Raw genomic sequence first — 144,179 nt, forward strand, 5'->3', positions numbered from 1 at the left:
GATGTGAATGTAGAAAGTATAATTAGTAAGTTTGCAGATGACACAAAAATTGGTGATGTTATTGATAGTGAGGAAGATAGGTTAACTTTCATGTAAGGTTCCTGACACTTTGCATCTCTAATGCTGTCCTAGCTGAAATTAACTAACTCAACCAAAGATTTAGACCATGAAATTTGATTCTATAGTACAACTGATGTGGGTGCTGCAGCCCAAAAGAAAAGAAATGTTGTCTGGGAAGTTCCCAGCCGCTTCTATACTGTGCACTGTGACTGTGAAGACTCTGGTTTACGATGCAGTGCATGTGCAGGGTGGGCAGATTGTAATCTCAACCAACAGCTAAAGCTGATTTGGCTCATTATCTCCGAATTTGTACTGCACTGATCCTGTTCACACCTTCCCTTAACACTTACAGCTAAACATGTCTTACTTAAAGGCTACCATGTAATCTTTAGGTGAGATGTTTTTGGCTTACTTTTGCTAGTGCAAAGTTGGTGAAGGTGATTTGCAAATATTGGGAGTGGTACTGGATTTTGACTGGAAGAGCTGGAAAGCCACTTGCTTCAGTAATTGTGGCTACAGTTGCTATCCCTTTGAGATTGTAGCATAGTTTGGATTTGGTAGCAGAGAGGAGATATTGTGCATAAGGGAAGCATGCAGAGGAAGAGGGGGAAGGATGGAAGAACCATTCTCTCTAGATCACAATTGCTCAACATTTCTCATCTATCATTTTATCCACCACATAACTTCACAGCATCCTCTTGGCCAAAATCCTGAAATAGAAGCTACCCACAAAAAAGTATTTCATAATAAATATACCCAACAATACTTCGAATAATCAAGTACTTTCCCTTAGTGCCTATCTTTGACTTGATTTGATTTATTATTGTTGCATGTATTAACATACAGTGAAAAATATTATTTCTTGCGCGCTATACAGGTAGAACATATCATTCATAGAGAAGGGAACGAGAGAGTGCAGAATGTAATGTTACAGTCATAGCTAGGGTGTAGAGAAAGATCAACTTAATGCAAAGTAAGTCCATTCAAAAGTCTGACAGCAGCGGGGAAGAAGCTGTTCTTGAGTTGGTTGGTATGTGACCTCAGACTTTTCTATCTTTTTCCCGAAGGAAGAAGATGGAAGAGAGAATGTCCGGGATGCGTGGGGTCCATAATTATGTTGGCTGCTTTGCTGAGGCAGTGGAAAGTGTAAACAGAATCAATGGATGGGAGACTGGTTTGCGTGATGGATTGGGCTACATTCACGACCTTTTATAGTTCCTTGCGGCCTTGGGCAGAGTAGAAGCCATACCGAGCTGTGATACGTCCAGAAAGAATGCTTTCTATGATGCATCTGTAAAAGTTGGTGAGAGTCATAGCTGACATGCCAAACCTTGCAGGTGCCTTTGCCTGTCCCAGTGCCCCTATTCAGTGATATCCCAGTGGCTACACCATAGCTGGTGGAAGGCTGCTGATGGGGGTGACTGCTGATAGCCTCGCATGATGTTCTCGAGTGACTGTGAGCCTTGTGAGCCTGGCTTTAGACTGCCCTATTTTGGCATGGGCAGAAGCAGTCTGGCCTGGCAGGCTAACAGGCAGCAGCAAGGGCAGAGGCAGACTGGCAGTGCTGGGACCACAAATATTGCCATCCTGAGAGATGTCAGGCAGGTTTGCGCTTCTTGAAGCTGCTGCTGCTTCCCCACACTAGCTCAGCGACAATCTTAGTGCACATTGTTGTACAGCTGCGCAAGCCTACAAACCCCTTTGGGTACAGGTAGCCCCCAAAGCAGCCGGGGCTGACAAAGCAACAAGCATTATCTGAGTCTGAGTTTCTACTGCAGTACTCAGATGTTCAGTGTATGCCTGGGCTGCAATGGAGGCAGAGAAATTGAGACAACATCTGCATCACTGGTGGGTCCACAAGAGCTGTGGTAAAGTTGTCTCCTACTTCCAACTGGAAATGATGGGTGGGCTCCAAGTTCTGCGTGAAGTCCTATGCCAAGTTGGAACCAGATTGTGCCTTGCTCTTTGACAGTGGCAACAGGCTCTGTGCAAGCTGCCATTGCACCCAATATCTTGGTGTGCATAAGCCTTCTCTGTATACTGCCCTATCAAAGTCCGCATTTCAGTCCTCTGCAGCGAAACCTGCCGGTAAATCTGCCCCCAGCAAGTTGATATATGGATTATCCTTTCTCTAATGTGGCTTTAGCCCACTTGTGTTTATTGACTCATCACATGCTAATTCCAATTCTCTACCACTCTCTACAATACACACACTGTCAGTTTCTGAGTCAGTGTCTGTGATCCTGGGATCAAGTGATAATCCTTCTTTATCACTGTTGTGCTGTTTCTCACTGCTTTCAGGCTGCACTGGCTGAAGTGCAGGGGGGAAGCTTGGGGTGAGAGAAAAGGGTCTAATGGTCATACCATCCTTGGGTTTCACTTCATGTCAGGCAGCAGGCTGAAGGTGAGGATGCTAGTGATGCTGAATGAAAGGGCTTCAGTAACAGTTCTGCGATGTGGAGCAGCATCTCCTGCAACAGGCTTAAACTGATACTTTAAACAAATCGGTCTGATAATTCATCATCAGCAACCACCAAGAAGAGGAAAAAACTACATTTCCCAATGGTGACAACACATCCAGTGCAGTGCTGCTCAATCTCATTGCAGTCTAGCTGTGCATTGTGCTAGCCAAGCACACACCTGAGCCTCCTTCTGAGCTTGTAGCCAGTCAACAACATGTTCCAGATTGGAAAAAATATGCTGCAAACATAGCTATGCATGCAGTCCACAATGGCAACAGGCACTGTATAATCAATCGCACATCATGATTTCGACACCCATATTGGCCCTGGACCAATTTATCCCTCCCCAGTCTGCATGGTTCAGTGTTATGCTATACATTGATTCCTTCTCTCATTGAGGAAATTCCTTGGTGAAAGTGAAAGAAATGCTCATTGGTGCTGGGGTAGGCATTATAGCTCATGATGATATGATTACTCTTCCCACAAATTTATATGGAAGAGATGAGGTTTAAAGTTTATTTATTAGCGACACAGGTAGGCTTACATTAACAGTGCAATGAAGTTACTGTGAAAATCCCCTAGTCACCATACTCTGGCACCTGTTCGGGTACACTGAGGGAGAATTTAGCATGGCCAATGCACCTAACCGGCACACCTTTCTGACTGTGGAAGGAAACTGGAGCACCCAGAGGAAATCCATGCAGACACGAGGAGAATGTGTAGACTCCCAAGCTGGGAATCAAACCTGGGTTCCTGGCACTGTGAGGCAGCAATGCTTGCCACCGTGCCATTGTACCACCCTACCTACCTTTCAAATTCATAGAATAGTTTTGGGTGAGTTTTGTTTGTTCTTTCTTAACTTAACAGACAGACCTAGAACTTTAATCAACAGTGGACTGGTATCTTAGATCTTGTCATTAGCCTAGACCAGAACTGAAAGAAATTCATCCTAAACAGACAAGTATATCTGAATGCTCAGTTGTCATGAGATCTAACATGCCTGTGAATAGACAGATTTTCACTCTTGTTTACTGCAGAGAGTGGGTAAGTGAAATGAAATTGTGCGACTGGCCTTGAAACTGGCATATCCAACTAGTCAGTGGACAGGGGTTATGATGGAAGAGTGAGATTTCTAATGGCCAGCGACTGCTCAGGGATAAATGTGGATTTAAATAATCATTATTCTTTCTCAATAAGATCCCTGTAGTACAAATAAAAGCAGAATCTTCTGCATATGCTTTTAATGTTATTCTTAATATCTTTTTGAAGAAAATGCAATAATAACATTTACATTTTTAACATTTGCTTGCATGGTATATTTAGCCTTTTACCAAATAATTCAACTACATATCCAACATGCACTGCACAAAACAAATACATTCGATTAGAATTATTTTTAAAGCCATTAAAAAAAAGCACTTGTGAAATCTAAATTCCAGTGCTCTTTTTCATCCGTTGTCATGGTAGACTTGACGTGCAAGCCTAGGCAACAAAGCATTGAGATAGGAGGCTGATTTATTTTTTGCCATTTTGCGTAAATGTGGCAGGCAACAGTTATTAAGGAGGCAGTCAGCGGAGACCAGTGCTTTTGTCTTCCATTTCAGACCTTTCATTAGCGCTGCCTGTCACTTCACTTTGCTAACTGCAGTCCTAGTCAGATAATGTATGCCTCACGTCACCTCCACTGAGGGGAACCAGGCAGAGAGCTGCACAAAATAGCCTTGGCATCTCATCTCTAGCCTCATCAGCACAACCAAACCTGCCCGTCATTACATTTTGTCACCTTGAATTCAGGCAGAAGCTTAAAACTCTGCTCTCCCCATTTAAAGTGATGTTTCTTCAGGTTTGTGCAATGATCTGAAAAAGCATTTTAGGATGCACCATATTGATTCCAGCTTCCACTTTGTTCCGTAAACAGCTGTGTTTGTTAGTAGCTCCTCAAGTTTGTATTCAAGGACAGTCAGAGACAAACAGTGCTGATTAGCCGTTAAGCTCAACAGATTTAATAATGGCTGATGGACTTCCTTTCTTTGCTGCTTGAGAAGGGAGTGCTTGATTTTTAAACAGTGGATGTTATTATCAGCATTATTAACTCCATTATCATCAGCAGTAAAAGAGACTGGGCTGAGGAATCAGTTAATAATTTCTACAATGAAATAGAATTAATTTTTATATATTTCAATAATTTTGTATATTCAGTTATGCAACAAAAACTGCAATTTTAGTGTAAGAAACCATGTTTATAAAAACACCAAAATAAATTATAAAGAAAACACGTAGTGCTTTTTCAAGACATCAATCAGTGGAAAAGATTTAAGGATTATTTCATATTTCATTTTCTCTGATGGATTATGCATTTCCCTCCTCATGTTGTTTTTCTTGTGCTTTAACAGAATTTAATTAACAGATTAAAAGAAACCTTGCTTGAAAAATGCAACAGGAAATAAAGATCAATTGAATAACTGTCAGCGCAGCAAAAAGACAATGGCGGCAACATTGGGCTGTGTAGCATCTGTTGTTTCAGTGTCACAGAGGCTGCTATGGCACAAAAATCATGTCTGAATCCCCCACATACATGCCTTGTGGCGAAGGCTTAATGCCATCTCAGTGAGGGTATTAATGCAGGCATTAGGACAATGCACCGGATGTATACAGAATAGGCAGATTGTGGCATCAATCAATATATATTGCTGCATTGATATCCACACTGCCATTTCAAACTTCCCTGCTCCTAACCTCACACAGCTGAACTTGCATTCAGCAACAGGAAGGAGCCCCTTACCAGCGCTATATAAAAGGATCATCTACATTTTGCAGGTTAGTTGCTAATTACTTTCTACCGCTCTGTTCAAGTTCGTCAAAGTGTATGATGTTTTGAGGAACTGCTCAAGATTGATGAACCCTCCAGGAAGTGTTGCCACACATGGAGAAGGCCTTGGCTGTGGCTGCAAAGGTTCTGGTCAGAGTAGGGCAAAAACACAGCCAGTGGCTGTGAAGTAACCAAGATCCTGAATTTCTTTTCATATGATCTTTCTAGGTTGGAACAAATGATACATTGAACATATTCCAGATCGCTGTCCGCTGCTGCTCCAGGGAATAGGCTGATGCTCTTTACATCAGCAGAGAGGAGAACATTGTATTTTCTGTGAGAAAAGCTGAGAGAAGCAGGCAGAGTATACCTGTGGTTTATCCAGGACAGCGGGCTTCCCCATGGCGCAGAGTATCATTGTATGCACGTAAAGGGCATTGCAGATGCCGCACTTTGATGCTGAGACGTATTAAGACCACAACAATCACCTCTTGTTGAAAGTGCAGTTGATATACAGCCATAGTCAGCAAGTCATGTGGGTGAATCCTGATCCTTGTAGTCATCACGATGCTTTCTGTCTGTGCCAGCTTGTGGATCCTTCAATCACTCAGCTACCACCTCAAACCAGAGAGTAGTTGCTGGGCAGTAAGGAACATCTGCTTTACATCTGGCTCTAACTTACCCTGAAACCCGAGCACACATGGCCAGTCTGTGTACAATGGGAGCTATATGGCAACAAGATACATCATCAAGTAGACTATTAGGGTGCTGAGGCAAGGGGCTGGCTGCCTGGAACACTGTTGGGGGTGGGGGGGAGGGGGATGGTGGGAAAGGTGGGTGTGGGAGGCCCTCCAGTACTCGCCAGGGCAGCTGTCTTTGTTTGTTGTGTTCTTCTACACACTCCACAATCTGGGAATCATGAGGGTGCAGAATTCATCACCAGGGATTAGGCAACTACCTCAAGAGAAGGAAGAGGAAAAGGAGGAGAAGGATGCAAGGAGGAGGCAACCAGCACATCCATATTCTCTTGAGGATGGCCATGAGCACCTCATTTAACTCCAGGTTCCTACGCAGACAACCCTAGAACCCCATTGTACTACAGCTTGCCATCCCTCCATTACAGATCATCACAGCACCCTCTTGACAATAAGGCTGAAATGAAAAAAAGGCACAAAAAAGGCATAAAACAACTATTCCTTTAGCCAACATAATGTTCAATACCCCTTATAAGCATCAACTAATCACCCTTGTGTATTCCCTTAGTGCCTGCCTTACGGATGCCTTTCCAAAAGCAAAATAATGCAAGTACTGGAAATCTGAAATAAAAACAAAGTGCAGGAAATACTCAACACATTTGGCATAATCTGTAGGGAGAGAAACAAGATTAACTTTCAGGTCTGTGTCACAGACTTTCAGTGGGGAAAACTGAAGATGATCTGTCAGGATTCCATTGAACAGTTCCAGGTCTAGAAGACCTGGCTTTGGATTGTAAAAACATGTTAAAAGCAGCAGCAGGCAGGACTGGCTGATAAGCAACAGGAGAGTGGTAGAATGGTAGAGTGGCGGTGGTGGGAGAACTAATGTGATACTGTGGACCAGTGAGTTGGCACATGATTTTCTTTTTGCCCTGGCTCTGTGTCACTTGTGCCTGATCACTCAATACTTGTAGATTCCACCTCTATGCATTGTGTGGGGCCAGTGTCTGAGCTAGCAGCAGTTGTAAATGAGGCATTTCACATGTGGCATTCCTTTATCATCTGTGTCTTATTCTGGTCCTCAGCTCCCTCTCCAGTGTCCAGCCAGGTCACATTTCTGGGATCCAGGGAAGGAAAAGGCACAAAGGTAGGGCTGTAGTGAAAGGTAAGGATAGGAAAGATAAATGCATGCTGGCACCATCTGCAGCTTGTAAATTAGAAAGGAGTTTGGGATGAAGAGGAAATTGGATGTGAGATGGTGGATTGGGTAGAAACATATTGTCACCCTTTAAGTCTCACGGCTAATTAAAGCCTTAGTAACAATAGCTCCAATTATGACAACCACTATCTTCTCCTTGTGGGAAGAGGAGGTGTGGGGAGAGGGGTTTGGGGGAGGGACAAGGAGGGAGGGGTAAAGACATACTGTTCTGCCTATCCCTTCCCAATTACCTATGGACATATTAAACATTTTAGGGAAGACGTGCATTTTTTAAAAAAGTAAATAAAGACACTGACCAAAAGCTGGCTGGAAGTGCAAAGTGAACACTTTCTGGAAAATTCCTATGTGAATTACACTGGCAGACCCTCCTGGGAGGACATGGAGTTTTACACCTGAGGAGATGTCAAAGCCCACTTCAAACAGAGACATTTGAAAACACTTGTGGAAAATGCAAAAAGCTGGCTAAATCTCCTGGGTTTGTGAGCACAATGGAAACTGTTTCATACTTTACATCAGACATCCAGAAACACCCGTCTCCAGTTGATTTACCTCTCAGAATGTGTAAAAGATTCTGAGATGAATACAAGACGTGACTGATTCCCCTCCTAGGAAGACATTGGGGAAATGGGTTAAAAACTGTCTGCTTACCAGAGAGGAGCACAGAAACAAGATCAACACAACAGGTCATTTCCCTTACTCTCTCTCACTTGCTGGAAGCAGGTTGTTTTGTAGGCACAAGCACAAAGGGATAGGACAGCCACTTCAGACTCTCCCTTTGAGACAAAGCAATGTGTCTCCAACAGGCGAACTTGTCAAAGTCAGCTCAACCAAACTGTGTGTGTGTGTGTGTGTGTGTGTGTGTGTGTGTGTGTGTGTGTGTGTGTGTGTGTGTGTGTGTGTGTGTGTGTGTGTAACAAGTAGATACATTTGGATTGAACAGATCCATGGGGAAAGCCAGCTTATTCCTCCTCATCCAGTCACAACACTTGACTGTTAGCTATTGCTGCTTGTAGTCTTGTGTTACCTGGTCCTGGATGTGAGAGGTAAATGCTTCAGTGAGTGTAGTGCAATGTTTTTGGGTGATGTAGTAGAGTACATTTCGCTTTGCCCTGGTTCTAGGTCACTTGTGCCTGGTCACTCAACACTCGCAGATTCCATCTCTATGCGCTGTGTGGGGCCAATGTCTGTGCTAGCAGCAGTTGTGAATGTGAAATCAAGCTGTGGCGTTTCTCTCATTGTTTTGGTCCTCATGCTCCCTCCCCACTGTCCAGCCAGGTATAATTTCTGGGATCCAGGGAAGGAAAAGGCACAAAGGTAGGCTTGTAGTGAGGGGTAAGGATAGGAAAAATAAGAAATGCATGCTGGCACCATCTGCAGCTTGTATATCAGAAAGGAGTTAGGGATGAAGAGGAAATTGAATGTGAGAATGACAGGTGAATGAAGTGGGTGTGATGAATTTAACAATATATGAGGCTTGTTGTTCAGCTGTGACAATATGGGAACTGAAGTTAATTCACTGACCTTGACCATTCATGCCAGGTTATTGAACCTCTTGTGGCACTGCATCCATGTTCTGAAGGTGACACTGCTCACACTTACTCTACCTGCTCCCATTTCCTTCCAAGCACTTATTTGGAGGACTGCCTTGCCCCTTGTGCGAAGAGGACTTTTCTTCTCTCTACGTCCTGTACCAGAGCCTTGAAGCTGCGTCAGTAACTCTTGGAACTGGACCTTTGCAATGTTATGTCATCTTTACTCTTTTGTAGATCAGACTTTCTGCTATAGCAACTTTCAGCACCTGCAGCAGTGAGAATGCGCCTCCATTTTAAGAGGTACAGTTTAGTTCTAAGTGGTGCTAGCCTCATACAGAAGTGGGCTGCCTGCTGAGGCGTGCAGCCATTGAACAGCATGTCAAGCACTGGGCTGTATGCCATAATCATTTAAATTAGCAGGCAGGAGGAAGTTTGCCTGCTGCCTACATTATTTTGAACAGGAGCGTGTTAATTGCCCAACGACTATTTTGTGTCAGTCATTGATGACTGTGATAGTTATGTAGTTAAATACTTTTGCTGTCCTGATTATTTATCACCACTAGGGATAGGCAGACACACGATTGGGAGCAAGCACAAGCAAATGAGATTATTTTTTGTCTATCAGGAAAACAGTGTAAAATGGAACAGAAAACCATTATTCTTATTCTGTATGCCCCTCTCCTCAAAAGGTTTCATTTATAGCACCTGTCAGAAAAAATAATTTTAAGTGCAATTTTATGTTGGCCATTTTCCAACTAATTTTGCATTACGAGAAGTTCTCATATATTTGCTTTGCAATACTTTCAGAGTCGTCTGTGGCTTCACACACCAACAAACCATATCTGGGAATGATACCATGCCTGTAGGCTTTGTTTACCTTCAGATTTACACATAAACAGAACATCAACTGTGTTTAGGTGAAAACGTTGAACTTTAATGCAACCAAATCAGGCCATGCAATAAACAATGCAAAATGGCCACCCTCAAATGGGAACAGGTTCCCAGCCACCAGGGAGTGATAACATAAGATGGTCTAACTGTTCTGTCTTCCTCACCATTGTGCATCAAATTCCCTGCTTTATTAGCTATCAACACCAAAGAAAAACCAAGATGAATATTTACAAACAGTTCTTTGCATCAAAGTGAACTCTCAAACAAATGTATAGAAAGTATATAGTCTTCTGTATCCAGACTCAATACTCTGTTCAGTGGAGAGGTACATTGTTGAGGAGCGATGCCTAGACTCTTTTATATCCGGTTGTTGTAATCTAACTAAAATGTGTTAGAAATCTAACTGGAGGATGGTAATATCCTCTGGTGGTTACTTTCCTTTGGAAAGAGTCGGATCAGTTGTTCCAATCCACCTAAGTGTTTGTGAGGCTTGTCTTCAATTTTAAGTGAGATTGATAATTTGAGAGTGCGCCTGTTCCAAAATAGTTCCAATGAGGGATTTGGATTTTAATCCACTTCATAGGACACTGAGCCTCATAGCTGTGGAAGCACAAATCATGTTGCCAGTGGCACCACCATCAATGAATGGCAAGGTACATGAAGAATGTGTCTAAGTGAGGTGGCTGTCAGATTTGAACGTGGAGTGTAGCTGGTTCCAACAAAACATCAGAAGGCTTCTCAGCTCCTTCAACTAAATAAGCATCTGTGCTGATGTAGCTTGAGTGTAGAGTTGATCTTTGTCTACACTCTAGGTATAACTGTAACATTAAATTCTTCACCCTCCTTTCCTTCACCCCTATGTACTCTATGACCTTTATGCTTTGTCTAAAAAGTGCGTGAGAAACAATATTTTCCACTATATCCACATGACAATAATAAATCAATTCAAATCAAATCAAATAAACCCATCCAAGCGAGCAGCTATCTTAGAGCTTTAATCACACCTTAGCGGTTTTGGTCTTGCAGAAGGAAATGTTTATCTGGTTGGCCTGCTTGCTTACATAATGGGAAGGACACCTATTGTGTGTGTGAAGCAGGGGAGTTACACAGTCTGATCTTGTTAGGCGAGAGTGAAATGCTCTTGCACTCCTGGAAGGAGAAAGAGGCAGCATGGAGAGCCTTAGCATCAACAGATGCATGAACCTCAAATAACAGTGAATCCAAGGCACAAGAGATTGAATTGGTGGGTGTCAGGGTGCGTGACCTGAGCTCAGTGCAGTACATCTGTTTAACCAGACATGGTAGACTGGAGTGAATGAGTAGTAGCCAATGTAGGATTGCTATGTTCTCCAGTTAGGTTGACATCTCTTCATGCTGGTCAAGAAGTAGACCGTGATGCATTAACCTTTCTGCAAAGAAGGCCAGCAGGTGTTAACATTGATCGTCATGCCTTTCAACTGATTTGATTCCGAAATCAGTCAGAGGGTAATTCTTTGTTATCTTCTCCCACCTGAAACCATCAATTTGCAAAGGTGAAAATAAGATCAAGTGTGGTTCTGACACCCATGATAAAATATATAACTGTCCTGATATTTTGCTAAGCACCAATGCTTCAGTGTCTGACGCATTGCTGCCATTCTGCTGCTGCCATGCTCTAATGCTATGGGCTAAGTAAAGGTCAACATCTGTGTGTATGTGTTGCTTAAACTCAACAATTTTATTTGATAAGAGGCATGAAAACATTCCACTGCTGCCACCACACCAGTAGGCTGCTTTTATCTTCAGTTTGACACATAAACAAGATTATAATATCAGCAGTGTTTAGGTGAAAACTTTGAACTTTAATGCAACCACAAAATCAAGCAGGACAATATGCAAGATAAAATGGCTGTGCCCACATGGCATCAGGCTCTCAGCTACCAGAGAGCAATAACATATAATGGCGCTGTATAGTAGGAATGCAACTGAAGTTAAAACATTTTAATGATGGCCCAACTTGTTTCAAAATGATAGCATCTGACTCTGAAACAGGAGGTGGTTTGAAAATTCCTGTCACTCCAACTTCTATCCTTTGATGAAGTGAACTTTCATACATCTAGCGTGGGATACTTCTTGGAAGGTTGGGCTTTCAATTTATATATTCCTTCTTAAAAATGAAAAGAAGTGGCTAGAGTTTTTTTTAAACCCCTTTCCTTCATTTGCTAACTAATTATATGGTACCTGTACCTTATTATCCTCCCAATTGGAGGACAGTACAACTGCACCCAAATTACACTTGAGAAAGAGCTAAAAAGAAACCAATTATTATGGCATGTTTTGTTTTAGCTAGGTACTTATGATAGTGAAGAAAACTGCTTCATTTTGAGTTCTATTCTACTTTGAAAGCATCATAAAGAACAGAGACTTCTTGTCAGCAGTGATTATACATCTTTGCTTCATTAAGGCACACAAAAGAAAGAATTTAGAAGAGTCTTGAGTTTCTAAGGAATATTTTAAAGTGTGAACCATTATCTGAAACAATCTTTGTGTATGAAATACATGAAGGCAAGGTGTGAATGCAGCTGCAGAAGAAGGAACATTTATGGACTGTGTGGTATTTATTCTGCTGATAGCATTACTCAAGTGGACACCAGCAAATCCTGATTATGATTGTTAGTGAAGATTTAGCTCAGCCACAGATAGGATTTCAGTTCAGTTGCCCTTTCAGGATAGATTCAATTATAGCAAGCTGGATATGAATGCTGCAATTTGCTGGCATCGTGCTGTTAAGACCCCTAGTATACTCACTGGAAGTTGCATTAGAATGGGTAATTCAGTATTGTAAGGTCATAAACCATAATGAGTGGTTATTTTCACACTTGCTTATTCCTGGTATTTGCATGTGGGGGTGTTGTTGCATTTGCAAAATGCTGCATATGTTGATATAATTTGTTATAAAAGTGTGCAGCACACATTGCAAATCCATTCTCATTGGGATATCTGTCTTGTAATTACAGCACTTTTCCCATACTATGATGGAAGGGGTTATAGATTCTTCTGACTGTGTTGAGCTGAGTAGCCTTACCTATCTATCTTGACTGTAGTACGGTAAAAAGAACACATCACTGAGAATCGTAAAATATGATTTGTATTCCCAATCATAAGTCTGACCTTCCAGATCCTTTCTGTCTGTCACTCAAGGATCATCCTGAATTATGGGAACTTAAATATTATGTTATGCTTTTCCTGTGCAATACACGCTACATAATCTTTTTATGGTGAATGATCGATGCTTCTTTTTCTTTGTTACTTCTCTTTGGGCTGCATGACTTTTTAAATCTGATATTTGGGTGGAGAAATATAACTCAGGGTCACTAACTTGTGCTCATAAAATTAAAATTAGGCTTCTGTACTTTGTGTGGTAATCTCACATGCCTAATGTTCACTCGGAGGGTGGCTGACACTGTGTTGAATCAGGTACCTTTTAATCATGCAAAGGCCTGTCAGAAAGAGCAGGAAGCCTAATTAATACCCATTAATGAAGATTCTGCACGTACCCTTCTGGGAAATTCAACTTCTATAGACTTCAACTTCTTTACATATTCTGAAACCCAACCATAAATTCCAGAGAGGGAATATTTGGGAGGGAGGCAACCACAATGTTATTTAAAAGGAAACCTTGCTACATGTAGATAAGTAATTTGTTAGTTTTAGGCTTATTTCTGTCTAAGTTGGCTGCTGTAGGTGACAAGATAAAATGCTGTAAATTATTGTTTGGAGTTGTAGACTGTAGAAAGTTTTGGGTCCCCTAAATCACCAACAACAAGAACTTCCAATAAAAGTAGTTCATTCCTGAGCTCAACAGTTATATACAACACTTATGGCCAGAATGTGCTGCCAGAGATAACTCACCCCACGTGATGTTTGTTGTAGCCTCATGATCACGTTCTCACATGACCATTTGGTTCATATAGGTAATCTGTGCAAAGAGATTGCTGCAGAAATTAGTCTCCTAACATGGTCGACAGTTTGGTCTGCTGTTAGAGAGAACAAATGTAAGTGCAGATAGATCACCGGCTGTTGGGAGAAGAGACCATGTGAAGAAGACTTTACACCATTCAATTGTGCAGGAATGGAATATCTTCCCTCCAGTTAACTGAGGAGTGGTGTGTCTGCCCAGGGCGACTGTGACTGAGCTATGTTATCTGTTGCAACACTAACTGCAGCCAGGTCACACATCACATTGCCAGTGACTCTGAAGGATACAGTGGACTTAAATTTCTACATCCTGAGTGACAGTAGCAACATTAGTCCGTTTGCAATGTTCTTTGCTAAGGCTAAAAAAGTCATCTCATTTCTATCAGAGGCAGCAAAGCAGGGAGACAAAACACCAGACACTGCAAAGATAGCAGACTTCCTTCAAAGGCAGGATATCATTGAATGAGCTCAGCTGTGTGTATTCCAATTCAGGACGTCAGGTTCTACATAAACAGGAAGGGCTTCCGTTCACAAACATCCAGCTGGTGTGTAATGACTGGTATTGTTGGATTAGGCAGGTTTGTGCCCAATATTATTGGCAGTTGTCTTGATATCTTTATCTTGCGCTCATCCCCTCACTTCCATCCAGATCATCTGGCTGCTTAGAAACAAGGGTCATCATCATAACATGCAGCTCATGACATCTGTCAGGAAATGGAGCAATACTACAGAGCAGTGATACAATTAAAGGCACGTCTCTATCATAGCATTGATTTAGTAAACAATCAGTCTCTTGAAATAGAAGTTCTACTCTTTAGGTGTTGTGTATTCGAGTTGTTCCTTAGTTGGAACAAGGGCACTTTAAGGGACTGATCATGTGATGTTCTGACATTGCCATTGACCATTTGTGTGGGCAAATGGGCAGTCTAGCTTTACAGCCTGGAGAATAAACACCTTTCCAATATAGCTCTTGTTTGTTTGTACTTATGTGGACTGAGAGCCTATTCTTTAAAAATACCACAAAGAAAACTGGTGACAGGATGGTTGCAAGCACCCAAGAAAGGAATTGCAGAAATCCAGTGGAACATGAGGAAAATCATTGGTCCATGCTGCAGCTATCCAGAAAAACTTAGAAGGTAAAAAGAAATTGCTGCTCCAAAGATGGTGATGGAGGGTGCTGAATAATAATAGCAGCCATCAGAGGAACCAAAATTTAAACATAGATTTTGGAGCGACAACATCGGAAAGAAGTTTGACCCGTGCTCTGCCCAGAAAGATTGGGTTCCCTATCTAGGGAATTTTCATTGCCACACTCCAATCCCTGTTCAGGTACACTGAGAAAGAATTTGGCACGGCCAATGCACCTAATCAGCATGCCTTTCAGATTGTGGGAGGAAGCCACAACATCCAGAGGAAACCCACGGAGACACGGGGAGAACAAGCAGGCTCTGCACAGACAGTGACCCAAGCCAAGAATCGAACCCAAGTCCCTGGTGCTGTGAGGTAGCAGTGTTAGCCACTGTGCTACAGTGCTGCCCACGTTAATGTGAGTGATTGGGCCACCCTGATGGTACCCATGATGAAGAAAGACTGATCTGTCATTTTTAAGTCATTATTATTCCTGTACTGCACGGAGAGCCATATCCTCTGTCCCTGATTGATGATTTATTTGCTGAATTGGATGTAGGCCAATTCTTCTGTAAAACTGACATGTAAGAGACCCATCCTTTGACATGCCAATGACATCATTGGTTGTTTGCACAGGTAAACGGTATATCCTAATAGCCTGGAGAGTAAACACCTTTCCAATAAGGCTCTTGTTTGTACCTTTGTGGTCCGCAAGCCTATTCTTTAAAAATAATACAACAGGTAGTCTCGGAGGTTTCCTGCAATACAGCATTGTGAAAATCTTCATATTCATTAACATTTGCTTCATGTTCCACATCGTTGGCCTGACATCAAGGGCAGCCTTTAGAATTATCAGTGGAGGAGCTGGAAAAGGAGCAGGTCATTCTGAAGCCTGAAGAACAGCAAAGGCTACCAGCCCCACCACCCAGCAAACTGTACAGCAGCAGATCACCGATGCTTTGGTTGATTCATTTCTTGTCTCTCACACCAACTGTCCGTCCGATCATCAAACATAAGCCTTAAATCTTGGAGAGAAATGGCCTCAAATTCACCGCCAGCTGTTTCTGTCACAAAGTCAAACGAATGATAATCTAAAGAAACTGTGATAATCTAAGAAAACTGGTTTGTGATAGTTCATTTGCAATTGCAATAACTAAAGTTAATGCTTGTAGAAATTACAAGTGCCTGTCTTAAATCAAAGCAGAATGCTGCTGATACTGAAAATCTGAAATTAAAAAAAACTGAAATAAACTACTCTGCAGGAATGGCAGCGTCTGTGGAGAGAGAACGAAGAGTTGATGTTTTGAGTTGAATTTGACTCTTCTTTAGAAGATGAAAAGTACAGCCTGCCTTTAAGAAGAGCAGGTTGGCTGTACCACGTGGTCTGCAAGCAAAGCAATCAGGCCCTATGTGCACAGGGGCTGCAATAATAAATGTACAAATGGTACTTTGGAACCAGATTGCAATCTGAGTGCGGACCAGGTAAAAGGTAAGACGTAGGAGACAACCTCCAGTATCTCCACTGGATGGTAATCGCACCAGTTGTAGTATAAATAGACTCCAATGTGAATACAAGATTCATTAAACAAATTGGAAACTTCTTAAGTATAATTTTCAGTGATTAATGTTAGTTGGTATTTGAACTCTCAGTAGATCTCTCCTGTCATTAACATTTAACAGCATTTAAAAGCAAGCGAACAGAATTGCATGGCAGGATCTGGCAGGATAGTTGAGGTCTGCTGGTGTTGTCCCATGTGGTCAGAAGAGTAAGTACAAAGTGGGTGAAATTTGTCTTGGGTAGATATGTAAAATAGGCAGTAGTGATCTGCAGCCCCTTATACGTTTTCCCAGATTGTATTTTCCACCAAAGTCGACAGAAAAGGAAATTAGGCAGGTATAAACCAAATGATGTTTTGTAATCACCTATTTTGTACTTCTGCCCAAGACCAATTTCATTTCTGAAGCACTTGTTGTTTGTTCACTAGTGACTGCAATTATTTTCCATTGATAATATTTTTGATGATGTAAGTTAATCCCTACCTACACAAGTTAATGTTTAGGTATAGACAAAATAGAGGTTAGAGAATGTAACAGTAAAATAATATTCTTGAATGGGTTTCACCATATTCCATGCAATGTTTGAATATCTGTATTGGAATGAATTGGGACTCCCCCCTCCCCTCCTCCAAAGCAGGAATGAGTTTCTAACTTTGCTTTTCCGGTTCCCAGGATATACACAAGATGAATATGGCCACACATCACTGTCAAATGATTAATCGAATGGGGCTGAGAAATGAACAGGAAAAAAAATCTATATATTATTATACTTGCTCTCAAATGGAACTTTACCTTTCTAACTTGTACTTAAGTGGACAAGCCTGTACTGATCGATCTGCCAAGCTCATGTATATTTAAAGTCTGCTTACAAGACACTCTGTTGACAAACCCAGTCCTTGCTTTCTACAAATTGATGGCAGTGTCCAGATCAAGGTTGTCAAAATATTTGTTTTAAATTTCCTTTGTTATATTTCTGTATTTGTGAAAGTAATGATGGAAACAAGAATTGAGAGTGGGACTGGGGGGGAGATTTCCTGAATTTGATTCCTGAAATAATTTTTACATCTTTTTATTCTAAATATCTCAATCAAATTTTTGTTCAAAGAGCTGTTTAATTGCCCAATTTCTCCCAACAATCACTGTAAATATTTAAGTATTTTGTTTGAGTATTTAAAATATCTTTCCATTCTATTTTCATGGTTTTGTTACTGTTCTAAATGCTTCTTGTGGTTTATTTCAAAAATATAATACAATTTATTTAAGTTTCTATAAGAAACGCAAAGAACTTGTAATAGAAATTATTGTCAGTGATATGACTGTGATTATGTGACTTTCCTCTCTTCTATATTATGAACATACAAAATTGGAGTACAAGTAGGTCCTCTGGCCCCGTGAACCTTCTATGCCACACAATAAGATCACGGCTGATCTCTTTATGTTTTGAATTCCATATTCCCATCTGTTTCCTGATAACCTTTGATTCCCTTACTTAACAAGTATTTATCTACCTCTGCCTTAGAGATCTTGAATGACCCTGCCTCCACTGCCTTCTGAGGCAAAAGCCACATACCCTCTGAGGGAAAGAAAATTCTCCTCATTTCCATTCTAGAAGGCAACATCTAATTTTAAAATGCTGCCCCACATTCTGGAAGAATAAGAGGAATCATCTTTTCCACCTCCATCTTGTCAAGACTGTTCAGGATCTTATATACTTCAGTCAGGTCATTCTGATTCTTCAGAAGTCCACTGGAAACAAATCCAGTCTGCCTAACCTTTCCTCATGAAGCAATCTGCCTTTTCACTCAGAGGGTGGTGAGTGAGTGGAATTGGCTGCCGTCGGTGGTGGTGGAGGTGAACTCATTGGGGTCTTTTAAGAGACTTCTGGATGAGTACATGGGATTTAAAGGGATTGAGGGTTATAGATAGGCCTGGTAGGTAGGGGCAACTTGTGGGCCAAAGGGCCTGTTTGTGCTGTGGTATTCTATGTTCTCTGTTCTATGCTGATTCCATGTATCCATCTAGTAAACCTCCTCTGGATCTCTTGCGACACAGTTAGATCCTTCCTTAAATAAAGAGACCAAAATTGCACACAATATTCAAGATGTGGTCTCACCATTAACCTTCTTAAATACTTGCTGTACCTGAATGCCAACTTTCTGTGTTTTGTGCACTAAAACATCTAGATTTCTCTGCACCTTGTAATTCTGTAGCCTTCCTCCACTTAAGTAATACTGCCTTTTTATTCTTCTCACCAAAGTGAAAAACTTCACATTTTCCCACATCGCACTCCATCTGCCTTGTACTTACTTAGGGACTTACCTAATTATATCCATCTGCAACCTCCTTATGTCCTTGTCATAACACCAACACATTTGCTAGCCCATTAGCCAGCTCTTTTACAACCCGAAGGTAAAATCCATCGAAACCTGGAGACTTGTCGGCCCACAGTTCCATCAGTTTGTTCAATATAGCTTCTACATTGATTGTAATTTCATCAGGTTCCCCTCTCCTTTCCATCTCCTGATTTATAACTATCACTGGAATGCTATTTTTGTATCTTCTATAATGAAGACAGAAGCAAAACATTTGTTCATTACACCTGCCATTTCCATCTTATCTACTACTGTCTCCCCATTGTTACTATCTAGAGGACTAATACCCACTTTACTTACTCTCTTCCTTTTTAAATACCTGTAGAAGTTCTTACCATCCACTTCACATTTCTAGCCATCTTCCTCTCCTACTCTAATTTATTTTTCCTGATTAACCTTTCAGTCATTTTCTGCCATTCTTTATAATTTGATCAATCAACTGACTTGTCACTCATCTTTGCATAGTTATATGCTTTTTGTAAGTTTGGTATTTGAGATTGAGGTCCATTGAGGTGGCATTTGAGAGTGTTGAAGGCTTTGTAGAACTATTTCAAGTTGATTCTGCGTATCCCTGTATTTCATCTGCCTTGGCACTCAGCCAGGCATCCTGCATTTCACACAGTTTATTCTGGACTGTCCTGCGAGCACTGATAAAAGCATTTTTCTTGGCAGCTGATGATGGGTCCAGGCCCGATGAAGATGGTGCTTTTCAACAAGTAGAGCCTGTATCTCCTCATCATTCTCATCGAACCAGACACTGAAGTTCTCTCTGGAGCAGGTCTACCATCTGTCCACAAACTTCTGATGAGAGTACAGACCCAGTGGGCAGGTCATGTCATCCATATGCCAGACGAGTGCACACCCAAGCAGCTCCTTTTTGGGGAACTCTCTGCTGGAAGACACTCGCGTGGAGGGCAGAAGAAACATTTCAAAGACAGACTCAAGGCCTCCTAAAGTCGCTGGACATAGACACGACCACCTGGGAAACGCTGGCACAAAACCGCCCTACCTGGCGCTGCCTCATTCACAAGGGCTGTCAAGCTCTTGAAGCAAGGTGCATTGCTGAAGCACAACATAAGCGTGAGCTGCACAAGTCCAGAACGACCAGTGCAACAACTACAATGCCTACACAAGTCTGTCCAGGACATTCTGTGCCCAAATTGGCCCGGTCAATCATCTTCGGACAGACCGCAACCAACCTCAAAGTGACTAATAGTGTCAAGGTCCTCATTGATGACGATGGACGAACAACAACAACATTTTCCTTAACATTCTTAATTAATCCTGGATGGTGGGGTGGGTCTGCCCCTTAGAAATTTTCTTCATACTAGGAATATACTTATTACGAGTATTCGGAAATATCCCTTAAAAGTCTGCCACCACTTATTTAATGATCTATGCCTTAGCCTAATATCCCAATTCACTTTAGCTAGCTCAGCTTTCATGCCCATATAGTTGCCCTTATTTAAGTTTAAAATATTAGTCTTAGGCCCACTCTTCTCCCTGAATATAAAATTCAATCATATTGTGATCACTGCAACCTCAGAGTGCCATTACCCTGAGGTCACTAATTAATCCTCTCTCATTAAACAATATCAGCTCTGTTCTTTGGTTTGTTCTAGAATGTGTTGCTCTAAGAATCTTACCTCAAAAGCATTTTATGAACTCCTCACCTAGGCCATTATTGCCTATCTGATTTTTCCAGTTTATATGTAGATTAAAATTACCCATGATTATTGGTGTCCCTTTATCATAATCCCCAATATTTCTTTTTTTATGCTTGTCTTATATTATGGTTACTGTTACGGGCCTGTAGACCACTCCCACTATTGACTTCTTTCCCTGGCTTTTCTTCTTTTCCACCCAAACTGTTTCTACAGTTGATCTCCTGAACCAAGGTTCAGGATAATTCAAGAGAAGTGATTATCAGGAGGCTGAGTTGCATTGCAATAGCTTATGACACTGCAGTGGACCTGGAAGGAGTGTTCCTTTTAGCTCCACATTCAAGTCAATTTTTTTTAAAGCACCTTTTTGATGGTGAGTTGCAGAGACTTGCTGGTTAAGCCACATGTGCCATATTTTGTGAAGGTAGCTGATTCAGCAATGGTTGCTTTCAGGGCAGTCCAGTTCTATAAATGGTATTTCAAAGGGCTCACTTTTTGCATGAACAAAGGCAAAGTCATGAAAGCTTCCTCATTTAGGGACCACATAAAATGCCAGTGGGATCCTATTGATATAATAAACCCCTTTTTTCGCATAAATGCATAAGGTTTCTGCCAGTTAATATCATAGGTGATAGGAAACCAAGTTGATTTCTGAGAAGATATGTAAGCTGCTCATTCATTTTTAACTGAAAATCCATCTGCTTTCCACTGGGTAGCTGTGGTTAAAATTCATCCCTTTGTATAATTCTTCTGAACACTTTTACAATCATGTTAAAAATAATAATGAAAAGGAACTCTTGTCCTAGTTAATTCTGACAAAATATCACCAAGCAGATTTAGGTGATTTACTTGATTAATAAAAATTGCTCATTTAAATTCATTGGCCCATTACTTCTCACCCAAAATCCTAACTTAAGTGGATTGTGCCATGCACATGCATTTGGGGACAACATAGAGGTCCCAGCACATGGACAATGTATGCTGAAAACAAGTTGAACCTTCAGATACTGGGTTTTAAAGATGGTATTGAAGCACAGCACTGGAGTCTCTCCCTTGTCTCTTTCAATTGCGCTGATGATAGGTGAGTATTTACATTTATTTATTTGCAACTTTTTTGCTCTAGCTGCAGCAAGTAGTAGCACCAGACGTTCTTTGGGTGGGTTAATTTTTCTGTAAATGTCCTTTAAAGATGTTTAACATATATGTAATACACAGAAAGTGAAAAAAAGATTTTTAAAAATTACAACTTTTTTGTGATGTTTGAAGTCCAGTAAAACAAACATTCCTATATGACAAGGTGGATGTAAATGGTTGGAATAAGTTTCAGCTGAAGTCCACTTAGATTTTGCTATGTATTTTAAGCATGTTAATTCCAATATTAAGGGTCACTCTAATGCTATACTGATCCGTAGGAGCCTACATTTACACTGGGAAGTATGCAACCTTGCTAGTTCATGTATTTAGGAATGTGTATTCCTTAAGATTACATATGTAAGTCTCCTGTAAGTTGATGTATGCTATCTGTATGATAGGTATTGCAGAATCCAGTGCAGATTGAAAATCTAGAGTCATGTTCCACCACCTCTGGTACATCATGTTTTTAGCGTGGCTTCTTTACTGAAATACTTTTTGACGCTTTGATAGAGGTGCAGAAGTATCAGGCTGCATGTAAAATGTACAATTTTTATGTCTAGCCCTCCCTCCCTCCCCCTTTCTCCCCCTCCCTCCCCTTTCCTGCCCCTCCCTCTTCCTCCCTGCCCCTCCCTCCCTCTCCCTCCCCCAGGACCTCCCTCCCCTTTCTTGCCCCCTCCCTCCCCCTCCATCCTCCTCTCTTCCCCTCCCTGCACCTCCCTCCCTGCCCCTCCCTTCCCTTCCCTCCCCTTCACTCCCCCACCCTTCCCCTTCCCCCTCCATCCCCTTCTCTCCCCCTCCTCCACCTCCCTATTTACCCTCTGTCCTTCCTCCTTTCCCCTTCTCTCCCCCTCCTCCACCTCCCTATTTACCCTCTGTCCTTCCTCCTTTCCCCTTCTTCTTCCTCCTCTCTCCCTCTCTCCTTCCTCCTCTCCCCTTCTCCTTCCTCCTCTCTCCCTCTCTCCTTCCTCCTCTCCCCTTCTCCCCTTTCTCCTCTCCCCCCGTCCTTCCTCTTCTCCCCCTCTATCCTTCCTGCTCTCCACCCTCTCCTTCCTCTGCTCCTCCTTCCTCTCCCCCTCTCTCCTTCCTCCTCTCCCCCTCCTTCCTCCTTACCCCCTTCCTCCTTATTCCCCCTTCCTCCTTACCCCCTCTCTCTCCCTTCTCCTCCCCCAAGGCTTTGACATAGGTGAAGAAGTGTCAGGCTACATGTAAAATTTACAATTTTCTTTGTCCAAATTCTCCCCCTCCCCATTTACCCTCCTCCCCTCTCCTTCCTCCACCCCCTCCCTTTTACTTCCTCCATTTCACCCACCCCCTACTCTGAAAGCTTGTGATTCCAAGACAACCTGTTGGACTTCAACCTGGTGTATAGTACTTCTTATTGTGCCTACTCCAGTCCAACACCGGCATCTTCACATCATAACTCCTCATTTAGAGACAACGGAATGTGTTACTGTATAAAAATACTTAATAGATCTTTGTGTTGGAGAAAAAATATATTTTGTCAGAAATTTGAAAAGATGAGGCAATTAAACAGAATGTCACAGTGCAGCTGTTAAAGTAGAAATATTTAGTTAAATGTTAACATGATATCAAAGTTTTGTATTTATAACATTATTTTTGTTAAATCTCTTCCATTAAACTTAACAAAATTCTACTAATACTTTATCGAAACATTAAAACAAAACATTTAAATATGAAATTCAATAAATGTTTTATTGAAATAGCAAAACACAACAGTTAAATATGGGATCAATATAAATGAAGTAATCAAGACGGAAGAATACAAATGATAAACACATTTAAATTTTCCATGGCCCAAAATGTGAACTCTCCTTCCGAGCAACCTCATGCAATAAGGTGGTCCAAGAAGTCCTGATCTCTTCTTCCCAATTATATTTTTGGTTTCCATATTCTAAATTAAAACATATGAACACTTACAAGCAAGCCACATGTGAATTATATAACAGTGAAGATTTAAACAGGAGTTTCACAGATTTAAAACAAATAACAAAGCCTATGATCATTTATACATCTTAAATGATACTCATCTTCAATCACATTACATTTTAAATCAGCCAATAACAACAAGATTAATTACTTAAAAGAAATAGCAAAAGAAATGATAACAAAAGTTTCATTTTTTGTATAACAACAGGAAAATCCTTCTGCTTTGTTTTTAATACAAAACTGCTATTTCCACGCAAGACCTCAGTGGGCTTTCCCAATCTGGTCACATCATAAGGGTCTTGGCTAGAGTCCTCCTGCGTTGTATTGGGGTCTGTGGAGATGGTATCATTGAAGGTCGAAGGCTATTGTTTCCTTTGGGAGTGTTGCAATTTTTGAATGCAGCTAAGTGCACAAAAAGTTCTTCTATTTTTGGAAGTCCATGGCTTTCTGCCACTCATCGGAAGTTATGGGCCAATTATTTCCAGCTGAAATCTATAATGTGTTATTAAGACATGTGTCTTCCGATATGATCATAACTTATTCTGACTCTTTTATCATAATGTGTTTAGTATTACTGATGAAATTATTTTTCATAGTTGGTTAGCAATATCCTTTACTTATTAAGGAATGATCATACCAACCTCTCCTAGTCCTTTGCATCATTTTTATTTCTATAAATATGTTGCATCAGAAGCAGCACGAAGCTAATAATACAATAATTTGCCAAGAGTATTACTTCCCTTACTATCAATAAATTTGTAATCTTGTAGTTTTAATACTCAAATTTTCATAATTTTTCCATCAGTGTTATTTATAACATGTTACAGACAGTGTTGGGGGGAATGTTTAATTTGAACAACACTCATTTCTCCCTTTACCATCTATCCATAAACAGAAAGGTATTTTGATATGCTTTCCCTTCTATAAGTGGTGATGTATTTTCCTACACAGTTTTCATGTGATCCATTTTTAAATTAATAACCACACAGCAAACTTGAGATGGGATGAACTCAAAGGGTTAGTTTATTTTTACACAGTAGCAGCAACGTCCTTTGCACAAAGACGGATAGGGAATAGAAAGATTTATAGTCCAGAGAACACAGGGAAAAGAAATATTGTTTCACATGGGTCCAGAACCTAGAATCAAAGTCCAATGAGATATTCCTTTGTGGAGGTTGGCGTGTTGAAAACCAATGCAGTATAATTCACTTTTCCAGTGGTGTTGACTTTGCATGATGAGATAGGTATGCAGCAATGAATCAGTCTTGGAGGTTGTGGTACAAAACTCCAATGGTAACATCAAATCTCTAGAAAGATATGACCAATGTTGCCTCCACAAAATCCTGCAAGTCCACTGTCAGGATAGGCATACAAATGTGAGCATCCTCTCCCAGGCCAATATCCCCAGCATTAAAGCACTAGTCATGCTCGAGCAGTTGCGATGGGCAGGCCACATTGTTCACAGGCTCAACACAGACTCCCGAAACAGGCGCTCTACTCTCACCTCTACAATGGCAAGCAATCACTAGGAGGGCAGAGGAAATAGAGTCGTAGAGTCATAAAGGTTTACAGTATGGAAACAGGCTCTTCGGTGCAACTTGTCCATGCCACCCTGTTTTTAAAAAAACCCTAAGCTAATCCCAATTGCCCGCATTTGGCCCATGTCCCTCTATATCCATTGTACCCATGTAACTTTCTAAATGCTTTTTCAAAGATAAAATTGTACCTGCCTCTACTACTACCTCTGGCAGCTTGTTCCAGACACTCACCACCCTCTGTATGAAAATTTTGCCCCTCTGGACACTTTTGTATCTCTTTCCTCTCACCTTAAACCTATGCCCTCTAGTTATAAACTGCCCTACCTTTGGGAAAAGATATTGACTATTGACCTTGTTGATGACCCTCATTTTATAGACCCCTATAATGTCACCCCTCAACTTCCTATGCTCCAGAGACAAAAGTTCCAGTCTATTCAGCCTCTCCTTATAACTCAACCCATCAAGTCCTGGTAGCATCCTAGTAAATCTTTTCTGCACTCTTTCTAGTTTAATAATAGCCTTTCTATAATAGGGTGACCAGAACTGCACACAGTATTCCAAGTGTGGCCTTACCAATGTCTTGTACAACCTTAACACGACATCCCAACTCCTGTATTCAATGTTCTGATCGATGAAACCAAACATGCCGAATGCCTCCTTCACCACTCTATGCACCTGTGATTCCACTTTCAAGGAGCAATGAACATGCACCCCTAGATCTCTGTTCTGTAACTCTTCCCTATGCTCTACCATTAACTGAGTAAGTCATGCCCTGGTTCAATCTACCAAAATGCATCACCTCGCACTTGTCTAAATTAAACTCCATCTGCCATTCGTCAGCCCACTGGCCCAATTGATCAAGATTCCATTGCAATTGGAGATAACTTTCTTCATTGTCCACCATGCCACAAATCTTGGTGTCATCTGCAAACTTACAAGTCATGCCCCCTATATTCTCATCCAAATCATTAATATAAATGACAAATAACAGTGGACCCAGCACTGATTCCTGAGGCACACTGCTGGTCACAGCCTCCAGTTTGAAAAACAACTCTCTACAACCACCCCCTGGCTTCTGTCAATATCCATTTAGATGCCTCACCCTGGATCCCGTTAGATTTAACTTTATGCAACAACCTACCATGCGGTGCCTTGTCAAAGGTCTTGCTAAAGTCCATGTAGACAACATCAACTGCATTGCCCTCATCTACCTTCTTGGTTACCCCTTCAAAAAACTCTATTAAATTTGTGAGACATGATTTTCCACTCACAAAGCCATGCTGACTGTTCCTAATCAGTCCTCGCATCTCTAAATGCTTATTGATCCTGTCTCTCAAAATACCTTTCAACAATTTACCCACCACAGATGTGAGGTTCACTGGCCTGTAGTTCCCAGACTTTTCCCTGCAGCCCTTTTTAAACAAAGGCACAACATTTGCCGTTCTCCAATCTTCAGGCACCTCACCCATGACTATTGATGATTCAAATATCTTGGCTAGGGGACCCACAATTTCCTCCACAGCCTCCCACAACGTTCTCAGATATACTTCATCAGGTCCCACAGATTTATCTACCTTGACGCGCTTTAAGACTTCCAGCCCCTCCTTCTCTGTAATATGTACACTTCTCAAGTCATCACTATTTATTTCCCCAAGTTCCCTAACATCTATGCTTTTCTCAACAGTGAATACTGATGAAAAATATTCATTTAAGATCTCATCCATCTCTTGTGGATCTGCACATAGATGACCTTGTTGATCCTTAAGAGGCCCTACCCTCTCTGTTGCTACTCTTTTGCCCTTTGTATATTTTTAGAAGCTCTTTGGATTCATCTTTGCTTTATCTGCCAAAACAATTTTGGGACCTCTTTTGCCCTCCTGATTTCTCTTTTAACTCTACTCCTACACCCCCTATACTTTTCAAGAGATTCACTTGATCCCAGCTGCCTATGCACATCTTGTGCCTCTTTCTTCTTGACCAGGGCCTCAATATCCCGAATCATCCAGGGATCCCTACTTCTGCCAGCCTTCACTCATGTCTTTGACCTATTATCCCTTAAACTCTGATCTACTCCTATCCATCTGTTTCAGTTGTTTCATGAAATGTTACATTCAAGTTGCAGTCTACATTGTTTAAACTAAGGTTCTTTTTGACTTGCGCTGACGCTGCTCCACGTTCAACCCAAAAATAATGTAACAGCTGAGCTGGATAGAAATTTTATCTTTTAAGGTCAAGAATTTTATTATTGGCTGTAGCAACCTGCCAAAAGCTTCTTCAATATCATCTTCCAAAACTGTGAACTCCATGACCTAGAAAGACAAAGGCAGCAGGTGCATGGGAACACTCATTTCTAAGTTACAGCCTAGTTACTTAGAGTTTAAGGAATGAATGGTCAAAGACATGGGGCAGAATTTTATGGTCTTCTGGCGGTGGGCATGCAAGCATAAAATATTCCAATGGCACCACTCCCTCTCCCGTCTATAATTTTATGTGGGACAGGTGAGACTTAGGGTGGCCCACCCACCCTTGCACCAACTGAGGCCTCTTTAATGGTCACTTGCACATTCTCTTCCATTATTATCACTGGGTGAAAATCCTGGAATCCCCTATCTAACAGCATCATGGGAGAGCCTTTATGTAATAGTTCAAGATAAAGGGGGCTCACCATCACCTTCTCAGGGGCAATTGAGGATGGGGCTGTAAAAAGTGCTGTCCTTGCCAGCGACCCCCATATCATGAGAATGATGAAAAAATAAACAACCAATAATTGTGACCAGAATGTTTCAAATTTAGTGATTTGTACATGGTCGACCATGCTGATAACATAACCACAGATATCCAGGAAGGACTTCTCATAATTCTTTACACCTGCATTCCTCACTCAATAACCTAAATGAATCGAAAAGTTAGTCTGACTGGTTTTGCACTAATAAAGATAGATTTGCACAAAACACTAAAGTATTATGATTTCTTCATCAAATTTATGTTTGAGGAGTTATTTCATGAATGAGTTCTTCCACTCAGTAACTTACAAATTTTAAAAATTACTTGGTTACTTGATAGCCTTTCTGTGCATCCTGTTTGTCTGATTTAGTTATTCATCTCCCTTAGTTCTTTGAGAGCATGATTGCTCCTCACGGCTCATTTCACAAACATAAAGTTTTAAAATTTCTGCTTTATTTAGGGAAGGCAGCCCACCTGCTGAGTGCTGGATTTCCTGTGCATTTGTAGAATATTACTGTGGTTTCCATCATCTGCTAGCAACAAAATCATACTGTTCCTGAATGTTCATCTCTCGTGTCTGTCCACAATGTTGCCCCCTGGGGATGGTGAGTTGCAAACTTTTCTATTTGAAACCAATGCCTTCACAGATGTTAAGACAGTTGTTATGTGTTTTTAGTGTACAGGAAGCTTGGAAGTAAGACCAGAAGATGTAGGAGCAGAAGCGGGCCTTCCGGCCTATCAAGTCTGCTCTGCCATTCAGTGAGCTGATGACTAATTGGAGGTCATAATTCTCAACTCCACTTTCCCATCTTATCCCCATAACCCTTGATTCCCTTACTGATAATCTTAGCTTTGAACATACTCAGTGATCCAGCCTCTACAGCCCCCTGTGGTAAAGAATTCCACAGATTCACTACCCTCTGAGAGAAGAATTCCTTATTTCTGTCTTACAAGTACTTGCTGTAAATGTCACTATATTTATCCTAAAGGGGAAAGTGGGTAAGAAACTTTTCACTAGAAATAACCTTCCTCTGTCTCATCAGCAGCAGGCTGGCTGGGAAATCTTTTGATATTTTGGAAGCCTGTGAGTAATATTCTCTCCTTTATCTTGTGCTTCTTTTCAAACAATCTTGATTTCAATATTGAGGGGGTGGCAGCTAGAACTTTCCTTCTCTTTGTTCTATTGCCACCAATGTTTTTTCCCAACTCATTTACCTGACTGAAAAAGGCAATAATAAACTGTGCCGCTTCTGACTCTGATGGTGTTGTTTCTTTATTTTCTTTTCTGTCAGGCTTTGTTTAAGATTTCAAAACTCTGCCCAAAGATCGATTTTTCAGTGACCCTACCTCCCCCAGCCCATGAAAAATCTTTACTCATTTTGCGAATCAGAATACAAAAAAAAATTGCAGAAAAACAATGAGGAAGAATAAATTTCTCTGGCCATTATCTATCTGTTCGGATAACTGCTTTTAAAGCTGTCAATGGTGAACTATTGGAGTTCGTTGTATAGAAGTAAAGTAGTTGCCAGGAGGTTTTGACTGTGAAGTGAGGGTCTAGCCATTACATTAAGGTTCACTTGACATCCCTATGTTACTCTAATTATTCATTGGCATATTTAACTATATAGCTATGTTCTTTCATATCACAAGTGACAGATTTTAGCACCCTGTAGAGCAAAGCCACAATGAAAGAGTTAAGAAGCTGTTTATTTGCACAGTACATGTCCCAGATCCAGGGGCTGTGCTGTGTCCTTGATCACAGCCATGTGTTTTTTTACAATGAAAGTGGTTATTATTCTGCTCTGTAGCTTCTTCTATCACATTAAAGCGATCAACTCAACCACAAAATTACAGCACACATGAATATGGAACATGTAACCATGGAATCATACATAATTGGGTATCCAAATTTCTTCTATAAGCATATTAAAAATGTAAGAGTTGTCAGGCAAGCAGTGGGGTGATTGGGGACCAAAATGGGGATTGATTGGTGGAGGCAGAAGGCATGGTTGAGGTACTAAATTAATAGTTTTTGTCATTGTTTACTAAGGAAGAGGACATTGTCAAAGCTATAGTAAGAGAGGTTGCAGGATATTTGATGAGATAAAAATAGATAAATCAGATGCTAGTAAGGCTGTCAGTATGTGAAGTCAATAAGCCATCCAGTCGGGTTCGGATGCATTCCTTAGGTTTTGAAGTAAGTCAGAGTACATACTGGAGTGCTGACAACAATCTTTCAATTCTTCTTAAGTACGCCATAGTACCAGAGGACTGGAAGTTTGCAAATATTACTCTCCTGTTCAAGAGGTGAAGGATAAACCTGGCAATTACAGGGCAAATAGTTTAAGGTCAGTGGTGGGGAAGGTTTTAGAAACAATGATTTAGGGGAAAATTAACAGCCAGTTGGGCAACTCTGGATTGATAAGTGAGAGCCAGCACAAATTTGTTAGAGTTCCCAGGTCTTCTCTTCAGTCCTATGTTTTGGTTGAAGTTTGGTGAGTCTGAAGAAATCTTTCCAACATATGTAGGTTATCTCTAAGTTTTTATTTTGATTTGATTTGATTTATTATTGTCACACGTATTAGTATACAGTGAAAAGTATTGTTTCTTGTACACTATACAGACAAAACATACTGTTCATAGAGAAGGAAATGAGAGTGCAGAATGTAGTGTTACAGTTATAGCTAGGGTGTAGAGACAGATCAGTTTAATGCAAGATAGTTCCATTCAAAAGTCTGATGGCAGCAGGGAAGAAGCTGTTCTTGAGTAAGTTGGGACATAACCTCAGACTTTTGTATCTTTTTCCCGACGGAAGAAGGTAGAAAAAAGAATGTTTGGGTGCATGGGGTCCTTGTTTATGCTGGTTGCTTTGCCAAGGCAGCAGGAAGTATAGACAGAGTCAATGGATGGGTGGCTGGTTTGCATGATGGATTAGGCTACATTCATGAGCTTTTGTAGTTTCTTGCAGTCTTGGGCAGAGCAGGAGCCATACCAAGCTGTGATATAACCAGAAAGAATGCTCTTCAAAGTGACTCCTAGAACGACTTGCATTTACAATTTAAGGGTACAAGATAGGAACTGTCCCCATGCTTGCTGGTACATGTGGCTCTGTCCAACACTCAACTGATGCTGCTGTGGGTCATTTATTCCGTCACATAACTGTGTGGGAGGTCAGTACTACATTAACTCTCTATGTACCAGACCCTTATATTACACCTTTCTCCAAGTCCTATTTAGGTGACTTTAACTTATCTTACATCTCACATTGTAATTACAATCCTACATTTACACTGTCATTACTATATTCTCACTACCCTGTCTCCCACACCTAGTCCTTGAATTCAAAGGTTCAGGCAGTCTGGATTCCTGATTACCTTTCCATATTTTGGTCATACTACTGTCAGAGGAGTGGTAGGTTCTGTTACTGCTGGTTCTTTCTGTGGGCTTACAGGTTGTTCTGGCATCTGGCTATGTTTTCATCCTTTTCTTCTATACTTTCATGTTGAACTGCAATTGGTTGGTTCAGCTGTAATGCTGATCAGTGGTTGCTACTCTACTTAATTTCTTTCAAGATGGTTGAACATTGTATTCACCTCTTTGTTGTTCCTTCCACTTCTTCAATCATCATGTGAATTGTTGCAGCAAATGTGAAAGTTTATGATTCAAAAATGGAACACTTGTTCTCAGTTATTTCACAACTTTAACCAAATTTTTGAGTACATTCATCTTTTCCAGAGGTTTTTTGAGTCTATGAATCTTCTCATTCAGCTTAACAACAGCTCTGGTAAGTTAAGTTGTCTTTGTTTCAGTATTGTCTATAAAATTCTTATTTAAGTTTGGCGACATCACCTCATATTCAGTTCTGTATGGAATATTTCTTCTCCGATCACTAACTGCCCCTTGGACTCTTTCAATTCACCTGTTAGATCTTCAATCTGTTCCTTAGAATTTCACTTACCTTCTCTCAAAGTATAGATTTGCTCTTCTCATTTGCTCTTCTCATATTGCTTATCTCAACTTTCATGTTGTTCAGATTGGAACAAAGTTCAAGGGGTTCCTTAGTCTGTTCATTCTGCTTTCAAGCAACTGTTCCGATGCATCAGCAGCATTTTCTCCTGTTCCAGGCATTTTGCCCAATGTTTACTGGAGGCTTCTGTTGCTTGAAGTTCACCAGGTTTTAATTAAAGATCTATCTTTGCTGAATTTGCTTCTACAAGTTTGTCATTTAAGCATTTTAAGTGTGCTTTCAAGTGTTTTACTTCCTGTGAACAACATTCCAGTATTCTCATCAGTTCTCGTTTTTCCTTGACAAACTCATTGTTCATACTTGAATGTTGGTTTTCTACATTGACCTGTTTTTCTGTAGCAGGGTATAATTCCTCTGCACTATCCTTCAAACCCACATTCTGTAATCGCACCAATTACTTCTGAGATTTTTGGTGAGAAGTTCTACTTGCTCTTGCCATTCTAGGTTCTTAATTTTCATTTCTTCCTACATATCTTTGGAAATGTAATATTTTCCCAAGTTTTCTTCCAATGACCAACCATTTTCCTTAGCTCCGTGGTCTCTTTCTTGTACTCTTTGGCTTCGACCTGGAGTTTAGAATATTCCTGAGTCTTCTCTGCTAACTGGTTCTTTGGTTCATTCAGTCGTGTTAAATTAATTTTGCTTCTCCTTGTAATTTTTGAGAGGAACAAACTTTGACCCGAGGGAACCTTGTAGGGTTTGAAGATCCTTCAACAAGTTTTCCTTTTCATGATGAAGTGCAATGACTTCATCTTGAGTTTTCTTGTAATTTATCAGTTTCATTGGGCATGTTCTGCTGTTCCTCCATTCTGCTGCTGAACATAATCTTTTTCTTTATGTTGCTGAAGGGTTATCAATTGCTTCTGAATTTGATCCTGGAGGACTGTTAGCTGTTCTTTCCACTGTTCATTTTTCTGTTCAGCCCTTGCATCCTCACTCTGTGTCTTAGTGCATTGTTTTGTTACTACTAGTGATTTCAATACAGCTTTTTCTGAAGTAATATTCAGCTTCTTTTTAATTCCTCGTGTTTCCCCATGGACACATACTGGTTTGGCAAAGTGCCGTTCAAGGTCACAACTTCCTTGAGTGCATTTCCTGCCCATTAAAATGTCTTGTGCACTTAGAACTGGATCTTCCAACTTTTTTTTGATTTTCCAACAATGGGATTCAGAGTTGTCGTTCCTTCTAGTACCTTTGTCTTACCTCATAAGTTTCTTGTTCGAATTTCAAATACTTTGGTTCATTGAAGGCTTTAGTTAATTGTGCATTTTCAAATGTATGTATTCAACTTGAACTTAGTGTTTCCAATTTTCCAATTCAGCTTTGCAAACATTTTTGAACCTATTTCAGTTTCCTTTTACAGAGTTTGTGTACTCATCAGATAGCTTTCCTTCATTCACAGTCAGCTGCAGGCTCAACATTGCCACTTGCTGTTGTAGTTCATGTAATGTGTTGGATTTCCCAAAAAGATAATTTCCTGGGATGTTCTAAAAGACGTTTGCTTCTCTAGTGCCCTCATATGCTTTGCTTGGGTAATGTCTTTTCCCTTCTGTAGCTTTGCCGGGGAGGGGGGGGGGGTTGAGAAGTTTTTAGTCCCTTTTTAAACTCTGGGTGCTCCACAATTGGATTAAAATGGCTGTTAAAGGCCCTTAATATTTCATTGAAGCTGATTGAGAATTCAGCAATGTCTTACATTAGGATTACTTCTTCCACAAATACATCAAACTAGCATAAAAAAAGCTAATGGGTTTTTCTAATTTCTGACTCGATCCTGATGTACTCCTGTAATGTAAAAATTATCTTTTCCAAGACACCCAATTTTGGATCTGGTTTGCCCATTCCTTAACCTAAATTGGTCTGGTAGTTTAAATTTACAGCCCTTGGTCACTTGTCATAACATATGAGTTCCTCATAGATGGCTCTGTAGTAACTGTATTTTTTCCTTGGTTCTTCCTGCACTGGTTAGGCTTTTGGTAGGCTCCTGTAGTGCTGACAGGGCCTTTTTTTTTAGAAGTCCTCTCTGCAAGAAACTTTTAAAACAAGAGGCCTGGGCCAACTAACGGACTTTTAAATGAGAAAAACATCCTGGCAGGTGATTTTTAAGCTCTGCCTTCAGTTTTAAACAGTTTTATTATTCATTCAAACTCAACCTCCATGTTTTATGGTGTCAGCTGTGGACCCAATTGCTACAGTTTTCTGAATTTCAAGATGGTGTCACCATTCACTTGAAGACAATGTGATTTGCTATGCTTGACAGTTTTGGTGAGTTCTGCTACAATGGTAATCCATCTTAGCTTGAAAGCAAAATCTCAACCATATCTGCCTGGAACAGTTGGCTGCAGAGTTCACTTGCTCTGCATTTATGTTTGAAGTGATAAGTTTGTTAACTGCTGGCTTTCGATTGCCTTCAATTTGGTTTAAAAAGTAACATTTCTCCCAGAGTATTCAATTAACCATTCAGAATTTTTTTTCACAGTGAACCCAGAAGTGATGTTTTTAAAGTGCTGAATCGGGGAACACAGTTCTTAGCAAGGGGCTTTTTCAAACTGCATTTCTGAGTCTGAAATTTTTAAAGATTTCTCAGGATTTGCTGCAGCCTGGAACTATAAGAGATTTAGCTCACCCTTGCTAGGTCGGGTTACTCTGTGCTCTGGGTTGGGAAGCTGGTCTTCCAAAGGACGGCACGGTAGCACAGTGGTTAGCACTGCTGCTTCACAACTCCAGGATCCTGGGTTTGATTCTTGGCTTGGGTCACTGACTGTGTGGAGTTTGCACATTCTCCTTGTGTCTGTGTAGGTTTATTCCGGGTGCCCTGGTTTCCTCCCACAGTCCAAAGATGTATGGGTTAGGTTGATTGGTCACGCTAAGAAATTGCCCCTTAGTGTTCAGGGTAGTGGAGGTTAGAGGGATTGGTGGGTATAATGTGTGGGGATATGGGGGTAGGGCCTGGGTGGGATCGTGTTCCGTGAAGACTCGATGGGCCGAAGGGCCTATTTCTGCACTGTAGGGTTCTATGATCTAAGGAGAAGCAATGGAGTCTTCTGTTGCAGTAAGGAATTATAATTTTCTGCCTTCAGCTTCTAAACCTTCCTTTGGAATTTTTTTCTTGGTGATTTCTCCTCTGTGCCTCTGCTTCTGGAGCTTCTTTTTTGGACTGAATAATTTGTTAATTATTTCTCTCTTCCGAGTTTTAGTTTTTCTCTGTATTTTGTGTGAAGTTTTGTGTTTTTCTACAAGCTGCCACCATGTTTTAGGGTATTGTTTGCAGTTCAGTAGTCTGAAGTGTCTTCATAGTCATTGATATGTTAACGGTAGGTCTTTGTTGACTCTTAGAACGATTCACAATATGCAGTAACTGGTGCAAGCTAGAAGCTGTCTCCACATTTCCTCGTACACATGGCTCTGTGCATTGCTCAACTGATCCTGGATGCCGGTCATGTGCATCTGTTTGGATTGTACTGCACTCAGTCCCACTTTAATCCTATTGGCAAGAACTTTATACCAGAGCTGCAGTCTCAAAAATTCAACTGCTGGTGAGTCATTCAAACCTTTGTGGTGATCCTATTAATTAGAAACCCTTCCTTTGGCAGAATGGACTTTCTTCCACCAACCAGAATTGGCTTGGAAACCTGAATGCAGGGTGCTAATGTCTTGTGCAAAGTCTGCCAATTAGTAAATCAGGTAACTGAACTGAAAATGGTCCTGCAATTCAGGACAGAATTCCACCCACAGAGAACAGAAGTTAGGAAATTCTTGTAAAGCTAAATAAATAAAAACACCTAACAAGCTTGGCCTCAACTGGAACATTATGTCTAATTCTAGCACCAGATTTTTAGGAAGGATGTGAAGACTTTGGAGACCGTGCAGAAGAGATTTACTCAAATCATCATAGAATCCCAACAGGCCAGGAATAAGGCATTGCGATTGTGTGGAAAGATTAGGAAACTTGTGTTTCCTCCTCAGAGCGGAGATTTGACTGAGAGATTTGATTGAGGTGTTTAAAATCATGAACAGTTCAGATAGAGAGTGAAACTGCCCCCAATGGTTAAAAAAATTAATAACTGGAAGACACAGATTTAAAGTGATTGGTGAAAGAACCAAAGGCAACATATGGGGAAAAACATTCTTCTGCAATGAGTGATTGGGATATAGAATGTTGAAAGAGTGAGGGATACAAATTTAATAAAGTATATTTATTAGTCACAAGTAAGCTTCTATTAACACTGCAATGAAGTTACTGTGAAAATCCCCTAGTCCCTACACTCAGGCACCTGTTCAGATGCACTGAGGGAGAATTTAGCACGGCCAATGCACCTAACCAGCGCGTCTTTTGAACTGCAGGGAAAAACTAGAGCACCTGGAGGAAACCCACACAGGGAGAACATGCAGACTCTGCACAGACAGTGCAGGCATCAAACCTGGGGCCATGGCCCTGTGAGGTAGCAGCACTAACCACTGTGCCACCGTGCTGGTGCACAGCTTTCAAACTGGAATTGAACGAATACTTGAAAAGATCCCATGAGCATCTGGAAAAAGTAAGACTGGGAATAAATAGATTGCTCTTCAAAAAAGCCAGGGGAGACTTGATAGTTGAATGTCTGAATCCTCTGCTGGATTGTTCTATTGTTAATAAGACCAAATGATCACCTGTTAATGTATTTTATGTTGGTGCCAAAAATGTAAACTGCAGCTGTTACATTAACTTAGTGAGGCACCACACCACTGAAAATACAAACATATGGTTAAAAATTGGATTGTTCTAATGTTCGGTCATAGAATCGCAATTCACAGCCTGAGTGCACTCAAGTAGTTTGAGGTGGAAACCACATGATTTTTGTGTACCCACCTCATCTGAGAATTGTTTGTCTGAGCACCTTCAGTGCTGCTTCCCAGCCTCCAAAGAACCTCCAGTCTCTGCCGACATGGGCCCTGGCAGCATTGTTTCCTGATTTCCTGTTACACGTAGTCTACTCGTCTTAAATTCACTACCTTAAAGAAAGCACAAACACATTGCTGCAATGTAAATTATTATAAGGTGAACACCAGGAGAGACATAGGGCTCCAGAGTAGGCAGATAGGCTGATGAACATGGTACTGTGGAGGCATTAGTGATGAGAGTGGGAAGGAAGATAGATGACATGGGGAACCAAGAGACCCTCAAGGCCAACCCTTGGAAGCGAGTGGGAGAGGAGAACCAGAAAAGAAAACTCCTGAGTGTAGATCTGTGAACCTGGCAGCAGTGTTAAGGAGGCCTAATGGTATGACATGGGTGGTCAAGGTCAGTGAACACCTCTTAACACCAAACTTGCATTCTACCCATTATTCCATTGGTCACCAGGAGCACTCCATGTCAACCAGGACACTCGCACAATGTTCAGATGCTCCAGCTCACATTCACACACCTATCAACGCTTCCAGCTTAACCCCCATCTTTTGATACTTCTGCATTCCTTCAACTATTCAACTTTGGCAGCCTCATCACCCAGATGAAATGTTACCCCACCACTATTGCAGGCTAATACACATGATTGAAGGGAGTAAAGTAGAACAGGTGGGTGCTAAGGACACCTGCATCTCCTGATTCATAAGGAGCAGATGCATCATGGCACAATGGAACCCTTGACATCTGGCATCACTCAGAACTTTAAGGATAACGGTACATTCCTTCTTATGTCCCTTCTTAGCTTCCAGATCACCTTATCCTGCTCTTTGATGTGATGGGCAAACTGCTGATGGGATGGATCCCTTGCTTCCCATCAAATCCCCCAGAAACATTCTAGGGTGTTCCCAGACACTTCCAAGAAATTATCTTTTCTGTATCTAGGGTGCCTGCCCCTTGAAGTCATTTCAGCACAGAGGAATATTTTGCAGTGTTGTTACTTGCCTCTTCTTGAGGGAACAATGAAGATGGTGCCTGCACATATGTTGCCCAAATATGAGATCTTCGCACCATATCAGCTAGCTGTCCTGGGTGACATCAGTGAATTAGCACCTTTCAATGTATGTGTGCAGCCATATCCTCACAGAGCATTGTGTGGGCCATGCAGGAAGTGGGCAGTAGTGTGGGCAACACGTAAAAACTGATACAACACCTCCATCGTTGCACTATATGAGGCACTTATGCATCTATAACATTGTAATAGAGATTGTCAAATGATGCTGCAGTAGTGTATTTTTGTGGCAATGACAGGATTCATTTCACAGGCAGGAGGTTTGGATTGTATGTGATTGATTATCTCACAAAAAAATGTTGCTACATTGTTATTAAGGTGGTCTTCCTGAGGCATTTTCCTTCACAAAATAATTATCTTTTTGACTTTTTAAGCTGCTGTGTGTACATCTTCCGTAAAAAAGTTATCCTCTCAAAAAAATCAGCTTCTTTAGAACAAAGCTGTTAGGTTTTTGATCAGATTTTTGGAGTAGTTGTGCCCTCACATTGTTTGAATGCGGTCTGTGTTACTTCTGAGGAAAACAGTCGTTTAAGCATCAAGTCTTTGGTCTGCATTTAAATGAACGTGATATGAAATTTTGTCAGCATTCATCAATCGTGGTGTAACTAAGGGTCAATGTTGCTTTTCAAACCATTCCAATGCCGTCAGTATTTCATTCAATCTTGTTTTAATGTACACACGTTCCTTATAGTTGATTTATTTGTAGGCAGTTTCATGCAATTTTATAACTCTCCAGTCAAGGAAACACTATTAGTGCGTAGCACGGTACATCAATGACTTTCATCATTAATCTGTGACATAACCTGATATTTTTGCTGCATATATATTTCACGGTAAAAGGCCATCAATTTGTTTACATGCTGACATTCACTGTTTTGTTCCTCTGTTATTACTCACATCTCTCTGTCTTGCATTCTCAACGAGCAGAATCATAGAATCAAAGAATTGTTACAGCACAGGAGGTCATTTGGCCCATTGTGTAAATGTTAGCCTTCTGAAGGAGCAATTCACCCAGTGCTACAACCCTGTCTTTTCCCTGTAGTTCAACATAGTCTTTTTTTTTGGATAATGATCCAATTCCTTTTTGAAAGCCTGAATTAACTCTACCTCCACCACACTCTCAGGCACCGTATTCCACATCCTAATCATTTTATTCTCCTCATGTTGCCATTGCTTTTTTTGCCAGTTGCCTTAAATCTGTGGCCCCTGGTTCTTCAGTGCTTTGTAATCCTTCAAGACATAACAGACTATAAGATGAAGATATGCAAAATTGCCAGCTCCAACGCACCCTCCCTTTGAGCTCAATGCATTCTATGCTGGTTTTGAGCAAGAGGTCAGTGGGAACATGCCCTTCAGCCTGGAAGCCCTGGATGAACCTATATCTGTGGTCACCATTGCAGATGTTAGAACAGCTTTCTCCAAGGTCAAGCCACGGAAAGCGATTTGCCCAGATGGGAAACCCAGACATGCACTCAGATCCTGCATGGATCAGCTGGCGGGGGTATTCACAGATATTTTCTACCTCTCTTTACAACAATCTGAGACCCGTATCTGCTTCAAGAAGGTGACCATTATCTCGGTACCTAAGAAAAACCAAGCAGTGTGCCTTAATGACTTTCGGCTGGTGGCTCTGACATCCATCATTATGAAGTGCTTTGAAAAGCTGGTCATGGCACGAATCAATTCCAGCCTCCTGGACTATCTGGATCTACTACGTTTGCCTACCGTGCAACAGGTCCACAGCAGATGCCATCTCCCTGGCCCTGCACTCAACCCTGGAACACCTAGATATCAAGGACAACAAAGTCAGACTCCTATTTATTGGCTACAGGTCAGCCTTCAACACCATTGTTCCCACAAAACTCATTTCCAAACTCCTTGGCCTGGGTCTTGGCACCTCTCTGTGTGACTGGATCCTGAACTTCTTAACTCACAGACCACAATCAGTAAGGGTAGGCAACAACACCTCCTCCATGATCATCCTCAACACCGGTGCCCCACAAGGCTGTGTTCTCAGCCCCCTCCTTATACACCTATGACTGTGTGGCCAAATTACCCTCCAATTCAATTTTCAGGTTTTCTGCGGACACCACCGTAGTTGGTCGGATCTCAAACGACAGAGTATAGGAATGAGATAGAGAATCTGACGAACTGATGCGGCAACAATAATCTCTCCCTCAACATCAACAAAACGAAGGAGATTGTCATTGATTTCAGGAAGCGTAAAGGAGAACGTGCCCCTGTCTACATCAATGGGGACAAAGTAGAAAGGGTCAAAAGTTTCAAGTTTTTAAGTGTCCAGATCACCAACAACATGTCCTGATATTTCCATACCAAAGCTATAGTTAAGAAAGGCCACCAACATCCCTACTTTCTTAGAAGACTAAGGAAATTTGGCACGTCAGGTACGGCTCTCACCAACCTTTATAGATGCACCATAGAAAACATTCTTTCTGGTTGTATCAACTTGGTATGGCTCCTGCTCTGCCCAAAACTACAAAATGCCTTGAATGTAGCCCCATCTATCGTGCAAACCAGCCTCCCATCCATTGACTCTGTCTGCACTTCCCACTGCCTCAGCAAAGTAGTCAGAACAATTAAGGACTCACGCATCCCGGATATTCTCTCTTCCACCATCTTCCGTCAGGGAAAAGATACAAAAGTCTAAGTCACTTATCAACCCACTCAAGAACAGCTTCTTCCCTGCTACTGTCAGACTTTTGAATTAGGACCTATCTTGCATTAAGTTGACCTTTCTCTGCACCCTAGCTATGACTGCAACACTACATTCTGCACTCCCTTGTTTCCTTCTTTATGAACGGTATGCTTTGTCTGTATAACGTGCAAGAAACAATACTTTTCACTGTATTTAACATATGTGACAATAATAAATCAAATCAAATTATTCTGATCTACTTCACACACCTCCCGGTTTGCATCACAGTGATGCTGATCTATTTCACACTCTTCTTGGTCTGCTTCATAGTGACTCTGAGTGCTTTTGCATTCCTCCTGGTCTGCCTCATAGTTATTCTGACAAGCTTCATTCTTCTTCGAATAGAATCCTTATGATGCAAAAAAAAGCCATTCGGCCCATCAAGTCTGCACCAATTCTTTGACAGAGCATCTTATCCAGGCCCATATCGCTTTTATCCTGCTTTATTTACCCTAACCAGTACACCTTGAGACATTAAGGACAATTTAGCATGGCCAATCAACCTAACCTGCACATCTTTGGAGTGTGGGAGGAAACTGGAGCACCCAAAGGAAACCCATGCAGTCACAGGGAGAATATGCAATCTTCATACAGTCATCCAAGGTTGGAATTGAACCCAGGTCCCTGGCACAGTGAGGCAGCAGTGCTAACCACTGTGCCATCGTGCTGCCCATCTGCTTCACAATGATTGTTTTACAATGATCCTGTAATGGATTGAAGGTGACTCGTGGCCCTCAGCAATCACCCCTTAAAGCAGCCACAATACCATACTCCTTCCATCCCCTAACTCCTGCATTTACCCTGGATGAAACAAAAAGAACATCATTTACGTAAGTATGCAAATTACAATACACATCAGGAATATCCCAGGAAAACTCATCTTAAGTCAGTCTGGGGATTTTCAGATCCTAGTAGAAGTCTCAATTCTATGCCTTGCTCTTTAGGAGATGAAAAATCTGATTAAATGTTTGCAAAAGGCAAACTCATCAATCCGAGTTTGAGATCCTCCTCTGTAGCTGTTGCCTCCTCAGTTACAGAAACTGCTGGTTGCTCAGGTTGCACATTTACCACTGGAATCCCTGTAACCATAGAACATAGGACATTACAGCACAGTACAGGCCCTTCGGCCCTCAATGTTGTGCTGAGCTATGTCCAATCCCAAGATCAAGTTATCCCACTCCCTATTATTCTGGTGTGCCTATCCAATAACCGCTTGAAAGTTCCTAAAGTGTCTGACTCCACTATCACAGAAGGCAGTCTATTCCATACCCCAACCTCTCTCTGAGTGAAGAATCTATCTCGGACATCCCTCCTATATCTCCCACCCATGAACCTTAAAGTTATGTGGTCTCACCAACGTCTGGTATAGTTGCAGCATAACCCATTGGCTCTTAAACTCAAACCCCTGTTAATAAACCAATCATAGTGAATCCATATCTACTGCAGGGGTCGCTTGTTGAGTCCCTGTATCAGGCCCAGTTCTTCTCCTCAGATGTCTACGTGTTTCTTGACATGACAACCTTTTATCTTTACAACATAGGAGACCGCTTGTGTTCTTTCCATAGTCTTTCCAGCCACCCATGTCGGTCCTGCTGCAAAGTTACTGACCAGAAATAAATCATCAACTCTGTCTTTTATATTTGAGCTGTGATTTTTTTTCTGGGAGGTTTGTCTAGTCTCCGCCCTCCCCACCAAATCTGGGAATATCCTATCCATCTGAGTCCGTAAGCAGTATACGAATAATAGCTCGGCTGGTGTGACCTGCATGTTAGCATTTTGCATGGCAATGTATAACAACAAGAAATTGAGTATCTGTAAAGGTAGAGGCCTGTTTATTTGTTTCTTCCTTGATGATTTGAACGTTTGTACAATATGTTCCACTCACCCATTGAAGGCTGGGTGGTAAGCTGCTGACCTAACATGGTAAATATCAACTGATATGACAAATTAGTGAAACTCCTCTGCTGTGAATGATGTGCCATTGTTTGACATTAAGAGTCCTGTGATGTCATGGATGGGAAAAGAAATTCCTCAATTTGTCAATGGGGGCCAAGTTGTGGACTTCATCAATTGGATATCCAACATTTAGAATGCACATCCATTAATATAAGAATGATGTGCCCCATAAACAGGCCTGCAAAGTCTATATCTACTCTTGCCCGAGGCTTGCCTGGTCAGTCCTAAGGATACATATTTGCTGATGGTGGCAATGCTTATTGGACTTCATAACTGGGGCATCAGCAGACCATTCTTTCATTTCTTTTATTGATGCCCAGCCATCAAACATCACTTCAGGCAAGTGCTTTCACCCTGCTTTGTCCCCCATCTGAGTCAATTCCTACAATATAAATAATCTCCTTTGGGATGGGACTATAACTTGAGGCCCCCATAATAACATGCCATCCTCACATGTTATCTCCAGTCTTCTTTGGTAAGGTTTAAGTAGCTTTGACTTCTCATGTTGCCATCCTTGCAATCACCATCTTCCTAACTTTTGGCAAACTGGGTCTTTTTCAGTCCAAGTTTTTATATGTTTAGCTGAGATTGGGAAAGTCTTTATCAGATGTAGCACCAGCACTATCTCTTGTGGAACCGATGGGAATGCTACTGTCTGCAGCAAAGGCAAATGGCTGAGTACATCCACATTTGATGTTTGTGTTCCTGGGCAATGTTAAAATGCTGATCACAATAGAGCTCACCTTAGCACCCTTACAGAGGCAATTGGCGGCACTGGCTTATCTTCAAATAACCGTAACAATGGGTTTGTGATCTGATACTGTTGTAAACACATATATTGGTATAAACCTTTGTGAGTGTTGATAGTAACTAACTTCTGGGGATTTTCATCCATTTGGTGGACCTCTGTTGACTGTGGTGCCCAAACTGGAGAGCACCTGCTCAAAATCCACAGCCAAGCTGCCACAGTTTACCTGGTGGTCTTGCCACTTGGCATGGACACCCCTGCTGCGCTGCTGACAAGAGGATACACTTAAGGGGCCATTAATTAAGGGCATCAGTTAGTGCAAGAAGAGGTGGGCCAATAATCCCTCCCTCACCGCTGGCAGAATTCCAGCAGTGTCAGTTAGGCATTGTACACAACACCCCTGCATTGCCACCCAAAAGAATAGTTTGAATGTGGAACTTGCTATCACAAGGAGTATTTGAGGGGCATGATGTAGATGCGTCTAAAGGGAACCAAAATAAATGCATAAGGAAGAAAAGGATAGACGGATACTTCAGAGGGGCTTGATGACGAGAGATGAGAGGAGGACTGAAAGGAGCCTAAACACCAGCTTTTATCTGTTGCGTGGAATGGCCTTTCTCTGTGCTATGAATTCCATGTTAAACAAATTTACAAGTCCTTTGCCTTTTCCCGGAATTACTGCTCCTAAATATGGGGATTCAGTTGAAATGATGGCTGTCTATTAAATGCCAGAAAAATAGGTGATCGACAGTTGAAAATCTGGTGGGGAACTTGTGCAGCAATTTGCCTGCCTTTTGTCCATGTCTTTAAATGGACTCCGAACACTCCAGGTGGACAACTGCTTGGGTCCCAGATCAGTTTTAGAATTTCAATTGCAACTTTCAGAAAGAAATGGGAGGGGCACGTCTGATTCAAACTGGTCTTACTTTTTTCATCCATTTAGAGGTCTAATTGGTGATTTTTAAAGGGAAAGTCTTCTCCAAAATTGTTTTCTTTTGGCTCTAAGGTATTTAAGATGTTGTGCTCATACACAGGCTAATCTAATGCAACAATCTCCCGCTCCTGCTGCTTACCTGTTCTGACAACTTCCTGACTTCCACTGCTGCCTTAACAGTCTTTAGTTATCAGTTAGCTGCATGCTGCTAGTGGGCAGCTTTTTCACTGTGGGAAACCGGTGAACTGCAGCCTACTGGCAACATGTTCATAAGGCACACTCAACAGCGCATTGAATGGATATTATCGGAGGATTGTCAATATTGTGCCTATTCTGTGCTCAAAATGAATTTCTCCCTGCATTTGGTTCAAAAGAATCAGGATTACTTCTTGTCCTATCACTAATATAAAATCAGCCAGCTATTTTTTAAAAACATAGTAGTGTCATTAATAAGTTGCAAAAACATCAGAAGTTCTTTAATTTTCAGAGATCACTTTCTTCCCAGTATTCTGACATTAGCCTGTGTAACTTTGAAGTATCAGTGATGCTAATTAGTGATGTGATTCAAAGTCCCAGGTGTTTCCTTTCCATAATCCAGTTCTATTGATGTGACATTTGTAATTGGTCTTATTTGTGACACTTCAGCTGTTATTATGAAACATTTGAATTGCCTGTGGTGTAGTGTTTATAACTCCCATTCCCACTCTGTACAACTTAATCTTCCAACCAGGCTCATCAAGAGGCTCCAATACTGATGACCAATGCCAGAAAGTCACTGTTCTCAAAGCAATGTTGCTAATAGACAAATAAATACACTTCCAATGGAATTTTTGTTTTGTTTTTGCAGGCAGAGTAACACTCACATTAAATAATTTGACTGAAAAATGTTATCTTGGCTTTCCCAATTGCCTGCTGAACTTTCATGTTAGTTTTTAGAGACTCAGGACCAAAAACATCCAGGGACCTTTTGCGGCAGCACAATAGCTAACACTACTACCTTACAATGCCGGGTTCAATTCCAGCCTTAGGTGATCATAAGTGTGGAGTTTTTTCTCCCTGTGTCTGCGTGGGTTTCCTTCGGGTACTTAGGTTTCTTCCCACAGTCCAAAGATATGCATATTAGGTGGATTGGCCTTGCTCAATTGTCCCCTAGTGTCCAAAGGTATGTAGGTTAGAGGTATTAATGCAGCAAATATGTGGTGCTATAGGGATAGGGTTGTGGGGGGGTGTGTAGATGGGGGGAATTATGGAATGCTCTGTCAAAAAGTCAGTGCAGACTCAATGGAACAAATAATCTCTCTCTGCATTGTGGCGATTCTATGAAATCAACAATTTCCACCATTTAAAAAATATTTTTCAATTCTGTTTTTCTTATCAAAGTGGATAGCTTCACGCTTAGTCACATTAAATTCTATCTGCCATGTTCTTGCCCAGTCACAAATCCCCTTGAAGTCTCTGATACTCACCTCACAACTCAGATTTCCATGTAGTTTTGTATCATCAGCAACATTGGAAATATTACATTTGGTCCCCACATCTAAATCATTGATATAAATTGTGAATAGCTGGGGCCCAACACTGACCAACACTGGTACCCTACTGGACACAGCCTGCCAACCTGAGGATAACCTGTTTATTGTTACCCTCTGTTTTTTGTTCATTAACCAATCCTCAATCTGTGCCAGCATATAATCCCTAATTCCAAGGACTCTAATTTTGTTCACTATCCCCTTCTGTGCGACCTCATTGAAAACTTCCTGAAAATCAAAACCACTATATCTACTGATTCCCTCTTATCTGTTCTGCTAGGCACATATTCAAAAACCTCCAACAGGTTTGTCAAACACGAATTCCTTTCTCAAAACCATGTTTACTGTGCCCAATATTCCCATTATTTTATGAGTGCTCTGTTATCACATCTTTTGAAATATTATTTCCCCTGCTACTGGTGTCAGGTTAAGACGTCTGTGCTTCTGTTTTCTCTCTCCCTTTTTCCTTAAATAGGAAGTTACACTTGCTACCTTCCAATCCGCAGAATCTATAGAATTTTGGAAAATCCACAGCAATTCATCCATTATCTCTACAGTCAGGTCTTTCAACAATGCAGATTATCAGGTGTTATATATTTAAGTAGTTTCATGATTGCTTTAAAAGCCAGTCACATGATTTGATGATGAAAAGGTGTTTCAGATGTTCCAGTCTTTAGTTTGAGTTTGTACTCTGTACAGGCAAGAGCTCCTAGAATAAATCTGTTGCGTGTTACTTTGAATCTGTGTTTGCAAATCATGTCTTTTTTCTTTTTGTTTAAAACCACCCCCCTCCCCTAACACAGTTAGCACTTTATATCAGATCCAGGTGATTTATTAACTTTCAGTCACATTGATTGTTTCAGTACTATTTTTTTCCTAATTTCTTTCAGTTTCTGATTCCCATTAGTCCCTTGGTTCTCTAGGATTTTGGGAGGTTTTCTTTTGCATCTTCCTCTATGAAGACAAAGTATTTAGTTAGTTTCTCTGAGATTTCCTTATTCCCCATTGAGTCCTCTTGTCTCTCTGCCTGTAGTGGGCCCACATTTACATACCTCGTTCCTCCCTTGTTTCCTCTCATATTCTATTTTCTCTTTATTTATTAGTATATTGGTATTTTGCTGAATTCTAAAAGGCTCCCAACCCCAGGGTTGTTACATTTTGACAACTTCCTCAGCCTCCAGATTCAGCGTCATTGAGGGCACCCATCTTCAGTCCCTGAGTGTTCCTGGAGGTCCATCTTCTTTCTTCGGAAGTCCATCTTTTTTCTTCAAAGGTGGGTTATGAAGTTGGATCCTTTTCAATATGGTGCCCAGGTATGATGGCTGGACTACATGCCATCATGTCTGCCTGTCACAGAACACCACGCTAAACCCTCAGATACATAATTAATGAGCTTGAGGCAGGAAGAAATGGCTTTCACAGTGGGCAATACTCCACATTACTGCCTCCGCCAAAGGACTTAATCCTGGAGAGAAGAATTCACGTAGGTCTTCATGTATTGGTCCACCCAAGGCTGTTTTCCCCAACCCTTCCATTTCTAGGTTGAAATATTCTAACCATCGCCACTGATGGGATCATCCAGTACCACCGATGGTGACACACTGCCCACGGGGTCCCCGGTAGCGGAGGGTGCAAACAATGGGAAATCCCATTGACAGCAGTGGAACCGGAAGACCCTGCAATGGTAGGTGACCTCCACTGCTGCAAAACATGCAGTGGAGGGTTCGGAAAATCCTGCCCCTAGCGTTTATGATAACCCAGAACCAGTGTCAATCAATGAGGGAAGGACATTCGAAAACCAAGTGTTGTTAACATTTCTGGACTTAAACATCCTGTTGGTATGTTGATGCTTCCATTTAAAAAAAAATTAATTTATTTATATTCTGTGCAGTTTTAAACAATATTCAATTGTGTATTAAAGAAAGAAACAGATGCAATTTTGATAACCCCCGCTGGTGACTAATTGTTTCTTGCACGCTTGGTACCTATGGCACATGGTTTTTAACTTGGGAAAAATGCATGAAACATTTTTCACATTGAAGTATTTAAATATTGAGAATGGGGTCACAGATTGATCAGCTTTGACCAATATTGGATCAGGGTGAACCAAATTGTTTAATTAAGGATTTAATTGAATTACTTATTTACGTGGTTCAAAAATGTATAAGATAATCAAAAAGATAAAACCATAAATGAAAGCACATAAGTTGTGGCCTGTCTTGCTTGTACCACTGTACTCTTTAAAGGTTACATGAGTCCACCTCCTTCCTGGTGGTTGTGTGCATTCTTCTGTTCGAAATGCAGTTACTGCATTATTGATTTCCAGGATATGTTTTAAAAAGCATTTAGCATCGGGCAATTAGTTACTTCTTAATGCAGAATGTCAAAACAGAGTTATCGATCCATTAATTGATCAATTGATTCATCATTTTCCCCATGCCAAAGTGGGTCTGAAGTTAAACTATGGAAAGAAGAAGAGCAGTACTTTACAGAGATTTGCACTTTGTGACAATTTTTGATAGAAAACTGAAGATTTTGACTGTCCCCCGCCTGAGTGATAACTGCCTGCAGTTTAAAAACTGAATTTTAGCTTCAGAGCGATCACCACATTTCTTTGATTTCCTTTAACCTTTTCAACACTCGACTAATATAATACAGAGAAACAAAATGAACTCTGCTTTCCTAATACCAACACAAAAATGCTTCATGTTGCCACTACTTCTATCTCCACAATAACATTGGCATTAATATAGGCACCTGAAAACCCTGACAGGAAACTTTCAAATTGGTTTCACCAATGTGGAGTTTGGGTGGTTACTGCACATCACCTAAATCAACAGATTAAATCCAGCATTTAAATCACTCCCTTCTATTTGTTGCTGTTTATGATTTATCTGGACAGTTTTGCTTATCTAACTACATTTCTTAGTGTTTGGCCGGAAACTGGAGCAGAGGATGTGATCTTGGAGAGGATTTTGTCAGCAACAATTTCATTTTTGCTTCTGTAAAGCACATTGAGATTCCTGTGTGACTGGATAAAAATCTTTCCCTTCCTTGGTATTAGTGATGAAAACTGGATAACAGATGCCCAGGTAATGAATATTTTTCCCTTTGCTATTGCTTGTAAAGTATTGCTTTTACGTTTCTTTTGGGCTATATTAGTGGTGCAATACCTTAGACTATTGCTGTGTGAGAGGAGTTAAACGCATTTGTGATAAATATACAGGGAGACAACAGATTGTCTGGAATATTTTACATTTGCTGTTATAAAGAGAGGCTGTATTTCTTTCTGTGTGTTCTGAACACTGTTTTCTGAATGACCAAAGTTGGTCAATCTACAGGTGTTAATGTGAGAACACATGGGATAATGAATAGTTACTGCGAATGGGTTACAGGATAGTAAGGTGTTCAAGCATTCTGTTCAAGAGAGCAAAGTTTGAGCAGTTTATCTGAACCCTTTCCCTCTTGAAACGTGCTATATTAATTAGTAAACTTAAGCAATAAAGAAAGGTCGATGGACCAAGGTGGTTTCTTGAACAAATCATTTGCACAGCCTGATCACATCTTGAGTGTGGCCCTCAGCTCAAGTGATATGAACTTTTTAATTTTTCAGATAATGTATAGTATGATATTGAGCAAACATCAAAGAGTAGTTCACACTGATATTTTCTGCTCAGCTTATCACCAATTTTCCTTTTCCTGGAGTTCAATCTGATCAGGGCTGTATAGAAAGAGTCTCATTCTGAAGGAATCCGGACAGTTTAGACAGTTGAAATTAAATAAAAATACAAGATTTGTACAAAAGAACATTTGTCTGTTTCAGTTGTAGCTCTGTGCTTAGTAGCAAGGTGAATATTGATACTGCCAATCTTGTAAAATGAGTGGCTGGTATGCACGGTGTAACTTGACTCAAAAGGGCTGAATTTTACAGCCCCCAAGGATGAGAAAGCAGTTAGACGCACATTAAAATGCTGGCTGCCTGGTGGACAGGGTGGGGGTCTCCTGTTTGGAAAGCCTGTGTGCATTGGAGGCCCCTCAGTGATCACCCCCACCCCTCCAGCACTTTCCCCACATCTCTATCCTGTCTACTCTGGATCCCACCACTGATCCCTGCTCCTCTTTTTCATTCCCCTGCCAGCTTGTGGTCCTGGAAAGGTCATGGACTCATCTTGCTCCAGGCTTCTGGCTCCTCTCCTTCAGGGGTCCCAGCAGTGGCCACAGCTCCCAGTTGGCAGCTCTTGAAGGTGGCACTTCCTCTAGGATGGGCAGAAGAAGGGCCAAATGCCCTACTCCTACCTCAAAACAAGGGAAGAGCTGACAGTTATTGGCTGGGATGAAAGCTGGTGAAGTGCAGCCAGGCTCATTCCTGATTTTTATCTCACGGTGGGGTAATGTCTCAAACTAACATTCAGCCCAGACAATCTGGTTTTCTGATGGTTTGTGATGATGCCCTGCTTTCAATATCACATAATCGATTAGATGTTCAGGCCAATGATTGAACCCATGAAATTGCATATTGTTATGAACACTGGGGGTAAATTTCTACAGGGATTTCATATTCATCCGTTGTAATTTTCGCAAGGAGCCTCGGAAACCCCAAGGAACATGTATATGTATATATCTAACTACTAGAAAGTATTTCATTTGTGTCTGTGCAGCACAGCCGACAAACAGTATGTCATGTTATGGCATTACGGTGTTGTCAATAGATTTCAGCCTTCGTTAGGAACAAAAGGTATTTATTGATAACAGGAACTAGGTGCAGGAGTTGCAGTTATAGGCTGCCCTGGAGCAGCGCTCCAGTCTTTATGATGTTAACTACATGGCTGCTGGATGATTCTGCCCGAGAGAGGACTCGACCTTTGAGGCGATACTTATACTTGGTTCTCATTGATAAATTAAGTCAGGTAACTTTATTCTGCTGTGCTGTGTTAAAGTGACAGGCACCACATAATGATTTACTGAATCTGTTGTGGGTGATAGTCCTGCAGTTTAAATATAATTATTGTCATAAGCCCTAGGACTTACATAGGGAATTTATGATTGACTTCCCAATCGGACATGTAGAATATGAGTTCCTGTGATGGTAGATAATTACCTAAACAGGTGGAACTTGTATCCTAAGCCCTTTTATAAAACAGGCCCCTGAGTGAGTCCATTGTTCTATAGTCCCAGATGGGACGTGTACACACACCACAAGCCTGTGGTTTAAACTTTTGCTTCATGAATGTTACAGTCATGCCAAATCCATTGAGTGGGGTTACTGAAGCATTCCTTATACTTTGTCACCAGTGTAATAACTCAGGAAGCTAACTGGAAAGGAATGGTGTTTTGTTTTATAAAGCAAAAGTCACTTTTGCTTTCTCTCTAGAATTCAGCTCTTCTATTCATGTTTGAACCAAGGCTATAATGAGGTCAGAAGCTGAGCAATCCTAACAACTGAACAACCATTTATTGGCGGATATTTTGCTGACATTTTCAACTGTTTAGGCTCTCCGATAACTTTAAAACTATTGTCATTGTCCTCCTCCTATAAAGACCAAGTTCAATTTTCAATCCTTTTTACCATTGCCCAGCTCTGTATCCACTTTTTCTCACCTTTCCCCATTCAAATCTGCTCAGCCTGGTTTTCACCATGACTTTATTACTGAGGCTGCCCTGGATACAATCACTAAAGAATATTCTGCATGGCTAAAGTTGCAGATAGTGCAATCAATGTTCATGTCCTCTTAGACTCTGAATTATACTCGCTGTTGAAATACGGGGAAATGGAGATAATTTTCATGCAGGTTAGTTCTGCTAGCAGCAAAATTACCAATCTTTTTTAGTTCTGCTTATTGAGGGATAGGTATTAACCAGGATACCTCCCCTGCTTATTTTCAAATAGTACTCTGGGATCTTTTTGCCCATCAGAGAGGGCACATTGGGTATGTACTTTGTGTTCTATTCAAGCTTCGCCTGTTCTGGTAATGCAGGACTGCCTTAGTTTACGTTCTGTGGTAGGACTTGAATCCACATTTTTCTGACCATTGAGCTAGGACTTGCAGGGCGTCAGGTCACAGCACATTTCATCGGGGTTTAATTCGGAGATGGTTAGTATGAAAAATGATACATTAGGATTTGGTCTTCTGAGGTAGTGGGGATAAGGAGCCTTGGCCCCATTGTTTCTCCCCTCCTTAGGCATGGTCTGGAGCAGACGCAGTACATGGAGAGCATGACCTGCTGACATATTTGGTGCAGGGCCACTATTTTCAAGTTTCACCAGTGTCACATGGAGAATTATTCTATGCACGCTGTTGGATTGTGCCAAAAAACCTTACTGGACTTTGCATCTGGAAAGGCAGCTGAGAACATGGATGTACTTACATCCTGGTCACCACTTCATCACTATCTGGCTGCTCTCTAGCAGTAACCAGAATTCCTCAGAGTTGAATATACATGGGAAGGTTACAGAAGAAGGTCTAATTACATTCCCAGATCATCCTTGCTTCGTTTCCTGGCCCTGCCACAGTACAAATCATCATGTCAGCTTCTCTGGCAACCCCTCAAAACTGGTACCCTTTCATTGCAAAAGAAGAAAACTAAGGTGGTAGTGCTGGGAACATGTCCTTCAACCTCATTTTGTTGACTACTCTTTTCTTAGAATTCACTTCCTTGTGTTCAAATATCTTCATGACATTGTCTATTTCTGTAACCTCCTCCAGCCATACAGATTCTGAAATCTCCATGCTCCTCCAATCCTGCCCTTCAGTGTATCCCAAGTCTTTGTTCTACCACTGTGGCCATGTTTTCAGCTGCCTGAGCATTAAACTCTGGAATTTCCTTCTGGAACACCCGCTTCCTTTTTCCATACCTCGTTTTCTCTTTTCCATTAATTGTTCCTTAAAATGTATCTCCTTGATCAAGCTTTTGAACACCAGTCTTAATATCTCTTTATGCGGCTCAGTTTTATATTGTCTGATAATGCTTTTATGTTCCCTTTTTCTCCATGTAATGTCTGTAAACTAAGCTTTCCATGTGCTAAAACAAAAATATTAGCGCTCTTTTTAAGGCATGGTAGAAGGAACTTTACTGTAAAGTTGGTTGTACTGAATCTGACGTGGGGATACTACAGACAGTGGCGGCATTGAACTGAAAGGTGTTCTCAACACAATAATCAGCCAACAAGAACATAGTAATTCAAAATGAATGAAGCACTTTTAAATTTTTAAAACTGGATTATGCTCTTTAGAGAAACTCAAAAGTACACCAATAAATTTGAATAAGTGGAATCTTCCAAACATTTTGAGATGTCTGTCTCTCACTTCACTGAACCAAATTGATGAGTCTTATTCTGGAGGAAACCATTGATCCATCTATAGTCAGTCTGATTTGATCTGTCAGCCAAGTTCCCTGGAACTGTTGTCGCTCTGAAACACGTAGGCATTTCCTTAGAGGCTTTCTGTGAGGTTAGATGTCAGCAAATGAGTAAGACATGGATCCTGCTCCCATTCGGTCCCAATAGACTTAAAACCAGCTTCGACGGCTTTTTTTTAAACAGTCCTTGGTAAGCACGTTATGTAACAAATTATATAACATGAAATGTTCATAAATGAGATTAATTCTATTATTTTAAAGATGCTTTCAACTTGTTTACCTAAAATGGCACCATCTTCTGAAATAATTTAATCAACATATTTTTGTTTGTTTGTGAAAATGATGTGATGATAATACGAACATACAAATTAGGAGCAGAAGTGAACTATTCAGCCCCTCAAACTTATTCAGCCAAATTGTAACTGCTCTAATTATAGCCTCAACTCCGAATTCTGCGTATCCTTGATAATCTTTAACTCCTTTGTTAGGGGTGTTGCACATGGCAACTTGTAACTGTATCATTTGTAGAGGAAAAACACCCTGGTGACAAAAATAATAGTAAATTTGCTTTTCTTCCCAAACTAAAAACATATTTGCAATGTAGGCCGGAATTTTCTGGTCTTGTGTCCACTACTACTGCCAGTGAGGACGTAGAATTTAATGCTCAGCCAAAACTCTATTAGCTGCAGCAAGACTGGAGAATACCAGCAGCAGGAAAGGTTGAAGAATTCCAGCCGTTATCTTTCCTGAAGATTACTTTAACTTCCTGAGAATTTATGCATCTTACCATTGACTGAAAATAAAAGTAGGTGGTAAATTAGAAAAGGGAAATAATGGAGGAATGAAGAGAACAAGACAGGGAAGGCATCTGTGTAATATTTGCACTCAACATTAATTACTGTTTAATTTCTCTTACAGTCGACACTGAAAGGATAACTGCCATCCTGTTTCAATCATTGGTTTTAAAATGTATTTCTTTGTTCTGACTTTCCCCAGAAATGATCCCCATGATCTAGGAATCTAAAATCCTCTCTCCTGCACCAACTCTTAAGCCATGTATTCATCTGCGATATTCCCTTATTTCTGTTCTCACCAGCACGTGCACTGGGTGTAATCCAGAGATTACAACCCAAAAGGTCCTGCTTTTTAGTCTACTGCCTAACTTCCAGAATTCTTGATGCAAGATCTCATCCCTCTTTTTACCTGTGTCATTAATGCCAACATATACCATGATCTCTGCCCTATCACTCTCCCCCTTAACAATGCCCTGCAGCCATTAGGTGACATCCTGGGCCCTGGTACTAGGAAGATAACACATCCTCCTGGAGTCACACTGACAGCCACGGTAGCACCTATCTGCTCCTCTGACTATAGAACCTCCTATTACTATTGTTCTTTCTCTCTTCCTCCTCTCCTGTACAGACAGGCTGCTTATGGTGCCAGAAGCTTGGCTATGTCTGCACACTCTGGAGGAACCAGCATCTTCTCAGCCTCCAAAATTTGATTTGATTTATTATTGTCACATGTATTAGCATACACTGAAAAGTATTGTTTCTTGCGTGCTACACAGACAAAGCATACTGTTCTTAGAGAAGGAAAGGAGAAAGTGCAGAATGTAGTGTTACAGTCATAGCTAGGTGTAGAGGAAGATCAACTTAACGTGAAGTAAGGCCATTCAAAAGTCTGACGGCAGCAGGGAAGAAGCTGGTCTTGAGTTGGTTGGTACGTGACCTCAGATTTTTGTATCTTTTTCCCAAGGGAAGAAGGTGGGAGAGAGAATGTCCGGGATGCATGGTGTCCTGGCTGCTTTGCTGAGGCAGCAGGAAGTGTAGGCAGAGCCAGTGGATGGGAGACTGGTTTGCTTGATGGATTGGGCTATATTCACCACTTTTTAATGGAATACTGACTTGTGAGCCAGACACCATGGGTTTCCTAAACTATCTCCTGTTCCCCTTGGACTGCCTGGTGATCATCCACTCCTTTCCTTCCTAAGATCCTTCAGCTGCGATGTGACCACCTTCCTAAATGTGCTATCCACAATGCTCTCAGATTCAGCTGCAGAGTCCCCAGCTGCTATTCCAGCTCTGAAACTCTGGGAGCTGCAGCTGGACACATGTCCTGCCCACATGCCGGTCATGGGCACTGGAACTATGTTGGGCCCACTCCAGAGGAGCAAGAGGAGAAATTCACAGCTTCAAGATTTCCTGCCATGACTAAACCCTTTTAAATTAAAAAAAAAGACATTTTATAAAGAAATAAATCAAATAATTCCTGACCCTTGCTTAAACAATGACTTACAACATAATATAAAACTTTAAAGTTTAAAGTTTGTTTATTAGTCACAAATAAAGCCTACATTAACATTGCAATGAAGTTACTGTGAAATTCCCCTAGTCGCCACACTCTGGCGCCTGTTTGGGTCAATGCACCTAACCAGCACATCTTTCAGACTGTGGGACGAAACCGGAACACTCAGAGGAAACCCACGCAGACACAGGGAGAACATGCAAACTCCAATGACTCAAGCCGGGTCGCCACTAGTTTGGAAGTACCCACCAGGACTTGCTCACTAATCAGCTGCTCCCACATCTGAACTGTAATGTCTGGTCGACTCCTGCCCCACTGGACATGCGGAGGTAGTAAGGGAAACAAGACACAGCAATACCTCTTTCCTCCATTTTTCTAAACGCCTCAACATTTCACTCTCTGCAGCTAGCACTTTGTGCTTGTTATACTTTAGGCCTGGTTTTTATACCCTAGGCCTGTCCTGCTGCAAGTTACTTAATTAGCTGTTCCCTATGAGCGATAGCACCAGGAGAGTTTGTTTGTACTTTCCTTAGTCCTGTTTAAATATTTAACCTTTAATTACCAGCAGTTTGTTCGATTGTAAGAAGGCAAAAGATTAAGATTAGTTCTCTTAAACTCTCACATGTACCGCTACTCTCTGTTTTACTCTCTGCAACCAACACTCAGAGTGGCTGTTGGGTTGGCATTAAGTTGAATGGGTGAGGGGCATGAGTGGGTATGGGGGTAGCATGGGGATCACGTGGATGGGGTGTGATGGATTGTAATGGGTGAGAAATGGCAGACCTAAGATTTAACAAAATGAAGTTATAGGAACTGAGAGTGGCATTTGGCTATCCCTGTAGCTGCCTCTTAATCAGTTGGACCAGTGGGCTGATGAATGGCAGATGGAGGTTAATTTAGATAAATACAAGATGATGCATCTTGGTAGATCGAACCAAGGCAGGACATACTCAGTTAATGGTAGGGTGCTGGGGAAAGTTATAGAACAACAAGATCTAGGGGTGTAGGTTTATAACTCATTGAAAGTGGAGTCATAGGTGGATAGAATGATAAAAAAGGCATTCAGCATGCTCGGTTTCATTGGTCAGAACATTGAATACAGGAGTTGGGATGTCTTGTTGAAGTTGTACAAGACATTGGTAAGGCCACACTTGGAATACTGTGTACAGTTCTGGTCACCCTACTATAGAAAGGATATTATTAAACTAGAAAGAGTGCAGAACAAATTTATTAGGATACTATTGGGACTTGATGGTTTGAATTATAAAGCGAGGCTGGGTAGGCTGGGACGTTTGACCTGGAGTGTAGGAGACTTAGGGTGGTCATACAGAGGTCTATAAAATAATGAGGGGCATAGATCAGCTAGATAGTCAGCATCTTTTCCCAAAGGTAGGGGAGCCTAAAACTAGAGGGCACAGGTTTAAGGTGAGAGGGGAGAGATACAAAAGGATCCAGAGGGGCAATTTTTTCACACAGAGGGTGGTGAGTGTCTGGAATAAGCTGCCAGAGGTAGTAATAATGCTTTTAAAAAGCATTAAGACAGTTACACGGATAAAATGGGTATAGAGGGATATGGGCCAAAGGTGGGCAATTGAGACTAGCTTAGGGGTTTTAAAAAAAAGGTTGGCTTGGACGAGTTGAGCCGAAGGGCCTGTTACTTACGTGGCAAAAAACTGCAGCAGGCGACGGTGCAGAGGGACCTCGGGGTCCTTGTGCATGAGTCGCAAAAACCCAGCTTGCAGGTGCAGCAGGTGGTCAGGAAGGCGAATGGGATGCTGGCCTTCATAGCGAGGGGGATTGAATATAAAAGTAGGGAGGTCTTGCTGCGGCTGTATAGGGCATTGGTGAGGCCGCAGCTGGAGTACTGTGTGCAGTTTTGGGCGCCGTACTTACGCAAGGATATTTTGGCCTTGGAGGGAGTGCAGAGGAGGTTTACTAGGCTGATGCCGGAGTTGAGGGGGTTGAACTATGAGGAGAGGCTGAATAAACTAGGCTTGTACTCGTTAGAGTTTAGAAGAATGAGGGGAGATCTCATTGAGATGTATAAGATGATGAATGGGATGGATAGGATAGAGGTGGAGAGACTCTTCCTGCTCAGAAAGGATAGTAGGACTAGGGGGCACAGCCTCAAGATAAAGGGGGGGGCGGTTTAGAACGGAGTTGAGGAGGAACTTCTTCACTCAAAGGGTGGTGAATCTCTGGAATTCTCTGCCCGTTGAAGTGGTGGAGGCTACCTCGCTAAATATTTTTAAGACGCGGGTTGATGGGTTTTTGATGAGAGAGGGGATTAAGGGTTATGGGGAGAGGGCGGGAATGTGGAACTGAGCCACGACAGATCAGCCATGATCTTATTGAATGGCGGGGCAGGCTCGAAGGGCTAGATGGCCTACTCCTGCTCCTATTTCTTATGTTCTTATGTAAACCTCTATGACTCTATGACTCTACCTGCTGCCCAGGGTGGTGGACCTAATTCTATTCCACTCTTGCCATTCCAGAAAACTGGTCTAATGAGGTACTTTACTGAAGTGGGTCTGCCAAGATGGGAAATTTACTGACTCAAGCTACCCAAATTGGTAGAAAAAAATGTGCTCCAAGTTTGGCCATCAGAGTTTTCCCTACAGCAGGACAGCAGACAGGTTTCCCACTGCAAGGAGGCAGGTAGTAAATTTAAATGTTCAAAAAACCTATTGAGGTACTTTTACTGGGCTGACAGTGTTTTGCTGATGGTGCTGGATCAACCCTGATTCTGGAATGTGAGGTGGTTGTCAGTTGAATGCAGGTGAACCCCTCCCCAGTGACAACCCAAGCAAATGTTAATTTATTATTAAAGAGGAGTTTTTGGGCCTAGGAGCAGGAAAATCACCAGAGCCTGAGAGAGAAATCATGGGCCCTGATGTTTCTCAAAGGAAAAGAGCCCCAAGGGCTAAGATTTGATGTATTTCTGAACTCTAAGCGAATCAAGGGATATGGGAATAAGACAGCAAAGTGGAATTGAGCTTCAAGATCTTATTGAATAGTGGAGCAAGTTTGAGGAACTGAATGACTTACTCCTCCTATTCCTTATATTTTTATTTGAATTGTGATCCCATATAGAAGGTGACAGCCCATTTTAGATGTCAAAAGTAAAAATAGGGAGATGAACAAGACCAATTTATCATCACCTATTTCACACTTGGGCACAAAGTCAAAATTACCCATTTGGGTTTCTGAGACTTCCAGCTAAGCGAGTGAAAGTGAAAAGCATTAGAAGCTTAAGAGTTGTTTAGTATTTGCAAAGTTTTTCAAATTTCTCCTCACTAAATGCAAAGTTAACAACTCAGCAAGTGACATTGCAGTATTGTTAAAAGGTAAAATGCTGGAAAATCTCAGCAGATCTGGCAGCATCTGTAAGGAGAAAAAAGAGCTGATGTTTCAAGTCGACCCTTTATCAAAGCTCTTGCACGAAAAGTCAGCTCTTGCTTGACGAAGTGTCATCTGAACTCAAAACTTCAGCTCTTTTCTCTCCTTACACATGCTGCCAAACCTGCTGAGATTTTCCAGCATTTGCCCTTTTGGTCTTAGATTCCAGCATCTGCAGTAATTTGCTTTCATTCTATTGCAGCATTGTTGGTGCATTCCGAATAACTTCAGTTTTAATATCTTGCAGGAAGCTTAGAATTTAATATTACTTGTGTGCACTAGAAAGAGATGCATGTTTTGTGGACTGTCAGAAAAAATCAGCATTAATATTTATTGTTTTTGAAATATCATTGTCCTATTTTGTGTGTGTATATATTGGAAAACATGTTTGAGAGTGTGACTGGCTCAATGGAATTAGAGAGAGGAAGCCTGCAAAGGTCAGACATCAGTAAGGAAGGTGTGAAGTTGAGTGGTTGGTTATGTTGATGAACCAAGTGTGCAGGAGATTACATAAGAATTTACATAATGTGAAGGAAGAGTTGCTTTAAAGTGACTGTTGCATTTCAAAAGGGAGCATATACTTGGAAGATTGTAAATTGATGAGTAAAGATAGTGTAAGTGTGCTTTTAAAATACAGCAGCCATGAAGTAAAAATGGGAATTAAACAATTCTGGGGACAAAAAAATTCTAAGGGTTTATAGAAAATAATAAATGTAAAATGGAAGAAGAAAAACCTGATTTAAGAAAACACTGAAAACTGTGTGAGGTGGTGGTAGCTGGTAAGATCTCAAAGAAGACATAGCGTGGAGAAGGACAGACCTAGAGGGCCAGTTTGCTGTCAGCCTCAGAGGACATCCTACCACAGGGCACTGTGTGGTGACATTACTGGAACCTAGCTGGACTGTTGCTATTTAAAGGGAGTTTTAGATCTGAGTTATTTAGGTCACGATCTGTTTGGAAAAGATTAAAAATAACGGTAAATGCGTCAAGGTGTTCTTGTACTTAAGTATATTTTTGATGTTTTTATTTTAATAAATGTTTGATTTTAATATAAAATAATCATAATTGATCTGAGGAATTCACTTCTGATTTTGAAAACATCATGATGTACAAATTACAAAATTGCTCTACAGCTGCATCAAGATTCCCTTTGGGATTTTGGCAGCTTGGCAGTAAGCATTTGCTCTGTCATAACAGGACTAAGAGCAAATGTAATGTTATTGCATTGCCTACTCCTCACTCACGCTTCACCAGGTACAGGGGAAAAGCTAGTTGAAGGTGGTAAGGAAGAGCGATTGAAGAGTTAAGTGGAGGGTCAACTTATGACCTCGTAGTACTGGAGGACAGAAATGGAGGGATAGAATTTCAACATCTGTTCATAAAAATGACATTGCAGATAAACTGCCTTTCATAGTAAGTACCGTATTTTAATTTCATTGATTTACATGGTGACTATTTACTTCCTGCTGTTGTCCTGTGTTTATAAAAATATTTCTATGCACCAGCAATTAGTAAATGTGAATTGTTTATTATTGAGCTTCTGAAAGATGTGTAAAAAGATGGTGGAGTTCAGTTAGAACATAGAACATAGAACAGTAGAGCACAGTACAGGCCCTTCGCCCTTGATGTTGTGCCAAGCTATGTCCAAACCCAAGATCAAGCTATCCCACTCCCTACCATTCTGGTGTGCTCCATGTGCCTATCCAATAACCACATGAAAGTCCCTAAAGTGTCCGATTCCACTATCACAGCAGGCAGTGCATTCCGCATCCCAACCACATCTAGTAAAGAATCTACTTCGGACATCCCTCCTACATCCCCCACCATGAATCTTATAGTTATGCCCCCTAGCAATAGTTACATCCACCTGAGGAAATAGTCTCTGCATGTCCACTCTATCTACCCCCCTCATCATCTTATAAATCCCTATTAAGTCACCTCTTAGCCTCCTCTGCTCTAAAGAGAAAAGCCCCAGCTCGCTCCACCTTTCCTCATAAGATCTACCCTCCAAACCAGGCAGCATCCTGGTAAATCTCCTCTGCACTTTCTCCAATTCTTCCACATCCTTCTTGTGTGAACTGCACACAATATTCTAAGTTTGGTCTCACCAATGTCCTGTATGGTTGTAGCATAATCCCATGGTTCTTAAACTCAAACCCCCTATTAATAAACGCTAACACGCTATAAGCCTTCTTCACTGCTCTATCCACTTGAGTGCAACCTTCAGAGATCTGTAGATGTGAACCCCAAGATCTCTCTGTTCCTCCACATTCCTCAGAACCCTGCCTTGACCATGTAACCCACATTCAAGTTTGTCCTACCAAAATGAATCACCTTGCACTTATCAGGGTTAAACTCCATCTGCCACTTTTCTGCCCAGCTCTGTATCCTATCAATGTCTCTTTGCAGCCTACAAGAGCCCTCCACCTCATCCACTACTCTACTAATCTTGGTATCATCAGCAAATTTACTAACCCACCCTCAGTGCCCTCTTCCAAGTCATTGATAAAAATCAAAAATAGCAGAGGACCCAGTACTGATCCCTGTGGTACACCGTTGGTAACTGGTGTCCAGTCTGGAAATTTTTCCTCCGCTACCACCTTCTATCTTCTATGAGATAGCCGGTTACTTATCCAATTGGCCAAATTTCCTTCTATCCCACACCTCCTTACTTTCTTCATGAACATACCATGGGAAACCTTATCAAACGCCTTACTAAAATCCATGTATACGACATCAACTGCTCTACCTTCATCTACACAGTTACCTCCTCAAAGAATTCAATCAAATTTGAGGCAGAACTTGCCCCTCACGAAACTGTGCTGACTATCTTGGATTAAGCTACATCTTTCCAAATGGTCATAAATCCTATCTCTCAGGACCCTTTCCATTACGTTACCGACCACCGAAGTAAGACTAACTGGCCTACATTACCAGGGTCATTCCTACTTACTTTCTTGAAGAGAGGAACAACATTCGCCACTCTCCAGTTCTCTGGCACAATCCCGTGGACAGTGAGGACCCAAAGATCAAAGCTAAAGGTTCTGCAATCTCATCTTTTGCCACCCAAAGTATCCTAGGATGTATCCCACCTGGCCCAGGGGGTTTATCGACCCTCAGGTTTTTCAAAATTGCTAATACATCTTCCTTCAGAACATCTACTTCCTCCATCCTATCAGCCTCTGATATTGTTGACTTGTGTGTAATTCTTGTGCATGTTAATCATGGAATGAGTGGTTATTGTAATGGTTGAATCCCTCTCTGCAGGAGTCTGTAACACCATATCACAGTAATGCACATACTGGGGTCATGCAGGATCTGAGCTCAACCACCACGTCCCCTTGGACAGGCTGAGACTGTGAATAAATATGGATTGGAACATGATGCCCTTTATTCATGATGACAGCAATTCTGTACCACCACTAACATTCACCCCCATACCAGAATGCAAGCTAAGCCAGTCTGCCATGGCTGGCCATAAATAGCTCATGAGCCACAGAAGCTTCCACTCTGCCACATTTGACCACTACCAACCACTAATGAAGCAGAAGTTGATGAAAAGGTGCATTTCAGACAGGCAATCCAGGCTTACGTCTAGTGGTGAAATGGTTTATCGGTCGTCTTTTTATCGTCCAGTAAGTTCAATATGGTTTAAAATCTTTCTATGTCTTCCACACCACGACCTGGCCTAGAACACGCCAAAGGCCACAATTCCACTGTTACACTATATTGAATGCCAATATCTTGAAAATCTCTATTATTATCAGGTTAGTGAAGGCAAGACCAGCAAGAAACGTTGTGAGTGACACCATCTTGCTGATTCCTTCCTCTTTTTGATTTAACTTCATGTGTTCAAAGGGGGAAAGGAATTTCCACCCTCTTCTATCCTGGCAGCAAACTTATGATGTATTATTTATAGGACAGAGACCGATCAGTAATGACTTCCAACAAATTTCCTAGTATGTCCATCACATTCTGCTAGACTTCTGCTCCAAGGTCACATCAGCCCTGAGGAATTTCAGGCCAGTAGCAGGAACATAGAATGATTGAAACAACATTTGGTGCACAGTAGTTAGCACTGCTGCCTCGCAGCGCCAGGGACCCGGGTTCGATCCCCGGTTTGGGTCACTGTCTGGAGTTTGCACGTCCTCCCTGTGTCTGCATTTGTTTCCTCTGGGTACTCTAGTTTCCTCCCACAGTCCAAAAGATGTACTGGTTAGGTGCATTGGCCAGTGTACCTGAACAAGCACTGGAGTGTGGCAACTAGGGGATTTTCACAGTAACTTCATTGAGGTGTTAATGTAGGCCTACTTGTGACATTAATAAAAATATAAGTAAACATTCAGCCCATGAAGCCTGTTCTGCCACATTATTAGTCACCATAGTGATCACAGGCTGCTCTCTCCTTTGAGGGGGAGAGCTGACTGGTAGTGATTTAACCTAAGGATCAGCACACCCTAGGCAAGGGACAAGGTTGAAAAGGCAGAACCTTCACAAATACAATTAGATGTTTGCTGATCTATATGCCAACTACATTTATCCATCAGTGCTCTATCTCCATTGATAGCTTCACCTAACAATAATCTGATGATTTCAGCCTTGAAATTCCAATTGACCCAAAATCCACAATATTTTAAGATTAGAAAGTTCCAAGGGTTTCCACTACCATTTTTGTGAAAATTTGTTCCCTGATTTCACTCCTCAAAGATCTAGATCTAATTTTAATCTGGATATAATACTGAAATATTGAATGAAGTATTACCTGATCCTGCTAAGTGAGTTTTTGTTTGACTATAGGAATACTATTTCAAAATGGTATGTGATCCTGTCTGACTTCTGATCCAGGTCTCTGTTTTTGTGGGACTGATTTGAAACATGATTCAGATTCCTTCAAGTTCTGATTATCGTAGAACAGTCAGTTGAGTTCAGAAACAGAAAATTGTACCTTTCAGGACAAATCTGAATGAAATTAAAAATGAATTGAAACAGGCACTCACAAGGAAATATCTGAAAAAACCTTAGATCTGGATCAAATTGGACTTTTAGATTAAATCTTTGAAACACAACTATATTCATTAAAATTGCAAATTCATCCCAAGTGTAAGGTTGAATTTCTCTGCGTTCTTCAAGGTACAACAGAAAGAAATCCCACAACACCAGCTTAAATTCCAACAAGTTTATTTGTAGCAAACGCCCCAAGCTTTCAGAACAGGCTGTCCCTTCATCAGGTGGCTGCTTCCTTAAGGTACACCAAAACATGAATTCTTAGTACAGCATTGGATACACATAACTACTTAATTTTGCAGTTCATTGCACTGTCTTTGTGGATCGTTCAAAGGTCTACATTAATTAGTGATGAATGTGCTTTATTAACTCATTACATAGTCTGCATACTTCCTGTTTCAGTCTGACCGGTGTATGTAAGTCACCATTCTCACCTGGTCATTTATTTGTATTTGACTGACTTTCAGCTTCAGCTGTTTTATTTGATTTCTGTTGACTAAATAATTATTGTGTTACAAAGTGATACATGACTTTAGCAGTGTGCCATTAATGGACTTGTCATTAACAAAAATGTTAATGTGTTTCTTTGACCAGAGTACAGAGAGGCTTTTTATATTTCTCCAGTTATCTGTCAGAATCTATTTCTGAAATGTCCTTTCCTTTAACAAATGATTAACTTTTAATGGACAAACAACTCACCTGCTTCAGTTTTTGATGAGGTAACAGAGAAGGTTGACATGGATAATACGGTTGATGTGGTGTATGTAGACTTTTGGTTTTGGCATTTAATAAAATGCCGCCTAACAAGCTTTTTAGTGAAATCAGAGCCCATGGAATTAAAGGAATAGTGGATATGTTGAGAGACAGGAAACAGAGGACTGGACTGGAGGAAGGTGTGTGTTAAGTATTGACTGGGAAATTCAACAAAAAGAAAAGTGGTGGTGTTAAAATCAAACATAATGCAAGTTTATGTAGATGTTGCTCATCTAAGGTCAAGATGGAAGAGCTCTAAAAGTCCATTAACTATGATGAGGATAATGAGAGACTTTAAGAGGACATGTTGCTAGTATGGCAGACAAGTAGTAAATTAAATTTAATGCAGAGAAATGTGAGGTGATACATTTAGTAGGGGGACTAAGAGGCAACAATATAAAAGGATACAATCTAAAAGATGAGCAGAGGGACTTAGGAGTAGATGTGCTCAAGCTGTTGAAGATGGCAGGACAAGTTGAGCAAATAGTTAATAAGGCATATGGGAGCATGGACTTTAAAAGTGGAGGCATAAGGCAGGATTTTCAGATGGTTGATTTCCCACCCATGCTACCTGAAGAGTCATCACAAATTCATCCTCAGTAATCACAACATCCCTGCAGCCATTTCCATAGAATCCCTACAGTGCAGAAAGATTCCATTCAGTCCATTGAATTAGTACCAACTCTTTGAAAGAGCATCTTAACCAGGCCCAGTCCCCCTGCCCTATCCCTGTAACCCTTTGTATTTATCCTGCTAATCCTCCTAACCTGCACATCCTGAGACACTAAGGGGAAAGTTAGCATGGTCAATCCACTGAACCTGCACATCTTTGGACTGTGGGAGGAAACCAGAGCATCTGGAATAAACACATGCAGACACTGGGAAAATATGCAAACTCCACACAGTTACCCAAGGCTGGGTCCCTGGTGCTGTGAGGCAGCAGTGCTAAGCATTGTGCCACTGTGCTTTTTGATGAGCTGTGGAGCATCAGTTGTTTGGATAAGGGACTTCACACCTCATTTTGATGGAAGTCCTAGTTCAAAATGTCACCAACCAATTGGATTGGTTGCCAGCTCTGTAATCTCAGCAGCTCCAGAAACAGCAATGGACAGGACTGGGACTACAATCAGTCTCTAATTTCTCTGGCTGAAATTCTCTGACCTCACCAGTAGCTAGGATTCTCAGGTCCTGCTGCTGTGAATGGAGCTTTGGCTGAGCATCAACTTCTCCTTTCCTACTGGCTGTGGCAATGGGGCCTGAGAAACCCGAGAATTCTGGCCTCTATGACTCTACAATAAAGACAACTGAGATGGAAAGACTTGTTTGTTCTCTAGGGAGCTCCAACACCCAGTCGCCTCTTTGGGCTGGCATTCTTCTCCATATTCTGTAGCAGAAGGTGAAGGCTGGGTGATTGAGATGCATCTGTAATGGTTTAGCCACCTGCCTGTGCCATGCAAATACAGTATCATCCTATTGACCCCAGAAAGTGTGGTCAGTAGGTGTGCCCTGGCATGAGATGCACCAAATTATGAGGAGCATAAATAGGGTAGATAGGAAGGAACTTTTTCCCTCAATAGAGGGGTCAATAACCAGGGGGGCATAGATTTAAAGTAGGGGGGAGGGGATTTAGAGGGGATTTAAGGAAAAACCTTTTCACCCAGTATGTGGTAGGAATCTGGAACTCACTGTCTTGTCACTATTTTGGAGGTGGGAACCCTCAAAACACTCAAGAAGCATTAGATGAGCACTTGAAATGCCATAACATACAAGGCTATGGACCAATTGCTGGAAGACGGAATTAGAAAGGTGTTTGATGGCCAGAGGGACTCTTTTTTGGAGTAAAACTGTACGTAGGTTAGAATTTTGGCCTCTCTGGTATTATTTCAGCCAGCATTATGCTGGTTTAAGTAGCTGTTAGAATTACCTAGCCATCAGTTGGTGACAAATGAAGTTGCAATCATCAAATAAATCCCAAATCCTGCGTTTACAACTATATGGTATCTGATGCTGAAACATTTTGATTGATTCTGTCATAAACTGGCTCCTCCTGGTTATAATGGCACGTCTCAAATTGCAGCCTTTTTTCCATTATGTGGTCTTCCAGTAATCCTTGAAAACAGATGCTTTTTCTTTAAATACTTTTCAATATTTTTCCATCCATAATCCATGATTTTTGTAAATCACTCATAGAATTCATTGATTTTTTTTCCCTTAAAAAATTCTGCTGTGTCCAGTAATTTATCAAATGCATTTCAATACCAATTATATTCTTCATATTTTAAATTAACTCTGGAAAATTATTCCGATATTAGAAAATCCAAACGTATGGTGATATTATTTGATGTGATCAAAAATGTCAATACTGTATGGGTCTAATTTTGCTCTGAGCAGGGAACATTTTTTATTTGTTATAGGATGTGGGCATCACTAGCAATGTTAAAAGTTTATTTTGTCCTTCCCTTATTGCCCTTGAGTAGATTCTGGTGAAGAGTCTCTGTCTGCTGCAGCCCTTATGGTGTGGTAGACTGCCACTGCTGATAGGGACAGAGTTCCAGAATATTGATACAGTGACAGTGAAGCCAGAGTAATATATCTCCAAGCCAGAATGGTGTTATTTGGAAGGTAACTTGCAGATGGTGACGTTTCTATTTATTCTTCTAGCTATTAGAAGTCACAGGTTTAGAAGTTACTGTCAAAAGAAAGCCTGGTGAGTTGCAATCCATCTTGTAGACATACAGTCATAGAGGTGTACAGCATGGAAACAAGCCCTTCGGCCCAACTTGTCTATACTGCCCTTTTGTTTTAAACTCCTAAGCTAATCCCAATTGCCCACATTTTGTCTCTATCCCTCTATACCCATCTTACTCATGTAACTGTCTAAACGCTTTTTAAAAGACAAAATTGTACCTGCCTCTACCATTACTACTGGCAGCTTGTTCCAGACACTCACCTGTGTGAAGAAATTGCCCCTTTGGACTCTTTTGTGCCTCTCTCATCTCATCTTAAACCTATGTCCCCTAGTTTTAAACTCCCCTACCTTTTGGAAAAGATATTGATTATCTAACTGGTCTATGCTCTTCATTATTTTATAGACCTCTATAAGATCACCCCTCAGCCTTTTATGCTCCAGAGGAAAAAGTCCCAGTCTATCCAACCTCTCTTTATAACTCAAACCATCAAGTCCCAGTAGCATCCTAGTAAATCTTTTCTGCACTATTTCTAGTTTAATAATATCCTTTCTATAATAGGGTGATCAGAACTGTACACAGTTCTGCAGGCTGTAGACGCTACTGTTCCTGTGCGATAGTGATGGAAGGAGTGCCAATCAAACAGGTTGATTTGTCCTGGATCATGTCATGCTTCTTGAGTGTTGTTGGAACTGCACTCATCCAGGCAAGTGGGGAGTATTCCATTCGCACTCCTGACTTGTGCCTTGTAGATGATGGACAGGTTTTGGTGAGACAGGAGGTTGGTTGGCTCTCGGGCACGACTCTGAGGAACTCCATCAGTGATTTCCAGGGCAAGAGATAATAAGCCTTCAACAATTGTAGCCATTTTCCTTTGTGCTAGGTATGACTCCAACCAGTGAAGATTTTTCCCACTGATCTACATTAGTTGCCAGCCAAGCAATATCTTGACTTTAAAATCCTCATCCTTATTTTCAAATCCAGTTCATGGCTTTGCCTTTTCCTAATTCTGTAGTCTCTTCCAACTCACAACTTTCTAAGATATCTGCAATCCTTTAATTCTTGTTTCTCATGCATTCCCAATTATAATACCTCCACCACTTGTTGCCTTGCCTTCAGCTGCCTTGCCCCAAGTTCAAGAATTTCCTCCTTACATTTCTCTGCCTCCTTACCTTGCTTTCTTCCTTTTGAAACCTACCTTTTTGACTAAGTTTTAGGCCATCCCCATTGTATTCTACGTTGCTGGATTCCTTGATGTCAGACTTGGCCAAATGCTACCATTTTCTTGGTGAATCTTCACACCTACTCTACTTTTTTTTTACCTTTTGGGGAATAGTGGGGGAAAGCAATGGAATGATTCCCTAGCTGATTGTCAGCCCGTTGAATCGTGTTGAATGTTCTTTCTGTGGCCAACATGTCCTGGCATTGGACTCAAATCTGGTGTTCAGGTCCAGCTGCCTCTGTGCCACAAAACTTCCATAAATGCTACCATGACATCAAGGGTGGTCATTCTCATCTCACTTCTGGAAATCTGCTCTTTGGTCTTTGTTTGGATTAAGATGATAATTTGATCTGGAGCCAAATTGACTTTGGTGAGCAATTTTTACTGTACAAGCGCTACTTGATTGCACTGTAAATAATATCTTCCATCACTTTGCTCATGATTAAGAGGAGAATGGTGGGGATAATAATTGACTGGGTTGGATTTCACCTATTTTTTTCTGGACAACCTGTGATTAAACCAGTCTTTTCAGAATCTTTGTGTTACACTTCACTGCAAGATGAGCTTATGACATTTAATTCATGCCGGCACTAAGACTGCTTATTTTCATTTCATAACACCATCCAATTTTGCCCCTGCCTCAGCTCATCTGCTGCTGAAATCCTTATTCATGTCCATATTATGCCTAGATTCAACTATTCAATTCACATGCTGTCTTATCTCTCACATCCTATCCTCCAGAAACTTTGAGGTCATCCAAAACGTGGTTATCCATGCCTTAACTCTGATCGTCTCTGTGTTTGCTGATCTACGTTAGTTGCCAACCAAGCAATATCTTGACTTTAAAATCCTCATCCTTATTTTCAAATCCAGTCACGGTCTTGCCTTTTCTTAATTCCCAACTCACAACCTTCTAAGATATCTGCAATCCTTTAATTCTTGTTTCTCATGCATTCCCAATTATAATTTCTCCACCACTTGTTGCCTTGCCTTCAGCTGCCTTGCCCCAAGTTCAAGAATTTCCTCCTTACATTTCTCTGCCTCCTTACCTTGCTTTCTTCCTTTTGAAACCTACCTTTTTGACTAAGTTTTGGGTCATCTAACATAATAATGCCTCATGTAGTTCAGTGGCAGAGTTTTATAATGTGTTTGTGAAACGCCTTGGGACATTTCATTCTGTTAAAGGTGCTATATCAATATAAGTTGTTGAATATGAGTTGGTGTTTAAAATTTATTTGACAAGACTTCTCCTTGAGACATCTCATGATATAAAATACGTTATAAATGCAAGTTGCTGCTACTGAATGATTGATAATTTTGTCTGTATTATCCTAACTAGAAGGTAATTCAAAATGTGGGAGAGAAGCTATCCTACATTAATGCTTAACATATAAACATGTGTATAATCTTTGCTATACTTTTAGCATCTTGTATACCTCTGTAAGATCTCCTCTCATTTGCCTCCTTTCAAGATTGAAAGTTACAAATTGTTTTAACCTTTTTTCATAACTCATCCTCTGGTGCTATTAGGTACCAAATGTTAATTCTTTTCACTGACAAAATCAGGCAGAACTGAAGTGACAATTTAGGGCTCTATACCAACACACAACAAGGAGCAGAGTAGGCCATTCGCTCCCTCAAGCCTGCTCCACCATTTAATAAGATAATGGCTGATCTGATAGTAACCTCAAATCTACATCCTGCCTCTTCTGATAACCTATCACACCTTGCATACCAAAAGTCAAACCACTTTTGCCTTAAGAATATTCACACACTCTGCTTCTGCCATCTTCTCAGGAGGAGAGTTCCAAAGACACTCAACCCTCTGAGAGAATTTTTTTTTGCCTCACCTTTGCTTTAAGTGAGCGACTCCTTATTTTTAAACACTGAGTCCTAGTTTGAGATTTTCTCACAAGAGCAAACATCCTCTCCACATCAACCCTGTCAAGACCCCTATTGACCCTCCAATGCACTCCACAACTGGTTTAGTTCTGCTGCTATTTGCCTATTGCCAAGACACAGTCTGGCTCAGGTGGGTGTCTATTTAGCACATGCTCATCCTGATCTTATGTTGCATACAGGACCTAGCATTTTAAAATTACATTCAACCTCACTCAGTAAAACATGTTGGGAATAAGAATGGCTTCTAAAAGTCAAATGTTAAACTTATCTTTGGGCTTAGTATGCCCCTTCAGGCTCCATGTTGGAGCCGCTAAGCCTCTGCTACCCTGGCTCCCAGTTCCTTGTAAGAAGTCTGACAACGCCAGGTTTAAGTCCAACCGATTTATTTGGTAGTAAACTCGCAAGCTTTCGGGGTTTGCCCCTTCATCAGGTGAACGTGTGTTTACCCCAGTCTAACGCTGGCATCTCCACATCATGACTCCCAGTTCCTTCCCAGCTAGCCATGAATTACCTGTGTATCACAGAAGAACAGGTTATGTCCAGCCCTTCATGATTTTGAACATCTCTACAAAATCTCCTCTGAGCTGCCTTCTCTTCAAGGAGAGCAGTCCCAACTTCTATCAGCTGGCAGCCCCAGGGTGGCATGTTCTGCGGCTCGGAGCCACCTGCTTCTTTGTGCCTGTGTTGACCAGGCAGTTGCCCAATGGAATATAAATGAGGTCCAGCCATTGATGTCGGCTGGACACGCCACACAGACTTTATGTTCCAATGAGGCTTGAAATGTCCACTTAGGATTAAATATTGTAGTCCTTTATTTTTCACTTCCAAACTCTAGATATTTCCCTTGTGCCTTGGTAACAATTAGTGAAATATGAGCAATAAAGCAAGTAATTGGGAAATCTGTTATTTGTCTTGAATTTAAATTTTTAGCAGAGTTTTTCTTAACAGATCATAAATATAGTTTGTGAATCACCTATTGTACTCATTATGCAAACTAGAAGAATATATCCGAAAGGATATGTGTATATACCTCCTTTCATTCAAAGTGTCACTTGGCAAGGATCTAGATATGAAATCAATATAAATATTTTTCTAACAACACAGTATCTGTAAGACTCAAGTGGAATGATAGTTCAGGTCACACCCAGCCCATTGGTAAAGCCCTGTTGGAAACATCTGTTTTCAGCTCTTTAGCGGGTTAGGAGTTCAAGCTTCAATTAGAAGACCTGAGAATGTGGCTAATAATGATTCCCTCAACAGCATGAATAGGGGAACTGCACTGTCGGAAAAAATGACTCTCAGATGAAACTTAAATCATAGATTGCGACTTCCATTTCAAATGAATGGTAAATGTCCCGTGATACTTATCTTAAAGAGGAGTATTTAACCTTAAGGTCCCAGCAAATATGCTTGGCAGAAAATATGTCCTACTTTCCCGAGCTACGCAGTGGAACTAAAAATCAAATGCCTAAATTGTTCTTGAATATTTACCAATTCCATGTGGAAAACAAATTGTACTGGATTTTGCTGCAGTTAGAAGAGTGAGGTGATTTTCCAATTGTACATGGGGCAGCATCTCTGGCAATCAGCTGTGCATCGTTAAATGTGGAAATCAGGAAGTTGTGTGCAGGCTGCCCAGCCCATAAGAAACTGTGATATAACAGTGTCTCATTGAGATACTCTGCATTGAAACACACACAGTGGCATGAAGCTGATGAACATAGGCAATGAACACACACTGAACTCATCAGGGTTTACAATTCTAGTGCACTGCCAAACAACTTCTCTGGCACTGAAAATGAACTTTTCCGAACAGACTTGCTGGAAATTTCAAAAATTAAAATAAGCATTCTAATTTTTTTCTGTATGTTTTATCTCTCTCTCCTCTCTCAATCCCATCTTTCTTTTCCCTCTCTTTATTTAAGTTCCTGCACCTGATTTCAGATTCTATTTAATGTTCTAACTGATACTTCCTGCTCTGCTCAATATCCAATCTGACTGAAGATTGTTAAAGAGATACATATTTACTTGATTTGTTCTCCCAGGTCCCCAAACTCCTCCCTGTAGGAGATGCTGTACTGATGTCCCTCTAATTTGGGGCAAAGGTCAGTGCACAATTCCATGGCAAGCCTGTTAGGAAGTATAATGAATAGGTCTCTGGAATATCCCTTGAAGTAGAGAATCATGGATATCTGCAAATTAACACAAAGAGTAATCTAATGAAAGGCTTCAAATTGCATCATATATTGTGACACTGAAGCTCAATTTGCTTTGACAATCATCTGAACTGTATGTTTAGGCACATTTTGGAATCATTTGGAACATTTGTTATTTTTTGCAACATAGGTTGGAATCTTATGCCTTGGGTTTGGTGGAGTGGGAGGGGGCAATTTTTAAAGAATTTTTGTTAGTGTCACAGGTAGACTTACATTAACACTGCAATGAAGTTACTGTGAAACTCCGGTGCCTATTCAGGTACACTGAGGGAGAATTTAGCATGGCCAATCCACCTAACCAGTACGTCTTTTGGTATGTGGGAGGAAACTGGAGCACCAGGAGGAAACCCATGCAGATGCAAGGAGAAAGTGCAGGCTCCGCACAGTGTCCCAAGCCGGGAATTGAACCCAGGTCCCTGGTGCTGTGAGACAGTGCTAGCCACCGTGCCACCCACCATTTAATCAGGTGGCTGGGTGGCAGTTGAGAACATGCCATCTTTCTGCATCCACCTCAAAAACTAAGTCTGTGGCGGGAAGGCCCAGGGACAAATATTCCTGCCTTGTGACCAATTGATTCCCTTTAGTGGTCAATTAATGCTGGCCTGTGGGCCCCATCTGAGCACCAGGTGGGGTCTCATCACATGGGGGAGTCTGTCAAGCAAACACACAGGTTCCATTTTTCCAAAGCACTCCATGCCTGATTGAGAGAGCTGGCATCAGGAAGGTGGGGTCCTCTGAGAGCCACACCCCTTTGTTTGCTATGACCCTACCTCTTCTCTGCCCCCCCTCCCCCCACCCACCCTGTAACTCCCTTCCTGCCATCACTTATATATGTCTGGGTCCCTCAGACTCTCGGGTGGATAAGTTACCAACAGCAACCAGCACCACCCCAATGGCCTGCAAATGGTCAGTAGCTCTTGGCAGGTGGATCTTCTGTCTCCCTGGACCCTGATAGCAGAGGAGGACCATCACAAGCTCTTTAGCTGGTGGCTGGCACTCTTGTAACCGCCATAAAGTTCCACCTATCATCAGGTTCACGAATGGCTTTCCCAGGTTTTGGCCCTGTTCTGGATTATAGAACTGGAATCCAATGTGCTCCATATCCCATTGATGCTGGTTATCAGCTGAAATTAATGTGCAAGCCACAATTTAATTTTTGAGATCTTTCATAGTCTGTATTTAGCTTCTATTTAAAAGTAGAATGCTGCCATCTGAAATCATGCTTTCTATATTTCTGGGAAGCATTGAAAGACTGCTGGAAAGTTTCTTGCGTGATATGATCAGAGAATTTAGAATTAGTATGCGTCATTCATTTTAAATTTTCTAATCCATCTTTCTCCTTCCTATTATTTGGGTTTGAAGGCAACATCTGTTGGTAATTCCAAGCAATTGGCAATCAACAGATGATTGGATCCAGGGAAAATGACCTTTCTGTTCCATTTATTTCTTCTCTCTTCCTGAAAGACGCATGGGGATAATCTTTGACTTTGTGAGATACTGTATAAAAAGTTAATGAATCAGCATCCATTTTATATCTCTCCCAATTTCATTTTCATTTACTTCAGACCCTTCTGAACAATTGCAACTCCCTCCTCAGTCACGACCTCCAACTGCATCTCACTCATCCCAGTATTGTTTTCTTGTTTGACTCAGAACTGATTTTCTGACCCCATGGCTGGCATTTTCCGTTCACATTAGTGTCAGGTGGTTCAGCAGGGAGAGCGGAAAATATGGAGATAAGGCCAAGGTTGGGTTTTATGTTGATGTGAAAGCTTGATGCGATTGTCCCCTCCTTCCCCCATGGCAAGTCATGTTTCCCACCGTTCAATGTCAGGAACATCATTATAATGCATTTGCATATCATTATCGGACCCATACACCCGACTCGTACCCACCCACCCAAATACCCCCCTCATCAAAAAGTCCATCCAAGTTGGAAGGATGTCAGAACGGTGGGACCATGACTGGCAATGGCCCAGCAGTAAACGCCATTCTCAGGAACAGTGCAAAGAGGAGCTTTGAGGTAAGCACAGTGCATGGGGAGCAACTCCGTATGTTCAGATTGAGAAAGATTTAAAATAGTTGCTGATTCTTTTTTTTCCACAGGATCCCACAAAATCAGAAGTTATCCCTGTTTAGTCTTTCGGGAGGAGGCAGGAATTAACGAGATTGGAAATGTAATTTTTTGTAGATCCAATCTTCTGTTGATTGCCCATGGCTTGAAATTGCCAAAAGATATAAAAAGGGCTGACTTGGGGAAACCAATCTTTGACTCAGGGTACAGGTTCAACTCGGGTGACTGGACTTGACTTAGGGGTGACGGGGGTCATACTGGAGGGAGACTGAGGGTCTAGTTGGAGGCTACTGAGGGGAATACTCTAGGGTGCCAGAGGCAAGGTTCCAGGATTCTGGAACTTATTTGGATGTACTGAGGGGAAAACTCCAGTCTACCTGGGGAAAAACTTCAGGATGTCAGGGGGCAAATCCAGGGCATCAGGAGCATAGTCAGGGGAAACCTGGAGGAGTTGACTTGGGGAAAATCTGAAGGGTTGACCTTGGGGAGACCCAGGAGGTTGACTTGGGGGAAATCCAAGGATTGACTTGGGGGAGACCTGGGTTTTGACTTGAGCGAGATTGAGGGGTTGACTTGAGGGAAGTCAAGGGGTTGACTTGGAATAGACTTGGGAGAAGACTGTCAAGGGTAGAATGCACCATCCCTAAGATTGCCTTCTGCTGCTGGGTCACTTGAAATTGCCTAACCGAGGAAAGGGAAGCCTGAGGTAGTGCAATTGCTGGGTGGACAGTCATACAGATTGATGGTTTTGCTCAGATCTGGGGATTGGAGGAGGCTTCTAGAAGTAGGATATTGACAAAGATAAGGCTAATGGAAAGATATGTCAGTAATCATACCCATTGCTGCTGAGATTGTTCAGCTGTAGATCAATTGACATGCTTGGAATCTAACTACTTACACAATTATGCTCACTCCACTGCCACTTATGTGCATGAGTCCTACTGATTGCTGCTCAGAAAGGAAAAATAGAATGGGAGTAAACTAGCCAGATTTTAGATGGTTTTGAAGTATATAAAAAAGGGAGAGAATAGCTAAAGTAAACATTTGTCCTTAGAAGTAGAGTCAGGAAAAAATATCATGGGGAAATGAGGAAGCATTGAACAAATATTTACTATCTATCTTCACTGAAGAAGGCAAAAGTTTCATACAGAAATAGGCAATAATTTGGGAGCTAAAATGAATGAAGAAACTAAGGAAATTAATATCAGCAGAGAAAAAGTATTGGAGAAACTTAGAGGAACAGAATCCAACAAATCCCTGGCTTACTCCCTAGATTTCTAAAGGAAATAGTTACAGAGGTAATAGATGTACTTGCTATGATTTTCCAAAATGAATAGATTTGAGAATGGTCCAATCAGATTGGAAGTTGGCAAGCATTACTGCTGCTCAAGAAAAGAGGAAGAGAGAAAATAATGAACTACAGACCAGTTAGCCTTACATCAATCATTGTGAAAATGCTAGAATCTATTCATAAGGAAGTTTAATGCACTTAGTAAAGCATAGTGTGATTAGGATGTCAACATGCTTTTACCAAAGTGAAATTCTATTTGTCAAATGTATTAGAGTTTTTTGATGATATGACTAGTAAGATAGAAAAAGTAGCATACTTGGATTTCCGAAAGGCTTTTGACAAAGTGCCACACAAAAGTTTAATATGGACTCATGGAGTTGGGGTAATATATGAGCATAGATTGCGTATTAGTCAATGGGCAGGAAGTGAAGAGTAGGCATAAACAGAACATTTTCAAATTGGCAGGCAGTGAAGGAGCTGTGCTGCTGACTCAGTTATTTACAATCTGTATCAATGACTTAGACGAAGAGACAGAGAGTAATGCATCTTAGCTTGTTGGTGATACAAAGTGAGGTGGAAAGTTAAACTGTGGGGAAAACATAGGCTGCAGAGAGATGTCGACAGGTTAACTGAATGAACAGCAAGATGGTACTTGAGGTATAATGTAGCAAAGTTATTAGCAAAACTTTCTGACCTCACCTGCCACTGGAACCATCTGATCCTGTGAAAAGTCAATGGACTTATTGCTGGCTTTCCATATCCCTCAGGCGGGGGTCAGAAAATCCTGACCATTCATTTTGATCATAAGAATAGAAAGCAGAATATTTTTTAAAAGATGTGAAACTTGTAAATGTTGATGTTTAAAGAGACTTGAGTGTGCTCATGCAAAGAACTTGTATGAGCACATGGTAGCTCAGTGGTTAGCACTGCTGTTTCACAGCACCTGGGTGCTGGGTTCAATTCCTGGCTTGGGTCACTCTGTGTGGAGTTTGCATGTTCTCCCCATGTCTGTGCGGGTTTCCTCCAGGTGCTCCGGTTTCCTCCCACATTCTGAAATGCGTGCTGGTTAGGTGCATTGACCTAGACTGTGGTGACCAGAGGAATTTCACAGTAACTTCATTGCAGTGTTAATGTAAGCCTTACCTGTGACTAATAAATAAACTTTAACTTTAAAGTTAGCTTGCAAGCACAGCAAGCAATTAGGAAGGCAAAAAGCATGTGGCCTTTATTGCAAGGGGATTGGAATAAGGTAGTTTTGCTTTAATGTATAGAATTTTGGTGAGAAGACATCTGGTATACTATGTGCAGTTTTGGTCTCTGCATTTAAGAAACTTTTATACTTGCACTTGCAGTGGTACAGCAAAAGGTTCACTCAATTGGTCCCTGGTATAAGAGTCCAATGATGAGAGGCTGAATAAATTGGGCCTATATTCTCTGTGGTTTAGTGGAATGAGAGACAATCTCATTGAAACGTATCAGATTCTGAAGGGGCTTGATAGGGCAGACACAGAGGCTGTTTTCACTGGGCAGGAAATTTACAGCGTCTTGGGGAGGGACCCAGTTTCATGATAAAGAGCTGATCATTTAGGAGCAAGAGGAGAAACAGTTTCTTCATTCAAATTTCAAAGGGTTGTGAATCTTTGGAGTTCTCTATCCCAGAGAGTTGTAGATTCTCCATCATTCAATACATTTAAGGCTGGGATAGACAGATTTTTGTTCTGAGGGAATCAAGGGATATAGATGAGTAGGCAGGAAAGGGAGTTGAAGCTCCAGATTATTCATGATCATACTGAATGTCAATGTAGGCCCGACAAGTCATGTAGTCTGTTCCTTTTTCTTGTGCTCTTGAGTTTGTTCACTGCATTATTATTCATCTCCTTCCTTATCTCAGCCCCTCTGCTGACAAATCCTTCATACATTCCTTTATCATCTGCAGACTTGCCTATTCAAAAGCTCTCCTTGCCAACCTCCCATCTTTTGTTTTATCTAATCTAAATTCTCTCCAAAATGTGGACATAAAGGCAGGACTTTTGCACCAAGAATGGAAAATCCCACCCGAGGTAATGGACCTTTATGTAGTCCGTGTCCCACTCACTAAGATTCCTGAATCATAGTGAGTGGGTTGTGAAAATTCTGTCCATAATGTCCTGCATTAAGACCCAATCCTCATTATCTATTTTTGTACTTACTGATCTACATTGGTTCCCAATCCCTAAATTGACTTAAATTTATAATCTTTATTATCATCCCTGTACTCAAACATTTGATTCCTTTGGATTTGTCCTCTTATACAACCCTCTCTTTATTTTCTCATTATTTTCAGTAGCTCTAGCTCTCTACTCTCTTCTCCAAGCCTATCATCTCTTCACCTATTTTACCTCATTTAAAATAGATCATAGGCAAAACTTTTGATCATCTCTCTTAATTTCCCTTTCTTGGTGAGTTAAGATTTTCAAATTGGAATTTTGGATTCTGACACTGCTTGAACCGTGTCAAGCTCATGATGCTGTCTTTAAGCTTAAATTGGCTAATTAGCTAGGAGGTGAATTCAGTGACCAATCTGAGGTACTGAGTGCTTCCAAGAAGTAAGAGCTTGTCTGACATCAATGGTAAAGGCAGATGACAGCAACATTGAGGATTGCTGCTGCTTTGCAGAGGAGAGTTCTGTGGAAGGCTAGATAATCGTAAATGGCATGGGCAACAAGGTTTGGTGCAGCAACATCTATGCAGGCACTAGTTGCACCCATACAACAGTTGAAATTTAAACACTGCTGCAGAGTAATTTACAAGGGCCCCACAGTGAATCTGTCAGCTGTGCACAAATTTGCACAAAGCTGTTATTGCTCGCAAGGGAAACTGTTTGAAAACTCCATTCTGTTCCAGGTAGGATCCTTAACAAGCTCCGAATTATCCTAAAAGACCATGAATTGGAAGTGATTAAATTTTCCATTCCCTCCTTCCTCCAGCATCCCTTACCACCTTTGCCAGCCCTAATTGCCAGCTGCTCTGGAGTGACAGGACGCAGTGTCAACCTCTGGGAACATTTTCAAATTTGTTGCCGCTCCTACTAGCATTTGAATTTCCAGCCCTTGGTGTTTGTTTTTCTACATGTATTCTGTGCCACCGTGCAATATTTGCCCAGCACATGCACTCTCATTTCTACTAAAAGAGGGTACATAGATGAGAGTGGTTAACATGTTAAATGGACATTGTTTTTTGCAGCTACTAAACAACAGGGTCCAATAACTTGTCTGGGTAATCAAAAAACACCCATCAACAATTGGTAAACCCTTTGATGTTTGTCTCCAGGGATGAAAGGCCACTGAACTACAGTAGGTAGATGATAGGGGTGCCACAATCTAACTGAACTGCAGATTAAGCTCGAGGGACTGAATGGCTCAGTTTTGATCCTATATAGAATCGATATAAAAACAATTTACCTTTTGCAACAAACAACCTGCAGAGTTTTTTTTGAAAAAATGTACTTTAATTGTAAAATATCTGAAAGAGCATTTCAGAATTGCTGTCGCACAAAGTGCAAAGTTCTCTCCGTACATCATGCTGTTCTCTGAAGTGCTTCAATACAGCCAAAGAAACAAAAGTCATTTCCAAATGGTCATTACAAATGATGCAAAGATATTTAAGTTATCTAAATAGATCATGTTGCACTCTGAGGTGCTTCCATACAATTGTGATACATGTAATATTCACTGTATGCATTCAGTGTAATACACTCAATAGAAAACTACTGAGAGGTTTCAATTGAAAAATTAAATCTGATTAAACCACTGCTCTGTCAATTCACCTGACTGTAAAACTGAGAGATTAATGCTTCCATTTAAGCCTTGCCTCATCTACCTTTAACTCATCTTTGGAGAAATTGATGAAATAGAGATTCTACAAATACATAAAGGGCAAAAGAGTAACTAGGGAGAGAGCAGGGCCTCTTAAGGTTCAACAAGGTCATAGAGTCATAGAGGTTTATAGCATGGAAACAGGCCCTTCGGCCCAACTTATCCATGCCGCCTTTTGTTTTTAAACCCTAAACTAATCCCAATTGCCTGCATTTGGCCCATATCCCTCTATACCCATCTTATCCAAGTAACTACCTAAATGCTTTTTAAAAGACAACATTGGACCCACCTCTACTACTACCTCCGGCAGCTTGTTCCAGACACTGTGGAAAAATTGCCCCTCTGGACACACTTGTATCTCTCCCCTCTCACCTTAAACCTACGCTCTCTAGTTTTAGACTCCCCTACTTTTGGGAAAAGATATTTACTATCTAGCTGATCTTTGCCCCTCAATATTTTTTAGACCTCTATAAGATCACCCCTCAGCCTCTTACGTTCCAGAGAAAGAAGTCCCAGTCTATCCAGCCTCTCCTTATAACCCAAACCATTAAGCCCCGATAGCATTCTACTAAAAGGTCATCTATGTGCGGATCCACAGGAGATGGGTGAGATCCTAAATGAATATTTCTCATCAGTATTTACTCTTGAGAAAAGCATGGATGTAAGGGAACTTGGGGAAATAAATAGTGATGTCTTGAGGAGACATAGAGAAGGAGATGCTGGAAGTCTCAAAGTGCATCAAGGTAGATAAATCCCCAGGACCTGATCAGGTGTACTCCAGGATGTTGTGGGAGGCTAGGGAGGAATTGCGGGTCCCCTAGCAGAGATATTTGAATCATCGGTAGCCACTGGTGAGGTGCCTGAAAATTGGAGAATGGCAAATGTACCTTTTTTAAAAAGGGCTGCAGGGAAAAGCCTGGGAACTACATGCTCTGAGCCTCACATCTGTAGTTGTTAGAAGGTATTCTGAGAGCCAGATCCTACAGGCATTTAGAGAAGCAAGGACTGATTAGGGACAGTCAGCATGGCTTTGTGAGTGGAAAATCATGCCTCACAGATTTGATTAAGTTTTTTGAAGGGGCAACCAAGAAGGTAGATGAGGGCAGTGCAGCCAACGTTGTCTACATGGACTTTAGCAAGGCCTTTGACAAGGTATCGCATGCATGGTATGTTGTTGCGTAAGATTAAAACTCATGGGATCCAGGGTGAGGTGGCCAAATGGATACAAAATTGGCTTGATGACAGAAGCCAGAGAGTGGTTGTAGAGGGTTGTTTTTCAAACTGGAGGCCTGTGACCAGCGGTGTGCCTCAAGGATCGGTGTTGGGTTCACTGTTATTTGTCATTTATAAAAATAATTTGGATGTAAATTTAGGAGGTTAGTAAGTTTGTAGATGACACCAAGATTGATGGCATAGTGGACAGTGAAGAAGGTTATCTCGGATTGCAATGAGATCTTGATCAGTTGGGCCAGTGGGCTGATGAATGGCAAATGGAGTTTAATTTAAATAAATGTGAGATGATGCATTTTGGTAGGTTGAACCAGGGCAGGAACTCAGTTAATGATAGGGCATTGGAGAGAGTTATAGAACAAAGAGATCTAGGGATACATGTTCATAGCTCATTGAAAGTGGAGTCACAGGCGGACAGAGTGGTGAAGAAGGCATTCGGCATGCTTGGTTTGTCAACACATTGAATGTAGGAGTTAGGACATCTTGTTGAAGTTGTACAAGGCTTTGGTAAGGCCACATTTCAAATATTGTATGCAATTCTGTTCACCCTATAACAGAAAGGATATTATTAAACTAGAAAGAGGGCAGAAAAAATTTAATAGGATGCAACCAGGACTTGATGGATTGAGTTATAAGGAGAGGCTGAATAGACTGGGTCTTTTTTCTCTGTAGCATAGAAGACATAGGGTGGTCCAACAGTGGCCTATAAAATAATAAGGGGCATAGATCAGCTAGATAGTCAATACCTTTTCCCAAAGTTCTAGTGGCGCATCTGAATCAATTTAATAGTGCACACAATTACTTGTTAATCCTTAATTAAGTATCACAATTTATGCTTTTGGAACACTTTGATACTGCTACTAATTGTTCTTCTGGCAAACTCCCCCATTCTAAGATGACTACTCATTTCAACTAGGAGTCTGTTGGCCTTCCTGTACATGATTTCTATGGAGTTGATTGCCACATCCTGGAGATAAGGTCAAAAGTTTTATGGTATCCATCCCACCCTTGTGAATTGTTAAATGCCTTTTTATGACCAGGAATCAAAAGGTTGCAGTTGTTGCAACTTTTCCAAATTGGGCAATGATTCAAGGTCATGCACTTTGGGGAATGAACCATTGGCCTCTTTTGCTTTTGGATATAGTTAACAATCTGAAATTTGATCAGCAAGCATGAAACTACATAAAAACTGAGTTGCTTGAATGCATTGGTGATTTATCAGATAAGGCAACTTTGACACATTGATTGAATGGCAAGAAGCCAGTGGAATTGTTATTAATTCTTCAAATATAAAATAAATAATGTTTGGCTTTCCTGGAGAAATAAATAAAGATTTATAAATTTAAGAACAAGTCTGCTTAAAATGTTACCAATCCAATACTGTTGGAGCACATTATGTACTAATTTGAACTGGCATATCCATTTAAGTGTCAACATATAGCTAGTCTAAGAGGGGATTGTACTATTTTCATACTTCCAAATTTCAGTGAAGACCCAGTTTAAATGTTGGCAACTTACTATTATTTAAAAGAATAGTGATTTGACCCTGTGTAGAAAGTGCGTGCCAGACTTGGCCTTTTAGTTTAACACTGGGGACATAAATTCAATTGAAGTTAAATAAAAAGTAACCTTACAAAATAGTTTATGAGGAATTTCTCAGGCTGGGTAATGTGGCACAATTAAAGATAAGCTGGAGAAATGACTTTAAAACAGTTTTTCAATAAGCATAATAATAAACCACAATACTTATTGGCAAGAAATCTGAGGGGAAAAAAAACTTTAGAAACTCTGATAAATAGTTGATTTATCCTTCAAAAGCCAGAAAGGTTTCAATTAGTACCATTTACTATTGTCTTACTACCATTTGTTGATCTATTAACTGTGAAAAGTTCGCAATTAATTTGTGATCAAGTCTGTCATTGTTTAAGGTTGTGCAGTGTGAAAGTTTTGGGACAAAGCTTTGGACAACTGGAAGGATTTTTGTAATGCATTTCATTTTCTATATTCTAATACGTTTTTAATTATTTTGTATCTTTGGGTTCACACAAATTATCTGTCAGGCTGCCCATTTTCCAAGTATTACTTCACTTATTTTCCTGAGGTTTCCTTGAAGTTGAATTTTCAACAGTGCCCAGTGGAGATGCACGGCTATAATGGTTGAAGCAGAACAGAACTGTGGTCATAATGAAGAAGAGTTTGACACCAATACTCTTTGCATGTAGTGAGGGCACAGTTTACCCCTGTCCTCTACTGCTTTTCAAATCTGAGCAATAATCCACTGGATGTTGGCTATGAGATGTCTAGTTTGAGAAGTACTTGACAGTATCACAGGGGACGTAGGCTGAGGTGTGGCAGCAGGACCCCTTTCTGGCAATAGAAATGTTATTTCAAATGGATGGAAATTAAATGTGAACGTAAATTACCATGGATTTAACACATTTGTGTAAATGCCTATCTGGTATTCGAGACAGAAATGGGTTGGGAATAGTTAAAACATAGGACTTTTTACGGTAATTTCAAATTTGTTATGACCCCACTATTTTTGTGTGGCCCTTTCATGAGTTAGGAATGTTTTGAATGCAGCCTCTTTTAAGGTCACGGTCACTATTGTGATCCCATAGAAAATTAGAATTTCCTCCCATACCTGACTATTTCCATGTGCTAGTGTGGGTTTTGAAAGCCCTAAAAAAAACCTGTCTTGTTGGAGAGTTCTTGAAACCTCTGAGGAATTGCTAATATTCTGACAGGTAATAGTTAAGTGTTTTATCAATGTTAAATGGCATGATTAGATGCTGTGATGTAATGTGGGTACGCTTTAAATGCAGGAATTCATCACGGGGATCTGTCCTGAAAAAGTAAATTGACCATTCCATTAAGCAGTGTTGTTTAAGTGTTAGAATGCATTAGAGTACTTTTCCTAATTGAAATAAAATTCATAATCCATTCAGACCTGCAGAAAAAATGCAGAGAGAGTGTCCTCTTATGTTATGGATTGTGATTTAACTGTACAAAAATCTTCATAAAATTTTTAGAAATCTAGCCATTTGTTCCACTCAATTGATTAACAACAATCTGTTTTGAAATAGAAGAGACGTGATTTGCAAGACCATCTGTTTTTCAGGATCAATGGATTCCATTGCTTACGTTCCTAAGTGTTTGTTTTGATAGCTGGGTCTATTCTGAGTGCTTGGCTGAGGTGCAAAAGCTCTGGAATCATTTATCTCAGTAAGAAGTCTCACAACACCAGGTTAAAGTCCAACAAGTTTATTTGGTAGCAAAATCCACTAGCTTTCAGAGCACTTGCTGCTCCTTCATCAGGTGAATGGGAGTTCTATTCACAAACAGGGCATATAAAGACACAAACTCACTTTACAAAATAATGGTTGGAATGTGAGTCTTTACAGGTAATCAAGTCTCAAAGATACAGACAATGTGAGTGGAGAGAGCGTTAAGTACAGGTTAAAGAGATGTGTATTGTCTCTAGACAGGACAGTTAGTGAGATTTTGCAAGCCCAGGCAAGTTGTAGGGGTTACAGATAGTGTAACATGAACCCAAGATCCCAGTTGAAGCCATCCTCATGTGTGTGGAACTTGGCTCTCAGTCTTTGCTCAGCAACTCTGCTTTGTCGTGCACTGTGTTTACCCCAGTCCAATGCCGGCATCTCCACATCATGACTACCATTTATCTTAGCAGGGGGTTATGTTCATGGTTTTATTGACAGTTTAAAGAGGTTATTTATTATAGGATTATATTTTTTGATATGATAACTGAGAAAGTATTTTTTAACCACTTGAGGGGATTTCAATTTTATTGAACAGCTTTTATGAAAGAAAGGCTTTTTTCAATATAAAGTGTGTTTTCATGACAGTTCCATTAGATTTGTAGGTGTTTATTTTTATAATGTCCATTTCAGAAACATGGGGTGAAACCTTATGCTCTGAAGGTGGTGGATGTGGAAGTGGGAGTGATTCCTGCTGGGTGGTGGGACAGCTAAACAGACAGAATCTTGCACTGTTCAGCTCATTATTTATACATCCATGAGGAGCATGGAGAATTGTGTGGAAGGTTGAGTATAAAAGGCCAAAAGAACTGAAGATTAGGAACTGTGGATTGTGCATCTGCAAGGATGTCACAGAGAAAAAAACAATCTTTGGCTCCTCAGTAAAACACATTGCATAATCATCTTGCTTCATGCTCACCCAGCTGCAATCTTTATGAAATTATATGGAAGCCATTGGAAGTGTTGGGTGGCCTGCCCACTCTTGGACCTAATTGAGGCTGCTAAGAAGCCAATTAATGGCCATTTAAGGGCTTCAGTCTGGCCCTGCCACTATCTTATCCATAGCATGAGGAGTGGGTAGTCCAGCTACATGGGCTGGTGTTGGGCAATGGTGGGCAACCTCCATCATGAGTTTCCTGTGTGCATTGGAAACTTGCCTCAAGACAACACTTTCTCCACCCACCCTTAACATCCCCGCGTATTAACCTTCCAAACCTGCATTCCCATTCCCCTTGCCACAGTTTGCCAATCTGACCAATTTCTTTTATTTCCTGATTCAGCAATGATCTCCATTCCGAACTGCCTGTGGCATCAGCAGTGGCCATACTGATCCTACCTTGTGCTGTAGGCAATACAGATCTGCTGGCTATCCAATTGGCTGGAAGCTCTCTGAGACACAACCCTGTTTCCCTTCTGCAGGCCTTATAGCTGTGTGAGCTTGTGCAAACCAGCACACTAACTATTCTGGACACCAGATCTATCCCAGGTATCCGAGCATATTTTCAACATGCTGATGGTTTGTTCATATCTGATGGTCATATTGAATCTGCTCTCATGTTATTAAGCTTCATTGACTTTTGATGTGTGTCACTGGTCACGTTTGATGTTGGTATGCACTTGGCTGCCACTCCTTGATGTGTTTGAAAGCCTGAAGACAATAGCATGATGCTGGGATTGGAGGTGAGTGCTTGGGAATATAGGGCAATCTGTGTTGGAATAGCTCCCTGATACAACTCCGTCACTGGGGAAGTTCCTTGGAGTCAGGAAGGAATATTGACAGGATGTCCACAACATGGAAGTGGGAAGCTAATTTAAATAATTAAGGTCCCAATTAAGCACAGTGTTCCCATCTGTCTGGCAGTTTTTTTTTTCAAGCATCAGAGTGGCTCTCTGCTCTGTGGAAAGGCCACCAGCTTTATGGCTTCCTAGATTATAGAAACCCTACAGTGCAGAAAGAGGCCATTCGGCCCATCAAGTTTGAATTGACAACAATCCCACCCAGGCCCTTCCCCCGTAACCCCACATATTTCTGCTACTCCCTCTAACCTAAGCATCCTAGCACAATTTATCACAACCAATCAACCTAACCTGCACATCTTTGGACTGTGGGAGGAAACCGGAGCACCCGGGGAAAGCCACGCAGACACAGGGAGGATGTGCAAACTCCACACAGATAATAACCCAAGTTAGGAATCAAACTCAGGTTCTTGGAGCTGATAGACAGCACTGCTAACCACTGTGCTGTCCCTTCTCTGTGCCAATCTAGGGAGACATCATAGCCAAAGGACTCATTCCCCAAAGAGGAGCTGCAGGAATCAGAGCTGCTCCGGCAGCCTCAATGATCCAAACAAGGCAGTTTTCCCAACTACCACAATTCACCCTCTGAAAAGATTACATGCTTTTATACCACCAAGGTGCTGCCAAATTGAAGTGGCCTCATGAGCCCCAACCTCCCTCAGTAATGTTCACCTCTTCTGGCTGAAATGCCATGGCTCTTGAGCTGCTAAAGATGATTGGACCAGCAGTATTGAGAGCCCACCCACTGTCTTTAATAGGCCACCTCCATGAAGGTGCAATCGTGGGACCTCCATTTCTTCCTCACACCATGATCCCAAAGCTTGTGATACCATCCTGCCCTGCTTCAACACCTCATGGCCCAGGTTACCTGCTTCCTTCTTTGCTGCTGTCCTCTTTGCTGGTGCCTTCTTTGTTATCTGTTTACAGATCTCTGAACAGTGACCAGCTGGTGCTACTGGTCACATTGCTCCTCATCCATGGTTGATTATATCAGCTATCCCAATGTGATTGCAAGAACCTGAATGCTTGGCAAAATCATGTAACCAAATCCTTTCCCTTCAGCAAGTAAGAAAGCAGATGAGTGAACTGAGAATTTACTGACATATTTTCATGAGTTTTAATCTGATCTATTAATTACCACTGTTCTCCCACCTGAGATTCAGCAAATTCAGAGATCCATGGATGCATTGTCAGTCCAGAGATGTGCAGATTAAGTGGATTAGCTGTGCGAAATTATCCCTTAGTTTCTCAAGGTGTGTGGGTTAGGGTGATTAGTGGGGTAAATACATGGAGTTACAGGGATAGGACCGGGATAAGATGCTGTTTCGGAGAGTTGGTGCAGACTCAAAGGACCGAACAGCCTCCTTCCGTGCTGCAGGGATTCAAAATATTCCTCCAACTGAATGGTTAGCATATGATAATATGTTAATATGCTTTCTTTCCGGCTGAAGGGAAAGCGTTTGATTACATGATTTTGCCAAGACTTCACTTTCCATACTCTGGAGGTCTTCTCAATAACATCAGGGTAGCTGATGTTAATCTGCCTATGATTGACCACAGATGAGGAGCAATATGAACAATAACACCAGCAGCCTGCTGTTCAGAGATCTGTAACTAGATAACAGAGAAGACCTCCCACAAGAGGTTGTAAGGAAACAGTTTAATAGGTTTAAGTTAAACCTGCAATTGGTGGGTTGGAGCCATGGATTCTCAACCTTTTGCTGGTTTTAATCTCCTAACTCAGCGGTCGGCAAACTTCAATCTGGATGTGGCCGGCTGCGGGCTGGATGTGGCCCATGGACCATGGTTTGGAGACCCCTGTCCTAACTGCACCCAGTCCAGGTTAAAACTGCACCAAACTAGTCCAGTTTAAAATTCCATTCTGTGTGACTGCTACTTTCTCAAATCCTTTCGAAATAACAGCAAATGTTAACATCTATCACACATAATGAAAATGGAATCCCTTTCTCTCCCACAACTTGGTATTTGAATTGTTGACACTCTGTCCTGCTGCTTATCCAATGATAAGACCTGAATAATGTTATTTGTGGAGAAAGGTTGAATGGTTTGAGACTGACACCAATATGGTTATAGTGATTCTTCATTGTCAACAAAGTGAAGGTTTAAACATGTAAGCAATAATTTACAAAACAAAGTATTGGATGTCATCTGTTTCACTCTGGGTAGAGCCTATTATCTCATTGACCTTGTCAGGTTACATGTTTCTATTATACTTTGACTTCATACTTTCCCTATTGATGTTGCTTCTTGTTTCATTTTACAACTTTTGCTTAAAATGTGGATATGTTTTTAAACTCAGAGAACAAAGAAACTACTGCATTAGTCATATTTTACTTTTACAGAATCAACCACTATAACAACATGTCTCTCATGATCCCATGAACAAGTAAACTGTTCAGCGCTTTCCCAAATTCATCATGTTTGTCTAATTACAAATCAGCTTAACCTATTGTTTCCTGCCTGGCATTTCAAAGAAATGAAATATGTTAAACAAATCTGAGGCAGCTATTGTAATCTACCTGGTTTATAGAACCTTAGTTAGGCTGCACTTGGAATATAGTGTTCAATTCTGGTTGCCACACTACCAGAAGAATGTGGAGGCTTTGGAAAAGGTACAGAAAAGATTTATCAGGATGTTGCCTGGTATGGAGGGCATTAGCTTTGAGGAGAGTTGGAGAAACTTGGTTTGTTCTCACTGGAATGACGGAGGTTGAGCGGTGATCTGATAGAAATCTATAAGATTATGAGAGGCATGGACAGAGTGGATCGTCAGAAGCTTTTTCCCAGGTGGAAGAATCAATTACTAGGGGGGATAGGTTTAAGGTGTGAAGGGTAAGGTTTAAGGAGATGTACAAGGTAGATTTTTTACACAGAGAATACTGGGTGCTTGGAATTCGTTGCCGGGGGAGGTAGTGGAAGCGGATATGGTAGTGACTTTTAAGGGGCGTCTTGACAAATACATGAATAGGATGGGAATAGAGGGATATGGTCCCCGAAAGGGTAGCGGGTTTTAGTTCAGTCAGGCAGCATGGTCGGTTCAGGCTTGGAGGGCTGAAGGGCCTGTTCCTTTGTTCTTTGGTCCTGCCCCTCTTATTATTCTAATCTATCTCTCATATGAACACCTCACAGATGAACATGAGAGGCCTTCAGTATGCAATATGGAATGGCATCAAGTTTTCTAATAGTTCCTGCTTTTCAATTGACTGACGAATCTCCAATATTAGCACATTGTTATATGCTCAAGGCCTCATAATCTATTTGCCTTCTGATTTACATCAGTACCTTTCTGGTTTAATCTTTATGACTTTGAATGATTCATAATGTTGGACAGTCAACATTACCAAGTAAGGGATTTCTATTTTATTATGTTTAATATCCTTTCAATAAGACAACAGTACCTCCAGCTGTTGAAAAAATTCTTAATCATCCAACTGGCCACACAAGCACTTAAATGAGTTTAACCCATATTGCTCCAACCTTTATGGCTGCTACTTCAAGTTAAGGTCAGAGGTGCTGAAGCCTGGTGCCTTCTTGACCTCTGAACTCATCCTTCTTCCCAGATGTGATTGATCACCAAGACTGCTTTCATTCACTGATGAAACCTCGCCTGCCCTAAAATTTCGCTTTTTTGCCAAAACTCTAACGTGCCATTTATTGCCACAAAGCTTTATATTTCCAAACATTTCCTTGCCAGATTGTCTACATCCACCATGTATAAACCAGATTTCATCAAAGATATAAAGAAATCATTTTTCTCACACATGGACTTACATTCTCATCACCCCATCCTTGACTTATCCACTAACTTCTGATGTCCGAGAGAATTGAATGCTGAGTTCTCATCCTCTCCTCCAATTCCAGATAGGGCCAAAGCCAAGAAGGAGGTCAGTATATTGTTGTGACCACTCCTTGGACAAGGTCCACCAATCTAGTAATCCATCAAGATACCCTCAAGATGGTGTTGGCTCTTCCTGTGGACACTCCTTTAGTATCTATGCTCCAGTTTTCTGAAATCTCACAGCACTTTTGCTTTTTTACCTTCCTAATGTCCCATCTCCACAATGCTTTTCCTCTCTTGTAGCATTGCTCTTCACTTTTTCTCTCTTGTAAAATGCTTTGAGACGTGTGCAGTACAATGGAAATGCACAATATTCTAAGGAAATTCATGACCTGATGTTGACCTAAATTTCAATTTTCAAGCTTGATTTCTTCCTTTACATATTAGGCTTATTCACTGCAAAAGAATGAATATGGGCCAGCATGTCAATATTAACTTTTATATCTAAAAGCTAAATCGATGTAACAACCACAAACTTCAAAAATGATTTCAGTTCTGTAGAATGCAATGTCGTAATGTGAGCATTTAGAGGAAATGAGTGAAATGATCAGAAAACATGATCCCAAAATGAACTTTCATTACAGTATTATGTTCCAATTACATCACAAAGTTTGTTTAATAGATAAATTATACCTCTTAAGTTAAAATTACCTAATTTTGTACCTACAATTTCCAGCCTAACAGTTCTGGTTTTAATGTTCTGTGTTAGCAACCAAGGACAATGCCATAATCAACTGTTAAAACAAACAATAACAAGGGATGGGATAGAGGGAGAAGAGCAGGAGAAAGAGAACGAATGGAGTTATGGGTTGAATAGGAAAAACGAGCTTTCTCAGAGCTATGTTCATACATTTTTCATATTAGCTACTTCCTTGATAAACTTGATGAATTATTTTGCAAAGAGGGGTGGACATTGTTTTTCTATTTATGACTATTCAAAATACAGAACAATCAATAAGAAGCCCAATCTTATACATTCCTTTTTTCTCCTCAAGATTACCAAGTGCTTTTTTTGCAGAAAATGTGAAGTTTGTCCTCCATTTTTACCATTATCCAGTCTTGTCCTCAGGTATTTCCAAAGGATAGTCCACTAAAAGTTCTTGTAAGAGCTATTAAGATATACTTATGCAAGGTCGGGTGCAGAAATATCGATATGAAAATCAAATGCATGAGTCAAAAGCACTACTGTGAGCTTTGTTATATGTAGGGACTGCAAGTTATCAAATCTTGAACCAAGCAGGGGTAAAGGTGAATTGTATAGTGGAGTTTTAATGTCTGCAGCATGGTTCCAGCAGCCATTGCTGGTCATTATGCAGCTTTTGAAAAGTACTGCAAAGAGTATTGAAAGTACAAGCAAACAATGCCACACAATGAAAAGTTACAATAGCCATGGGCCTCAGAAAACCAGCAGTTAAATAAGCCCAGGCACAAAATTATGCATGCCATCTTATCTACTGTGACTTACAGGAGCTGTCAAATATTCGCACATTATCAGAATCAGTGAAAGTTATTACTGTCTTCAGAAATAGGACGTCGTGGACTGCAATGTTGTAGCCGTTCAGGCACCTATCAATAGCGATGGGACATATCTAAATAGAAAAGGTTATTAATAATCAACATGAAAATAGCATTAAATCACCACCCACAATGAATGCAATGTCTACTGGCACTTGGTTGGGACTGTACATGATGCAATGGAGGGCTGGCTCAGCCACTACAAGAAATATGATGACAGGTCACTGCAATCCCAGAATACGAGGAGGGTTAATATACAATAAAACACATTGTAAACTAAGAGCTTTACTGCGGTATTATAGCTACACCTTGGATATTTAAACCAATCTGTTGCTTTATCCTATATAAGGTATCAATGGACATAGGATTTAGCATTGATTTGGATGTGAAACACCATCAAACTATGAAATGATAATGGGCAGGAGCTGGTCACACCCTTTAAACTGTAATTAGCAGGTACATGAAGTTCTCTTTTCCATTATCCCCAAGAGTTACTTGGAATTTGGACCTCTAAGTATCACTGGTAGCACTTATGAATGATGCTCCTGTTGCTATGCCTTTGCCCTGCCTAATCACAATCACACTGCAGCTTCCAGTAATATTACTTCCCAGCAAATGGCATACTGCAGTAGAGTCAACTGATCCAATACCTGGGGAGGGGGGTGGTAGAAATGTCATTGCAGGATGTCCTTTCACAGACTTATCCACTTGGATATTATGTTTTCATTGTGCAGTGCTTCATATTAAGAGCAATGTTCCTGAACTTCTATCGTTATTAATTGCCTTATGTGGTGCTTATCTGATCTCCTGGATGCATCACTGTCTGTTTCACTCCAGCACAAGCATAATTCAGTTGTAGCACTCTTGCTTCTGAATTACAGGTTCAAGATTCAAGTTCCAAGCCCAAAATCTCAGCTGACACCCCAGTGCCATTCTGACAGAGTGCTGCACTGGCAGGAGAGCTGCCTCCTAGCTGAGTTGTTAAGTAAGATTCTCACTCAGGTGAGTGTAAAAGAATAAAGGGGAAATAATTGAAGAGGAGGAGGTAAGTTCTGCCTGGTTTCTTTTCATTCTTTCATAGCCATCTCTCTTTGCCTTTGAAAAGTGCACCTTTTTGAATGACTCAAATCCACGTGATGTTGTTACACATACCCTGCTGTTAGGAAGGGAGTTCTAGGTTTTTGGCGCAGCAACAGTGAAGTAACAGTGACATAGTCCCAGGCCAGGGTGATGTGTGGCTGAAATGAAATTTGCAGGTGGTGGTGTTCCCATATCACTCTTCTCTAGGTGGCATGCTTTGGTATGTGCTGTTGAAGGAGGCTTGGTGAGTTGCTGCAGTGCATCTTGCATATAGTACACACTGCTGCCACTATGGATTGGTGGTGGAAAGAATGACATTTTAAGGTCATGCAAGGGATGCCAATCAAGTGGTTTGCTTTACTTGATGATATTGAGCTTCTTGAGTGTTGTTGGAAAATAGAGTATTCCATCGGACTCCTGGCTTGTGCCTTGTAGTTGGTGGATAGGCTTTGGGAAATCAGGAGGAGGTAAGCTACTTTCCACAGAATTCCTAGCCTCTGACCTTCTCTTTTAACCACAATATTTATATGTTTGGTCAGTTAAGTAGTTGGTCAATGGTAACATCTAGGATATTGATGATGAGGGCTTCTGTGATGATAATGCCATTGAATATCAAGGAGAGATTGATGGTTAGATTATCTCTTGTTGGCGATGGCCATTGCCTGGCACTTGTGTGGCATAGAACATAGAACGTAGAACACTACAGCACAAACAGGCCCTTCGGCCCACGAGTTGCGCCGATCACATCAACACCTACCAATCTATAGACCTATCTATAACCCCCAATCCCATTAAACCCCATATACTCATCCAGAAGTCTTTTAAAAGACCCCAGCGAGTTCGCCTCCACCACCACTGACGGCAGCCGATTCCATTCACTCACTACCCTCTGAGTGAAAAACTTACCCCAAACATCACTTCTGTACTTTCCTCCCCGCACCTTAAACCTGTGTCCTCTCGTAGCGACCATTTCAACCCGGGGAAATAGCCTCTGAGAATCCACCCTACCTATTCCTCTCAACATTTTATAAACTTCTATCAGGTCGCCTCTCAACCTTCGTCTCTCCAGGGAAAAGAGTCCCAGCTCCCTCAACCTAACTTCATAAGGCATGCCTCCCAGTCCAGGCAACATCCTTGTAAATCTCCTCTGTACCCTTTCAATAGCTTCTACGTCCTTCCTATAGTGAGGCGACCAGAACTGCGCACAGTACTCCAAATGAGGCCTGACAAGGGTCTTATAAAGTTGCAGCATTACCTCCCGACTCCTAAACTCAATCCCTCGATTAATGAAGGCCAGTACACCATACGCCTTCTTGACCACATCCTCCACATGCGAGGCCGATTTAAGAGTCCTGTGGACCCGGACCCCAAGATCCTTCTGCTCTTCAACACTACTAAGACTCCTGCCCTTGATAGTGTACTCGTTCATCCCATTGGTTCTGCCAAAATGGACGACTACACATTTATCCGCGTTGAAGTCCACCTGCCATTTCTCCGCCCAGTCCTGCATCCTATTTATGTCCTGCCGCAACTTTTGACATCCTTCCAGACCATCCACAACACCACCGACCTTCGTGTCATCAGCGAACTTACTTACCCATCCCTCCACTTCCTCATCCAGGTCATTTATGAAAATGACAAACAGCAAGGGTCCTAGAACAGATCCCTGGGGCACTCCACTGGTGACTGACCTCCATGCAGAAAAAGACCCATCCACAACCACTCTCTGCCTTCAGCAGGCAAGCCAGTTCTGGATCCACAAGGCCAAAGGCCCTTGGATCCCATGCCCTCTCACCTTCTCAAGAAGTCTTGCATGGGGGACCTTATCAAACGCCTTGCTAAAGTCCATGTACACCACGTCCACTGCACTTCCTTCGTCAATGTGTTCAGTCACATTATCGAAGAACTCAACTAGGCTCGTAAGGCACAACCTGCCCTTGACAAATCCATGCTGACTATTTCTGATCATGTCAAACCTCTCCAAATGCTCGTAAATCTTGTCCCTCAGAAGCCTCTCCATCAGCTTACCAAACACTGAGGTCAGACTCACCGGTCGGTAATTTCCCGGGCTATCTCTGTTCCCTTTCTTGAAAATAGGAACTACATCCGCCATCCTCCAATCTTCCGGAACCTCTCCCATCTCCATTGACGACGCAAAGATCATCGCCAGGGGCTCTGCAATCACTTCCCTCGCCTCCCACAGTATCCTGGGGTACATCCCATCTGGTCCCGGCGACTTATCTATCTTGATAGAATTCAAAAGTTCCAACACATCCTCCTCCTTAATATCCACATACTCAATCCTTTCCATCTGCTGCAAATCCGTAGCAAAATCTCCCAGATCAGTTTCCACCGTGAATACTGAGGCGAAGTACTCGTTAAGCACCTCTGCCATTCCTTCCGGTTCCACACAGACCTTTTCCCCTTCACCTTTTATAGGTCCTATCCCTTCTCTTCTCATCCTTTTACCTTTCACATATCTATAGAAGGCCTTTGGATTCTCCTTAATCTTACCTGCCAAGGTCTTCTCATGACCCCTTCTGGCTCTCCTAATTTCCCTTTTAAGCTCCTTTCTACAGTCCTTATACTCCTCAAGATCCTTAACATCTCCTAGTTCCCTGAACCTTTTGTACACCTTCCTTTTCCTCCTGACTAGGTTCAACACAGCCTTCGTGCACCACGGTTCCCGCGACCTACCAAAACCCCCTTGTCTCATCGGAACGTTGTCATGCAGAGCTCCAGACAAACATTCCTTGAATATCCGCCACCTTCCTTCGGTACTTTTCCCTAAGAACACCTCCTTCCAGTTTATTTGTCCAAGTAACTTCCTGACTTCTTCGTATCTCCCCTTACTCCAGACAAACACCTTCCTAGCCTGCCTGATCCTATCTCGTTCCAACGCAATTGTGAAGGAGATAGAATTATGGTCACCATTCCCAAGATGCTCTCCTACCGAGAGATCCATCACCTGCCCTGGTTCATTCGCCAGTACCAGGTCAAGTACAGCCTCTCCCCTCGTAGGCTTATCCACGTACTGTGTCAGGAAACCTTCCTGAACACACCTAACAAACTCCTCCCCATCCAAACCCCTTACCCTAGGGATATTCCAGTCGATGTTTGGGAAATTGAAGTCTCCCATCACGACAACTCTGTTATTACTACATCTCTCCAGAATCTGTTTCCCTATCTGCACCTCAACTTCCCTGTCACTATTGGGCGGCCTATAGAATACACCCAGCAAAGTTTTTGACCCTTTGCTGTTCGTAACTTCCACCCACAGAGACTCTGTAGATAGTCCCTCCATGGCATCCTCCTTCTCTACAGCCATGACACTATCCCTGATCAACAGTGCCACTCCACCACCTCTTCTGCCATCCTCCCTGTCCTTCCTGAAGCATCTGAAACCTGGCACCTGAAGTACCCAGTCCTGTCCCTGAGACATCCAAGTCTCCGTAATGGCCACCACATCACATTCCCAAGCAGCAATCCACGCCCTAAGCTCATCTACCTTATTCACTACACTCCTTGCATTAAAATAGATACACTTCAGCCCCTCAGTCTGGGCATTACCCTTCTCCACCCCCTGTCTAACCTCCCTCTCATACTGCCTGCGGTCCTCCCCTACCTGGGAGCGAACCTCCTCCGTCCCAGTCTCCCCATCACAATTCCCTCCCCCCATCCTTTCTAGTTTAAAGTCCCCCCGGTAGCCTTAGCCAGTCTTCCCGCCAAGATATTAATCCCCCTGGGATTTAAGTGCCACCCGTCTTTACTGTACAGGTCCCACCTGCCCCTAAAGAGGTCCCAGTGATCTAGGAACCGAAATCCCTGCCCTCTGCACCAGTCCCTCAGCCACGCATTCAGCCTCCACCTCATTCCATTTCTTCCCTCATTCTTCCGTGGCACAGGCAGCAATCCTGAGATTACTACCTTCGCTTTTCTCTTCCTCAGCTGCCTACCCAGTTCCCTATAGTCCCTTTTCATGACTGCCTCCCTCTTCTTGCCTACGTCAGTAGTACCTATATGCACTACAACCTCTGGTTCCTCACCCTCCCCTTTCAGGATGTCTGGGACACGCCCAGAGACATCCCGAATCCCAGCCCCAGGGAGACAAACCACCATCCACGACTCCTGTCTACGTCCACAAAAACGCCTGTCCGCCCCCCTCACTGTGGAGTCCCCTATTAGCACTACCTTTCTGCTCTCTTTTTTAATTTTTTGTCTTACTGGCTCAGCTCCAGAGACCTGGCCACCACTTCCTCCCTCAGATGAGCTGTCCCCCCCAGTAGTACTCAGGCCGGAGTACTTATTTTGAAGGGGGACATCCACCGGTGTGCTCTCCATGAGCATGACTGTTACTTGCCACTTATTAGCCTATGCCTGAATGTTGTCCTTGTGTTGTTACTTATAGGCACAGACTGCATCAATATCTGAGGAGTTGCAAATGGTGTTGAACATTTTGCAATTATCAGTGAACATTCCCACTTCTTTCAGGGAACATTATCAGTGAAGCAGCTGAAGATGGTTGAGCCTAGGACATTTTCCTGAGGAACTCCTACAGTGATATCCTAGGGCTGTGATGACCTCCAACGACCACAGACGTTTTCCTTTGTGCTCAGTAAAACTCCAACCAGTGGAGAATTTTCCCTTTGATTCCCATTGACTTAAATTTTGCCTGGACTACTTAGTACCGTATTTGGTCAATATCAAGAGCAGTCATTGATATCTCATACCTGGAGAACAACTCTTTTGTCTGTGTTTCGATCAAAGTTGGAATGAGGTCAAGAGATAAGTGGCCCTGGTGAACTCTAACTGAGTATCAGTGAGCCGGTTGTTTCTGAGTAAGTGCTGCTTGATAGCATCGTTAACAACCCATTCCATAATTTTACTGATGATTGAGACTGAAAGGGTGGTACGTGCCCGGTTTAGATTTGTCCTGTTTTTTGTGGACATGGCATACCTGGGCAATGTCCATATTGTTGGGTCAATGCTACTGTTGCATTGAAACAGCATAGTTGGGATATGGCTAGTTCTGAGCAATATTCAGGAGTATTGCTGGGAATACTGGATAAGGAATACTAGGAGTATTGGCGGAGTGAACTGATACTATAGATACTATTATTGATATTATTAGCCTTCAATCATGCCTTGGTATCATTTGGAGTGAATCCAATTGGCTGAAGACTGGCATCCGTGATACTTAGAATCTCAGTAGGAGGCCAAATAGATCATCTACTCAACCCTCCTGTCTGAATATGTTTGCAAATGTTTCAGCCTTGTTTTTTTCTCCAATATGCTGAGCTCTCTTATCAATGGTGGAGCCTTGTCCCCTGGTTGGTTGATTCTCCACCATTATTCATGTCTGAATGTGGTAGGACTGCAGGGGTTGGATTTGATCCATTGGTTTGGAATCACTTAGCTCTGTCTATTGTCTGCAAGTTCCACAGTTTAGCATGGATGTAGTTATTTTATAACATATTTTTTACCATATTGGCATCTCAATTTAGGTATGCCTGGTACTGTTTCTGACAAGCTCTCCTGCAATTCTCATTGAACCAGGGTTGATTGCCCAGCTTGCTGGTCATGGTAGGGTGGAGGCTATGCCAGACCATGAGGCTACAGATTGTTCTTTTGGTGCTGATTGTCTATAGCACCTCATGGATGCTAATTCTGTGATGACAGCCCTCCTCTGAATCTATTCCATTTAGCACAGTGGTAAGTGTCATGCAATATGATGGAAGGCATCCTCAATATGAGGATGGAACTTTCTCTTTAGGACTGTGCAGTGGTCATTGCTATCTATACTATCATAGCAGATGCATCTGCAATAGTTAGATTGGTGAGGACGAGATCAACTAGGCTTTTCCCTCTTGTTGGTTCCTTTAGTACCTGCTGCAGGCCCAGTCTGGCTGATGTGTCCTTTACAACTCAGCCAGGTCTGTCAAGTGATGCTAGCCATCCACTCTTGGAGATGGACGTGAGCTTCCTTAGCCACAGTATATACTCTGCCCTTGTTACTGTTGATCCTTCAGCCAAATGGTGTTTAACATGGAGAAGTGCTGAGTTATTAGCTAAGATGGCAGTAGGTGGTGATTAGCATTGGGTTTCCTTATCCAGATTTGACCTGATGGCCTAAGACTTCCTGGCATCTGGGATCAATGTTAGCAAATCCCAGTGCAATTCCCTCCCAATCATATGCTGCCACCTTTGGTTACCTGTGGCAGATGAAAGTTGAAAATCGGGGAAGGGAGTCAAATAGTTTCTGTGGACCTACAAAAACACTCCCTGGCAAGGTAAACAAGGAAGTGGAAGTTGATCACAGAGTTCACTATTGGGGAAGGGCAGGAACTCGAGGCAATGGGAGACCTGAAATATCTTTGTAGAATCAGGAGGAACGTTTTTACCTCTCCGGGTCTACAAGGAAGCTATAAAAAGTAAAAATAAGTTCCCAATTGCTCCCACCACACAATGCTAACTTCGTAAACTCTCTTCAGGATAGCAAGAAAAAATATGATTGCACTGAAACTTTGTCAGAAAATTCACTTGCTGCCCTCAGATTGCTGATGAAACATTGGCTGGGAAATGTTCACAGATACCTCCACACCATGGATGTTACTTTGCTGTTTATCTACATCACAGGAGCAGCTCTGGAGAATTTCCTGGCCATTTCCTAGGAAATCAGGCCATATTTCCTAAGACAGTAAAAATAGGAAAACAGATCCCTTTTTTCCTTAACTTCTTCAGCAGCATTTCCTAATGATCCAGTTGTAGGGATCCTTGATTGGACACTTAGAGAACATGAAGGCTTTGGAGAGGTTAAAGAGAAAATCACCAGAATGATATGAGGACTTAGAGTGTCAAACTATGAGAACAACAGTAGCTTGTATTCCTGAGTGTAGAAGACTAAGGGGTGATCTAATAAAGTTATTAAAAAAGTTAAAAGGACTTAGTAGGTTAGATTTGGAGAAACTATCTTCTTGGAAAGGAGAATCAAGAATAGGGAGCAAAATGTTCAAAATTGGAGTTAGATAGTTCAGGAGTGAAATCAGGAAGCACTTTTTCACACACAAAGTAGAGGAAATCTGGAATTCTGGAACAAGGCTGTTGATGCTGTGTCAGTTGGAGTTTTTTAGGGCTGAGATGGATAGCTTTTTTTACATTAAAGATATCAGGGGAACTAAGGTGGGTAAATAGAGTTGAGGTACAGATCAGCCATTAGTTAACTTAATGTCAAAGCATAAACTCAAAGGGCTGAATGGCCTACTCCCATCCCTATGTTCCTAGCATTCATTTATTTTGTTTAAAAATAGGAGAAAAACATCTTCATGTAATGTGAATTATATAATGCACACACTCGTTGCCAATCAATATGCATGATGCAGAAATAAGTGTCCAAGGATTGTTCACCTGGCCTGAATTGCTCACCCTTGCCACAATTATTGCAGCAAAGAGGCCACTGACATTGATACAGAGTGTTTCCGGAATGTCTAAAATATCTGAGGGCACACTACCAGGTCCATTTACCCAGAGTGGCCTACAATTAGTTATTCTTAGTGATTCCCTTCTCTGCTATTGATTTTTTTTCACTCCCACTAAATTTAATTGCTAACAAATCACAAGGCCTGATGAATCCTCAGACTGAGAGATATTTTGTGGCATCTCTAAGGAACCCAACCTGTCAATAAAATAACCACCTCATCTCCAGACTGTTCATTTGGTCTCCTTGACATAGTGGCAAGCCTCATCATGGATTCTGCAGACCATAAGTATGATACAAAATGACCCTGAGGTTTTATTAATTTAGTTTTAAACAAGGTCCTACAGCTTAATAGATCTTAAAGGGATGCAGCTTTTAAAGGGGCAACCGGGGCACTTAGAAAATCTTTGACCCTATGAAATTAATTATTACCAGATACAAATGATGGAACCAGCAGTTGCATTGTGTATGTCATTCTATCACCACCCCTCATTTAAAATTATAGTAGGTACTAATGTAACCATGTTTCATCCTAACTGGTGTATTGGCCTCATATAGATACCTTCACCTCCTATTAAACATATGTGTAATTTTTACTTTCCTACGCCAATAGGGAATTGACCTTTCAACTCTCGGCTAATTGAATAAATTACAACATGATTCATATTATGGAGATTTCTTACTTTATTACCAGAACTATAACAATATAATGGCTAAATATGAGGGCCAGTAAATCCAGCTTTCCAATCAGATGATTTCTGTTAATTTTCTCTTTGTTTGACAATCCCTCTTCTTTCATTTCCAATCATCTGTTGATGAATTTCTTTGCACAACTAACTTGTTCCAAAGTTACATATATTTTTCTGGAAGACAACCTTAAAAGCCTTGCTGTTTCATTTGGGAAAAAGCTCAAAGCTATCGTGAAGCATGGAGAAAAGACCAGTCCCTATATTTTGTCCTCTTATTCCCAAGGTTTCCTCAGAATATGGCTCAAGCACTATCAGCTGGGCAGATACTGACAGCGGCAACACCACAACCCATATGCACAAGCAAAATAATGCAAATACTGTAAATCTGAAATCATAGTCTATATTATGTTCGCACAGAAATATCTATGTCCACTTTCATGCCATATGGATTAGCTTGATGTATTATTCATGCATTTTTTGGATAGTTAACACAATGTAATAAATTGAATAATTCAACAGTACACCTGGGCGTGAAATAATGGAACATATTATGGCTCCACAATACCACAAGCTTCTGAGGCCCTGCATTACCAATTAGTTAAAAGCACTATCAACAGTCATGATTTATCAAATATTCAGAAAATCAAAGTTAGAAAGGAAAGGATTGATATACAACATTTAATATCTTGATTAATTTATGTTATTAAATGGTATTTTGATTAAACTCCACAGTACTGATAATTTCTTGTCTACCTCAGTTCTCCTGTACATCATTACACTAATTGGCACCAGCCATAAGATGAATGTCTTTCTTTTACTCAGTATTCTCACTATACTTACTTAGCATTCTAGTATCATTACACAACGGGGTAATGGTACTTGAGCCAATGTGCTTTGTGTTGTCACTTTTCATTTACCCACCAGAGAGAGGCTTATATTTCATCTCTGCTGCAATACAATTGTAAAATGCTCTTCCAGTCACAACCCAGGTTTGGATGAACAATTGGCATAACTATACTGCCAAACATCTTTCACAACCCTAGTGGACATCCCAGCAACATTTCACACACATCCACCATTATGCCTTAGTCAATCCTATTGACAAGACAGCTGGTATCTCCCATCTGAGCTGTACATCCTAGCAGCATAGAAATGTAGATTGGATCGCAGAGAACAAAATATACAAAGCATGCCAGCATTCTTCCTTTCTCTGTCTAAAACATCCCAGGGCTGATTTTCAGTTTGGGTGGCCATCAGGTGGATACTGAGCACAGCTACTTACTTGATGTCACTGACGTAATCAATTTTATTTATTTTTTATTCTTTCATGTGAATGTCACTGGCTCGGCCAGCATTTGATGCCCATCTGTAATTATCCTTGAACTGAGGATATTTGGAGGACTGGCTGGGACATTTCAGAGGACAGTTAAGAGTCAACCATATTTCTGTGAGTCTTGGATCACATGTAGGCCAGACCAGGTAAGGAAGGCAAATTTCCTTTCCAAAAGGGACATTAGTGAATCAGATGAGTAAGCTATGTTCCTTTGTAGGTAGGATCACTTTTCTTAAAAAAAACTACTTTTCCGGTCTCTGTTAGACACTGGTGGCTAGGCTATTCTTGGTATCAAATGGTGAACAACATTTGTGTTGCCTTCATTAACTAATGGAAGAATAACATTGAATAAGAGTACCTCATGCATAACAAACATTCTGAGCACGTTCTTACTGGCTGTTTACACCACACTCCCACTGCAGCAAAGTTGGAGAATTTGGCACCCAGCCTGATGTCCATTCATTGAAATGGGATGGGAAAATCCCACCAACGTGATTGCCAGAACAATTTGGCCTCTGTTTTCAGTGAGCACCTGGTCTGCCAATTTGGAGGACTCCATGAAAATGGCAGCAACCTAGGTGTTATTGAGAATGAGGTGGTATGTGCTGCATCATTATGTTAGCAAGCTACCCAAGGAAGGAGAATGATGTTTTCCATTGTTTGCCTTTTGGCCACTTGCTCATGTCTATAATTAAATAAAATCTGCAAAATTGAAATGGCACTGGCAACAACAAGGAGGAGAATTTTCATGTTCTAGTATATTGTGTATCTTTGGAATTCTCTACCCTAGGGAGCTATCGATGTTTAATCATTGAGTATATTCAAAACTGAGATTGTCAGATTCTTGGGCACTGATGGAATCTCAGGAGGTGGGGATAGGACAGGAAAATGGAGTTAGTGCAGAAGTTCATGCATGTTTTTGGATGGAAAGTAGGTCTGAGGGGTCTATTCCTGCTTCTATTTCTAGTGTTTTTAAGTTCCTACAAGCTGCTGTCGTTTTTACAGGTTTGCAAGTACTCCACTGGGGAGTATGGATTTTCTAATAAAGCCAATGCAGAGTGAATTTTGTTGTATTAAAATAATGGTGTACATAAATGCCAAAATATTTTTAGAAATATAAAATGTTGTTGTGATGTATTCCATTGATGTTGAAATGCTTTTAAGGTGCAAGTCTGGCTTTGTTTTCAGCTCTCATTATAAGCATGGTGTCCTCACCACTTATCTCATCCCACTCAGCATGCAATCTATTCACAATTTCTCCACCCTGCTTGACCTGGAGCTGAGTATCTGATTCCATCTTCTCTCCAACACAAAGAGCACCTACTTCCATTTCTGCAATGGGAAGGTATAGGCGCAATGGGCCGAGGAGACTCTTTCCGTGCTGCAATGATCTAAGGAGGTCTAACAGATTTCTGGGTGTGGATGCTACTGTAATTACCATTGATGCCACCGGATGGCAAGATGTTGTTTCTTTGAAATAATGAGATCATGTCTGTTCATCCATAATCAGTTTGTCTGCCATGTTACACAACCTTATCATGCTGAACTCAAGTATTTGAGGAAAATATTGCTATTTTGTCAAAGTTTTGAGCTATTGTTTTTTGAGGAAGGATAGCGAAAGCAACTCAAAAAGCCAAACCTGAAGGTTCTAGACTCAGGTGGATATTTGCCCATCCCGCTCGCCTAGGGAATAGTAGCAGGCAGGGGATGGAGCATGCAAAGATCTGTTGATATCAGGTGGAGATCTCTGGTTGTGGGGTGGGTGCAGCTGGAAAATCCCACCCCCAGAGTCAGAAAAAGGAGCCTTCCATGGGGCCTGGTGATAACTCCACAAGCAGTGTGTAGCACAAACCTCCCCAAAGGAAAGGACCGTAGCAGATGATACGGTGGAATCAGTGGGAAAACAAAAGTCAAATCTGTTGGACCCAAGTAGTCAGAGACTGAAAGACACTATTAACTTTCGCATGGAACATTTGGAAGTATCATTCCCGGAGTCAAGAAGTGAAGGGAGTAGCTGGAAACTATAGGCTGGGATTTTCCAAAACAATTTAAGTCCCCAGTTCGCAAGAAAATGGGCATAAGTCCTGCTATTTTTATTTAGTGTGATGTTCAGATTGAATCTCCCAATGAGCACCGCAGAGTGCCTCAGTGACATTCACTGAGGAAAGCGAGGGACAGGGTTTATTCCCACCTGAGAAGCTGGCAGTGTAGTGCTGAGTGGTGCACTGTGCATGCACTGATCTGTTAGTGCCAAGATTGGCACAGTAGCCCCCTGGGCCAGCCTCCTGATCGTTGGCCAGCCCTGTGAACCTGCATCGCTGGCCTACTGATATCCCTTCCGCATCCCCTCTCTGATTGCTGGCCTCCTGGACCCCTCCGGGCCAACCCCGATGTCTCCCCAACGGCTTCGATTTCTGCCCTCACTCACTTTGCTTGTGACCTGAATGCAAAGTGGCAGCAGGTGTCCCCCCAGCCCCCTCACTGCCCCTCCCCCCGGCACTGTCCAGGGGACAACCCCCTTATCCCCGACCTCCTTGATGGGGGGGCCTCAATTGCCTCTGTCCTCTCCTGTGGGGTTGGCCGCCTGTTCCCTGTGAGTGGGAAGCAGTTGTAAATCCCACTGGAGTGAACAACTCTTGGTGGGAGTAGGGGATATGTTTGTGGGCTGGAGACTTCAGTCCCGGGATGCAAATAACTTAAACGTTGATTACTCTCAAAAACCTGGTGCCGGAGATGTGTGGAGGCCATCTAGGGGGAAGCCGGTGAATCAGCCTCCCTGCTAGAGCAGCACAACGGGCTGGGAGAATTGCTCCTGATGTTTGAAACTCTGAACACTGTCAGAATTGGCAGCTGTGGCAGTAGCAGTGGGAGTGAGTGCAAGAGACTTTAATCAGCCACATCAGACAAGAAATCAGCACACTCAAGCGAGCTGCACGAAGACTTGGCCAATTATGAGCAATACTCTGACTGTGATCATGTCTATGCTGAACAGGAAGATCTGAGCACTGAATATAAGCCTGATGTGTATGATTATATCAGAGCAGTTACTGGAGCAGGAGTTCCAGATCCAGATTTTGATAAACCACCTATTATTGATAGGTCTAGGACTAGATCTGGATCTAGTGATCCTCAGGTCAAAGATAGATTGTCTATATGAAACTAATTGGCTGTTGGTGACAAAACCACAAAATAGCATGGAAAACAATCGGTTTTGCATTCAGATTTGAGGAGGGAGAGTCACTGAGTGATACAAGTTTGTTTTTTTGGGGGTGCAATCAATCTGGGCAGTGGGGGGGGGGGCGTTGGTGGGGAAGCTGCATTTTGGGCAGTACAAGGCCCGTGATTGGCTGTGGGCACCCATGATTACGGGGCAGTGGATTTTGTTCAGGCTGCCTGCAGCAGCAGGGGCCTGACACACACTCTCTGGCAGACCACTGCTGCTGCTATTGCACATGTGCAGAATCAGAGGTCTGCACATGCGCAGTAGTTCCCTCCACAGTTGGTATTATGCATGACACAGAGGAATGAAGCCCTCCCCACTGCCTGTAGCAGCTTGAAATGCTCTAGATCGTTCTTCCGTGCACTAAGTGCACAAAATTGGGTGTGAAAACTCGCTCAAAAAACTGATCTGCAATTTTCCCATTTTCACACTAACTGGGTACTTAGAATCATTCTCGTAAAATTCCGTCCTTTGTCGCAAATATTTTTTCTCAACTGAAAAAATAGCATATGATTATACATCTGTTAAGAAGAACATATAAATCAAAACCATTTTAAAATGGACATTTTAGAGGGGGCTGCATAACTTCTCACCAAAGCTTCTTTTATGGCCCCAATATACTTCAAAGATGCATACTTAGTTGTACCAATTTAAAGACAACATAGAAAATACTTAAAATTCAGAGGGAAAGGAGCATTATGTCAGTTTCAAGCATGACCAAGTGGGCTGCACTCAGGACCACATGTATTCACAAAGCTGTTGAAATCAACATTTGCAGCTATCAGGAACAAGTGGCACAAATAGATGATACCTCACCTGTTACTGAAATGAAGCAAGTGGCAATAGGTGCAGTCAGAGAATCTGTCAACATGTTATCTTATCTCAGTTTCATCATACGCCCACACAGTCAGTCCTTGATCCAGTGCACTTTCTAGGATTTGTACTGAAAAACTTCATGCAAGTCAGTCTTACTGAAACAAGATCAGAGTAAACATGTTCAGTGCAAGTATTTGTTGGGTGTGCATTGAGCAGCAATACAATTTATTTTTCTGTGATTGGCAAATTAGTGGCTACTTTCCCTGGTATACATAACAAAGGAGCAGGAGTAAGGATTTCAGCCCCTCAAGCCTGCTGATGGCTGTCTTCCATAGTTCATCTAATCTCAGCCTCAATTCGACTTTCTTGCCCATTCTCCACAACTTACAGCCCATTACTAATTAAAAATCTGTCCATTTCCTCCTTATATTTATTCATTGTCCCAGCATCCATTGCATTCTGGATGGTGAACTCCACAGATTCACAATCCGTTGAGAAAAGTAGCTTCTCCTCATCTCTGTTTTAAATCTACCATCCCTTATCCTAAAACTATGACCTCTTGTTCTACATTGCCTCACAAGATGAAGCATCTGAACTCATCTACTTTGACAATCCCCTTTATCATCTTATATACATCAATTAAATATCCTTTCATTCTTCTAAACTCCAGAGAGTATAGGTCTAAACTGCTCAATCTCTCTTCATAAGACAAATCCCTCATTTCCGGAATCAATCTAGTGAACCATCTTTAATGCCACTACATCCTTCCTCAAATAAGGGAACCAAAACTGTACTCCAGGTGCAGTCTCACCACTGTCTTGTGTAGCTGGAGCAACACTTCCATACTTTTATACTCTATTCCTTTAGCTTTTAATGCCAAAATTCCATTTACTTTCCTTAAACAACTGTCCTTGCTCATCAACTGTCCTACGTTTCTGCCTTTCATACAATATGGGTCATTTCATTACAGAGAGTTCAAAAGGGAAAAAACACGTTTTTTGAAATAAAACAAAAGATGTTTTGACAGAAAAGGGATTTTTTTCTCCTGCAGCTCGCAGTGAGCTCACTTGGTGGGTTGACAATGTGTCAACTACATTTAATAACTTTGATAAGGGGACACTAACAACACACATCACACACACTGCCTCAGGGTTAGGATGTGTGTGTCCAATGGTATTGCACACATTGGAGGAAAATGGAATGCTGAAAAGACAGTGCAAGCAGAAAGAAATGAAATTAATTGTTTAGAATTGAAGGCTGCTTTATTTGCCTTACACACTTTGTGTACACATAAGTCATGTATATATTGCTATGCAACTAGACAACACAACTGCAGTTGCATATAAAGCAATATGGGGGGAACAAACTCACTGGCATGTAATGAACTTGCCAAGATTTTCTGGAAATGTTGCATATCCAGAGATATTTGAGCCACTGCTAAACATTTGGTGTCTTGTGTCAAATAGCTGATGATAAATCAAGGAGACTCGATGACCAGCATGAAAGGAAACTAATTTTGTTTTCCTCCAGCTGTGTAAGCTGTATGGGAAACCAGATGTTCATCTTTTTGCATCGCAATTAAATGAACAGGTAGAAAACTATGGCCCAGATCTTTTAATCTCTCGATGGTCAGAGACCAGAAGTATTGCAGAAGATGGGCCACAGGAAGTCCCAACACAAGGACTCCATGACAATTGGCCAGGAAGTTTGAATCCCCAATGCACAATTGCCCTGCTCCCTAAAACCCTCCAAAAAGTCTTCAGCTCTGAGTTAGAGTTAGAGATTTTGGATGGTTGCAAATTACCTGCGTGAATAGGAAATGTTAGACAGAAACTAACTCCTGGGTAAGTATCTAACTGACCCCCCAGTCACTCATACTAATGTCCCCAACTCTGTCCTTGAGTGACTAGTCCTTGCCTCTGGGAGGCAAGAGAAGTGATTGCAGAGCCTCTGGCTCTGATCTTCAGGTCATCGTTGGCCTCTGGTATAGTACCAGAAGATTGGAGGTTAGCGAATGTTGTCCCATTGTTTAAGAAGGGGAACAGAGACTTCCCCGGGAATTATAGACCGGTGAGTCTCACTTTTGTTGTGGGCAAGGTTTTAGAAAAAATTATTAGGGATAGGATTTATAGTTATTTGGAGAGTAATGAATTGATTGGAGATAGTCAGCATGGTTTTGTAGCGGGTAGGTCGTGCCTTACTAACCTTATTGAGTTTTTTGAAAAAGTGACCAAAGAGGTGGATGGGGGTAAGGCAGTTGACGTGGTATATATGGATTTTAGTAAGGCGTTTGATAAGGTTCACCATGGTAGGCTTCTGCAGAAAATGCAGATGTATGGGATTGAGGGTAATCTAGGAAATTGGATCAGGAATTGGCGAGCAGATAGGAGACAGAGGGTGGTGGTTGATGGTAAATATTCGTCATGGAGTTCGGTTACGAGTGGTGTGCCTCAGGGATCTGTTTTGGGGCCACTGCTGTTTGTAATTTTTATTAATGATCTGGATGAGGGTATAGTTGGGTGGATTAGTAAATTTGCTGATGACACCAAAGTCGGAGGTGTGGTAGATTGTGAGGAAGGGTGTCATAGTTTGCAGGAAGACTTGGACAGGTTGCAGAGCTGGGCCGAGAGGTGGCGGATGGAGTTTAATGCGGAGAAGTGTGAGGTAATTCACTTTGGTAGGAATAACAGATGTGTTGAGTAGAGGGCTAACGGGAGGACTTTGAATAGTGTGGATGAACAGAGGGATCTAGGTGTATGTGTACATAGATCCCTGAAAGTTGGGAATCAAGTAGATAGGGTTGTTAAGAAGGCATACGGTGTCTTGGCGTTTATTGGTAGGGGGATTGAATTTAGGAGTCGCAGCGTCATGTTGCAACTGTACACAACTCTGGTGCGGCCGCACTTGGAGTATTGTGTGCAGTTCTGGTCCCCACATTACAGGAAGGACGTGGAGGCTTTGGAGAGGGTGCAGAGGAGGTTTACCAGGATGTTGCCTGGTATGGAGGGGAGGTCCTATGAGGAGAGACTGAGGGATTTGGGGTTGTTTTCGCTGGAAAGAAGGCGGCTAAGAGGGGATCTTATTGAAACATATAAGATGATTAGAGGTTTAGATAGGGTGGACAGTGATAGCCTTTTTCCTCGGATGGAGAAAGCTAGCACGAGGGGGCATGGCTTTAAATTAAGGGGGGGTAGTTATAGGACGGATGTCAGGGGTAGGTTCTTTACCCAGAGGGTGGTGCGGGATTGGAATGCCCTGCCTGCTGTGGTTGTAAATGCGCCTAGTTTGGGGGCGTTTAAGAGATCCGTGGATAGGTTTATGGACGAAAAGGGATTGGTTTAGGTTAGAGGGTCATTGTTTTTTTAACTGGTCGGCGCAACATCGTGGGCTGAAGGGCCTGTTCTGCGCTGTAATGTTCTATGTTCTAGTCCCTATCACCTAACTAGTAACTGACCTGACCTGACTAGCTCCCAATCCAATCTGACTAGTTCATCAACTGACTACCTCCTCAACCCAATCTGATTAGCTCATGACCAGCTTGACCAGCCCCCATTACCAGACTCTCCATCGCCACCCAATTCCCTGAACCTGACCAGACCTGACCCCACCTCTTGACTCTCCCCCAACCCCTCCGAATTCCCCAACCAGACTCACTTACCCATCGGCTACCCTAACCTGCTACCACCCTACCCACCTACCACACACTACCCACCTGCCATCCTATCAAGCTACCCAGAAACCGCCCTACCAACTTGCATACTCACCTTTTCTATGTATCGTTTCAAAGAAGCTTTGGGACTTTTAAACTCCTTAATTACAGGAAATAGCAGTAAGTGCTACGAGATGCGTGTGTGGTTTTTGCCCGGTGTCTCTCCACTGATCCTTCCGGGATTTCTTGCACTGACTAAATTCTGCAGGATCCACCTGGAGAATTGGCCTGAAAAATCAGGAAAAGGTAAGTGTATATATTTCTGTCTGATCAGAGTCAGAAACATGGGCCCTGTCTCTGAGAGGAAGATTTGGGCCTATGTTTCTAGGCTTCCAGGCCCAGGAGCCATGGCAGCTTTTTCAATCACCTGGCAACTTTGCTTTGCCTGGTAAATCGATGTTTACAGGGAGGGACGAAGCTGATAGTGTTGGGATGGTCGTACCGCCGTGGTTTGCAAGGTTGTTAAATTTATTAGTACCAGAGCCAGTGATACTCCCAACACTGAAGCATTTAATTTCTCAACTTAATGAAACAATAAGCCACCTGCTTTATGAGAGCTTATTTCCTGCCCGGAAAAACCTACAAGACTCGGGGATTTCAGCAGAAACTGCTGACATCAATCTAGTGCGCTGGCGATCAGTGACTAGGATGCAGTACACTACTCACATCAGGCTTGTCCAACCAATTGTGAAATGCCTCTGTGTGCCCCCGGAATTATATGCTGCCAAGATCAGTTGGTGAAAATGATGGTTTCTGTGAGGGGCCGCTCCTTCACTCATAGCCTATTTCTCTCCCACGCTGATAAACCTATCTTTCCTCACTTTCCCAGGCTGTCTCCCTGCTTCCCCCTGGCTCACGCCACATTCCCCAGCTCCCACTGCTTTCCCACGATCCCTGGAGTGCCTCCGTTTTCAGGCGCCCCCAGGCCGCATGCCTCACTCCAGGTTTCTCTTCCCCTTTCATTGCATCCTGTCTACATTTGTTTCAGCTTTTTCTTTTAAATTCATGTTTAATGTCATGTGAAACCCTACCTTTCGAAATTTGCTTATCAGCCCCTTGGGTGTAAAAAAAGAATTGGAATGTGGTCCTCCCCAACGCAAAAGAGTTGAACAAACCTGGCTTACATCAAACCACAGATGGGTTTTTATATTCAACAATGAATTAATCCATGCAAACATCTGTGTAATTTGTTTTGGGATTTTTAACTTCATTATTTCTGATTAGCCGACAGTGCACTTGTAGACAGCAAACTCAGCTTTGTCTTCCTTTGTTGCGCTGCCAGGGGGTTTGGGCTCACATCCATTGGTCACTGGTTTTATGAGAGGTGTGTATAACTGCAAACCAGCAGTTTCAAGATGTAACAGCACTCGGATGTAAAGCCTGGGCTAGTCTACCTCTGAGAGCTTTCACCTGTTTTCTCACTTACTCTTCAAGAACTGTCAATAAAAACATACAGGTCAATTGCTTTGTGACATCTACACAACATCAACATTTACCAGACACAAGCGATGTGCAAAAATCTCCTCTCTCCTTATATTGTTCAAACGAAGTATCTTTTGAAACAAAGCAAATGAGGAAAAACTGTTGCAAACTTGTACTGTTGGAATACTCATGTATCTGTGTCTATGTACATTTGCAGGAATATTTGCTTTGTACCAAACACCTTCGAAACAGTGAGAAATATCTTTTTGATGTATTGTTGTCACAAGTATTGCGTACAGTGAAAAGTATAGAGAAGGAAAGGAGAGAGTGTAGAATGTAGTTTATAGTCATAGCTAGAGTGTAGAGAAAGATCAACTTAATATGAGGTGGGTTCATTCAAAAGTCTGATGGCAGCAGGGAAGAAGCTGTCCTTGAATCAATTGGTATGCGTCCTCAGACTTCTGTATATTTTTCCCGATGGAAGAAGGTGGATATCTGGGGTATATGGATTTCATAATTATGCTGGCTGCTTTTCTGAGGCAGTGGGAAGTGTGGACAGAGTCAATGGTTGGGAGGCTGGTTTGCGTGATAGACTGGGCTTTATTTAGGAGACTTTGCAGTTTCTTGTGGTCTTGGAGAGAGCAGGAGCCATGCAAAGCTGTGATACTACCAGAAATAATGCTTTCTATGGTGCATTTGTAAAAATGATGAGAGTCATAGCAGACATGCCAAATTTCCTTAGTCTCCTGAACAAGTAGAGGCATTGGTGAGATTTCTTAACTATAGCATCAGCATGGAGGGACCAGGACAGTTGTTAGTGATCTGGGCATCTAAAAACTTGAAGTTCTTGACTGTTTCTACTTTGTCCCCATTGATGTAGGCAGGGGCATGTTCTCCACTACGTTTCCTGAAGTCGGTGACTTTCTTTTTCATTTTGTTGACATTGAAGGAGAAATTATTGTCATCTCTTTCCTGTACTCTGTCTCATCATTGTTTCTGTGAGTTTTAGAAGAGCACACAAAAGGGTGATCACGGACACTATAGCCAGGTGGATATATCTCATCATGATCAAAGCTGGATTCAATATCAGTGTGTTCAAAGCTCATTCCAGAACAGTTGCGGTCATAACTCGAGTTAACTTAGCCATGATCCTAATGTTGAACACTATGCAACACATCTGATGGAGCAATGAAAAAACATTCCAAACATTTTGCAACAAGCATGTAAAAGACAATGCAAATACATTTGCAACAGCACGTTGGGGCACCAGAAAACTAGTCTCCCATCCATTGACTCTGTCTACACTTCCCGCTGCCTCGGCAAAGTAGCCAGCATAATTAAGAACCCTACGCACCCCAGACATTCTCTCTTCCACCTTCTTCATTCAGGAAAAAGATACAAAAGTCTGAGGTCACATATCAAACGACTCACGAACAGCTTCTACCCTGCTGCTGTCAGACTTTTGAATGGACTTACCTTGTATTAAGTTAATCTTTCTCTACACCCTAGCTATGACTGTAACATTACATTCTACATTCTCTCCTTTCCATTTCTATGAACGGTATGTTTTGTTTGTATAGCATGCAAAAAACAATACTTTTCACAGTATGTTAATACATTTGACAATAATAAATCAAAGTACACTCCTGCTTGCTTTAGTTAAGGAACATACTTGTAAGAATAGTGTTTTCTCAGAGTTAATGGGCGGAACTTTTTGTTTTTTGCACAGAATGCTGGCTGAGGTGAGAAAACCAGTGGCAGATGGCAGGCCGCACACTGACTTTTCACACCATATTTTGCAGCACTCTGTGCGAAAGAAACCTCCCGGCATTACCCACATCGTCATGCTGGCAGGCGGGGTGGGGCCTTACAAGGCCAGAGTTCTGCTTTGAAAATCTCTCATTAATTTGAACAAACACATTTAACAAATCGAATAGAAAGATTAAAGTAGAACTCATCTGTTCAATCTTCATTTAATGGTGTAGGTGGAATGAGAGATAATGGGCCGAATTTTATTACATTTTTCTAAGCTAGCTAGTGTGAAAACAGGAGAGTTCCTGATCCATTTTTTTGGTTGCACTTTCACGCCTAATTTTATGCACTTAGTCATTGAAAAAATGGGCTAGACCATTTCTAGCCACTAGAGGCAGTAGGCGGGGCTTAATTTGCCAGACAGCCAGCAACTCAGATCGGAGCCACAAATTGAGTATGCGCAGGAAAAGTCAAAAACAGCCTCAGAAGAGATAGGTGAGGCATTGGATGAACACTTTTCTTCAGTGTTCAAGAAGGAGAGGGCCCATGTTTTTGAGGAGGAGTGCATGATACAGGCTGATAGGATGGAGGAGGTAAATGTTCAGAGGGAAGATGTATTAGCAATTTTGAGAAACCTGAGGGTAGCTAAGTCCCCTGGGTCAGATGGGATACATCCTAGGATACTTTGGGAGGCAAGGGATGAGATTGCAGAGCCTTTAGCTTTGATCTTTGGGTCCTCACTGTCCACAGGATTAGTGCCAGAGGACTGGAGAGTGGCAAATGTTGTTCCTCTTTTCAAGAAAAGAAATAGGAATGACCCTGGTAATTATAGGCCAGTTAGTCTTATTTCAGTAGTCGGTAAGTTAATGGAAAGGGTCCTGAGAGATAGGATTTATGACCATTTGGAAAAATTCAGTTTAATCTGGTATTATAGCATGGTTTTGTGAGGCTTAAGTCCTGCCTCACAAATTTGATTGAATTCTTTGAGGAGGTAACTAAGTGTGTGGATGAAGGTAGAGTGGTTGATGTTGTATACATGGATTTTAGTAAGGCGTTTGATAAGGTTCCCCATGGTAAGTTCATGAAGAAGATAAGGAGGTGTGGGATAGAAGGAAATTTGGCCAATTAGGTAAGTAACTAGCTGTATCATAGAAGACAGAGGGTGGTGGTGGAGGGAAAATTTTCAGACTGGAGACCAGTGACCAGTGGTGTACCACAGGGATCAGTGCTGGGTCCTCTGCTATTTGTGATTTTTATCAATGATTTGGAAGAGGGGGCTCACAGGTGGGTTAGTAAATTTGCTGATGACACCAAGATTGGTGGAGTAGTGTATGAGGTGGAGGGCTCTTGCAGGCTGCAAAGAGACATTGATAGGATGCAGAGCTGGGCCAAAAAGTGGCAGATGGAGTTTATCCCTGAAAAGTGTGAAGTGATTCATTTTGGTAGGACAAACTTGAATGCAGATTACAGGGTCAACAGCAGGGTACTAAGGAATGTGGAGGAACAGAGAGATCTTGGGCTTCATATCCACAGGTCTCTGAAGGTTGCCACTCAGATGGATAGAGCCATGAAGAAGGCTTATAGTGTGTTTATTAACGGGGGTTTGAGTTTAAGAGCTGTGGGGTTATGCTGCAACTATACAGGACATTGGTGAGACCACATTTGGAATATTGTGATCAGTTCTAGTCACCTCATTATAAGAAGGATGTGGAAGCATTGGAGAGAGTGCAGAGGAGATTTACCAGGATGCTGCCTGGTTTGGAGGGTACGTCTTATGAGGAAAGATTGAGGGAACTGGGCCTTTTCTCTTTGGAGTGAAGGAGGATGAGAGGTGACTTAATAGAGGTTTATAAGATGATGAGAGGGATAGATAGAGAGGACGTGCAGAGACTATTTCTTCGGGTGGATGTAGCATAAGGTTCATGGTGGGAGATATTGGAGAGATGTCTGAGGTAGATTCTTTACTCAGAGAGTGGTTGGGGTGTGGAACAGACTGCCTGCTGTGATAGTGGAGTTGGGCACTTTAGGAACTTTCAAGCCGTTATTGGATAGGCACATGGAGCACTCCAGAATGATAGGGAGTGGGATAGCTTGATCTTGGGTTTGGATATAGCTCGGCACAACATTGAGGGCCGAAGGGCCTGTACTGTGCTGTAATATTCTATGTTTCTATGTAGCAATTCACCTGATGGAACACTCCTGGCTTCTCCTCCATCCACAGACATTAGGGACTTCTCCCCCATCATTACTGATATCCTTACCCTCCCATCCCCAGGACTCCCTTGCACATGGCCCCCTCATCACCCCCCCCGATCCCGATTGCTGAATGACATGACCCTCTCTCTCCCCCGCCTCGACCATCACAGAGGCACATTTCCAACCCCCCCAAAGACCCACCCACCGACCGACTACAACCCCATCAGCACACCTGCAAGTGCTGACTTGGCTCCCCCTCCATGGTAACAAGGCAAACCTCATTAAACTCATTAGAATGTTCTAATGGGCATGTGACCCACCCAAACTGCCTGCAGCTGATCTGTCCTAACAAGGGACAACTCCATAAAACCCCCCAAGGATGGACAGACAGGCTGCTAAGTGCAGAAAGGAAGCCAGCTCCTAGATTTCTGGATGCAGGTCTGGCCAGGTTGCTGGAGGTAAGGCAGGACACCTGCATACCCCCAGCAGGACTCCATCCCAGGGGAATGGATAAAATGCAGCCTGGGAGGTGATGGCAGCATACACTAGTGCCAGAGCAATGGCTAGGAGAACTGGGAAGCAGTGACCCAAAAGACAGTGATAGAATCTGGGCACCAAGGGTGAGTTTAACTGCATCTAGCATCTTCCCCCTAAATGATCCCAGATCTCCCAACCCTGCACACTTCCAACTCCTGAACTCCAGACATCCTCCCCTCTAAGAGTATCACAATCCTTACACTCTGAGGGCCACCTCCTAATTTTACATGGTCTGTCCCCATGGGAGATGAATGCCCATAATTGCCAGGAGAGGGCAAAGATGGGTGATGTGCCTGACATCCAGGTCCTTACCTGTTGAGGAATGGACACTGAAGCTTGTGGGATAGGAGGGGATTTGCACCATTAGTGACAGAATGGTCAGGTTGGAGCCTAGGAGTGAGCACCTGCCAATTCTCCACTTGGAGAATTAAGTAAGTTGCATGCATCCCAAATTCCTCCCCCACCCTTGCATTTACCCTTATGCTATCTGGCATTGTGCACCCCCCCCCCCCCCCCCCCCCCCCCAAAACTCTGCTGCTCCCATGTATCAGCTCCATGACAGTTCAGAAGATTCCTTGGAGGAAGCTGGTGAAAGGACTTCTGAAGCTGGCACCAGTTTTGCATCAGCTTCCACTTCACAATTCACCATCTCAGACTCTCTCTCTCATCAGTGAGTCAAGTGGCAAGGCATCTGGATCACTCTCTGATAAGCATGACACACCTGTTGATGTACTTCAAGTGGAGGAGGGGATGTCTGAGGCCTCTGGCATGCGGGGGCCTGCTGGAGGCTACATGCTGGGTCTCTGCAATCACTTCTCCCTCAGCTGCTGGAGCTGCAGCAACAGAGCCAGGAATGCAGGAGGGGCTGACAGCAATACTGGAGTGATTGTGAGGCTGTTGGGAGCAGTCCCAAAGCTTTCAGAAAGACCAACTATTGCCTGTCTTGTGGTTCTGAGGTCAACACTGCAAGGGTGGGGTCTGTGGTGGAAACCCTGGGGCAGGAAATTCTGAGTCACAGGTTGATACTTGAGAGCGAAGCTTGCTAATCACATTGTGATGAATGCAAAAAAAAATACAAATTGATGTTTTGGGCAGGGTCCCGATCATGTTGATTTTCTTTTCTTGGTAAAATGGGAATGGGTGTGAAATTGGGCACCATTCCCACTCGTTGTATTATGCCCATTTTTACAACCTTTCCCCCCACATCCAATGAGGTTGTAGAATTCCACCTGATGTTCCCTCTATCTCTTCCACTGATTTTCCATACAACTTTCAGTTATTATTTTGAACCACAACAGGTTTGGTCCACAAGCAACATCACCCCCAAATCCTGAAGGAGGTTCCCACAGTGATGGCTAGCTGAGAAATGTAGTCTCTATCCTTGTGCAGTGGAGAGAGGGGAACAGGGTGGACAGTGGACTACAACTCCTAGCGGAGAGTTTGAGAACATCAGAAGTTGAAAGCATGAGTCATGGCCAGATCAGGGTGTGACAGAAGCTAAGTAGCAGTTCAGCTGAGATTGAGATTTTTGTTGCTGATATTTCCAGAATTGCTTGCCCCCCAATCCCCAAATTACTGTGCATCAACAGCAGGAGGGGGTGGAGGAATTGTATTTTTGTATCTGTTTGTATGAAGTCAACTTTAAAACCTAGAACCCAGTGGTACCAAGCCATTAGCTTTCCATGATGGTGCTTATGTCAAAATTTCCCAGATACATCCAGCCACAGTTGGCAACCCTAGCTCTTATTGTGAGATGGTACCTTGCCAGTGCAAGAATGTTGACTGGGCAGTTAGTGTCTTTCTCACATCCTTGTAAAACACCTACAGACACAGCTTTCTACCTTCTCTGTACGTGAGTGAATGAATAAATGTATACTTTTAATTAACTTTTAACATTCCAAATGTGATGTTTCCATTTTTCTCAGTGGTGGTAATTTCATGACTAGCAGTTATACCACTTTAAATCTACTCTGCATATATAAGTAGAGCTGTCCCAGGAAGAAACTGAGTTAGCAGTGGAGTCACATGGGCAGGAGAAGATCCTGTACTACCCTAACTTGCCAATCAGACAAAATTCCAGCACGTGTCTCTGCATTTCTGTCCCCCCCCCCCGAAACTCTTGTTCTCTTTCTTTCTCACTTGCTCTAGCTATTCCTCTAGACCAAAAAAAAACTAGCATTTGACAATTTCCAAAATTTACTCTGACCAAAAGAAAAACATTTTGGAGCTTGTTTTGGAATAATTTGAAAGTAGCCTTCTGTGCCCGTTGGGCACCACAGGGGCTGAGGTGCCTTATAGACCCCGATAATCACATTTTGATTTGACTCGTCTTAAGTTTCCTTGGTACTTTTTGTTTCCGTTCAGGCCGTTCCCCCTCCTTTTGGGGAGCTGCCCCCTTTTTCTTTGTCCGAGCGTAATTTAAGTTTGCTTGGTTCGACCCGCAAGAACAAGAATGTGAGGAGATATATTTCTGTCCTTTCTACACCCAGGCACTAGTCAGAGATACAGACTGAATTCAATTGGATTGGTGAGGAATCCTGCTTTGGTTCCTAGCTTGGGTTAAGAACAGATCCTTAGCATGTCCTCATGCAGGAATGATCCTGGCTGTGACCTCAGTCCACAACATTTTAATTCTAGTCATGGCAGGAAAAAAGATAAGTCTGATGGAAAGTATATTATGTTGTATATGCCTGCATGCTATTGTAATATAAAACTGTTCAGCAGACATGGCACTAGAGCATAGCACTGCTCATGGTGTGATGTATAGATTTGTGGTAATCAGCTCAAAGGGAGCACTCTGGAAGCAACCTGCTTGGGTGAAACAGCACCATGCACAACAGTATCTGGTATCTGTAAATAGTCAATGATTCACAATAAATGGTTGTGTTTAAACATACGAATCTCCAGATCTCATAACTTAGCAAAGATGAACCCATAATCAGTGGTGATGTGAAAGGTTGCACTTTAAACAGTGAACTCACAATTGGATCCCTATATATAAAAGACAAAGTGGCTGAACCAGATCAAAGGGATGTGTCAAAGAATAAAGAAAATAAACTCTTGAAGAAACTTTGTGACAGACTTAAGTTGAAGAATCCACCAGATTGAGTGAGTGGAAGTCCTTTGCAAGAGCCCCAAATGATGCAGAATAAAGAAGGAAGACACCTGGTCAGATCAGAAAGATGGGTGAGTAAAAATACAAAAATTGTAAGACCCTGAGTGATGCAGTGTGAAGAATGCTGGTCAGAGTACCAGACAGGGAGGAAAACGCCAGCATTTACAAGACCAAGTAATGAGGAGTCTAAGGATCTGATCAGTTTGCAAGACAGTAAGAAAAGTTACAAAAAAGAAGCTGTACTTAATGTGTCGAATATGTTTCAGTCCCTGAGTCAGCATATCCACAGGGCAGCTGGAGATAAGCTGTAATACCAGACTGCATCATGAAGTGACTGAGCTGAAGTGGAAACAAAGAAGAGCCTGCAGAGTTTAGAGTCCTGCAGAGCTTAAAGAAGTGTTGTAGTTTTAAATCTTAAAAAAAAGCCTATTGCCGAATGGCTGAGAATTGAGTTTGGGACAGTCAAAAGCAAAGAGTAGATCCTGCAAAGTTCAAGTAGGAGAAAACCAGGCTGAAACTGCTGCAGTTATTTTCTTCAAACAAGTAAAGAAAAGGCCCATGATTGCCTGGATACCACCAAAATCAAAGTGCAGGAACTTGTAACAAGAAAACCAACAACTGCAGCCAACCTGAAATTAAAGAAACCAAACGAGAAGATGCTGGAAAATCTCAGCAGACCTGGCAGCATCTATAAGGAGAGAAAAGAACTGACGTTTTGAGTCCAGATGACCCTTTGTCAAAGCCACGTTCCCATGTTACCACATTCTTTCACTTTCCCTGCAACCTTTGATCTTTGAGCTTTGACAAAGGGTCATCTGGAACTCAATCAGCACTTTTCTCTCCTTACAGATGCTGCCAGACCTGCTGGGATTTTCCAGTGTTTTCTCTCTTGGTTTCAAATTCCAGCATCTGCAGTATCTTGCTTTTACCCTGAAATTAAAGAAAATGTTTACTGCATTGGCAGCCTTTAAAGGGGTAAGGACATTTAAAGCAGTAACTGAGGAAAAACCAAAGACCATGGATGAAAAATTAGAAGCCCCAGGAAGGGAAACTCCCAATAAAGTGTTGAAGGCAACAAGAGATCCCAGAGGAGAAGGTGACAACAGACTTCAGAGGGAGAGTACTGAAAGAGCCAGAGTTAGGGAAGCAGAAAACCTGAGAGCAAGGGAGACAGAGGACCCTAGAGTGAGGGAGGAAATATTCAGCTGAAGCACAAGATGATGGCTGACCATGCCAGTGACTTGAAGTGCATGAGACAAAGGAGGTGAATTTTCCCATCCCACTCGCCATGGGAATTGTAGTAGGCAGAGGGTGGACCATGAAAGGATCCATTGACCTCAGGTGGGGTTTTGCAGGTTTGGAGTGCAGCTAGAAAATCCAGCCCAAAGTGTTTAGTGCAAAAGAAACAAATGGTTGAGAAGCATCCAAACGGCTCAAAAATAGAGTTTCTTTAAAATAAGACCAAAGATGTAGGAGCAGAATTAGGCCATTCTGCCCATTGGGTCTGCTCTGCCATTCAATCATGGCTGACAAGTTTCTCAACCACATTCTCCTGCTTTTCTTGTGTACTTTGATCCCCTTGCCAATCAAAAACCTATCTATCTCTGTCATAAAGACACATGACCTGGCCTCTACAACCTTCTGTGGCAATGAATTCCATGGATTCACTACCCTCTGGCTGAAGAAATTCCTCCTCATCTCGGTTCTAAAGGGTTATCCCATTACTCTGAGGCTGTGCCCTCAGATCTTAGGCTCACTTATTGATGGAAACATCTTTATGTCCACTTTATCAAGGCCTTTCAAAGTTTAAATGAGATCCTCCTGAACTCTATCCAGTACAGGGCCAGAGTCCCCAAATGCTCCTCATATGCCAAGCTTTTCAGTCAGACACCACAAAGAAAATTGAGTCCAATCTTGGAACAAATGGAGTGCTCGTTCTCTTCGAGGAGCAGAACAAATCTACAATGTCCAACCAAAAACAGGAGTTGTTAATAAAGCAAATTGCAACTCAAAGCAGTGCAAAACCAAATCAAATGGGGCTACCCAAGTAAAAGAAACTAGAATACTATCACCATTCCTTCACCTGTGACAGATCAAGATGTGAAAGAACATCAAGCCTGAATTTGCAAAGTCAAACTTGAGATGGGAGAGAAGGAAAAGCAGCAAAGACTGTATTGCAACTAATTACACTTGATTAGAAGGGAGGAGAATTTTCTATAGAGAAGGGGGATATCCTGCAGGACATTGTAATGTGTTTGGCACAGCAGGGGTTAACATGGATTAAAGTAAAATACTGCAGATGCTGGAATCAAACAAAAACAGAAAATGCTGGAAAATCTCAGCAGGTCTGACAGTATCTGTGGGGAGAAAATAGAGCCAATGTTTCAAGTCTAGATGACCCTTTGTCAGACCTTAATGGGTTAAGTGGGCCTGGAGAATAGCACCGCCCACAGTATGATGTATTGAGTAATAGACTCAGAACACTTTGGAAGCCTCCTGCATAGGAGAAACAGCATTGTGCATGAGTGTTTGGGTCTTGTAAATGGTTAAAGATTAACAATATACAGTTCATAATTGAACATACAAGTCTTGATCTCATAACCAAGAGACCAAAGATGAACAGATAATACAACATGATGCTCAGCAGCAACACCATATTACAACATTTTGAATAATTTGGATTGCTTGATATTCCTTTATAATAAATTTGCACCACCATTAATAAATTTAAATTGTAATCAGAAAATTTGCATAATGGCACATCAGATGTGTTGCATTTTTATGAATGCATAATTTCAGATAATCAGTTTGACACAGTGAGTGCAGTTTTCTTATGTTTACTTCTGATCAGATGTGACGGAAAACTGTGTGCAGCATGGCGATTGAAATGTGATGGACAGTGTGTAAGCTGTAGTACTGTGGTTGATAAATTAACACTAATTGAGGGTGATTTCACATTGAAAATTGGGTGGAGTGTATTACTGGTGCTAATGTGCTATTGCTCTTTACTTGCTGCTGTCCAAGAATCCCATCCAAGTGAGAAATATGTTAGCTTTTCGTTCCTGTTTCTCCTTCCATATACCTTCAAAGATGATATAGCAGGGATGATTATGGATGTCTGTGATGGCTGTATTGGTGCCTTGATGTTCCTTAACGTTATCCACATTAGTTACATGTTCTATACATAATGGGCAACACTAACCTTGTCTTCCACTGACACTGATCACCTGTTGAACCTACAGTGACAAAAGGCACCATTTTAAAGACATCTATTTCTGCCTGTCTGAGGACAGGGCTGGTTTGTGAATGACACACATTGCCTGAGAACCAGAAAACACTGCAGCCAACAGATTGGTGGAGCTGTTATTCTGCCGAGACAGTTTGTACAGATATGTCTCGCCGTTGCCATTGGAAACATTGTGCTGTTTTCCAGTTTTCTTTTGTCAAGAATAAAGCTGGCAATTTGTTTTGAAATAGTTCTCACCACTTAAACCACCTATGTTTAAATTGGGCAATTGTTGAACTTGGATGAATAGCGCAAGTCGTTATCATTAGTGTTGTCGCTCACTGTGTTAAGCTTATCAACTATTATTGTAGAATCTAGTGAGTAGTTTGCAACTTATCAATGCACAGTGACTTGGTTCTGGTGCACATGACAGAAGACTGGAGGGTAGCAAATGTGGTCCCGTTGTTCAAAAAAGGTAGTAGGGATAACCCTGGGAATTATAGACCGGTGAGTTTGACGTTGGTGGTAGGGAAGTTAATGGAAAAAATACTTAGGGGTAGGATGTATGAGCATTTGGAGTGTTGCAATCTGATTAGGGATACGCAACATGGCTTTGTTAGAGGGAGGTCTTGCCTTACGAATCTGGTGGAATTCTTTGAGGTGACAAAAACGGTTGACGATGGGAGAGCCGTTGATGTCATCTATATGGATGTCAAACGCCTTACTGAAAAAGTCCCTCACGGTAGGCTGGTAGAAAAGGTTAAGGCGCATGGGATACGAGGCCAGGTAGCTAGGTGGATTGAGAACTGGCTGGGAAATAGGAGACAGAGGGTAGTTGTGGAGGGGACCTTGTCGGGCTGGAGGCTAGTGACCAGTGGTGTGCCGCAGGGCTCAGTACTGGGACCTCTCCTCTTTGTAGTCTACATAAATGACTTGGAAGAGGGCGTAGGTGGTGTGATCAGCAAGTTTGCTGATGACACCAAGATGGCAGGGTTGGCAGGTACAGAACTGGATTATCAGGTGATACAACAGGATATAGATAGGTTGGTGCAGTGGGCAGATAGGTGGCAGATGGCATTTAATCCTGACAAATGCGAGGTGATGCATTTTGGACGGAATAATGCAGAGAGGAGCTATGTGATAAAAGGTAGGCCGATTAGGAGTATAGACATACAGAGGGACCTGGGAGTGCAGGTTCACAAATCCATGAAGGTTGCGTCACAAGTGGAGAAAGTTGTTAGGAAGGCTTATGGGATGTTAGCCTTTATAGGAAGGGGCATAGAGTATAAAAGCTGCTGTCTAATGCTTCAGTTGTACAGAACGTTGGTTAGACCGCATTTGGAGTACTGCGTCCAGTTCTGGTCACCTTACTACCGGAAGGACGTGGAGTCTCTGGAAAGGGTGCAGAGGAGGTTTACCAGGATGTTGCCTGGCATGGGGGGACTGGGTTACGAGGAGAGATTGAAGAAACTGGGACTATTCTCCTTGGAAAGACGGAGATTGAGAGGGAACATGATAGAGGTATATAAGATACTGAAGGGAATAGATAGAGTTAATAGTGAGAGACTGCTCCCTAGACTGGGTACGAACACAAGAGGTCATCATTTAAGGGTGAGGGGGGGGAGGTATAATTTGGAGGTGAGAAGAAGGTTCTTTACGCAGAGAGTTGTGGGGGTCTGGAATGCGCTACCGATTAGGGTGGTGGAGGCAGGAACGTTGGACTCGTTTAAGATGCAGTTAGATAGGCACATGAGTGAAACAAGAATGGAGGGATATGGTAGGGGTTATTAATAGGGTTAAACCTCGGGAGACACCGGAAGGGCAGGCTGTAAGATTAATATTTTTGTCTTTATTCCACAGGTGGAGGTCCACCTCGTGTCAAGCGAGGGGCATGCACACGGTGGGTTGTGCGTGGGCTGCTCTTGGAAGTCCAGGAGTGGCCTAGTACTTCGTGTCGGTGTGTGTGCTTGATCCTGGACCGATAGACGGGCGCCGCAACAGCTCAGTGACTAGCACTGCTGGCTGTGCAGATACATGGACTTGGGCCTGTGTCTGTGGGAGTTTGCGCATTCTCCCTGTGGTTGCGTGGGTTTCCTCCGGGCGCTCCGGTTTCTTCCCACACCCCAAAGATGTGCTCTTAGGCTAATCGGTTTCCACCAAATTGACACTATTTCTTCCCTGAATCTGACTGAGTAGGGTTCCATTCGTAGACATGCAGGGTAGAATAGGTATAGGGTGATGCGGCGGTGCACGCTCGTTGGGCCGAAGGGCCTGTTTCCCGTGCTGGGTTGTTCTTTGTAACTTTAAGTATGGGGACACAGGTTCCAGTGGGAGGAATCGGATAATTTCACTTGGAGGTGCAAGTCAGGAGATTGTTAAACTTAGCCTGTGTGAATCTCATACTCGGGCAATCAAAATGTATGAGCACTTCAAAATTACAGAGCACTAAGTTCCAGCAGTGCTTCCATGTTTTATTTTCCAAAAACATACTTGGTTCATAATTTGTAAAAGTACATTCCAAAACGTTTCAAATTGAATATTACAGGAAGTGCCATAAAATTTACCATGTCTCCATATCACATGCTCTACTCTGGGGTGCCTAAAATACAATTTCAATACTCTTGATATTCACATGATACATTTTGGGTGGGATTTTCCAGTTGTGCTTGCCCCAAGACCAGAGAATCCTGCCTGAGATCAATGAATCTTTGCATGGTCCATGTCCCGCCTGCTACTTTTTCCAAGGTGAGTGGGACGAGAAAATTCCACCCTCCAAGTCAGGCAAACAGGTGGATGAATTTGACAGTTTCCTGCTCCTCAAGAGGCGGACAACAGTCTTCACCCTACCACAGCTACTTCAAGGACAATGTGTAGAGGGAATGAAATTTTGTGCAGAAGAATCTGCCAAAGAGGGTCTTTTTCACCTCCAGTTAAGCTACATTAGGACAGGAAGGTCCAGATACAGAACTTTGGAACTATTTTCCCTTAATAGGTTTTTCAGTCAGGTTAATGAACAAACAATTTAGATGAATAAAAGCCATGCAAATTATATAGCGGGAAAATCATGTCAGCACCAAGGTCCCTGCTATAAGTGAAATGGTGAGTATGGTTACATATATTCAGCGGGATTTTCCGGCTGTTCTTGCTGGTGGAATATTACGGTCCCATGAAGGCGAGTCCCTCTTCCTCCACAGGTTCCCTGGCAAAGAGGGTGCAAATTGTGGGAAACCCCACTGACTGCAGCAGCGTTGGATGCTCCCAATGACGAGAAGTTTTCGCTGCAGCTTGCCATTTGTAGGGGGTGGGAGAATGGGAGGCTCAATTCTAACCAAGTACTCACTGATCATGTTAGTAGCTGCATTATAGCAGGGAATGGACAGGTATGTGTTCTGCTTAACTACAGTGCAGTGTAATGGAAGCCTGGTTTAAAAAAAAATGTGAATCACGCCAGTTAGGTCTTAAAATATATTTACTCTGATTTTGTTTGCAATGTTTGAACCTAGTTGGCTGGCAGCAATGGTTTGAAAACAGACCTTTCTAACTAATATGTTGAAGATTAACAAAGTGCACATGACTTACAGTAGAAGGCATGATGAGGCATCCTGGCGAATTAGTGAGATGATTCACGTCTTTCAGCCAACACATGGCAACAAAGATTCAACCTGCATCTCTGAATAAATCCTTAGCTTCAGCCTGAGAAGATGCCAGAGAATGTTACTTAGTGTTGCTGCTTCTAGGTGCTGAACTCAAAGCCATCCTTTCTTTTTTAGTGTCACTGAAACTATTGTACATCATACTAACAACTAACAGAACAGTGAGGGCACGGAGCGGAGGGAGTGAGCAAACAGGGAGGGAAATGCTTTGAGCATCTGAGATTTCAATCATTCCAGGATCATAATCAATATTTGCCAAGGCTATTTACACTTTTGATTTATTGCTGTTATCAGCAAAAGTGCCAATCCACCCCCAGGAGAAAGAATGGAAGAGGTAATTGTTACCTTTTTATCTTAGTGCTCTGCGTAAGAAAAAAAACCTAAACATCTGTGACACCAATAGTAAGAGCTGACAATTCAGTTTTGTATTGTGGCAGGAGCTGTTACAAAGTGGACAGCACATCTGTAATACAAACCTGAGGGCCAATAAGGTCCAAGCCTCATTAAGAACTGACCGTGTCCATAGGCACTCAGGGCTTGCTCAGTGGGGCCTTCTCAAAATTGGCCAGTTTCAGTTATGGATAGGGCTGCAGGTGATCCCCTAGGAGGGGGGAAAACTGTCCTCCCAGGGGGCCATTTGTTAGCCATCAGCTAACAGCAGGGGTTCCATGGTCAGTCTGGCAAGGGCCTGAGAGGAGCAGGGGCCTAGATGATGCTCTTCCTGTGTGCCTGCTGCCTGTGTCAATTTCTCCTCAGTTGGAACAAAATTGCAGTTTCTTCACTTTCATTGGTCAAATTTCTAGAACACTCTTCCTAACAGCACTGTGCCTACATCACATGGACTGCAGTGTTTCAAAAGATGGCTCACCATCACCATCTTAAAGACAACAGGGATGGATAATAAATGTGGTCTGGCCAGTGATGTCCACATCTCTATCAGTGATAAAATTGCAAAGCAAGCCATTAAGTAGCTAAGCTAAGGAACACCTACCTTCAAAAACAATGGTATCAGCTCACTTTGTGCCATCACTTCCCTGATATCAGGTCCCAGATTAAACACCATGCCTTTTGAGTGAGAGATCCCTCTGGTGTGCTCACAAGCAATCACACATTAATTTGTTTGCCACTTTCCTCATGACCAGATCCCTGCCTGCCATTGGCTTCATACCAGCACCAGCAGAATGAGATTTTTAAGTGGGCATTAATTGGTGGCAAGGCAAGAAAGGTGTCCATGGGCCTCCCCATTGTAGACTTAATTGGGATGGAAACAAGAAGGTGGTGGGGTCCCAATCTGCCATGCTCCTCCTGATTAAAAACACACATTTTGCATTGGGGGGAAGGACATTAGTTTCCACCTAATGCTTCTACTTGCAAACAAACCCACAGACCACATTTTTGCAAAAGTTAACTATGAATTGTCTCCCTCATACTTTTCCTATATACTGAATACACTATCTTCAGTTGGGATAAAACTCTTACTCATGCCTTAGGCAATATCAAATAGTGTTACTATAGAGTGACATTTGCCAACATTTTGATTAAGTTACATTAATTCACTAAACTAAACAAAATAAAGACCTTAAATAATGGGGGGTGTAAAGAAAATGGATGAGAAAAGAGTGAAACTTTTTCAATAGAAAAATACTAAAATTTTGCACTTAATTCATTCCAAGCCAGATTCAATCTTGTCTGCTATTGTGACTCCCATTATTCTTAATCAATTTGATTAACTTTGCATAATAATAAACAATGGGCTTGATAACTTACTGAAGAGAGTTAGTTGGTATTGGGGAAAGGTGAAAGTAAATATAGTGCTCACTTTTGCAAATGCATTATGAAGTCACGCCTTGCTTATGAATGTCCACATCCTATTCATATGGGGCAGGTGGGATGTGGAGAGGCACTGTATACAATCTTTATGGCACATCTTCTCTCATTGTGTCCAAAGATAACGCGCTTTCACCCAACTGGAGATAGCAGCAACCATAATGCAGAAGACCAGAAGTTTCTCTCCCGAAGCCCAGCTGGGCTTCTGGAGAGAAACTTCTGGGGATGTTTCAACAGGGACAGCAGCTGTGGGCACAGAAGTTAAATTACATAGCAATTTAGACATTTTGGCTGTTTTCTGGATAACCATAGAATCCCTACAGTGCAGAAAGAGGCCAGCCATCCCATTGGGTCTACACCCACTCTCTGAAAGAACATGCTACCCACTGTCTGCCCCTCTGCCCTATCCCCATAAGTCCATGCATTTACCATGGCCAATGCCTACACATCTTTGGGACGAAATCCACCCAGACATGGAGAATGTTCTAACTCCATACAGACAGTAACCCAGGTCCCTGGCGCTGTGAGGCAGCAATGCTAACCATGGTGCCACTGTGCTGCTGAAACAGCCATCGATCTGCATATGGTTGTTTCTATTGTGAGGTTGTATTTAAATATTATCGAAATACAGACTCTTCAGTTCATGTAAGCCATGGAGCTGCTATGTAAAGTCTCTAGGCGCCCAATTTTCGCTCAGAGGGACTCTGTCACCTTGTGAAAGATATCTTGTCAAACTGATGCCTCCTTTTCACAGGAAAAGATATTCCTTTTGAAAAAATATATCTGGGATTTCCATAAAGGCCTTTAGTTAAAGAACAATGGAACTTGAGAAAAGCTGTTTAAATGGCTAACTATGTCCGTTTAAGCAGTTTTTTTGGGGGGTGGTTTTGCTGAAGGCACAGAAGATTGTCAGACTCGATGAAAAATACAGCATGGAAACAGGCCCTTCGGCCCAACTTGTCCATGCTGTCCAGTTTTTACCAGTAAGCTAGTCCCAATTGCCCGCATTTGTCCCATATCCCGTCTATACCATTCTTATTCATGTAACTGTCTAAATGATTTTTAAGAGACAAAATTGTACCTGCCTCTACTACTACCACTGGCAGCTTGTTCCAGACACTCATCATCCTCTTTGTGAAAAAATTGCCCCTCTGGGCCCTATTGTATCTTTTCCCTCTGAACTTAAACCTATGCCTTCAGGTTTGAGACTCCCCCGCCTTTGGGAAAAGATGTTGGTTATCTACCTTATCTATGCCCCTTCGAATTATGGTGTGAGACCAAATTTAAGAAGGTAATCAATGTTGATGTCCTCTGTAATCAGACATCACAGAAGGCAATGAATTGTGTATCAGGTATACAGTATTGGGAGTCAAACTTCCTAATCTGCAATATTCCACTACCATACAGCCGTCATTCTTTAGTAGAAAGAGTAATTTGGACTAATCTGTGTTGTGTAGTTTTGTTGCAAAGCTACCTGAAGAGCACTGAAAGAACGGGAATTTGTCCTACACAGCATGGTTTCACATCTGCCATGTGTTATGTTATGGGCTTGTTTGGTGCCTCACTGATCAAAGCTTGAGACGTTGTTTAAACGTGAATCATTTATTGGAATCCTCAACTATATACATATCCCAGTTACTGCCATGCGTGGTGCTGCTCCTGTGCAGGTTCCTTCATGATTGTTCTCTATGTTGATTACTATATGACTCTATACATCATACCAGTGGTGGTGCTATTCTCCAGTCCTGACAGTTATTCAGATGGCGTGTCTTTGAAATGTCTAATAACTCCCCTAAATGGATCAATACTTCAGTAAAAATCTCAGGCTGCTCTTAAGAGCAGTTCCAAGTTGATCAAGGTCTGCCTGTTACCATCTACTGATGCTCTCAGCAACTAGTTTAAATTTTTGTGCATTATTGATCAAAGCTAATGGATTCTGGAATTTGAAAAATAAACTTATTTTAAGGTCCACTATAAAAGTGTTAGGCAACAGGCATAACCATAAATAGAAGAACGATAGATGGAGGGGTGTAAAGGTAGACAAGCTGAAGCACCAATTAACCCACAGAGGTAAATGCTTTATTGCATCTCTCTGGGTGGTCCTGGACAAACACGTTATACTGCTCTGCAGATTTTTTGCTAATGCATTGTATTTATTCCAAGAATATGTCATAGCTAAATACTATAATGATTCACTCTACATAGCAGTTACATCACAGTTCCCAGAACATAAGTGAAAAGCACCTCAGAAAATGATTAGAGCTGAATTCAAGATTTTCATGTATTGAAGAGCAGTTTTTAACAAAAGATTTTTCTCCACGTGAAGCCAAGGTTAAATGGCTGGCATCATAAATATTTATTTGAAAATAAATAAATAAAGTGAACCTTTTGCTGATCTCAGCCTGCTGAGAAGTAATGTATTTCACTTCTTCATAACATGCTCTTAAATAGTCCACATCACAATTACCATATTACACAAAGCCTCACAGGAGCAAATGTCTAGCTGATTGATGTATCTTAAGGAGTCAATAGTCTCACCATTGCTGTACAGTAAAATTACATTAATTACACTGGCAAAAACAGCCATAGAAAGCGAATTAAATTTCACGACTGAAACTTGTGTAATATGGGAGCAGGAGACATAGCACTGCAATTCTGCATGCATAACTACAGGTTATGTGGCAGCTAACTGCCACATTTTCAGACTTTTTTGACCCTCCTAGTCTAATCATTTAAAGTAGATATGTCAACAATGGGAAAATTTTGAGTGTGAGATTTTTCACCTTTTCACTAGCCTCAATTGGGTCTAGTAAGAAGTCTCAACACCACATTAAAGCTCAAAAGGTTTATTTGAAAGCACCAGCTTTTGGAGCACTGCTCCTTCATCAGGTGACTCACCTGATGAAGGAGCAGTACTCTGAAAGCACATGATTCCAAATAAACGTGTTGGACTTTAACCTGGGGTTCTGAGCCTCCTCACTCTGCCCACTCCAGTCCAATGCCGGCATATCCACATCAGTTGAGTCTGTTTTCCTATTGATCAATGGTCAGTGTTCAGTTAAGGTACTGGTGGGTATGGTAGGAAAGTGTACCTTGACAATGCCTTCTTTCAGAATAGCAATACATGCTTACCCTTTGGAAACTTTCTCTAATACTTGCACAGGTATTGCAATAAAGACACAGGTCGGAATATCCCTGAGATTGCATCATATTCATTTAAGGACATAGTTGCCATCTCAATCCCAGGCATCCCCTGTACCCATATCATTCAAGTAACAGGGGCATAAGATTGGGTTTAAGGGCTCAAAATCCAGTTGCCATAGAGCTTCTATGTCTACGTCTATTTCCTGGGGCAAGATGTACTGTTAACTGCTTCCTACACATCCTACACTGTATTACTGAAGGATATGGGTGCAAACATTTAAAAAAAAATCATTTTATGGGATGTGAGCTGGGCCAGAATTTATTGCCCATCTCTGACTGCCTTCCATTTCAGAAGGCAGCCACATTGCTATGGATCTGGAGTCACATGTATGCCAGACCAGGTAAGGATGGCAGTGCCTGGATTCTACTGTCCTGCCCACCAGGGAATTGGAGTGGCAAGGGGCGGACAATGGAAATGCCCAGTGACCTCAGGAGAGGTTTTCTGGTCTTGCCTAAGGAGCCATATAATCCTGCCCCAGGTTTCCATCCCTAAAGGACATTAGTGGACAAGATGGGTTTTTGCGACAATCGATAATGGTTTCACAGTCATCATTAGGCTTCTGGTTCCAGATGTTTGTTGAATTTAAATGTCATCATCTGCTGTGGTGGGATTCAAACTCTGGTCCCCAGGTATTGCTCTGGATTACTAATCCAATGACAATACCACTGCGATACTGCCTTCCCTGGCATAAGCCAGAATACATTGATTTGGTGCTACCCAGATGTTAAACAGTCCAAATAACTGATGCCAGGATTCTAAATTTGGACAACAAACTGTCGGCAACACCTGCATTGTTTACTGATGAAAATAGATGCATGGAGCTGCCGCTCACACTGTTTTAACAATTTTAAAGGCTCAAACACTCTGATTGCAAGAAAAGATTTTTTGTTACAGTTTCCAAGTGTTTGAAAATACTCAGGAGTGATTGTGGAGGTGTTTTGACGAGCTCCTGAATTTGCTTTTACCAGAGCAACATACCCCATTCTCACCAGGATAGCAGTGGAGTAGCTGACCTGTCCAAACAAAGGCTGCAACAGGGCTGAGGACAGTAAGAGCTGTGTGTCTGGGTCTGCTGCCAAATCAGAGGCTGTGGAGAAGATGAGCTCCTTGCCTTCACCACTGCCAAATTGGAGCTGTACTCTTCCATGCTCCTTGAAACGACAGGAGACGGCATGGTAGGCAAGCTAATGCATCCAACTTTGAAGTATGCCTGCCCATTCTGCTGCCCCCTGTGTGCCACCCCGTCAGGCTCCTTCCCCTCCAGTGAACTGGCATATGGTCCATCCTTTACCCCAGGCCTGGCTGTGGCCCATTCATACCTGGCAGTTTACCACAAGCTGATTCCAACTCTACCAAGGTACATGCAGTGTCAATATTTGAGTCAGCGGCTGCAAGTGTCAGATCAAGTGGTGGGACTTCTTCAATGGTGATGTGCTGTTACTCTCTTTCCTTCTCCTGAGGTCCTTGTGGCTGGGTTCTTGGTTGTCTGAAAGCTCCCATTCTCTACTGGATAATATATGTAGATACATTTGACTTGTTGCACAAAGAGAAGAATTTCCATATAACAGTGTTTTTGTGAAAAACTAGAGGAAAATTCTCACTGGACCCTTAATGCATTGCTAAATATGGTAAAGAGAAAATCTCCAAGTCGGTGGGAATGGCTTTTTATGGTGATTGGGGTGAATGTCTCACCGTGATCAAAAGAAGAATGGCTGTGATCTCCAACCATGCATCACCACCCCCGTCCCATTCAGGCCTTTGTTTGATATTAAAAATGAGGCCTGATTTGTATGTTTAAAGCAGGACACATTTCTTCCCATATATAAACATAATACTGTCAAAGACTTCCATACTTCAAATGAAAAACCAACCTCCTACCTTCAAAAAGAAACAGGTTAATAGGAGGACATTGCAGAGAAGACTGGGGTAACTAAATCTTGTCATTTTAACTCAAGCACCTAACATTGCAGTCAGTGGCAGTTAAAATTGGTTCCCACAAGCCAAAGTCTGGAATGCTATCTGGGCCAAATGACACCATGACTAAATAAAGTCATCTTGATCTACCCTGGAACACCTAGAGATTTTCCTCTTGAGAGTGAAAGAGCGCTGGCACATTTGACTGTCTTAAATTAAAGACTTACAACAACTCTGTCAGAAGCAAGTATTAAGTTGTTTAGTGTGATTTGGCTAGTCACTGACAAGCATTTTTGGCGGGATTGAGCAAGGGAACATGTGGGGCTATGTAGATGCAATCTGTGATCACCATAGACCTTCAACAAAGCTACCACTCTAAGGAATGTTTATGGTGGTGTCACTGGGGGAGAATATGAAATGCTTGATCTAGCTGGACGTCTTGTCATCTGGCCTGATTCATTTATGACAAACCGATAGGCTAGCATCATGTTTTCAACGGCAGCAGAGGAGTTTTATGGCAGTTGATTGTGGTCAAATGCTATGTTTTTTTCAAAACATGTAACAGCTCATTTAAATATTTTGCATAAAGAGCCATTCAAAGAAATTGGGGTGAAATCTGATGCGTCATTTTCTACATTAAAGATCCAACCAAGTCTTCTCCCAGCCAACAATAAAACAACTCTGTTTTTATTCTTAGTGAACAACATGGGTGTGAATTTAAAGGGGTTTTACCATTCATAACTCAGCATTGTGGGACATGTAATTTGAATCTATAGCGACCAACACTGATAAATGGGGGACTTTTATTTTTGTACTATTGTTGGTTGTGCGAAGTAAGTAGAGTTTGATTTTTTTGAGAATTTGATGCTGATAGTTCAGACTAACATCACCCATACTGTTTATTTAGCTAGACAAAGTGCAGGCAACACTATTTTGTGTGATGTTTGATGTATTGGCCATCAGAGAATCTCAGTATATTTACAGCCATCATATTTTCATTAACGGTCCCAAATTTGAGTCTCAGGAGCAGAAGATTGCTGTTCTCAGGTAGCAAGTGACTCCACTTCACTGCATGAGTGAGAACGAGGAGTTTCCAAATATATTCTGGGAAGTGATTGCACATAAACACCTTACAGAAAGCATAGAGCAAGTGGAGAAAAAGGGAATGTGATTATTATTTGCAGAGACAGCAGCAGGAATGGAACTGAACTCTTGTCCATTTCCTTATTTGTAGCAACCATGTTTATGTCAAAAAATGAACAGGTCCAATTTAAAAAAAAAACAAGGCCATTGTCTGCTCTGCTGTAAGGTCATTTGAGCTGGTTATTGTAACAAGAGTTCAATTTCATTTAATTTTAATTCTGGGGGAACAGGACTAAGATAGCATTAAAATTGTCTAGCATCAAGCCATTGTTGAACTCCCAGAGGAATGGTTCAAGGCAAGTGCTCGTGGAAGGAAATCACAAACTGGAAGGGGTCGGGTGATCTAATTTTCCAGGTTGGACTCCTTGCTCCTCGCCCACAAAGAACCAACGATTTTGAAAAAAAATTAATCTTGCTGGATATCTCCTGTCCCTGACATGTGTTTCCAACAGGTTTATCCAATTGTTGGAGCCAACAAGCCTCACGTTGCGAAAGCAGGTCAATGTCCCAATGATGTCAATGGAGAATGACCTGCATCTTTTAATGATGTGGAGGTGCCAGCGTTAGACTGGGATGGGCACAGTAAGAAATCATACAACACCAGGTGAAAGTCATCTGCACAGCTTATGGAGTGATGAAGGAGCAGCACTCATGATTCCAAATAAACCTGTTGGACTTTAACCTAGTATTGTGAGACCTCTTACTGTGCATCTTTTAAGATCAATTGAGCAATTTGGGGCGAGAGTCCTTGCCACTTGCAATTTAATAATCACAATCCTCCAGAATGTTGCAGGAAGAGAGTAGGCAAGTTTCCTCTTCCATCTTAAATATCCTGTTCACCCCTCCTCCCCCAGCCTTGTTTTCACCAGACAAGAGAGTGCTGACTTATCCTTGAGGTGTGAATTGTTTATTGGACCAATTGCAAGTGTCACAAACCTGCTTTCTGCCCAGCAAATTAACCCGATGGGGCAAAAAGTAATAATAATAAAAAGGGAGATAATTATTACCAGTAAATCTTCAGCAGAAAACAATCTTTATTTTAAAAAGACAATTTAACTCAATTTAAATTAACTTCAATTTAACTTAGAGTGTGGTGACTGAGGAATTTTCATAGTAACTTAATTGCAGTATTAATGTAAGCCTACTTGTGACACTAATAACAAATAACTAATCACAGTTACACAAAGGGGCAGCTGGAATTTGAGCACAGTGAGGCCTAGTGTTTGACTCTGGACATTGGATAAATGAGGGAATTTTAAAGATTTGCCTCTTTCTAAAATCTAACCAAGTTTGCATTTAGCATTTAACTTAACTGTAACAGAAACTTGTAGTTCCTTTTGGCCTTAGTCAAAGAGAAACAAGCTCCACTGCTGAACGACAAATTTGGTTAATTAGGTAGCTGGTTAGAACTGCTTCCCGAGCTAGCTGTAGCTGACAAAGGTCACTGGAATCTCAAGCTAGTATAAATACAGGAGAGTTAGCAAACATGCGAAGTAAGTAGCACAAAAATGCAACTGGAAACCGAGGCTGAGTGCTTAAATCGAGGAATTTAACAAGTGAGGGAGTTTGGTGCAATGGGTGTGAAGGTGCTATCTGGTCTCTTATATAAAAAGAAAGGTCCAAGAGATGGAGTTGAAGATAGTGAGACCTGACAGCAGAAGTTCAGGAATTATTCAGGTGATTGAGTAGGTGACTGATAAGTTTTTTTTAAGCTGGGGCAATAGATTAAATTGGTATTGGGGAGATACAAATAGTTCACTAAATTAATATCTGAACTTGTTAAACTCCATAACATAACTATGCAAAATCATTAAGTGATAATTCTTAAAATTGAAATCTAATTAGTTAACAGGAAGAGAATAAAACTGACCGGCAGATGATGTGGTGCAGTTGTCACATAGAACCCTACAGTGCAGAAACAGGCCCTTCGGCCCATCAAGTCTGCGCCAAACACAATCCCACCCAGGCCCTACCCCCATATCCCTACATATTTTACCTGCTAATCCCTCTAAACCACGCATCTCAGGACACTAAGGGGTGATTTTATCATGGCCAATCAACCTAACCTGCACACCTTTGGACTGTGGGAGGAAACCAGAGCACCCGGAGGAAACCCATGCAGACATGAGGAGAATGTGCAAACACCACACAGACAGTGACCCAAACCGGGAATCGAACCCAGGAACCTGGAGCTGTGAAGCAGCAGTGCTAACCACTGTGCTACCGTGTTGCCTATGCCACTATCTTCACGTGTGGGGTCTGGTGGACATCTTCGTGATCCATGCCAACTACATATGCAAGTGTTTGCATATCCAGGAACTATTTCTCAGAGTTGATGAGCTGAGGCATCTGACGAGCTGTGAGGCATCAGGGAGGAGGAGCATTGCCTGGACACTATTCCGGAAGTCACACCCATAGGCTAGGTACTTGAGATCTGGTCTGTGGTTGAGAACAAGGGGATGTGATTGAGGGAGAGGCAGGTATGAGGATCCAAAAGATAGCAGTGGAACTTCAGCTGTTGCAATTGTCTAACTGATTTGATGTTTTTGCAATTTGTGAGGATGAGAACGGGACTGCAGACAGGATGAGTAATATTAATGGGGACCATTCAAGTGGGGTGGGGGGAGGAAGAAATGTTACTGTGGTAGGGGACAGGATAGTGAGGGGGATAGAAACTGTTCTCTGTAGCTGACAGCATGTGTCCCAAAGGTTGTGTTGCCTGCTCAACGTCAGTGTTAAGGACACCTCTCAGGGCTGGAGAGGAACATAGAGTAGGAGGGGAAGAGTTCCATTGTCATGGTCCATGTGAGTACCAACAACATATGTGGGTTAAAAAAAGAGGTTTTCTTGAGAAAGTATGAGTTGTTAGGGGCTACATTAAAAAGCAGAACCACAAAGGTTCACACAGAACCGCACAGAACCTTTGGGTTGCTACCTGAGCCACAAGCAAAACTGACATAGAATAAATAAGATCAGGGAGTAAAATGTGTGGCTCAAGGGCTGATGTGGGAAAGACAGCTTTCAATTAATTGGGCACTGGCACCAGTACTGGGGAAAGTGGAAGTTCTACCATAGGGATAACCTTCACCTGAACCATGTTAGGACCAGTGTACTGGTGAATCATGTATCTCAGGTTATAAAGAGTACTTGAAGACAAATGGTTGGAGGGTTGGGGGAGGGTTCACATGATGGGAAGTTCGGAAGTTGAAGAGAAGGATAAGGCAAGGCAGTTAGGTCTGACACAGGGTCATCCAGACGTGAAACGTTGTTTCTATTCTCTCCTACAGATGCTGTCAGACCTGCTGAGATTTTCCAACATTTTCTGTTTTTCTTTCAGAGTCCAGCATCTGCAGTATTTTGCTTTTTTACTAAGGGCAATGTAGTGATGTGTTAATAATAATAACCCAAGTATGACAGAAATGCACAGAGTGTACAATATGAGATTGCAGCAGCAAACAAGGCCAGAGTTGGAAAAAGTGGTAAAAGGACAGAATTAAAATCTCTTTATCTGAATGCACGAAGCATTCATTACAAGATAGATAAAATGATAGCACAAATAGAAACAACCGTGTCTGTGTGGGTTTCCTCCAGGTGCTGCAGCTTCCTCCCACAGTCCAAAGATGTGTGGGTTAGGTGTATTGGCCATACTAAATTGTCCTTTAGTATCCCAGGATGCGTGGGTTAGAGGGATTAACGGGGTAAATATGTAGGATCACGGGGATAGGGCCTGGGTGGGATTGTTGTTGGTACAGACTCGATAGGCCGAATGGCCTCCTTCTGCACTGTAGGGATTCTATGATTCTATGAAGTGAGTACGTTATGATAGCCATTATAGAGATATGATTGCAAAGTTACCCTGGCTAGGATCTCAAAATTCATGGGTACTGAATTTTGAGACACAGTGGGTAACAAATTCATGGGTACGGCATTCTTCTCCTCTGGGGACAGAAGGAGCCATGTAAAATCTAATGGCACATGTCCTGCAGGATATTGGGATATAATACTCTTGGGGGGTGGTGGTTTGGAGGTGAAGAAGGAAGGCGCTTAGGGTCAGGGGCTGGACTCATGCAGTGTGCTGGGGGATCTGGGATCATTTGGGGGAAGATGCTAGATGGCCATCGCTTGGATCTGCCACTCATGGTGAAGATTTCCTGCCCCAGGCTGTGACTAACAGGCTGCTTGAAGTTCTGCAGCCCATGTCTGAGAGGTATGAGAGCTTGCATGAGACCCCATGATACAATACTGAGACACAGTGGGTTATTGCAGCAACCCTTGAGAATGTGGCCCAGTCACAGAGGTCATGGCTGAGGGGCTGCAGAGCATGGCCCAGTCTGAGGGCACTTGTTGCTGCCATTGACAAGTGGCCCCTAACTCAAATGGCCATTGCAGAGGACTTGACTACCATGGCAAGAACACAGGTGGTCATCCAGGACTGGCAGTGCCAGGTGATGCTGGAGCTCACTGCAGAAGAACTGCTATCCAATGGAGTAACACAGAGGCCCACAGGAACCCCAAAGGAGGAGGAAGGGCTGCAGGGCATGCTGGGACCTTCCACACAGGAGACTGAGGCTGTGGCTACACCTTCTGACTCCTCTCCCTTGGCACTGGGGCATTGCAGGGGCAGCGGGATGAAGAGGGTGTCATGGAAATGTCCCAGAACCTGGAAGCCAGCCAGGGCCCTCAAGGTCCAAGGCGTCCAGAGGACGATCAGCAAGAGTATCATAGGCCACGGGGCGAGGTAGGCAGCTGGCCACCTCCACTTCCAATGTACATCCTAGGGAGACACTGAGACGTGATGGTTAAGAAGGTGTAGTGGCACTAAGATGGCACAGGTGAAGAACAACACTAGCTAGATGGAATATTTAGGTACTTCATAGTCTCACATAACATGTTTTTATATTATCACTTATTTTGAAAACACTATTATGGGCAACAATGTTATTTTATCCCACAGCTGTGACCAACTTGTCTCAAATTAGCTTCTAATAGGAATGTACTTATCCCGAAGGTCGCTGGAGGGACCCTGTACGTTGATGTCAGTAAGGAGGTCCCTTAAAACATTGCTGCTGAGAAAATTTAAGGCATTCAAATAAGTTACTGGCTACAGCGGATGGCATGCATTGGCAACGACTTATAGCAGCTGTCACGGCATCCCCAGTACCCAGGAGAGATTTCATACCACCTCCCACCCACCCTGGGGCCCTTACCCACTATCCAGATGTGGGCCTAGGTGCCAACGTGTATAGGGAGCTCAGGTAGAAGTCAGACTAGTTTGCACCAGGGCATCATCACAATGGCACATAGCAATTTGTCATCATCCTCTGTCACAGAAACTCACCAGGCCCACCACTCTCCTGGTGTTATAATGTTACTGGAGATTGCAGGATTCCAACAGGGGCTTTGGTAGGGGGGATGGGGGAGTAGGGGAATGGAATTCACACGTGGCCATGATTTCAAGAGGACATAGACTGGTTGGTGAAATGGATAGATTTGTGGCAGATGAAATTGAGTGCAGAGAAGCGTGAAGTGGTATATTTAGGTAGGAAGAATGAGGACAGGCAATAAAAATAAAGGGTCAGAATTCTAAAGGAGGTGTAAGAACAGAGGGACCTGGAGTATATGTACACAAATTGTTGAAGGTGGCAGGAAAGTTTGAGAAAGTGGGAGGCATACAAATGTTCTGATTTATACATACAGACCAAAAGCGTGGAAGCTATGCCGAACTTTTATAAAACTAGTTCAGCCACAATTGGAGTATTGTGTCCAATTTTGAGAATCACGCTTCAGGAAGGATGCCAAGGCTTTGAGGATGCAGAAGAAATGTATTAGAATACTCCCAGAGATGAGGAACCTCATTATGTGGATAGATTGGAGAAACTGCCCTTGTTTTCCTAACAGAAGGTTAAGAGGAGATTTGAGAGAGGTATTAAACATCATGAGGGATCTAGGAGGTGTAGACAGGGAGAAACTGTTCCAGTTGGCAGGAGCCCAAGAGCCAGAGGCCACCGATTTAAAGTAATAGGCAAGGAAATCAATGGTGACATGTGTAAAAACATTTCATGCAGTGAGTGGCTAGAATCTGAAATGTACTAGCTGGGATTATGGCTTAGGCAGATTCAATTGGGACTCTCAAAAAGAGAGAATTGGATAGGCACTGGAAGAGAAAACAACACAAAAGTTGAACTGCTTTTGCAGAGAGGTGGAATGGACACAATAGACCAAATGGCCTCCTTCTGTGCTGTAACCACTCTATGATTCATTTAGTCCTTTTTCTTAGCTTGGGATTCCTACTATAATCAGGCCCCAGACATTAAAACTGTTATTTAAAGCTGATTATAAGAAACCATTTTGTAAAGCTGGTGCGGGTACATAGGAAGCATTTTGTATATTTTTTTTTAGTGAGGAAAGCATGATATAGTGTGAAGTTCTATTCTTTAATCATGCATTACAAAGTTCCAATTAAACCATGTTGCAAAGTGTTACATAATTTCTTTCCATCTAATTTTTATAAACTTCACTCGCTCCCTCACTTTACAAATGAAGAGTAGTTGCTTAGCTGCCAATGTGCACATACCCATTGAGTCATCAAAATTACACGTAATCTACTTTGAAATAGAGAGGCATTTAATTTTTTTAATTGGTTCTTCTAGTTGGCATCAATATCTTTTTAGTTTGTTATTAGCCAATCTCCTGTATTACTTATTGCCCTGGGAGATATAACAAACATATGGCAATGACTTGAAAGTGTTGAAGACCTGCTTATGGGATTAAACATACTTTATGGGGATGATCTTTATGATGCACTGAGATTGATGCAGCATCTCTCAATCATGCGCTAATACCCAGTTCTGATGTTCTGTAATCCATTACAGAAAAAACAAACAGCACAAACTGGTTGCTTTGGTTTGCCTGCTTTATGAAATGGGCGGTAAAACAAGTAGGCTTCTTAAACATTAACCCCTTGTGCAAAATGTCACAAAGTCACCAGAAAACTAAATAAACCATTATGCCTGTGGGTTCACAAACTTTTTTGAAGCAACACTTGTTTAGAAGTGTCATAAAAGCAATGATTCCTCTTTTCGTTGGCAAATATGTAATTTTTATTTTGATTTGATTTAGTTTATTATTGTTACATGTATTGGGATACAGTGAAAAGTATTGTTTCTTGCATGCTGTACAGACAAAGCATACCATTTGTCAAGTACATAAGGTAGAAGGAAAGGAGACAGTACAGAATATAGTGTTCCAGTTACAAATAGGGCATGAAGGAAGATCAGCTTAATATATGGCAGGTCCATTCAAAAGTCTGGCAGCAGGGAAGAAGGTGTTCTTGAGTAGCTCGGTACATGATCTCAGACTTTTTTTTATTATTTTCCTGATGGAGGAAGGTGGAAGAGAGAATGTCCGGGGTGCAAAGCTAGTTACTTTGGTTTGCCTCCATTATGAAATAGGCAGTAAAACGAGTAGGCTTCTCAAACATTAACCCTTTGTGTAAAATGCCACAAAATCACCAGAAAACTAAATAAACCATTGTGCCTATGGATTCACAAATCCTTGATTATGCTGGCTGCTTTTGCGAGGTATTGGGAAGTATAGATAGAGTCAATGGATGGGAGGTCAGTTTACATGATGGACTGGGCTACATACACGCCCCTTTGTAGTTTCTTGTAGCCTTGGTCAGAGCAGGAGCCATACCAATCTGTGATACATCTGGGAAGGATGCTTTCTATGGTGCATCTGTAAAAATTGGCGAGAGTCGTAGCGGATATGCCCATATTACCTATAGTTTGCATCAGAGTAGCCCTGAATATAATTTTCCAGATTTATTTTCCTAATTTGTCTGCATTATCTTTTCTCTGCAAACGTTGACATCAAACAGCCAGAATTCTCCAAAAAAGAGTCTAAGTTCCCACTGTGCAGGAAAGAGGGAGTAATTCCCACCTTTTCTTTAGCGTATTTACCAGAGTGAATTTCCGACACTGCAGAGTGCCTCAGCGGAATTCATTCTGAAAAGTAGGGATGCGGGTGTATTCCTCTCAAAGAGGCTGGCAACATAGCACTGAGGTGGGCCAGTGCACATGCACCGATCTGTCAGTGCGGGGAGCGGCACACGTGCTGTGGGCCTGTTGTTGCTGGCCTTCCTGATTGCTGGCCAGCCCCGTAACCCCACTTATCGCTGGCCTTCGCCCACCACCCCTCCCCGCCCCATCCCCTAATTGCTGGCCTCCTGGCATGGTGCTGATGACCATAAGAAACTTAACCTGGGAGATGTATAGAGGCCTCGGCAGCCAGTGCGAATCCCGGCCTGCGCGCAAGAGACCATACTTTTCACTGTATCCAAATACTTGTGACAATAATAAATCAAACTAAATCAAATCATGAACAAATAAAAAAGAATATCCAAAATGATGGGATTAAGTTACAACAGTAATTGCATCTTAACCAGGTTAAATTGCTGAAATGAGAAGGAGAAAAAACAGGCATGTACAGGCCAGTTAGCCTGACGTGAGTTATCAAAAAAAATGTTTGTAATCCATTATTAACAAATTGTTAACCAGGTAGTGGAAACTTAAAATATGATTAGACTGGAGCAGAATGGTTTTATGAAAGCGAAAGCTTTGAACAGGATAAAGGGATTCGATTGGATGGATAACTAGGGTGGTTAGTAAGGTGGAATAAAATTTGGGGAAATTTGAGGTTATCATAGTGCTGGAAAGAACATAAAAACAGAAAATTCTTTAAACGGTGAGAAAATGTTGAAATTATAGAACATTTACAGCACAGAAGCTGACCCATCATGTTCTTTGTGAGACCTCTGCAAGAACAAATCAGCTGCTCCCATTTCCCTGAGGATGAGCGGGTGATGAATGTTATTGGGAAGAGAGTGAACATGGTCACCAGAAAGCTCTGTCTAGGTTGCCATGGTGCTTTGACACTCCAGCTGATTTAGTTTGAGCTGCGGTCCTTTGCAGGCTTTACACCTGTGAGGAAAAGCTGTAAGTAAATCTGTGCAAAAACCACAGCACAATTAGATCAAACAACCCAAGTCTCCATGGATACAGCCATCTGATATTACCATCTGATCCCATGATCGTAGGGAACAGAAATCCAGGATGAGTAAAAGGGGCAATTGCAAGTTTTAACTTTCCAAATAAGTACGATGCAAGTGCACCAATCAGGACATCTTCAGGACGCAGAGACGCAAGATTTTATTAAGTTGAGTCATTTATTGCTCCCCATATCTGAAGATTCAGGCATCGTGGTCTATCACTATCCTCACAGTTTACAATACTTCAAGTTTTATGCTTTCTGCAAATTTCAAAGTTGTTCTCTGTATACCCAAGTTTGGGTCATTAATATATATCAAGAAAAGTTGAATCTTTTAAATGTTACCATTTGTTTTTTATTTTGCCATGATGGAAAGTTCTCTGGCATGGTGAAAATCCTGGAAATGGCTGAAAATTCTAAGTCCCGTTCCTGAACTGAGCGTTTCCCATCTTGGCAGAGTCGGATTGGAGTCGTGCCAGGATTCGTATGTGTGCAATTCACTGAGGCAGCTGGCCATTTAGATTACCTGCTGCCTTCACTTAAATTGGCTTTTGGAAGAACAGGAAGCCGGATTCTCCTGTCAAGAGAACAGGTAAGATGAGATCCGAACTTGGTGGATTCTGATGGATACCCTGATATCTGTTTTGAGAGGTAAGGTACTCCTTTGGGTAGGATCCAGGGACACCTTTGAGAGAGGTAAGGCATTCTTTGGGGTTGTTAAAAGTAGACATGATTGTGCATAAAAAGTCCACAAACTGACCGGGAAGTGTCAAAGCTGTCAAGGAATTGTCCAAAGACACTATATGAATTGACGTGGAAGGGGTAAGGGAAAGATTAGTGGATGGTTCACATAGGTTAGTATAAGTTGTCATAGAGTATGGGGGGAAATGGGAGGCCATGATTTGGCATAGGGAATGTGTAGGGGGCAAGGTTTCTTTGATTCATTTATGTTTTATTTAAACAAAGTGCTAGAGCGCAGTGCAGGTCTTGAACCTAGTCTGCACATTAGTTCCAGGGTTGTCCACACCAACTCATTTTTTAGCTTGCCCCCCTCATCCCCTGACTAAAAATTTGACCTGCAGAGACAAAAATCAAACAACAAAGATGAGAATTTTCTTACTCAGAGGATTGTGAATCTTTGGAATTCTCAAGCCTAGTGAATGTAAAGGTTGAGTCACTGAATAGTTTCTAGATAGAGATGGATAGATCTACTAACTCGAGGCGAATTAGGAACATGGGGATCAGGATGGGACAGTGGAACTGAGATCAAGATCTGCCATGATCTGACTGAATGATGGAGCAGGCTCTAGGGGCATGGTATTGGTCAATTTGTGCTTTTATTTCTAATGTTTTTATGTTCTTATGAACATCTGGGTCAGTCTGAAATAGTCAGATTGCTTTATACAATGTATGTGGTATGTTTGTCCCTTTCATTTGTGGAATGGCAAATGGTTAAACTTCGTTGCTCAGTATAAATGGTTGGTTACAACCACCACAGGCAGTAAAGGGATTGGGATTAAACA

Source organism: Carcharhinus amblyrhynchos, chromosome 5, assembly GCF_965287045.1.
Source record: "Carcharhinus amblyrhynchos chromosome 5, sCarAmb.v2.hapA, whole genome shotgun sequence".
In the NCBI taxonomy this organism is placed as follows: Eukaryota; Metazoa; Chordata; class Chondrichthyes; order Carcharhiniformes; family Carcharhinidae; genus Carcharhinus; species Carcharhinus amblyrhynchos.